Raw genomic sequence first — 121,573 nt, 5'->3', positions numbered from 1 at the left:
GTGCAGTAAGTCTGATATAAACGTACGGGTGTAAAATATAAGGGTGGTGTCAATTTAGGGCCTTTATTGTATCAGCTATTCAATAATACAGTTATATCAGACAAAGCTCACGTCTATGCTCGAGATGATGTTAACTCCAACATCTGTTGTTTTGGTAACTAGCTGCTTTTGCAAAGGATTGTGGGTCTTCATCGGCTCTGTTTTGTGCCATTTCTGCCATCTTCAACCACTTCAAATGGCTGAAGTTACACGTGAGACTTGTGGGGTGGGAATATTTGTCTGTGTGTGTGTGTGTGTGTGTGTGAAGGAAGATGAATTTCTTCCCATGCCCCAGTGAGTTAGGTTCAGTGTGATGTTGTGTGGAGTCGAGAGAAGCGTTGTGGTATCACACTTTCCTCCTGATAGGTTAACCACAAAGCACTTCTCCAGTGTACACGCATATACAAAACTCACACACAGACAGACACAGAGACAGAAGTAAAGGAAGTGTAAATATATTCTGCATACATCTGTTATCTTATCTTATCTTATCTTATCTGCCCCTGACTCTATGCAGTGTAAATGGCTCCTCTTAAGTCTAAGTAGGGAGCTTGGCCTGGGGTAATCTGCCCTCATAATGTGTTTTCTCAGACCTCGGACTTTAATCTTCCTTTGAATCAAATTGAATCCTTCAAGAAACCTTTTTACTGAAAGTCACTTATTTCATGAATCTTCCATATGAGACTTTAAAGCTGTTAGATCGAGTGTTTCCATACAGACCATGACCACATGGTTGCAGCCATTTGTGGTTTGACTTCAGCTGGCTGCCGTTGCTACACATCACACCCTTCTGCCGCCCCGATTTCCTGTCTGCCTCTTTACTGTCGCCATCTAACACAGGTATAAAAAAAAAAAATGCCCCCACAATAATCTTTAAACATGCATTACTTGATTGTTTTTGGCAGCATGGGGGGAGTGCAACAAGTTGTTAACACGACCTGTAACCACCTTACATGGTAAATACACAAAAAAGTTCATCCACCAGACATGGAGCAACAGTAGGATTCAATGACAGTCATCGGGGTCCTTTCAGAGCAAGTCTTTCCACTCATCTTGGCAACGCCTACAGGCAGTTATTTTTGGCTACTAAGACCACCAAGAGTTTCCTGTTCAAAAGGTTTTAAAGCAACATCATGTTACTTTTTTACCTTAAAATAACCGCTTTAAATCATTTTGATGGTACACAGCGTTACACATGTTTACTTCAGCATACAAGTTTTCAACATATAACGTTATGAGTTTTGTTTGTAGTTAGCACCTACATTACATCTGACAAACTGTTACAGACCTGGGATTTGTATTTATGACAGTGGGGTTACACTCAAAAACTGTTTTTCACTTAAAGCAACATTTTCTACTTAATGTTGCTTTAAGTGGTTTGTCCTCTCTCTTATTACGTCTCTGGAGTCTTGTCTCTGACCACCTGATGAATGTAAGTGTATTATTCACTCCTGTGTTTGCCCTGTCTGGGCCTATACCAGCTCCTCAGGGAAATTACGGGCTCTTTAGCTGCTACACATTATGTTTACCAGCTAGTTGCTAACTTTCTCTGCTGTTTGTTGCAGGGATGGTAGCATGAAGTGCAGTGTTTATATCAGAGCTTTTTTTTGCTGAAAATAGCTGCCTGATGCAGCTGGAAACAGGGCAGATAAGAGCAGTGAGAAGGAACCAAACCATTAAAGATGTAGGCTGTAAATCCAAAACAATCAGCTGAAAGGTGCTAAAAAGTTCCACTGAGCCACCGGGGAACTACAGAGTTAGATAATACTTTATCAGTCCAAGCAACACATTTGACATTACAAATAATAATTTCATTATTAAAATGATTAAGTGCGGTTTATTTGTATCGGTAAATACCAACTCATAGTCGTATGTATGTGGTTGACACGTCCGTCATACATGTTGCGTGTTACGTGACTGCTTAGACATTTTGTTGCTTTGGGCATCATTTTCTTAGAAGAGAGGAAAACAGTCTCACTAATACTCTTCTGCTAAATTGCTGACCACAGACATGCAGCCCTTCACACATGCACATATACCTCCGAGCGTTCAGGATGTGGTGGCTGTGGCACCATGGCCGCCCCGCAGTTTCAAGTAAAACCCAGCCCTGACACAGAAAGGAGATAATATCAAAATAAACACACACATAAAACAGAGGCCCACTTTCAGACTCCAGGTACAAATGTACACGCCTGCTCTACATTTAACTGTTCTTGAATTTGTATGTTACACTACTTTGCATCTTAAAATATCACCTTTAAATATTGCTTTCACTGGGGGGCTGAACAGGGGAGAAGAAATATTGACCCAGTGGAATCGAGTAAATGATTACTGACAAAAGTGATGTTTAACTGTCTGGCTGATGATCTGCAGGTGTCCATTAGCAAATATTCGGGGTTAGGGTGAGAGAAAGAGTAGAACGTGATATATTTACTATTAAATACATTCTGCAGTGCTTAATTTATATTAGCACAACTTGTCTGACTTCAGAGTTTGCGTGCTGCGATGTTCTTGACATTCACTTTCAGGGGTTTTTGTGGTATTTTGTGTGCGTCACAGCACGCTGAATGAAATGTTGTAACTTTGATGGTATAACTTAGATTAGATCTTAAATTTCAAAGACACAACAAAAAAACACAACAGAGGCAGACAGCAACTGACAGTTAGGACTTATTATTATTATTATTTGGCATTTTTCATGGCTTTATTGGACGGGACAGGTGAAGAGTTGACAGGAAATGGAATGAGAGAGGGGGGATGACATGCAGCAAAGAGCTACACGTCGGATTCGAATCATGGGCCGCTGCAGTGAGGACGCAGCACCTGTACATGGGGCGCACGCTCCACCAACTGAGCTACTGGGGCACCCGACAGATCAGACTTTAATGATTATTGATGCCGAGACCTGCTCAGTTCCAGGACTTGTACACATCCCTAGTTAGTGGACAGCTGTTGCCAAAGTGAGACCAGATATTTGACATCCTGATACACTTCTTGTAGGATACAGTAACCCTGCAGTGACCAGTGTTAATATAACAAAGTGTTTCTTAGAAAGCAATCTCTCAAGTCTCTCAATAACTATACAGAAAGTCACCTCTGTACATGTAATATAATATATAATGATATAAATACATGATTTATTATTTGCTCTACTTCCACAGTGAAGCTACGAACCCAACCAGTTTATACAGTTAACATTTGAACTCTATATAGACTCTGTATGTTTGTTTGTCCAGCTGTTGTTGTTCATTTTCATGATTACGCCTATCCGTTGCACATAGCAACTGTATCTATACCGCTCATCTTTGTTTAGATTTGTTATCTGTTTTTAGCTGTACGTGTGTGTTGGTTTCCTTCCTGTACATTTCTTATTTGCACTGAGCGTAAACAAATGGAGGAAGAGGCAAGTTCTGAGGTTCTGAGTATCAGTGAGGTCTCTTTTATATTTATATGTGTGTCAGCCTGCTGCAACCAGTTCTGTTTCAGTGTGTGTTCTGTTCTGTTTCAGTGTGTGTTCTCTCTGTTCATAACAAAAGCACTTTAAATTTCAGCTCCTTTAAAAGACTTTATTGGCAACCGACTGGAAGAAGTAAAAACAATTATGCTCTTTTGATTAACATAAACACATCTAAGACAACGAGGTATGGTTAACATATGTTTAAATATACAGTATATTGCTTATCTAAGCATCAATAGAATAATATATAAAAGCCCGACTTTGTTTCATATTTGTTTACTGCTGATGCAGTACAGCAGGAAAAGTCCGATTGGAAAAAGTAAAGTTCGCTGACGGTGGAAACTTTGATTGGTGTTGTGATTCCTCAGCCGCGTCTTCTCAGCTGCCTCTTCCTCCATTTCCTGGAATATCTCCCCAGCAGTCTCCTTCCTTTTCTGCCACCCTTCTGTCGTGCCATTTTTGACTTAGTGAGCTTTGCTGGGGTGACGCCGCTCGTTGATCCCTCTTCGGTCTGTCCATGCTCTTGCACTGCTTTTTTCCCATTCTCCTCGTCAACCTTGGCCTTGGTTATCTTCTGTGGTGCCTTTGTCGACGTGGTGGGCTCTGCTGGGGTGACGGTGCTCGTTGATCCCTCTTCAGTCGGTCCATGCTCTTGCACTGCTTTTTTCCCATTCTCCTCGTCAACCTTGGCCTTGGTTATCTTCTGTAGTGCCTTTGTCGACGTGGTGGGCTCTGCTGGGGTGATGGTGCTCGTTGATCCCTCTTCAGTCGGTCCATGCTCTTGCACTGCTTTTTTCCCGTTCTCCTCGTCAACCTTGGCCTTGGTTATCTTCTGTGGTGCCTTTGTTGACGTGGTGGGCTCTGCTGGGGTGACGGTGCTCGTTGGTCCCACTTCAGTCGGTCCATGCTCTTGCACTGCTTTTTTTCTGTTCTCCTCGTCCACCTTGGCCATGGCTTGTATTGCCCAGTCACTGCTCGGGTGGGAGCAAATTGTTTTCCTACGCGTTGTGTGAAACCTGCAATTGATTGATATCTGTTAATGGCATTGTTGTGCTGTTTTGACAGATAGTTTATTAAAGGTACCATAGGTGAATCTGAACAAAGACATGTGATTGTTGACTCTCTTTCCCACTCAGTCAGACTGATCCCTGCCAGCTGCTGATCCTACACATGTGAATAGGTCAGGTGTTATTGCCTAAGTTATGGGCAATTGTTACTGACACTCATGTAACTAAAAATTGGGACAAATAAAACCAAAACTGTCAGTACAGCAGTGACAGTTATAATAGTTTTAACAAAAAAAAAGTGTTGTCAAAAATATGTTTTCTTGCACTTTTGGATATTTGTCCTCAATTGAGACATTGTCCTGTTTACATTGTAAAATATCAGGACCACTCACCGTATGGCTGCGATTGGACAGGTGCCTTCGGACTGAACGGTGTAATTCACAATTCGTGTTAGTGGGGGTTCGGTGGTGGACCACCTCTCACAACAGTTTACCACCGGCGCATGAGCTAAAAAAGACAAAAACGGAGACAGATTAAGTTACCTTCATTTTACCATGCAAAACACTCAGACGTGCTCAGTCAAAAATCTGGTGCTTTTTTTACAGTACTCACTTGCATGGACGATGCCCATCCATGTGGTGAAGCAGAGAAGAGCGGCACACACCAGGCTGGCTCTCATCTTCAGAATTACACCTTGGCTTTGTCCTTCAACGGCTGTGTGTAAAGTGCCTCAGCACAAACGTATCTGAATAGCTCCCAGATGGTAATTCACTGCTTGGAGTTGTTATCAGAGTGCTGAATCAAACTAGACGTGCTCAGACAGCTGGGCGCATATCTTTCACGGCTTTTCCAATTAGTGAAGTTCTCTCTGTCTCTCTGATAGTTCAAGTTTTGATCTCGTCTCTTATAAACGAGACCCCTTCCGTCCCCCGTCCCCCACACCCCTTACTCGTCACCATGGAGAGTTGTGGCCGCACAGTGGGGAGGGGAAACAATGATTCACCTCTCAAAAACCAAAGATGAGAAACAGTCCATTCACCACAGACAAGCCCACAATATACAAAGTAGCATCACTGAAAAGCACCAACACTCATACAATGTGTACACATACAGAAACTCAGCCCTTTCCTTTACGCTCACTGTAAAAGCCACAGGTTGCCTCTACTTTTAGAGTGACTGGTAGTAAAGATGGTGGACTGAAATCCGCTTTAAATTTTAATAAATGTTACGTTTGGTCACGGGAAATTTGCTGTGGTTCATCTGTTAAGACAGATGTTACACAAATGTTTTTATCAGAAATGCTTGTACTTAAAATAGCACACATGTAACACACCCACGCACGTGCTCAGATTATTTTTGGCTCTTTGTAAAGACTGCATCAGATGAATGACATCTTTGTGTCTGTTCGGCTTGTTTCATTCATTTCACATCAGCATTTACAACTATGAACTTTCCACTGGAAACACATTTGTTACAGTGTGATTGAAAATGAAAGTGAACTTGGTGAATTCAGGCCTGTAATCCCCTTTGACAGTGCTGACCTTTGACCTGGAGAAAGGTTGAGTTGAGAGGTAGAGTTAGGAATTAATTTATGTTGGAATCAATATTTGAAGAAACGACGATGTAACAACGATTTCTTGATGTAACACAGTTTGAGGTGCACGTGTGATGACACAATGCAACACAAATGTTAGGGTGTACATTGTTATTGTAATGTTCTGGATTTTGGACCCCGGGAAGACTAGCTGGTGCCGAGTACAGCTAATAGGGATCCTTTTGAATTATTAGCCACGCAGGCTAACTGCGCTGTTGTTGATGGCTAGCACTAAAATATTACTAGCTGGTTAGCATGTTACCGGTTTGCTCTTCACTTGTAACACACCCATTTGAGTGCATTTATTTTACTGTGCTGTTTAATGATTAGTTAATTGATATATTAAACCTAGCACAGATATACAGTATGAGACGAAAGCGAGAGAGGAAAAAAGGGGAAGAAGAAGAAAAAAGAAAAGAAGAAGAAGAGGAAGAAAAAGAAGAAGCAAAAGAAAAAGAAAAGAAGACGAGGAGGAGGAAGAAGAAGAAGAAGAAGAAGAAGAAGAAGAAGAAGAGAGTTTCAGAGAGGCATAACAGGTGCAAAGCAGAGAAAAATGGAGGAAAACCTACATTATGTATCTGGACACTGTGGGCCATCTCAGCCAGCACATCATTATACCGGCTCAACAATGATGGCGAAAATAAACCCCTTATTGGCGTTCCACCTGCTGTCAGGATGGAAAGCAAATGTTAGCTTCATGCCCTTGACTCCCTTATCCCAAGGCACACAAACAGCCGTCATCCCAGGAGTCCAGTCATTAAAATCAGTGAAAACGTGGCTGGTGTGTGCCTTCCACAAGCACATTATACATACAAACACACACACTCGAGAACATATCTACATATACAACCCCACGAAGGTCTGCAGGCACTCATGCAAGCAAGCTACACATGTTGACCCGCCTGCACTCGTATACAAACATGCTGTATGTACACATTTCTCCACACGTATCCCGGCCTCATCATCATCATCCCTGTGGCAACCTGTTTGTCAGAGCTGAAATGCCTCGCTGGATTATTCGCTCCTCTCGTATTCATTAGTTGTTGTCCTGGGCAGCAGCCCGGGCTGTTGGCCGACAGCGTGGCTGATAGGAATTAGTCTCCTGATAAAGCAAGAGAGTGGAACGTAGCGTCGCAGGAAATTACAATCAATACTGGCTCTCATATCCTCATCCTATATCGACCGCGAACGGGAATGAAACGCACATTGTCGAGTCACCGTACGTGGACACGAGGGCATGCTTAAGAATATATTTACATACGGATGCATGTAAACACATTTTAAAAGGGGCAGTTCCCCCCTGAAATCAAAAATACACATTTTTCCTCTTACCTGTGGCGCTATTTATTTTTCTATCTTGATTGTTTCTGTGTGAGTTGCCAAGTTTTGGAGATATCGGCCAGAGAGATGTCTCTCTTCTTTCCAATGTAATGGAATTAGATGGCACTTAGCTTGTGGTGCTAAAAGCCCGCCCAAAAAATTATGCCACAGATAATTCAGAGACCTTGTTGTGAGCATTTTAATGAAGGAACTATTTTCTTTCTGCTGTATCACCAGACAGACGGAGGCGTGCATCTGCTAAAGGACGAGAGGCGGGCTGCCGAAATAATAACATATTAAACAATCTCAATCTTAACCAGGGTTTCCAACTGTCTCACTGTAAATGTATCCCAACTTTCTGTGCACTGGTGCCCCACTGCATACAGCTGGTGCCCCTTTCGTTTTTTTCGCCCCTGTCCCTCAAACATCTTGAGCCCCATTCAAGTTAGCGGAGGGCCAAACCAGAAGTTAGTCTCAGCTCGGCCGGTGGAAGTCTCTCATGTGCACGCTCCATAGGAGTAATTTTATACTCAGATATTGAACGTTTTTAGCTTCATGCCCCACTGAGCAGCTTTCGAAGGAAAAAAAAAGGGCCCTGCTTCTGATGCTGTATCTAGTTCTCTTCAAATGTACCTGAGGAGGACGCCTCCTCGGCTGAGCTGTCCTGTAAAGTTCCTTGCTGTCATGAGCACAAGCCTCTCTATATTCAAGAGATGCCTGTGTCTCCAAAATGATGAAAAGCACTGCAGTTAAGAGGAAAAATTGTTTTTTTTTTCAAGGTGATTATGTCACGATCCTGGTTTTTCCTGTTTTATTTTGAAATTGTGCCCTCATGTGTCGTGTGTTGCTCTTCAGTTCCTCCCACTGTGTGTTTTTCCGTTCCTTTCCCTCACCTGTCCTCTCCCCGCCTCACTCCGCCTGCACCTCATCCCCAGTTTTCTCCTGTGTTTCCCTCCTGTGTTCCCGTGTTTCAGCCCAGCATCCTCCAGTGTCCTCTAGCGCTTCTCCGTTTGACCTCGTGGTGGTATCTTCTAGTTTTTTGCTCTTTGTGTTTTCATTGATTTGTGCTTTGCTCTTGTTTGCACTTTGTTTAGACTCTTTTGCTGCTGCTTTGTGTTTTTGTCCCTTTGACTCATTTCTGGTTTTCCTGGATTCTTGGTTTTATTGGATCGTTCGTCTTTTGTTTAATAAAGCTCGCTTTTAGTTCCTGTATCCTGTCCGCCTGCGGTGTTTCTGCATCTGGGTCCTAACCTTTTCTCAGAATTGTAACAGGTTATATTTTTACAGAGGCCCGCTTCATGACCGTGCACAGAGCGTAAGTGAGAAAAGGGATACTGAAAGCAAACTCCTCCACCTCGAACCACAACTCAACGATTACACTGTTTGTTTCACAACCCACTCATGCGTGATTCACACGCCCTGAATCGTGGCTGTGCCCTCTGTGTAGTCTTCCGTGCCAGTCTATTACAGCAGATATGGGGCTTTTAAGATCAGGCCGAGGCAGAGAGAAGCATTTCCTGATATGAAACACACTGGTCGGTGCGGCACCTCAAAGCAAACACACAACGCACCTGCAGGCGAATGCACAATGTGAGTGGCGTGTCGCGAATGAGACCAGTAATTAAAGTAGTGTCTCATCAGATGGATATATTTGACTGTGTCTGCTCTCTCTGTTTAATAAAGACTCCAGACAGATCAAGGTTTTAATTTTACCCTTCATCCGGCACTGAGGAATTTTATTGCTTCATTGTGATGAAGGTGAAGATATGCGTCTTTTTCTTCTTCTTGCAGAATTATAATGATCAGCCGGCCAGATAAACTCCCTCCGTCTCCTCTCCGTCTGTGTACACACGCTGATAAGTTCATCTCGAGTAAGAAAAACAGCCAGAAAACTTCTATAAAGGCCAGGTGTGCTGTAACAAAGAGCTATGTGTCTGGGTTTGAGTCTGAGAGGCGCTGGTGCCTCAACGTGACAGGCCGGGCGGTCGTCTGGGGATGGACTCGCTGTAAAGAGCAGTGCACTCCAGGTCATTTTTAGAACCGGAGAAGTGTTGGGAGGAGCAGAGATGTTTTTGATATGTAACAGTGGAGCCATGCACACCGATCAATACGCCGACCTTTCTCAGGCTGATTGCATGATGTTGTGCTTTGCCCCCAGCACCGGCACCCACCAGAGGTCCATCAACCATCAAGCATTGTTATTCTGTGTTTCAGAAGGCGAGGTGGGGCTGGTTCTCTTCTCGGCCCGTGTTTCTGTTTTTATTTCAGCTCGGGACTCTTTGTATTATGCTGTTTTTGTTTCATCTCTGTCTCTTCACCCACACACACACACACACTGCTTGTGTAAAGACTAATAGACTATAAAAACTATAAAAATGCTAGTGAGAGGCTGATCCTCCACAGATAAGGGTCTCTGACTCATTCCCCAGGGCCTCTACTGATGGATCTCTATATATTTCTGCTCGATACCAGACGATGAACAGAAATCCCACTTGGAGTTGAGAAATGTCACTCACTTTCCAATTAATATTTCAATTAACTAAGTCATTCCCAATTCATACCCTGAAACCAGTGGAGTTGAAATGAAGCTGACCTCCTGCCCCGGCATCAGTCTCGTTGCTATTGACCCCGGCACACAAAGCTTCGGTTGTGGATCAACCGTCCATTTAGGGAAAGCGTCAATAATCGACTTAAACCGGCGGGCTGTATTACCATAGACATTAGCATAGTGAGAGTGACTGACCCGCCCCGGCCTCCGGCTCACGGTCCAGAGGACGCAGGAGCGCGTAAAGTCTAATCAATAAGCCCTTTAATTATAGCCTCGTGGTTCTTCACGGTTGGGAGACGCGCAGTGCCACAGCTGATCCAGTGTGATCATTTCAGACAGAGTGGGTTTTCACCGCTTCAGTAACCTGTCTCTTTCGACCAGTGCTATTATAGACAGCAAATTGTCCACTCCTCTCTTTAGATTTGGTAAAATGGGGCCGATTAGTAGGGAGGTGAGGCTACTTTTTTTCTATTGTGTTGCTGCTTTGTGCTGCTTCTTTTGTTAGAATAAATAAAAAATGAGTCAAAACACTGAAAATTAATATAATGTTTGTTGCAGTCAATTTAATTTATAGTGTATTATACATAATTAAATGCAATACAGGAACATTAGTGTTTATATTGATATGTTAAAGGGCTCTATGGAACGATTCGTAGCTAATTTAAATGTATAAATCACTTTTTCATTGGCCGTATTTGAAAAAATGAGACCATCTCCGTTTCTCTCAGGAGCCTATACAAGCCTTAGGGTGATTTGTTTAAGTTTTGTTTAAGCCCCTATAATATTTATAATTCTACACAGTCCTTTAAATCAAAAGCTGGAAGCTAGAAAATACTCCGTTTTTTTGCATGAAATAGAGGTTATATCACAAAAGAGCACCAGGTACTTGATGTTTAGGACTGAATCAGAAATAAAAGTGCTTTAATGATGTATAATGAAAGAGTTTTATACCCTAACACTAATGGCACCAAAGCTGCAGGTTCACAGCAAGATTTCAAAGCTGTGTTAAACCCATTCTTACGTGTCAAACTGGCCGACAGCGTGATGTCACAAAGTCAGGTAATTAAAGACGTGGGCTACTGACGAGGCATTTCAGGAGCAGTGTTTCTGTGGGAGAGAGGAGCTTCTGAGGGTGCAGACTTTCACCTTTTTAACTTTCAGGTTCTTTTACATACACAAGAAGAAACAAAAGAAGCATAATAAGTTTCCTTTAAGTCTCTGTGATATTTAAGTGTTTCTTTATCGCAGTCAAATGCAGATTTGGACCCTGTGACGGAGCTTTCTATTACTGATGCGTCCAACACGACATAAGATGGCCTATGTCTGGACTCCGGAGCTACTTGATGCCTATCCTGACCCGTAACAAACCATTTGAGACGAAGCTGAGATGTGGTTTGTGGTGCTGCTGAACCATTTTGCATTTTATTCATCCTATTTATATCACTAAAGACAAGAGACAGAGACACAATTCTCTGTACAGCGCAATACGAATTTAACAACACTTTAGACGACATCCTCCAAAATGAATATAAAGTTGAATCAGCACCGCTGTGAAACAGCTTCAGTATAACCTGATCATTATAATCTTCATGAAGGCAGGATTTATTGCATTAGTCTTAAGACAACATTATGGATCATCATCAGCAGAAACTTCAGACAGCTGCTCTGCTGAATCTAAATGGATTGGATGTATGAGAGCGCCGTGCTCACTGTCAGAATCCACAACGATAATCTTTTTCATTTAAGTGCAGCATCTCCTCATCCCACTGAATGTCTGACGCACACAATGTTATGTGCTCCTGATCTACCCTCGTGTATTTTCTGTTTCCTCTCTGAATTATCACACTAGATGCACTAGATGGCGTACTTCCCCTGCAGAGAAGAAACAGGGCGTTTGAGCTTGACAGGCTCTGAGAGAGTCATCCAAATTTAGCCCAGCAGTCTAGAGTGGCAAAAAATACAACCTCTGCAACCCCTAGGCTACAGCTGACATTACTCTGCTCCTCACGGCGATACAGTAAGTCGTGAGGTTAAGAAGAGCAGATCAACTGTCGGCTGGCCTTGAATAATTCAGACTTCCAAATCTAGACACCACAACGCTTAGATGCGGGCTGCTAGTGCTCAGAAAAAGTGTTCAAAATCTCAAGTGTCCCTTTTGATTTTTTGTGTCTGCTTGTCGGTCATGTGTCTCCCCTTGGTGGTGGTACTGCACACGAGACTGTGCTCGAGAAATGTTATTAAAGGAGGATCAAAGAGCGTGCGTCCCTTTTAGACCACCGAGCTCATTCATGACTCGACTGCAGCGAGGTCTCCCTCTCTCTCCCTCTCTCTCTTTGTCTGCTTTGATCACACAGCGGGTTCACATCTCACCCTCTTGCGTCTTGTTTCTTGTATTTCGGCAGGCATGCGCGAGCTCTCTGTGTGTCAAGCATATGTCCCCTGATTGCCCACTTTTTGTCTTTTCCACCCACGTAGACCCCCTCACCCTCAGGCTACGAATCCCTCTGCCTCCAGCCATCTCTTCCCTCGCCGTTCGCTCCTCTGCTGGGTTAAGAAGGGTCATATCAAAGCCTTAATGCCTAAATGTGTGTGTGTCTGCATGAGAAAGCACGGTCCCTCCTGCTTGAGCTAGATTATTCTAAGTTCCTGACCTCTGGGTGGTGAGAGGGGCCCGTGTTTGGAAACACAGGCACTTGTCTTTGTCCCCGGAGCCCAGTGGGGGAGCTCGAGCAGGGGCCTCATGTCCACGGACGCACTCGGCCTGCCGGTCCATCCTCTGATCCCCACCAGCACCAATCTTAATATTAATAGCCGTGAATAAGCGGACAGCTGGTTGGGCAGGCATCACTCCCTGGACACACACACACACACACTTTCAAACGCACACACAACAACAGGATGTGTTTGGCTTGCAAGCAAAAACATTGATCCCGAGTCGCCTCACTGTGAGTCAATCTGGCCCCAATGGCCATTCAAGTGTATCTGCTTGATCTGATGTTTCCCCGATAACGGAGATTCCTCCCAGGGTGTGTGTGTGTGTTAGTGACAGAGTGTGTGTGTGTGTGTGTAAGAGATGTATTGATTGTTGAGTGACATGGCACTATAGATCCGAAGCAGCTGCTAAGAGTTTAAATGAGGCCTTAAACATATTATTAAATCTCTCTGGTAATGTTAAAGGAACTCAAGTAAAGTGTTTGTTCATTCTCTAAAGTTCTCCCTCACGTAAATACATCCATACAAAGGCTGAAGGTCGGCGGGCCAGAGGTAAAGGAGCCCTGCTCTAATTGAGGACCATCAGATCGATCAGCCTCTGTGTGATTGGGGGTACAGTGGCCTCGACCTTAGACGTGCAGAGGCCCGGCACCCTTTGAACTCCACACCACTTTGTCAGTTTCCTAGATTTAACCAAGGACGAGCACACATAAACAAGAACAGAGTCAAAACTAGCTTCCAACTCTTCCCTCACTGCTTCCTCACAGCATACTCTTACGCCCTTTCACCAAGTTCAGTGCGGACTTAAGGGACAATTTAAAAAAGACTTTGGAGCAAAGTTTGTCACTTCCAGCACTGTTTTGGAAGATGTAGTCCAGGATTAGTATGTCCTTATCAATAAACTTGAAAACTTGAAACTTGTACAAAAAGAACACGATTTTAGATGAGGGTGCAGCAGAGTGCAGCGTCCAACAGAAATCTGCGATTGGCTTGAAATCGGAGCATTTAGAGTTTTTCCACACGAGGGGCTGAAAGTTTGACTATCAAATGAAGTTGGCGCAGCGGTGTTTCCGATTTAATGTAAACATCAGCACGCTAACATGTTCATTATGACAATTCCACGATAACAAAAAGACACGCACAACCTAATACCAAATGGGATGGGTACTGGATCACAAAAGACCTGGCAGAGTTGAAATAGAGAGACATCACGAGGCTCTTCCTGAGTCAAAAACATCCCGCAGCTAATAAAAGTTCTCAAACTAGAGCTTTTTGCAGATTGCTCTCTTTTTCAGTGCAATGACAACTAACATGCTGATGTTCACCGTCCTCGTTTAGCATGTCAGCATGCACACAGTACAACTGAGGACGTTGATAATGTCATTAGTTTTGCAGATACGCAGTTATGAATCACACTAAAATTTTGACTTGATGAGACTAAATGAAAGAATCATCAAAGTTGACACAACTTTCCTGGCAATCTATCCAAAACTTTGACTCCAATGTGGCGCCAGAGAAAAAGTTTAAAGGGTTACAGTCACAGGGGACTCATTCTCTGAGGAACTTGAATGTTGCACAAAATGAAACGGCAATCCATCTGGTGCTTGTTTAGATATTTCAGCCTGGAAACAAAGTGAGAGACCAACAGTCCAACCACGCCATCCCTAGAGCCATGCCGCTATCAGAAAGCTAAAAACGTGCATGTTAGGTGACATGATGGTGAAAATTATTTCTGGTGCCGTGTCCGCAGTGTGCCCTGCTGCTCATGTCCACTGAACGCTTTCTCTTCGGCGTTTTTATCCTTGAGAACTGTCTATAGAAAAGTCGAGAGCAGACAGAAAATGAGTGGAGACAGACAGGTAGGAGGACATGAGCATTTTCACCATGACGCTCGTGGGTGGGTTATTTTTACACTCCTTCAAGTGTAACGGTTTTTTCCAACATGATTTCAGATTGTACCAACAATAATCTAAGATGATTGCATGTGAGGATTAAATGGAGCCATATAAAGCTGTTCTTCAGATTTCATTTTCACCGGGTGGTCTTGATCATAATCTCTATATTCATGCGGCATGTCGGCACTGAAAAGCGTCGACCTTCCTCTTCACACAACTCTGTGTGACTGTAGTATTTCCAGAGGACACATCCAAGGCCACAACAGTGCCACCACCACTGAGGGGAAAGTGTAACTGCTCCTGTTTCAATTTACTTTGGCCAGACAGGACGTGTTTTATACATATTTGTATAGAGGAGCTGCACACACACACACACAGACATGCAGGCACACACACATATACTTCCAGATGGCGGAGGTGCTGTGGTTATGAGCGGCGTTACCACAGGTAATGCGATCACGGCGCAGACAGAATGATGTGTTTATATCATCAAGAGTGAGACAGGATGGAGGGAGGACGGAGAGTAGCAAAGGGGAGGACAAACATGACGCTAAAAAGGGGTGGAAGGATTGAAAGGAGTAGCAGACAAGATGAGGGTGGAAAGGAGGAGAGGAATGCACACGGCAGGCAGGGAGGGAGGGAGGGAGGGAGGGATAATGAGGAAGAATGAAAATGGATGATAAACGATGAGAAAGCGGGGAGAAGACAGTGAGGAGGGAGGGAGTCGGCCTGTCAATCAGATTACGAGCCAATCATTTGAGCGAGGATTGCTTTGACCTGAAACCTGGCGGATCACATTCACTCCGACACACATACACACACTGGCGGATGCACTCAGCGTCGTTTCCACACAGTTGCATGGAGATAAATGTGTCTCACTCGCATCCAGTCTGGTGTTAAGTGCACGTATTAGGGCGTATCAGCATTCATGTATGTGCTCCGGGTGTGTGTGTGTGTGTGTGTGTGTGTGTGTGTGTCTGAGTGTAAGTAAGTGAATGAGTAATGAGTGAGTGATGGATGGACGATAATGCACATTTACCCTCTCTCTCACGAGGGCTCGAAGCGCTTAGATGTCTAGCCGGGCTTCACACATACACACTCGCACAGAAACGCGTTTGATAAGACGACTTCCCTGTTATTCATCGTGCACCATGCGTACGTCTCTTCCTTTGTATATGTTTGCTTCTCGCCACATTTATCTTCCTCTTCACCCCTTATTTTGGCCCTTCTCTCTCTCTCTCCCTCTCTCTGCCTCTCTCTGCCTTTCTCGCCCTCGCTGTCTGTCTCCTGGTAATGGAGCTAATTTGTTTAGCACACAAAGAGTGTCCGTCCATTAGCGCAGGCCTGCCCGTGCCAAGAGAGATGGTGACAAATCACACCAACATGTGTATCTGCTCTGTGTACATAATTGTGTTTCTGTTTGTGTGTGTGTGTGTGTGTGAAGGAAAAGGTGAGAGAAGAATCCGCACTTCCTTTGGAAAGTGTTCATTTCAAGTTATTTTGGATTTTAACTTTGAGTCAGACGTTACGCAGAAATGAAACAGGGTTTCTGCCTCACTGTTTCGGTTCTCCAGACTCAAGCAGATATTTTCCGATAGACTTTTTCGGCACACCTGCACTTTATCGAATGGAGCAGACGTAGCAGGAAGTCGAGCTGCCTTTGTGCCAGCTGCAAATGCATTATTTTCTATCTCTGAAAGTGAATTAATGCAGCGCTCATAATTGAAAGTCTTTCTGGTTTAACCTTTAGCCTGCATCCAACTTTAATAAGGAGGTTGTTAGATTTGAATTTTAAGATCCTTTAAGATTCAGAAACACAAGTCATGCTCAAGGTAGTCTTGCATAGCCACTGCGTCAGTGCTGGAGAATGGTCTGGCTGCATGAGGGGAAAGAAACACTCCAGCTTGTTTGCATGTCTTTAAACCAATCACAGTCGTCGTGGTCGGCACTTAACCCAGGATGCAGGACAGAATAGTGTCAGTGGTAATGTGGTTTGCACTTGGGCAATGGCTGAATCCCTGCAAAAAGCTAACAGCTGCTAGCTTTTTTACGTTTGTGCCGTTAGGGACCAGGATAGTGTCCAGCCAGTTTCAGCATGTAGGTTACTAGCTTGGAGGTTGTTGTTGTTTTCTGTAGCAGTGGGGATTTTGAAAGCAGTACATGCACGGTACAGACGGTAACTCAGACTACGTTCAAGGAGAAGTCTCGATCTGAAACCTCGCCAGGTGAGTTGTTAGCAGCAAGTTAAGATGTTGGAGATTGTATTGCAGATGTTGAAAGATGTTGCATTGAGACAAAGTGGTTACATGACACGGATACACGTTTTTGTTCCAGCGAGACATTTGTAGGGCTCTACATAGAGAATTCATTTGACTTACTAGTATCACAATATTAAAGTGATGTAACTTGATTACTTTCAGTTACTTCTGGATTACGCCGATAGCAAACATATGCAAATAAAGACGAGAGAAAAGAAATATCAACAGGATTGTGTATTCAGTTTCGCTCAGGACCAGAGTGACGTTGTGTGAGAATGTTGTGCGTAATCCTGTTAGTAATCCCCCTTTTTTAGTGAACGTATCTGCAATCTAATTACTAATCTAATTGTAATGGAATACAGTTACCTGTTTTGTGTCCTAATTATGTAATCCTGTTACATGTAATCAGCTACTCCCCAAACCTGGTAACTAATCACATTAAGGGTGGCTCTGTTCTGTTAAGTGTCCCGGCAAGTAAAGACAGTGTGACAGTGAGTCAGCATGCACGAGACCAGGAGCATCAAAGTGAGGCAGCTAAACAGAGTTCATTCATTGTATTATTTACGCCCTGTGCTGTGTGACATGTCAGAACGTCTTCACTGAAGGTCCATTCCTCATAAATCTTAAATCTTCCCGTTGAAGGGAATAACGACCGTTTAAGGTGATTTCTCCCCCCGCAGCTCTCCTCTATCTGCGTCCTGCATGGTTTCAGACACTATTGGACCAAGGATTAGCTGTCGCTGAGGCATCAGCAACTGCAAATCCTAACAAGACCGGAGACCTAATGACAGCGGTTGTGTGATCCATATGCATGACAGTGGAGCTTAACTCCCTATTCATATTCTCCTTGATCTGAGCCGGCCCATCAATATAGGGCACTGAGCAAGCAGGAAATGATTGAGCTCTGAGTTGGCCATCTCTGCCTCCCCTCTCTGCCAACAGACTGTCACTGTTTGGGCAAACTCCGATTTGTCATGATGACTCCCCCCTTATTCATCCATCCATCCATCCATCTGTCATTCTCTTTTAAAGGTGCAGTATGTAGAATTTAGAGGGATTTATTGGCAGAGCTTGAATATAATATTCACAGTTATGTGTTCGTTGGTGTATCATCACCGTGAACTTGGAACGGTTGTGTTTTTGTTAACTTAGCCTTTTGTTTCTACAATGGGGCCGGTCCTCTTCCACAATGCATCCTCATGGGTTTGGGCAAGAAAACTACTTGGTTAGGTTAGGATGCATTACTTATATAACTTCTGTTGACGATCGAACACATGTTACTTTATGTACGTAATGTAACTTTACTTCAACTTAAAATAACTCACCGTTGACTTTTGCTTTCACACTGGACACAAACGGTTGTCTCCTGAGTTAAAATCCTGTGCACGTTGGACCCGACCATCCGTTTCTAACCTCCTCCCTATGCAGACTTGTCGCTCTTTGTACTGCCTGATTTCCTCCTTTGTTGCTGTAATATATACTACGGCCACTAGAGGCTGCTGTGTGACAAGAAACGTACTGTAAACATAAGTTGTAATAAGTTGCTAGAGAGGGCCTTTCTAAACGCCACTAAAAACCCACACACTGCTCCTTTAACGCCTTTGATTTGACGTGACATTGGCTGAAGCGAATAACATAAACGTCCTGACGTGCTCCCATTTGCTTTCATTTCAAGATAAATGCGAGAGACACGCAGCGCAAAGAGATACTGCCTTATTCAGTGGAATCAAATTGTTTGCAAATGACCTTGTTTTGGTGTTCAAATTGTCTCTCTCCTCACCTCCCCTGGCGAATCTGCATGTTTTCTCATCACTGGATAATAGGCCTGGCTCAGGCAGGAATGTGATACAGGAAGGCAAGGTCAGTTTTCATTGATTGTTAAATCATTCCTCTGTTTGAGAAGGACACGATTGAGACGGTAAGACACTGACTGCTCTCCCCCCGCTGACTTACGGTAAATATCCTTCCTCCGGGCTCAGCTATATGCCAGACAGCATTCACTTTGCCTTCGAGTCAGCAGTTAGTCTAAGTGTGTGTGTGTGTAAGTGTGTGTGTGTACGTGCGGGCGTGTGTGTATCCCAAATATTTAGTCTCTAGCAACCGGAGAAACTACGTGCCAGATGAGGAACACTTGGAGCAGTGTGAATGTCCTCCTCTCGCAGCCTTTTCATCTCTCTGTCTGTCTGTTTGTTTTTTGCTCTGTCTACACAGCCGGTGTCACTCTCAAGGAGATCCTCCTTCTCCTCGCTCCTTCTCTTCTTGTGGGTAGAGTTGGCAGAATTTCCTCCCTGAATAGCTGTTTTTATCTCCTTCTCCCTCCCTCCATCCCTCCATCACTCTGGCTGAATGACTGTCTCGACTGAGCTAAAGGTTTTTTTTTTTTATTTAGGGGGGGGGGGAGAGCTGATGTTGAGATATTTTGGGCACACTATCTAACAAGTCAGACATTTCAGGATTGGAGGCCGCAGTAAATATCGTAGCAGTATACTGCTTCGCAAAATGACCCACGTAAGCCGTAAAAAGGTTCAGGGAGATTGGCTGTGTGTTTGCAGATGGGGGGGCCTTGAGGACGACAGGGTGGGGGGATGCTGAAGGAGGGCCCTCGGCCTGCGTATGCGACCGAGACAGGGAGACAGACGGGGGCAGGGAGGGCTTTGTGCACCAGCCCTTTCCCACACTCCCTTTCACCTTTTGTTGTATGGCAGCACCAGGGCTCTCTGACATGACGAATCGCTCTGCCTGCTTAACTGAGACGGTAAAAAAAGTAAGAGTGGAGTGGAGTGGAAGCATGTGCATGTGTGTGTGTGTGTGTGTGTGTGTGCGGCCTTGTCCTTTAATCTTCTTGCCTGAGTCCGCCCCCGCTTCCCGTCCTCTGTCCTGCAATTCTGTGCTCGGCTGTCACCGGGGCTGGAGCAGAGGAGTCGAGGTCTCAATGCTTCCAGCTCTCTGGTGGGCAGATTCCACAGCGGATGAGCCAGACACAAGCACACACACACACACACACACACATGCACACACACACACACACGCTCATATGCACACTAATGCCTCTCTGCCCAAATGCCAGCACCAAGCTGTTGCCCATAAAGCGTTCAGCCTGTCACAATAGAGACATTACCACATGAGTGAGTGGCTTTGAATAGGGCTAAGGGTGTGTGTGTATATAGAGAGTGGTGGCTACGGGGGGGAGTTCCTGGCAAGGCAGACGACCCTGTCATCACCTCTGCCCCTTGTCAAACAAGCGATCGTCGGCAATGGCACATTCGAACAACACGCGCACACTCGCACACACTCGCACATTCTACTCCTGCCTGTTGCGCTTATCCAAGTTTCATCTCTACTTTGTTACAGTCCAGACCGGAGCTCCGGGGTGAGAGGGAGGGAAAAAGCAGGGTGGCTTTTAAGAGTGACCCATCGGGGTGAAGGGTGAGAATTTAGAGGTCGCAAGAGGAGGGAGGAGGAATGAAAGAAGAGCTCTTTTCAACATGAAATGAAAAGGGAAGAGATCAGCACTTCCTCGTGGAAACAAATTCTGCAAGCTTCGGTGAAATAGAGTGAACGCTGCATGCGGACGGAGGCAGATAGAGTCGCGTGCGGAAGGAAACGCATCATTTCAAATGTTTGTTGTGCTGTCACTCAGCTCCGTCAGCGCCCTCGTCACTGCATGTGGTTGTGTGTGAGCGCCCCGAAATGTCATTATGTAAAAGCGCTTGCTTTACGCCGGGCGAGATCACTCTTCCACAAGGCATGCAGGATGTGTGTGTGTGTGTGTGTGTGTGTGTGTATGTGAGTGAGTGTGGTGGGGGGGGAGTGACAAGGGTATAAGGGGCCGTGTCACGCTGTCACTGCTGGAATGCATGACAGCAATGTTTTGTCACCCCACGGATGAATGCGGCGTCATGGCAGCAGAAGAAGGAGGAGGAGGAGAAGAAGAAGAAAGAAAAAGGAAGGAAGGAGTGAGCAGGAGGAGGAGAAGAAAAAAGGACTAGTATTTCTTTTTTTTTCTTCTTCTCCCCACACTCGATGAGGAAATTAGGTCATCCAAGTAAAGCCATTGCGGGGAACAAATCATCATCATAATTGGACCCTTAACAAATCTGTGGAGGTGGCTGCTTCAAACACACACACACAGACACACACACACAAGAGAGAACACAAAAGCCGACGCACACTTCTATAGCTACACATATTGCCAAGAGGGGGTAAAACAGAATTTCAGCATGAATCAGGGGATGTTTGACAGTTTTATAGCTCTTTCAGGAGCCTCATTTGGGACAGAAGCGTGATAGAGGAATGTTGCTCGTGGTAAATATAATTGTGGTCATGATCCTTCCATAAATCACGGCGTGGTTAACACACATTTGCCTCCAGGCGGCAGGGGAGAAAAAAAAATCCCAGTGCATCAGGTGACCTACGGGATCTCTTTGCCCTGTTCTTTCAGCCGTCCTGCTGAGCATTCACAGCCAGAGAAATGCCAATTTAGATATGAAAATAGGTTCTAATTTCGCCCAATTTATATTCAAAACCGCACCGAAATCAGTGCTCGAATGTTGGAATTAAGAGAATAGTTTGACATTTTGGGATATTTGCTCATTCAGACTCATAGTTCAGCTTAAATTAGCAAAAAGACTGAACACAGCTCGCTTAGCTCTGAGTAACGGTAACAAAAAAACTTAACTAATTAACAAATCATACCTTTCACATTATGTGCCTGGGAACCAGCTAGCTGTTTCCCCTTGTTTCCAGTCTTTGTGCAAAGCTAGGGGTGGTAGCTTCATATTTACCTCATTGTCTCAACTAGGCACATGTCAAAGAGTGCTGAAGAATTAAATTAAGTCTCCTTTCCATCTCAGCCCAGTCGCCAGGATGAATTGTTTCTAATGTTGCTGTCGACCTAAGATATGTTGAATATGTATGTTTATTACGTATATCTATGTGTCACATCACCTTCACATCACATGTATATGAGCTGACTTGAGGAGGATGTGGTGGCATGGCAGCCAAGCCAGAGACCAGTGTTCAAGATGGTGTTTCAATATTTGTAAGTGCGTGACCAGTGGATGTTTTTAATGAGATGCCGGGACAGTTTTTCGTTTGTGGTAATAGAACCAGGTAAGCCAACACAAGACATTCTCCTAAACACAACCAACTGTGTTTTGGGCCTAAACTTAACATTCCCGCACACAATTTGCAAATGTGCTCTGTTTAAATTGAATTTACTCTTCTCTAAAGACGCCATGTCCTCCAAAAATATCAAATGTTTCTTTTAGATTTTGGAGGATTTGATTCTGCACCGCAAAATAAGTTGTCCCAACTTAAAATGGAAAATTGAACCTTTAGATTTATGCATTCTGGCGTCTGGGTCGACCATCGTTATCAATTTATTGTCAGAAAATTCAAATGTTTTGCATCCTACGTCCCTGTGATCTGTAGCTGGTTTTCAGAGTATTACCACATCTTTTTGGTTGACCTCAACCCACAGGAGATCAAATTTGTTAAAACAGATGGAGAGGCTGACACGGGAGACATGAGAAGTACTATTTTCTGCATATGAACACAAAACACACATGCACACACTCGAGAAGTCAAGCGAGGGAGGTAACATGCCCTTATCTTCTCTCGGGGTTTCGCCACATGAGCTCTGTCTGTCAATGGGCGCCGTTAAATAAGAGGGAGATTGAAAGGTTGACCTCGCACACTCTCGGCTCTCCCTCCTCGCACATTTCACATGACAGGCTGCGCGCGTTATTTATTCATGTTTAAAGACGGTCTGCTCGAGACACACCAACAGCCACAACACACACACACAGATTCCTGACATCCAAACTGCAGTCAATAGATGTAATATAGGCAGAATAAATCTCCATACAGCGTTTGATTGGGATCCGGTTTGCATGTCAGCGTCGTCTGCTGTTGGGAACATCTGCAGGAACCATCTCAACAACTGGGCAAAGAAAGACGGAGAGAGGCAAGCCCGAGCTGACACTAATCCGGTAATTGCCATGTGCCCGTGTCGCTTATCAAAATAATTGACAGTATTTTCTACAGTGAGATGGGAGTGTTTACCGCAGAGCTACCCAGACTATATGCTGTAGGATGGTTCAACTGTGGATCAGTAATGAGATGACTGGCTTTGTTTTGCAGAAGAATTTGCTCCTGAGTAAATAAATCTGAACTGTTTTAAAGGCAGAGACATTTTTCCTTTCCTCTGTCCACCCCCGCTGCTCTAACAGACTGTAATGATGTGAATTAAATCTTCTGGTTCACATAGGTGATTGTTAACCTTATGGTCGAGAGGTCATGTTTAAATTTGCCTCTAATTTTCAGTGATTGCTTCCCCTTCACTGCTCCTGAAAGGGGACGTGGCAAACACAGCTGTCACTGCTTCATCTCAAATGAGTTGACTATTCAATTGCACCAAACGCAGCTGAGCAAGACAATAAATCAGTCGTTTTTAGATATACCTCTCTCTTGCATCTCGGCACGGGTCGATATGAAAACTTCACGTCACGATTATCCTGTCCAATGTATTTGCGATTCGCGATATCGTCCCGATAATCATCAAAATATTCTTAAAAGCTTAAAATAAAAGCTAAAATCGCACTAGGATTAAAGTGAATCAGAGTAATATGCTTATCGGACCCTTAAACTCGACTTTGGGACTCACATTTACTGTCATTTTAAGATTAACGGTACAAGTTGAATACCCGGAAAGAAACATTCCGGCTGGAGTTTGGAAAGCTGCATGTGGTAATGCTCATATAAATGTCAATAAATACACGTCTTAAACTAATACAGTAGAAATGGGTAATGCTGATTTAAATCAATACAATGAAAACGTACCAGACATATGCACAAAAAGAAACACACAGAAACGTTGGGAAGAGGGAGGAGGTATAATCGAGAGGATCAGTTCAAAACAAATCCTACCAGACCCTGAGCTTTTCCTCTTTGGCTTATAACCAGAGAAACATAGTTTTAGCAAAAAGAGAACGAGCGATCATTGATCTCAGCTTGCTTTAGGCCAAGAAATGTTTTGCGCTGCTTTGGAAATCCATCCACAGACCGAACACTACTCAATGGATAAGACAGATGTTATCGGGCCTCCCATTAGAAAGGATGAATCAGAGGCCGAACAGCATGTTTAAGTGTACGGAGACCCTTCATCACTTTTGTTGAGGATTCAGGTTCAACAGATGATCAGCTGAACGACCCATTTCTGTTGACTGTTGGGGATGTATGTTTCACTGTATTGCTTTCATTGGTTGTTGTTGATGTATGTGTGCTGTTCTCTGTTTATTAGTCAACCAATTATCGTGTAAATGCTGATTATTCTGAAAAAACAATTTAAAAAAGTTATTAATAAGAATAAATCATAAGGTGACAAGCCTCTGCAATTCAAAATAAATGAGGAAACAGAGATAGGACTGTACATCAGCGAGCCAGACAGCGTTTTCAAGTCATGTGAGGACGTTCACGATTATCTCGATAATGAAAATCACCACGATCAACTTATTCTGAGTGATCTTTTTAAAATCCTTCATCGCCCCGAGCCTGCTTGCGTCTCCTCTTCTGAATAAACAGTCTACAACATTTTGGAAAATGTGCTCAGAATCATCTAATCCCATGAGAGGTGACATTTGTGGCCTATTATTAGATTTCCAGCTCCACTCTGGCTCTGGCCTCAGAAGAGATGAGAACATTGTGATTGTGTCTCTTAAAGCTCTGACAAGTGAATCAGTCCATTACAACAGGCTTGTTGGAGAGAGTTGGGTTTATCTCTCTTCTTATTCACCCTTTTTTCAAACGAATCATGTTATATAACACCAGGTTAAGTCACCTGTTCTTTTGGGTACTCTTTTTTACAGTGTAACTCAGTGTGAGGCGTCTCCAAAAGCCCTCTCATGCCACCCCGGAGTCAGGCGGCTGATTGACAGGACTTGGCTGCCTGTGGACCCTCCTTCCCAGCGTCTCCTCCTCCTCTCTCTCCCTCTCTCCTCTCCCTCTCTCTCTCTCTCTCCTCAATCGCAGGGCTGCGCTCACCGACTCGACACCGCCAGCCAACAGGGATGCAGCGAGGGCGCAGCGCAGCCTGAAAAATGGCACCACCACCACCACGCGTCCTGTGGATCTATCCATCCCTTCCCCTCCTCTCCTCCCTGCCGCTGCTGCTTCTCCTTCTTTTTCACGCGTTGTCGCCGTGCCGAGCCTTACGGAATTACCCCGAGAATGAAGGTGAGGTTGTTGACCTGGTGGTGGTTTGTTGTGTGACTTGGCTGGCTGTGCGCTGGACGGATGTGTTGGCGGATAGATGGATGTATGGATGGAGGGGAGATGAGGGGGAGCCCCGTGCCGCGGCTCGCTCTCGCCGGGGACGGAGCGCAGGAGAGCGGCGGAGACTCCCGTTAAGTGCTCGGCTCCGTTATGAATGATGCATAAAGAAAAGCGGGGAGAGGGATGGGAAAACTGTTCGTCACGTTTTTTTCTTTTTTTCTTTTCCAGGCATGTTGACATTAAATTTGTATGACATGTATACACACAGGAAACCGCGACATGCTGGAGACAGAAGAGGCTGGTGCGCACATTCAACTTCTTCATTTTTCTTTGCCTAACTTGTAAAGATGATGCCGAAACAACATCGACCTATCTGTCAGAATCCCTCTCAATGTGAAATATCCTCATAATAACACACTGATGTGTGTTTTTTTCCCTTTCTTTCTTGGACTACTCCTGCCTCAGTCTGCAAATGAGCAGCAGCAATTACATTAAATTTGTCACACGCTGCTGCTGAGCCTCTCTCACTTATTGTATTAACATCGATGTTCAGCCTGAAATGAGCCAATGCATTTACTTACTAACTACTCCTGACTGCCTGCTCGGCTGAAACATGGCAGCTGGCTTGGACAGAGAAGTTAAATTCACAATAATTGGTGTTAAAAAAAGCAGCTTTGGAGGGTTTAGACATGTTGTTTTGGCTTTCGGGTCTGACTGGAGACGATACAGCTGTGTGCCTCAATTCTCATCCTGTGAATCATTTCATCCACTGCCCCCCCCAACCAAAGCTCCAGTCAGTCCTGTTCTGTAGCTCGACAAAGCTCTCCAGCCCTGTTGTGAGCTGCATGACTTGCCTCTCATTGACATTTTCTGTCCTCTCTCACTCACACACACTCACAAACTCCAGGCTCGGATGGCCAGAGATCAAACAAGTCAAACGATTCACACTCGGGCCGAGGGTTTGATGGGATCTCCCGTCCCCGTCTGACTTCACAGTATAGTCTGTACATCGCTTCGAATGTATGTCACAGCCCCGAGGAGTTCACACAGAACAAAGGCTCCTGAGGATACGGAGGGAGCGAGAGTGGAGGAGCAGGAGAAGGAGGAGGAGTGTTTTAACAGCAGGAGACAATGCATGTTAAGGGGAGACACTAACACACATGCTGAAATATTCATTGAAATGAACATGAATGATGAAACCGACTGGGAGCCAAAGGAAACTCCTGTTGATTTAGATAAACGCTCGGGGACATCTGAGAGTCCTGTGTGTGTGAGTGTTTGTAGGGATCATGTTCGACTTGAGGATTGGATCGGAGGTGACTGACAGGTCAGAAGCTTCAGCACGATTCAAATAACCTGCTATACAGTGTGTGTGTGTGTGTGACGCACTTCATCCTCTGGTTATTCCTCTGTCCTGCTGTGTCAGACTATGGGCCAAATTGGCACCTTAAAGCCAGTTGCTTAACTCAGGTGTGTGTTTTGCCTGCAAACCTGTGTAACAGTCGACCTTTGCATCGTTACATAGTCAACAAAGGGGAGATTTTTAAGGTTGAATCATGGCTAAAAAGACCTTAGAAGTAAACTTTCTGTTTCTACTGAGGTCCACACTTGGTACGTGCAGAAATATAGTCCACTGTTGGCACTGTAGGGGTGTATGTCTGTGTGTGTGTGTGCGCCCCGATGGGACAGTAATCCAATGAAGCCATTTCTGTCAGCCCCTCCATGCACTACGTTTACCTTTCGGCCTGCCAGTTTTCCTGCTGTGACTGCACGCTTTAGCTGAGGGATTGCTCTTCTTTGTGCCAGTGTGAATGTGTGTGTCCGTGCGTGTGTGTGTGTGTGTGTGGACCTTGTGTTTGTCTACGAGCCTGCATATTCTCCACCCACGCATCTCAGCAGTTGTGTTATTCCAGGAAATCCTCCCTCTGAGTATGTCTAGTAGCAGAAGCGAGGCTGTCATAAAAGGAGAGATACGGCTCTCAAGGCTCAATTAAGAACACAGTCCCTTTGATAGAGCTGATAGCATTAGAAAGGGAAATAGTGTTAAGCTGTCAACAAGCTTAGTTTACTACCAGAGCTATTGATCTGCTCCAAAATTGTTGGCATTTATGAGAAATGCATTTTGCGAGGGTGGAGCGGCGGCACACGGCGCTTTTTGGGAGAATTGATAGAAACTGCTGCCAGCTGCAGACGTGGAGACGTGAGATGGAGGGGAAGCGGGTTCATTCATAAGTTGTTGTGAAGGAGATGGACGGCATCCTCTGGAGGTCTTTGTTATTGACAGTAAAAAGAGGAAGAGGTCTGGAGGAGTTTTTGGTGCACCAGCAGAGGGAGCCCAACACACTGTCTGTCTGAACCCTGAGGGCGGACTGATGTGACAGCAGGGTGGATGCTCACAGGTTGCCCATGGTTCCCTTTTCGTCCTGCTCTCCTCGTCCTCTCTTTACTCTTTTCCTACATCCCTCTAAACACAGTGATAACACATGTTTCGACTCGCTTTTTCTTTCTCCCTCCTTTTTTTTGCATCGTCCTTGGGCAAGATTCCCGGTGGGGAAAAGGAGCAGACTCTATTTTTGTGTCTTCCCTCTGACTCTAAATATACCCCCTCGATCCTAGAAAACACAGACTGGGGCCCCGTGCCTCCTTCCACTGCGAGTGTGTGTTGATTAGAGTTTTAATGGAGGTAAATTAATGATTTAACTCCAAATTCTGCCTGAAAGCCGCGCGCAAATGGAAATATAATTGAATTAATAATCAGGAGTGGGCATGGAGGGGGAGGAAAAAACAAGAAAACACGGGTAAAAAACATGACTCAGCTGCGGTTCATGTTATAGTCTTGAGGTTTACCGTAATCTGTAATTGCTGCGGCGCACTTGAAGGTTTTCATTGGATTGGCCTTAGGGTGCTTCGGGGGGTGAATTGCTGTATTGCTTTGTAAGGTTAACATGAGGGCAAGCAGTTAGTGCAGAGGCAAGCATATGTAAAGCATGCCCTCTCCCTTACACACTCGTCTTATGATTCACACAAGATCCCGCCTGTGGTATAATGCCGGGTCAAAGGTCCCCTCTGGTTTAATTGCTTTAATCCATAATGGTTGCTTGTAGTTATCGGCAGGGCCATACCTCATTAAGTGTGTGCGTGCGAGTCTGGGAGATTTGCCGTGCTCCCATGTAACAACCATGACCTTGGACTGAGGAGGATATAGATCTCGGCAGCAGAGAGAGACAGCGAGCGCGAGCACCCTCCTGTTTTTCTTTTCTACCTCCTCCACTCCGATCTAATCCCTTTCTTTCATATCTGCCCTTCTCTGTTTTCTATCAACCTCCCTCCCGGCCTCCATCTTCTCTCTCCTCGGTTGCCTTCTTCCTCTGACCTCCAGTAGCAGTGAAACAGTCGGAGCAGCAGCCGCGAGCCACTGTATGTTTTCTGTAATGAGCTCCTGTATGTGCTTAACAAAGGCCCGTACACAAGCACACGCGGGCGGACGTGCACAAGCATGCACGCACGCGCCCACGTACACACATGCCACCGTAATGTACGGCTGGGGGGCAGTTTGGTGGTCTTGGTCCAGAGAATAGTGTCATGTATTCCCGGGGCTGGCTGATAGATGGGGTTATAAATACAGCTCAGTGACAGAGAATGATTCTGCTGTGAGGGCATCACCTCATGGATCCATTCAGCATGTGTGTGTGTGTGTTAGAGAGAGAGGGCGAGAGACTGAAATGAAAATCCACAAGAGAGAATCTGTGAGACAACAGTGCTAAGAACTAAAAAGAACAAAGAAAGAGACGCAGTTCTTAAGAAACTGAATAACCCACCCGTTTCTCCGCGGTCTATTGAGCAGAGCACCCGTAGCAGCGCTCGCAGAGCCTTTGTGTTGTGTTTGATGGTTGTCAAGGGGTTGCTAAATATGGTTTTGTATTCAAATCACTTTCCTATTTTCCGAGTAGCTTACCGCTGAAAGTCTCTTTGTCAATGTTTAACAGAACAGAACAGTTCACATTATGTGAAGTCACTTTCCTGGTGGGAAAGATCGATATCGCTCTAATGAAGCTATAGCCAGCAGCTGGTTAGCTCGCCAAAAGAAATGATATTTCCAGTAATTGTTGTAATTGTCGTAATTCACTAGCAGGTTCTGTCCGAGGGTAAAATATCCACATACCAGGAGCTCACAAATGAACAGGCTATGTTGCATTTGTGCGCGAATCGAAGCCCAAAAACAACATTTTGTGGTTTTACTGGGGGTGCTGGTGGCGACTTCCTGGGTTCTTGTTTTCCCTGTGAGGTATCTATGATGTTACTTTGCCCATCCAAGAAGCACACTTCCTTTTACTCTTTGGCGTGCCGGCAGTAACTCTTTTCTGCCGTCACTGTATCACGCCAGTGAGGCGGAAGCACCTTGAGTCGCACCGAAGCCCTCCCCCGCTTGCTTTCGGTGCCCGCGTTAACCAACTGAGTGAGCACTCTGCACCCAGGTGATCTGCAGTGATCTTTGCGTCATCTTTTCTATTTATACTGCATGCCACGAGTGAAGCAGGCAAGACAGCACACTAGAAATAGTGTCACTGCTGTTAGTGATTGTGTTTTTATGTAAGCCTGAGAGGTGAAACCCCTCCCCCGCAGATCATCACACAACTTAACTTTCTTGTTGCAGAAGAAGAAATCTCCCATCCCTTCCACGCTCGACAACATGTGAAGGAGAGTACCGGCAGTTATTCTTATTCACTTCAAGCATTGCATAAAACCACAAATAACACTTATGTCAAGGTTTCCGTATGAGATAAATGAGATATGTGTTAATCAGTGAGCTTTCAAAGTGCACATGTTTATGCATATGTTTAGTTTTTTCTTTTTATGATGTGCAAATTCAAACGCCTGCATTGCCTGAGGAGTGTGCTCATCATCGCAAGTTGACACGTTTTTAACCTCACACATTATCTTAGTTCCCACCATTAATGTGAACATAATAGTGTCTTAGCCAGCCACAGTTGAACTGCAACAGTCTTTCGGGCTTGAGCGATTTCCGTTGGATGCAGAGGTCGTTTATGTCAAAGGAAGCCTCCTCTCAGTGTGTGATGTCTGATGGCTGGAGTGAGTTTTTGGTGAAAGTGGGCCCCCTCCTCGTCTGCAGACCCCCTCCCCCTCTGAACAAGCCCTTAACTGCTGGTCAAATCACTGATCACTGGGCCTTGACCACTTTCTACCCGCCAATCTAACACACACACACGCACACACACACACACACACACACACACACACACACACACACACACACACACACACACACACACACACTCTTCAGTTCTTCTTTTTTCTTTAAATCTCGCTGCCCCTACTCACCAGAGGACTGCACCACACCCGCTGTCCCGACCTTCAATTTGACTAAATTGAATGTGGTAGCATCCTCACCTCTCTCTCCCTCTCTCTATCTCTCTCGCCCTCTCTCTCTGTTTTTTTCTCTATCGTTGTTTGCTCTGTGGGCTTGGCTCGTGCCACCGCTGTTAAAGCCTGCATTAAACAGCTTTACAAACAAACAGCCGAGGATTTGGGTCAGCCGTAGATATTGTATGTTTGCTGACCGGCGCTCCAATCTCTCCTCTGCTGATGAAGGGCTGCGAAGGTATTATGAGACCAAAAACACCCGAGAACCTGGAAGCTGTGATTTAACTGTCAGAAAATATTCATGTTGCTTCTCTTTGATTCTAATTTAAAGGAAAGATTTGTAAATGCGGAAGTCAGCCTAGTGATTTAATCGGTGCGTGCTTGAAAGCGGTGAAATGCAGAACCTTCATGAGTGACACTTAAAATGATTTTTGTGGAAGTTTTATTTTGGTGACGTAAATTATGACTTTCTAATAGAAGCACAGGCAGATGTAGCGCGAGGTTGTAGCGCTGTAGAGGACGATGGCTGGCTCTGTATTCCCCCCCTGTCTAAAACACCCTCTCTGTCTCTTTAAGTTCCTGACGACCCAGTCTACTCTGATTGGTCAGCTCACACACGCCTGAGCCAGCACTGCTAACAACAACAGAGCAGCTGTGCTAAATCACTTCTAACGTGCTATAAAAAGAATAAAAGGCGGGATCACTGATGAGGCGTTTCAGGAGCAGTGTTTTCTGTGGGAGAGAGGAGCTTCTGTTGTTGTGGACTCTGGGCTTTTTAACTTTCAAGAGACTTTTACTTGCACAAGAACCTGCAGTATATAAAACACTGAAGGAGAAAAACATAACAGGTCTCCTTGAATCTCTTTGTTCTTCTGTTTGTCTCCAGACACAAGGAGAGCTTATGCTAACGACGCTCGGATATCAGCAGAAACTACGAGTTCAGTCGTGGCTTGCCAGACAAAACTGCAGCAAACAAGGCCAAGCTAACAACCGTCTCTCTGTTGGTTTGGGGCTTTTTGCTCGCATAATTCCCTCATGAATTTCAGCGCAGTACATCCACGCCCCCGCATCCTTTTAGCTTCAGTGTTTTGCTAGTTACGCCTGCTCTGCCTCTCTTGTTTACTACTCGACGGTGTCCACATCAGTGCAAATTGGGTTAAGTTTGACTTGATAGAGGCAGCAGGGCAGACAGACAATTACTGGGGTGTGTATGCATGTTACACGTGTGTGCACCGACAGTACAACCTGTCTCGGCGCTCATTTTTCTGACATGTGATTTCTGTAACCGTGAGATTCGAGGCCAATTTGCCCTCCTGTGACCAACCACTGTGTGACAGCCCCGTGTGTGTGTGAGTGTCCCATCAGGAGGAATGTCATAAGAGCCAACAGAGCTGAAAAAAGGTCAAGAACGAAACAGAAAAAGACGAACGCACGCTCTTGAGACGAAGACACTAGCCGTCCTTACCTCTCACCGCTCATTCACTCCTTTCCCTCCTCAGCAGCAGCTATTTTAATTCACTTCTTTAAATGAATGGCTGGATGCGTCACAGTTCGTGGGAGCGCAGGTGTGGAGGCGTACGTGTCTCTGGTTTGTGCTGCGAGTTGTTTCTGAATCCTCAAGGTCTCTGTTTTGTGTGCGCCTGTTTGTATGTATGTGTGCGTCATTATGGTGTGTGTGTGTGTGTGTGTGTGTGTTTGTTGCTCTTTGCCCTTGATGAGTTGTTGGCATACTGGTGGAAGAAGCTTATTAAAAAAACAAGTGTCTGGATTTGACTGGGTGTCACAGTTCAAGCCTGTAAGCATTCAACCAGCACACACAGACAAACCCGTACACGCACATGCACACACACACACACACACACTCCAGAGCCTCTTCAAGCGACAAACTAGGGCAGTGCTCCTGTCACAGTCTGTCAGAATGGCATCTTTTCTGTTCTGCTAGTGCTGCCAGTGTATATGAAACAGCAGAGTAGGCTAATGTACTCTCTGCCACAGCGGAAGGGGGAGGGAGGTCCAAAAATGCAAGCTCAACGAGGTACAGTACATCACATCCGTGAATATTTTCATAAACATTTTTAGCTCTGCACAGCGTCTGCCTTTTTTGGTTGCCAGGGTTTCTTTCTTCAAGGCTGTGGAGAGTAAGGCTTTCAATAAACCATGTGCATCCCTTTTAAAAATCACTTCACCGAGGCAGCTGCCTCGAAAAAGAGCTTCTTAACAATAGTCACATTTTTTACCCATCTGTGACTGCAGCGTGGAAGACTTCCTCTGGCTGTTATCTTGACTTATTTTTTTTTTTTTACCTGAAATTGGGTTAGTGTCTTACATTTCTGCTGGTTTATGCAGAAAACTACAACCTGACAGTTTAGACTCACAGCAGGAGCTTCTGATAAATAATGTCGATGTAGTTTCCTTTCTCTCTTGTTTTATATCCCTACAGACATTTTGCTGGTTAATCTCATTATTCCTTCTCTTTGTTTGACAGAGAAAACATGATAAAAACAAGCAGAACAGACGCTGTTGCCCTTAAATTTTTACTTGTTTTGAACAGGACACGAAGGATTTGATTAAAGCCGACCAGATCTGATAAATGTCTTTATCATTTATTACATCTCTCACACCAGCGTGTCATTTGCGCTGATGTGGGTATTTATCACTTAACGTGTGCTCTGCACAGACAATGTGTCAATTAAGTCACACCGAGTGACACTCAGTTTGTTTTCATCTCTTCTTAGCACATTTGTGGCAGCTAATGAAGTGTCCAGACTTATTCTCACAGATTAGAGATCGTGTGGAGTATACTGTATGTATCCTGATTATATGATAATTATATGGGACATAAAGTCAGCTGGCATCTCTGTACACATAATTAATGCTGAACATTATTATGCAGTTTGTGATCGTCTGTGTCTTTTCTCATGTGTCACTTTTGGGTTTCCAAGATTAACACATATGGCAGCATGATCTCATGTGCTGCTGCACAAACGACCGCCACTTTAAAGGTTATTTTGCGTGCCGTGTCACGCTTTTTTAAGCTTTTTCACATTTAATTTAACGGCGTTAGATTTAAGCTTTCTGCGTATCATTAACACTGTCCGGATTTTATGAGTATTGGCTGTGCAGGAAAGGGCAAAGTCAGGAGAGCCTCGCTGTCATAGTCAGCAGAGGAGGGAAGTAACTAAAACGCCACCTTCCCAACATCACAAGACTGCTTTTAACTGATCAGCGCATATCACGCAGGACAGATGTAACAAGACATAACAAAACTTTAACAGACCGAGAGGGAGGCTTGAATGGGGAGAGAAGGAGTGCAGTTAGCCTTGCACAGTAATGACCCGTAGAAATGTCCTTCAGAGGGATATTTATCACTTTTACACTCTGAGTACATTTCAGAGCCTGTACTTTTTTTTACTTGAGCTGAAATAGTACTCATGTATCTGTACTTCTACTTAAGTAGAGAATGTGTTTACTCGTCCCCTCTGATACTATTACCTTCATAGTTATGGTAACAAAAACAACCATGTGGCTAAAATTTTGAAACAGTAGCAGGTTGGTTGGGTTTAGGCACCAAAAGTACTTGATGAAGTTTAGGAAAACATTATAAAGTGGGTTGAAGTATGTTCATGATGTAAGCTGAACACAGTAAATTGAAGAGGGTTTGGTGTTTGACGCGGGTACTCACCCCGTCCACCTCCCTATTGGTTCTTCTTGCTCTTTCTGCAATCGAGAAAAGCGTTGTGATAATATGTGAAATAACTTCAGACACTGGCGTTTGATGAGACCAGGTTGCTTATCCATCAGAAAAAACAGGTATGGTGTTAAGCATATGCACAATTTATGTGATACTCCAAAAGCTCAATCATAACCAGCCACTCGTACATAAAAACATAGATTTACTATGGTTGAGTTGAAAAATAAAGATAAGACGACAAATTAATGTTTAAGAGCAAATTAATCAATCGAGTCGAACTTTAATCCGCTTTATTTTGCAATTTAATTGCAAATTACATATAATATCATCCTCCCCATTCAGTGATCCTCTTTTCTATCGACTCATGATTCAGACACCCATGATTCAAACCACCATTTAGCCATGCATGCTGCAGCTAATTGAATTTTATTGTGTTTCGCAGCTTTTACCTCCAGTGATCAGCTCCTGTCTATCACTCATTAGTAAAGCTATAGGCTATTGCTATATTATTCAGTCCGACCCACAGAGGCTTTTAATTCTGTGTTCGTCGGAGTGTGGAGGATCGGCATTACATTTCTCAGCAGAACAGAACGGGGGGTTTAGAAAGCAGAGCGCAATTGAACTGAATCAAAGAAGAATTAGCATTCGAATTATAATCATTTAAAGCCATTGAATTATTCATAGACACATTCAGTTTGCAGACAGCGATCACACTCAAAAAGAATAACACTTTTTCCCTCTGAAGTCATGCCAGATCCCACCTCGTCCTGCAAAAAACTGTTGAAATTAAAAATATGGCAGATCGTGGCTGTGCCAGCACATAATAGAGAATCTGCGAATCTGAAGTGTGATCACAAATGTTTGCAGTCCTCTCACACTCTCCCAAATCTGCTAACCGGTTTTTACTGCACCCAGATGTATGCTTGTGAGAATAACTGTACAGAGCACCTTATAATGAGTCCAAGAAGAAGCTTTACATCCACGGTGTGAAGGGATGAAGACATAATAGTTTTCCTTGACTCGGTGGATTAATGTATTTAATATTTCCTCCGTACAGAACTACTGTACGTCTGAATGGATTTTCTTAGAGAAAAGATGCGTACCTGTAACTGAATAATGGATAGCAAAACTCACTGGAGGTAATGTACAGTAAGACACTGTACAGATACCGAGGACAGGAGGTCAGAAAGAGAGAGAAAACCAGAGGACTGATTCGGAGCCTCTGGTGGTTTGAGGACGAGTGGAGAGGAGGACTGATGAAAAGACAGCGACTCGGTGAGATGGCAGTTTGTTCCTGGAGTTCAGAGCTCAACTCTTCTTCCACTCCTTCATCCTGCTCTCCGCCGCCCTGTTTGTAGGCCAGACAACACTCTGAGTGGTTGAGCTGCACTCGCAGGAGAGTGGAAGCGGGGGAAGGTCTGTGTGTGTGTGCAGCACTAACGCTGAGATATTGGGTGCATGTGTCGGCCTGTGTGTGTACTCGGGTACGGTTGTATAGCTGTTTTATTTATTGCATCTGGTTGTATTGGAGTGCAGGATGTTAGCGTGTGGAGAAAGCTGCCTCTACTAGAGCGTGAACTTTAATTGTGTTGTGTATTTTTTACTTTAATCAACTTTTTAGTTGTTTAGTTTTAGTTGAACTAAAGAAGAGATTTAACCATCAGATGCATTGTCTGTTTTTTGTTGTTTTTTTTGTTTTATTCGCTTCCTCTCCAAGAATTAGATGAGACGATCGATAACTCTCTCAAGTCTGTACACTGAATATGAAGTTATGACGCTTAGCTTAGCTTAGCTTAGCTTAAAGGCCTTAAACAGGAGGAAAAACACACAACCTGGCTCTTGACCAAATGTTACTATTGATTACTGCAGCAGGAAACCCTCTGCGTGTATGTGGGGACATGAAATACGGTTGTAAATCTAATTAAGATCATCTGGTCCTTTGAATAAATCTGGATTTTACATTTAAAGCCGGTGAAAAACCAAAACAGTGAAGCTTATATATGTCGTGTCAGCAGGCCACCGCATTATTCCAGCGTGATATTTTGTGTTCTGAGCTGAAAAAAATCTCGTGAACTCATTATGTAGTCGCATATTGTCCCCTATATTGAATCTGTGCGGTGGTCTTATTGAGCAGTCTTTTTCTTCGTTGCACTGGCACCATCTTAAGGTGTGTGTGTGTGTGAGTCTGTTTTGTGAGAGTGTGTAAGCATCCTGGTGTCATTGTGCGCCAGTCCGGCTGTTGGCAGCGCCGTTTGATTCTTGGCAGGTGGATCACAGCTTCTTGCAGCCCAGCTGAAGGAGTGGATGCCGGCCAGCGAGAGAGAGCGGCAGAGAGACGTAAACAAACAAGAGAGGCAGAAAGAAAAAGAGAAGAAGACGGAGAGAGAGAGAGAGAGAGAGAGAGAGAGACACCCCGGAGGGAGGAAACAGGAGTGAGAAGAAAAACAAGACAAGCGCAGGCTGAGATGAAGAGACAAAGAGATTGAAAAATGTTCTGTGTTCTCTGCTCACGGATCTATAAGCGCCGCCGTACCTGCGGTTTCAGCGTTTTTCGTTGCGTTTGTACAGAAATTTTTCTGATCAACGAATTCGCGCCCTCCGCTTCCTCCTCGAGTTTCACTCTCGGAATGTAAACCTCACAGCGTGGTGCCGAAAATCAATAAGACAGCATGTCTCTGTGTAACCGAACAACTCTCACAGTAATCAGGTCACATGTGCGCGTGTATGGATCCGTGCATTTGTGAGAAAAATTGTGTGTGTGTGTGTCCTCTAAGTGGTGTTTTCAGGCGGAGAGGCCGTGGGAAGACAAGATAACACTTAGATTTTTTTTTTCTCTGTGTTGTTACTGAATGCTCAAATTTAGGGAGGTGCACCACCGTGGGTATGACATGTCATGTTTCACAGCTGGAGATTGTGTGTGTCTGTAAATGTGTGTGTGTGTGTGTGTGTAAGAGAGAGAGAGAGTCTGGTCATTAGATCGAACATGAGCTCGGCCTGAGTGAGTGAGTGATGAGCTTGGTGTTTTTATTCCGGGCCAAAGCAGGTCTGGCCTTGGCTTAGATTTCACACACACACACAATTTAGCCAATTCCCTGGTGAAAGGGAAGAAAGAGGGAGAGAGAGAGGGGGAGTATTTAGAGATGAATGGTGAGATACATAGAGGTGTGGCTTTATTTTTGCGTAGGCCAGAAAACTGTATATTGACGATTTCTCTGCTTTCTCTTCACAAACACACACACAGATACAGTATATGCATATTGGCTGTGTCAGCAGACAGGAAGCTATAGCTAATACATAATTGATGAGTCCGTTCATTGATCAGAAGTGATAAGTGGTATTGACAGGAGGTGTGAGGAGAAGAGGAAAAAAGTGTCGATGTGTAGGTTTATGTATGTATGTGTGTGTGTGTGTTTTCCCAGCGGGCAGCAAAATGGCTTAACGATATGTAATGGCCTCAGAGCAGATCAGCTGACTGGACGGTATTTTTTAAGGCGAGATTCTACAGGATGAGCAACTCCAGACACAGAAACGTATCTCAGAGGAGCTGTTTTCACAGTTTTTGAGGTATAGCTGTGAGAGTGTAGAGGCACATTCACACTAAACAAACCGGATATAGCCTCACGTGTTAGTTAACTTTAGAGCTGCTAGGCTAGGCTAGCTGTTTACCCCTGCTTCCAGTCTTTATGCTATGTTAAGATAACCACTGTTGGACAGAAATAAAACTCTTTCTTTAAAGAATTCAGCACCTAACGTCTTCCTGAATATAAAAAGAGGCGCGCGAGTAGAAAAATGTGCGCTTATTATGTTTTATTGATCCCACTTAAAGGAGGAAAAATGGAGGACTGGACTTCTTTGTGCATTTTGAGATCAGCTCAGACAAACATACAGCGGGAGTAGTAAACGAGCCAGACCCCAGCTCGACAGGCGCTCTGTTTTTTACCCCCGAAGCACTGGGTTTGTGTTACCGTCACGCAGAGTGCCACACGAATGTTTGCCACCTAGAAAGTCACAAAAAGCCTCTGTGTTGTATATAAAGCATTGCCACAGAAATAGCAAACCCCAGCACTTAACAGGACATATATCCCCGGCACAGATAGTAGGTCCATCACTTATTATCGCTAATCACTTATTTTTGCACTTTATTTATCTATTTATGCACAAAATTTTCACTAAAAGCATTTTAAAGCTTCATGTCAGCGACGTGACCAAACTCAACCCAAAACCTGGACATCATGTGTGAGGCCTGTGTGTTATCCAGACAGAATAACAGGACATCGTTTCACACTTTCACTGAGTTTCACTGGGAAGTTTTCAGAACCAAAATTTTTCTTCCCTTTCATTGTGCTGGTTGAAAAGCTGGAAGCAGATATCTTTTAAACCCGGACGAATGAAATCAAAACCATCTGCCTAGAGCCTGGATCCCAATGCTTTTAAGTGATAAAATATATTTTTTCTTTGTAATTTATTGAACCGACTCTACAATTTATCAAGGTCGCACTCACTCGTACTCTTTGTGAAACACATGAAAACAGATGAAAAGATACCAAAGTACACAGCGAGTATCAGAATGTGCTAAATCCCAACAAGCTTGTTGATCCATAGCTTTTATCTCTGAGCGGAAACATGAGTTTGTGTGTGTGTGTGTGTGTGCCGCTCCTGAAATCACATATTATTATGCTATTATGTCCTATTTCTGTCCGCCACTCAGATGCCCATGCGCTGAGGAGAGCAGTCTAAACGGTCTTTAGTCTCTGTGAACCTGCAGGCTGCCTCTGACCTTTAGCTGCTCGCCACCTCTCCTCCGCCGCTCCCGTCTCGTCCCTCTCATTTAATCTACTTCGCTCTCTCTCTCTCTCTCTCTCTCTCTCTGCTTCATTATGCCGTGCGCACTATTTTTTTCTCTGTAGCTGTTTTCTCATGCGTACGCACGCAGATATGTGTGTGCTGTTACGCGCGCACACGCACACGTGCGCTCACTAATACAGCATGACATGCCTCCCCGCTGTCACGGTGCGCTGAGCTGAGGAGAACGGCCGGGATTCGGTGCGGGCTGATGAACAGCATGAGTGCGAGGGGAAAGAGAAAGAGAGGGAAAGATAGGAAAAGTAGAGGTTGGACCGATATTGCGGTCCCTTTGTAACACCTACAGGCGGTATAAATACACAGAGGGGCTTGTAAACAGGCACTTTTAAATTGAGTGATTACTCTCATTTGCATTCTGGAGGGCGAACTCTTGTTTTCTTTTTGCTTCAGCTTTTCCAGGTCACTGCTTATAAAAATTGGAGGGAATGAGAAAGTGCGCAGCCCTTAAAGTGTTGCAGTCGGTTTAAATTGCATCGGGTCAACGACTCGCGCGTCTGATCTTGGATCTGTGGATTGAACGTATAGGTTCAAAGATTGCCCGATAGAAGCGAGGATGAACCTGAGAGCGCCACAATGTGTGTGAGAAGAAAGAGAAGCAGCAGCGCCCGCAGATGGATACTGATTAAATATTGATGGTCAGCGGTGTTGAAGGCTTGATTAGGACCTGACTGAGCCAAGCACACACACACACACATGCACACACGTTAACAAGTGACACACACACACACACACACACACACACACAGGTGGAGAATGCTGCTCCAGAGTCTGTGCAGGTTTTCATTATGCCACCCGCTGGTCAAGCTGCCACCTTCTGCTCTTCACTTTTTCATTCTCACCTTTCTGCATCCGCCCTCCACTTCCTGCCGCCACACAGAGATCACACACACCAAACAACACGTGCAACTCAAAGTCAAACGCACACTCATCCTGCAGTTGCACTACATTTTGTGTGTGTGTGTGTGAAGTGCAGGTGACGCTCGAGTTGTGTCCTGTTCCAACAATGTTTAAACCCGAAGAAATCTGTATTTCTATTCAAGGTAGCTATAGCTTCTGGGAGAAAAAGAGAGGAGGAAAGGAGGTCGGCGAACATGATTAAACATACAGTGAGTCACAGCGATGGATTTTCATTGGAAGCGGTGGTTGTTCCACGGTGAAGACAACTACTCCCATTATCCCACGCAACTTTGTGGGAAGCAAAGTCATCAAAGTACGTCTTTTGTTACCTCCGCCAAGGAGGTTAAGGTTTTCACCCTTCCTCGTGTGTGAGTGGGTTGGTTGGTTGGTTGGTTGGTTGGTTTGTCAGCAGGATTACACAAGAACTCCTGAACAGATTTTCCCACAGCTCTGATGGAGGGTGGGTCTCAGCCCTGAATAGACCCGTTAACTTTTTTCGACATTCTTGTTAATTCCTCAGGGAATAATGTATGGATCTTGATGAAAAAAATCATCGTGTGGTTTTGAGTGCATACAATCTGATGTGGATCCGATAAAATATCACGGTCTAGCAGCTTTATTATGTTTTATTTGTTATTGGATTGGGCTTGATTGAGTTTAAGGGGATTATTGGGCCTTGGCGGAGGTATGCGCACTACTGAATGCCGTCATCCAGCCTTGGATTTAGTTTTTGTTTTATGTGCCCATTGTTACAGATATCCATCTCCATAATAATGCTGCGGAGAAGATTTGGGACCATTTTCATACACTTTATGTAGAAGAGCTTCACGTGCTACAGCGAGCGGTTGATAGAAACTCTTGCTGCTGTATCCTGATGCTGTTTCACGGACTTTGTGTCCCCTTGAACCACAACAGCTGCAGCACAACCACAGTAATTGTAAATTGAAATTATAGGTTTACCACTGCTGCTGCAGTCCGACACAACAAAAGATGCCCTTGTGTGAGTATATAGGTTTTTATATAGGAGGTGCTGGGTACAATATGGTGTTATTTGATGCTTTGAGGGAAGCAATATCTCCTCACCGTGTATGAAAACAGCAGTAACGGCTCTTCTTTCATTACGTGTGTGCTGACATGTTTGTTCTCTCCTCTGTGTTCTTGCAGTGACGTTGCTGGACTCCATGTCAGCCTTGGCCGACCTGGGCTGGGAGGCTTACCCAAGCGAGGGGGTGAGTATATACAGCGCAACACACACAAACAAAAATCATCCTCTCTTCATGCTGGAGGTGGCACCGGTCGAAAAAATCTGATCACAACTAGCGGGTTGTGTTGTTTTGTTTTTGAGGGACCGAGCAGGGACTCAGAGCTAGCAGCAGCAGCAGCAGCAGCACTGGAGTGTGTGTTTTAGACAGAGAGCACTGGGTTCTCGAGCGCTCCTTGCTAAATCGGGAGTCTGCAGGGGGAATTTACAAATTATTTCCGCTGCGCTGCAAACTCTGTGGCACTGGAGCCTCCATTTATTCTGGGTTGCGATTTTTGGGATGGAGCAAAGGGACGGGTCGGAGGGCTAAATATTCTTACGTAAGAGGAGGGATGTTGTGTACCTGTTGTTGTTATTTCCATATGTGTATGTGTGTGTGTGTGTGTGTGGAGGGGGTGGGGTTGCGTAACTACCCTTTTGCAGGTAGAGGGACCAGGGGAGTCTGGAGTGCAGCCACCATGCATTAGAAAGTGACAAGAGAGATGTGAGAGGAGAGGAAGAGGGTGAGAGCGGAGAGAGCAGGAACGACAAAGTGCATTCAATAAAGAAATAAGAGTGGGTTCTGTATGTCACTGCAGCGCGGGAGCTGCTGAATGGCACTGAATTAATTCTATTTCCCCTTGAGTCACACTTCCTCTCCGCCATTCAGCGTCGGTGTGTTAAATTGCAGGATGCCACACGCGGTTTCATGGTTGTGCGCGGCGGAGAGAGGCATCTGAAGTGAGCAGAGTTAAGCAAGGTTGTTTTCTCAGGCAAGCAAGGGTATCAAGTTCATTTCACTGAAACGCTCCGGTTGTGTGGCCGTGTCGCGGATGTCTGCGCGCGTCTTTTTCAACGAGGCCCTTGTAGAAGAAAGGAGTGTCTTCTTAAAGGTTCAATATCATTTCGAAAAAGTACACGTCCATTGAAAATATGGCTCCGTTTTGAGCAGCTTAGTCATGCCGCGAAAGCTCATGTGTCGTTAGTTTAGACTCAAAGAAATGTGTTGGCAGGAAAGTCAAATATATGTAATAAACTCAGCCCTGTATATCTTTATACATGAGCTGTCAACACAGTGGCGATCTGGCATCTCCTCCCTGCATGTGTACAGAAATAAAGGGAACACTGGCTCTGTGAGCGTCTACACAACTTCCCCCGTCCAATAAATACCACACACAAACAGATACCACAGCATCAACTGAGACACCGTTCAAAGCGTCGTCTCCGAGTTTCTCGACTTTGGGGTCAGCCACAAGATTTATCAGCTGCTCCATCTCACCGAGGAAATGATTCAGTTGGTTAAAGCTGGTTGTTTGAAGGCGATGGCATCTTCCTCTCAGAGAAAAGTCATGATCCTCCTTCTCATTCTCGCTTCTCAGCCGAGCGAGTGTCAGCTAAAAAACGTTAAACTGTACGAGATATATAGCTGCTTCTGCTCCTCAAAACAGGCTCACAGTTTTCTTCAGTCGGCTGTGACTTGGCCATAAAATAAACATCTTGTTTTATCTTGAAGAGCTGTAAGGCAATCAGATATCCAGCGAAACAAAGCAGCTGAAGCGACAGCATCTGTATCAGGTCTCAGAATAAGTTGAAGGATTAAAATAGGCTGTGCTTCATTTATATCTGCTGGATGTGGACAGTGTATGTCATCATCTGCACTCACTCCTGCCAGCTGATGGGTCTGACACACGCTGCACCCGCCGAGCTAAATGGATTTTTATTCCATATTTACATGGGCATAAATAGTGCTGCATCAAGCTGGGAACATTTCCCCTGGGTCCTTACACAGAGGATAATGGCATGCTTTTATTGTGAAGCCCTTATAGGAATTGCAGTCTATTTGCTGCTGAGTCAGTGGCGCAAAAACAGGTCTATACAACAAATAAGGGATATATTTGGCACCGTTTGGTCAGTCGATAAAGTTTAAGTAATACAGGGAGAAATGAGCAGAAACAGTGAGCTGTGGCTCTGTCCTGAAGATTTCCACAGAACCTCCCGGCTCAGCTCGGCTTAAGTATCTCAACCTCGATCAAAAAAGCTTTACAGGATTATTCTTCCACAGTGTACACTACCGTTCAAAGGTTTTGTTGTTTGCAGGATATCATTTCTAAACTAGTTACTGTTGCTCTTTGTTAGCGGAGCAGAGAGAGGCACTGAGATGTGGCACTCGAGAACGTGCATGAAGTCACATCCTTTGGATTGTCGCAGAAAATCCGACCCGAGTCCTTCTTAAAAAAAAATCTACAGTCCAGCAGCTTTGAACAACTTCAACAAATCGTCCACAGTTAAATGAATAACACTTCTACTTAGTCGATGTCCCCAGAGTGTCTCAGGACAGGGGGAGAATACTCTACCGTACACATTTTCCTGAAGTACACTTTGATTTTTAATTAAACAGTGTCCACAGCACGGGGCTGTGACAAGCGTGAGCTCTACGTGCTCGCAACAGCTCAACAGTCGCTCGTCCAGCTGATAATTTCACACTTTGGAGGCGAGGACTGATGTCTTCCACTCTCTCCCGCAGGCTTGAGGACTGTATGATATCTCGTGTTGTCCACCGCCCTACAGCTTCAAAAACTCACAGAAAAATTCTCACTAAAGCTTCGAAGCGCCAAAAATGGTATTCGGGACAGCAATGTGTATAAAGCTGAATGCTTCACCACTCCTGGTAACGTGTTATTAAACTCTTGTAAAGGTGCCCGTCAAATCTAATCTGGTGGCATACATCATAAATAGCAGTATAGAGACTGGTAGAGGCTGCCAATCCTGTTGGCATCAGCATTATTTGTTTAATATGATTATACATATGTCTCCAAAGGCATATGAAGAACTGAGAAGAGGAGCGATAGGAGAGTGACAGAGTGAGAGGAGAAAGGTGCCAGGGCTGTGAGAAGCTCTTGTGTTTCATATCAGGGGGATTATCTAGTTGACCTTTGAGCTTTAAACCTGAGGATTGGTCTCAGCGAGAGGCAATTCCCACCAATCTGAGACCGTGTCTACCTGAATTAGTCCCAAAACCCACACTTGACCCCCACGGGTCAAAATTAATCCAAGCCGTGCAGGGCCGGATGTGCCTGAGACTGCGCGGAGCGACCCACTTCTGTCACCAAGCGGGGGTGTTCCTCGTGAGGGACACAAAACAGATACGTCTTAATGATGTTTAAAAATGGGAGGCCCCCACAGCATCTCGACTCCCCCGGAGGCTCCTCAGCCCTCATTGCCCTCCTCCTCCTCCTCCTCCTCCTCTTTCTTCATCTTCCATCTCTGTTTCTCCCTCCCCTCACCGAGCCGGAGCTTGTTCCAGAGTTTGGAGGCCAATTACGTCCTCGTAGGTGTACCCATCAGATGATTGCAGAAGGAGGGATATTATGTTAAGCTGGTGAACGGTTGAATTTAAACCCTGATCCGACGTCTCTGCTTCACTTCAAAGCAATCAAGCGGGCTCCGTGCTGATTGGCCGAGGTGATTGAGGGTTCAGGGAGGGGGGGGGGGTCTCATTCTGAATGATAATTAGTGTTCAGACTGAACCAACACAGGCAACAGTTTTCACTTTGTGTGTGTGTGTGTGTGTGTGTGTGTGTGTAAGTGAGCCAGCCTATCCAAACATTTCCCCAGTTGTGTTTTTTGGTAGATTTTTCGCTCTCTCGAGCGGCCGGTGTATCATTAACAAGCACAAAGGCCAGCAGGTTGTTTTCGTGTTCGTGAGCACACCTGTACTTTACGCCAGGCAAAAGTGACAATGAGCAGACTCGCCGACTGGGGAAATAAGACTGCTCACCAGGAAGTGGCAGTAATCCAGCCACTCCAAACTCTGCCTACAAAGAAATAAACAAAGACATCATAAAGCCCTCTTTATCCCTCAATGACTATTCCCATAAACGCTTTAATCACCACTCCCTGGGGACTCAGCTTTGTGTGTTTGTGTGTGTGTGTGTGTGTTTGTGTGGGTGTGTGCGACCGTCCTGTGATGTCCGACTGGTCTCAGCTCCGCACAGATGGGTCTATTTAGCTGCCAGGCGCGCCTGTAATTTACCAACATTCATTCCTCGCTCCCTTCTCTCTCTTCCTTCCTCCGTCTTGTGTTTTGCTCTTTTAATTGAATCGAGTGCGGTTGAACGCAATGACTCTCGGCTGTTGTGCCCGCACAATGTCGAGCTCGACTCCTGCGACACGTCCTTTATGTGTAAAACTCTGAACTCCCCCATCAGGGTCGTTCGCGTCAGCCGTTTGCAAAAGCGTACACAATCGTCTGCCTCGTCCTTTTGTTTCTTCCTCCTCCCGTGTCTTCTGCTTCCCGCTGTCTCTGTTTCTGTAGCTGAAGGACCGCTGGGTCACGATCAAGAGCCGGTTTTGTTCGAGCTCCAGTTCATACTCTGTAGACGTTTCTGTGGGGATTAAAAGCATCTGAGTGTGCGGGAGAGCTGGAGAGAATGTGCGAGTCTATGTGAGAATCCAGGTTTTTTATGTGGGTCTGTTTTAGCGCTCAGGACTCGGAGGTGAAACGCGTCAAGCTTTCCCCGGGTTGTTGGACCGTCACATCAGATTAACCTCAAGAATCCATGGTCAGACCGGACTGTCTGAAAGTTTCTCTTTGCCTTTTATTTGTGCTGCTTTCTTTGATTTTCACCAGCCCGTCTCCTCTCTCTTCCTAAGCCTAGACCCTAACCTCTCATTCATCCACCCCTCGACTTTAATTTGAATTCCAGGGCACGTTGGGGATGACGGGTAGTTACTCCTGTGGGTCAGGTGTGTGTTTGTGTGTGTGTGTATACAGCCTGTGTGACCGCTGTAAGGTGATACGTGCTCATCACTCTGGAGCTTACAGCTTCAGTCTTAGGATGATGACAGGAGCTCAGAACAAAGATGGTGGTCCTCTGATTCCTCACCACAAACTAGGACTCATCCAGTCTGTGTGTGTGTGTGTATGTGTGTGTGTGTGTGTGTGTCATTGCATATGTGTGTCTAAGAAAATCCAGTTAGCTTCCCAGTGAGTGGATCAAATATCTTGAGACACTGAAACCGCATTGGTTTATTTTCCTTCTCTTTAAGAAATAGAAATGTTCTTTCTCTTTGTGTGTGTGATGCTATACATGTGTGTGCCTGTCTGTGTGTGTGTGTGTGTGTGTGTGTGTGTGTGTGTGTTCAGATAGAAATGTTTTCCTGCTCATGCGAGAAGTGTTCTCAATTACTGCCTTAGTCAGAAGTGGAAACAGATGGTAGCAGATGACGGGAGACAAAGTAGCTCTGTCCTACCTACTCCTTCTCTCTCCCTCTCTCATGAACACACACTCCTACCTCTTGAGCGCTAAATCACGCATTCACTTCATAAAAAAAACACGCACACACACTGTGCACACGTGCGGCATAGACAAAGACAGCCCTTCAGTCATCTTGACACAGATCATCACTCATTTTCACCCAGACATGAAAACAGAACATGCAGGCTTAGCGTTGGGTTTGCACGAAAACCGCAGCTCATTGAACTTGGGCCCAGTTTCCCCTTCAGCGATCTTTGGACTGAGATCTCCTTTGTCCATTGAGTGGCGATGAAATAAGACGATCTCACAGCTGAGTGGTGCTGTTGTCGAGCCGGCGCTGTGCTGCTGAACGTCACATCGCCCCGGTTGCACGTTTGCTTAGTCCTTGATTTTAAATGTATGTGTTCGTTGAAAGGGTTTCCTCTACAACGTTAACACTCCTCAGCTGCCGTCACCTCCCCTGGTTTGCACTCTCCTTGTTACTTCCCCTTTATACTCGTTTCTTCACCTCTTTTTATCACATTTTTTCACATCCCTCCCAGCATTTTCCCATTTTCTTTCTTCTTTCCTTCCACATCTTCTAACATCGTTCATTCACTCTCTCCTCTTTGATAGATACCTTTTTACTTCCCGTCATTTCTTCTTCTTAAATTCAGAAATTGCAGCAAAACAAACAGCTGTCTTGGTTATCTAGTTCCTCGTGAAGGCCACGAGGCCGAAACGTCAGCATGTTGGTCGACTTGGCCAGAATAAACGGGTGAAATTAAGTCCACTCTGTCCTGAAGAGTTGTGTGTATGCTACCTTTCCACCTTTTGGGTATTCAGCTACGTCCTCGTTCCTTTCTCTCTAAACGTCCTCTCTCTCACCCTCAGTGGGAGGAGATCAGCGTCATGGATGAGAGGAACACCCCGATGAGGACCTACCAGGTGTGTAACGTCATGGAGGCCAACCAGAACAACTGGCTGAGGACGCGTCACATCAGCCGAGAAGGAGCACAGCGCGTCTACATCGAGATCAAGTTCACCCTGAGGGACTGTAACAGCCTGCCCGGGGTCCCTGGTACCTGCAAAGAGGTGTGCATCACACACACACACACACACACACACACACACTGTGGTGGCAGATAAAAAAATGTCCTTGCAACTGGTGCGCCCACCTGTTGCATTTGAGTGTTTTGTGAGCAAAGACCTTGAGTTTTGACCTGCTCCGTCGGTGAGGTTGTGTAGCTGCGTGCGCTCTGAAGATCTTTTGTAGGGAAGACAGTAAAAAGACACATTTCTGTTTCGGAGACACAGGAGTTTAATTTGAAACATTGTGGGGAAAGAAGGGAAGAAAAATCCCTTCTGAGAAGCAACAAAATGTTTTCTGACTGTGCTTTGAGCATTTTAAAATTGAGTTAACTGTAATGCGATCAGTCGCTCTTGCTTCTCAAGGTCTTCTCTTCTAAGAACACAAAAAAGGACCTGAAACGACACACAATCTCCACTTTCCTCTTAGCCAATCATCTAAATCATTAAATTAATCAAGGCTGCACGATTAATCAAAATATCCAGACTGCAGAACGATATATCGCTTAAGGTAAAATGTGTGACGGAGCACAGTATAATGCAGAGACGCCCTGGCCTACAAAACGTATCCTCCAGATGTCTGTTTGGTACAGACCCCAACAAATGTTTCATCATGTTATGTCCACCGCCCTCCACTCAGTCTTCTACCTCGGATTGCTGTTTGTTTGTTTGACTTCAGCTCAGCATCCGTAACAATCTCACCCATGAAGCTTATTGGAAAACTGTGGCTTCATCAACACACACCTTTTTTCAACCCTTGTGTTTTAAATCCAGCTTGTAACCTTGTATCTTCATTATTTTGACAGTTTCTAACATCTCATGCAGCACTAAAATGAACTTTTTATCAACACTTCTCCGAGTTTTTCAGTTGAACCTGCCTGACGTATTTAATCTAATACAATTTCACCGCTTCGTTTGCTTCACTGCAGCAGAAAATCTCGACACGAAACCTTAAAGAAAGCGAGCAGAAGCGCTCAACGTTCATTCTTTGTTCTTCCTCAAGGTTCACATTAATTAAAAGAGCAACAATTAAATGTTTGTGAAGTGCACGAAGCCAGTGTACACCAGCACTCATTAAATCAGAAAAAGGCGAATCGCATTTCACAGAATATTGGATAATTTCAGCGTCATCTACCTGTCGTCATATGCATTAACATATATATTGATGTAAGGACTGTCAAAAGCTTTCTTTTCTTCTAAGTATAATTATTTCTTGGAATTAATTCAATGCTTATTCTATTCAAAATGACATTTTGGATTATCCTTTTCATTATTTTATTTTTCAGTCTTTCCCTTTTCAAAACACACACACACACACACACACACACACACACACACACACACACACACACACACACACACACACACAGATGGATTTTCACTTTGATGGCTGATGAATAGATAAATAGACAAGAGACGGCGACAGAATGACATGAGCGAATAGCTGCAGAATGAAACAGACGACGCTCTCGAGGCTTCTTTTGTGGCTGCTCGTATATTTTAACTTGTGATATATATTTTTTTTTACTGTCCCCCATTCTCTCATATCAGCCCGATGTCGCAGCTCCTCTGTATTCATTTCGCTCTACTTTGTCTGCCCCCTGCACCCTTTTCACTCTCATTACTTCTCCAGAATGACTAGTGGAGATAATACTGCATGAGACAGTAGAGAGCTGCACTTTCATGGAAACTGCAGACAGTGTTGCTGACTGGCCATCGAGACAGATGGACTGAGATTTGCAGAGTAGCAGCAGAGTAGCTGGAGAGCTACGGGGGCCTTGTTAAAATTTCACATTGAATGGACTTTCTCACTTTTATCCGTCTAGCTGTACTTTTTCTTAATTATTATTATTTTATGTCTGATAACTTACATTTCTAGTCTGAGTTTCGAGTCTGAACGGTGATGGTTTGTTTTGCAGACGTTCAACATGTACTACTATGAGTCCAACAACGCCAACCTGTGGTTCATCAAGGAGAGCCAGTACGTCAAGATCGATACGATCGCTGCAGATGAGAGTTTCACACAGGTATGGGAACACAAACACAAAATGAAGATTTTTATCTGGAGCCGCAAAAAAAAAAGTGTACCAGCAAGATACCAACCACCTTTGTACGCCTGTTAAAGAAAGAAAGTGAGAAACATTTTATAGACCCGTCACTTTATCCAGATCCGCACCAAAAGTTAACGGGGTCTATTCTGGGCCGAGACACATCCTCCATCCAAGTTTTGTGGAAATCCATTCAGTAGTTTTTGTGTAATCCTGCGGACAAACCAACAAACAAACAAATGGACGCAACCTCCTTGGCGGAGGTAATTAGCTAGTCACCGTTTTCCTCCTTGACAGTGGTTATATTCAACCATATTCAAGTTATCATATTCCATTTGCCTGCAAAGTTGTCAGGAGGACATAATTATTTCAGTGCTGGAATGGATTTATTACTTTCCGGGCTGAAAAATCATGCGGTGATTGAAATCCGATGGCTCACTTTAAAATTTATGACTGTCCTCAGGTGGATGTTGGCGACCGTGTGATGAAGCTGAACACGGAGGTGCGCGACATCAGCAACCTGAGTAAAAAGGGTTTCTACCTGGCCTTCCAGGACCTGGGCGCCTGCATCGCTCTGGTCTCAGTCAGGGTCTTCTACAAGAAGTGTCCCCTCACCGTGCTCAACTTGGCCCAGTTCCCCGACACGATAACAGGCGGGGACACGGCGCTGGTGGAGGTCCACGGCATGTGTGTCAATGCCTCCGAGGAGTTTGAGGCTCCCAAGATGTACTGCAGCGCAGACGGAGGCTGGCTGGTGCCCATTGGGAGGTGTGTGTGCAAACCGGGCTTCGAGGAGAACAAGGACGTCTGCCAACGTAAGTGGGCTGCTGGTGTGTGTGTGTGTGTGTGTGAGTAAGAGAGAGAAAGAGAAATGTTTCACAGTGCTCGAGTGTATGTGACTTTTTTACTGCACCATTTACACCTGAGTGCCTGTTCTGTCAGTGTGTAACACTCAATGCACAGGTCTCATAAAGGTTGGCCTTCAGAAGTGAAAGAATCCTGAGTGTCAAAGTGCAACGCATGAGATCGCTGCACGGCTCACAAGTGCTCTTAAACGAAACAAAGCAATCATATCTCTTCTGCTCTCTGCCATGTGAGTATGTGATGTGTAAAGGTGTGTGTGTGTGTGTGTGTGTGTGCAGAAGCATTTAGACGCTGAATTCTGCTGAGAAAACTGAGGGTGGAATAACAATGACTGTGTATTTGGGTTACTTTGTGAGCATGTGTGTGTGTCAGTGTGGGTGTTATGACTTTTATACAGTTCCCAACACTGCAAGGACAGTTCTTCCAGGGAAAAGGGAGGATGTTGCTTTGAGGCGACTCTTTTAATGTTATTTTTTTCCCCGAGTGTGTGTGTGTCAGAGCTGAATATGTAATTTCTTCCCCGAGTAGTGTGAGTGTGTGTGAGAAAATGCTTACTGATGTGTGTGTTTGTGTTGTAGGTAAGCCTTAGGAAGCAGATTATTGAATCGTAAAAAACTCACACACACAGATGGCGCGCGCGGTATACGAGTGCGTGCGTTTTGAGTGCGCGAGCCGCATTAGTCTCCGACGCCGTCACCTGTCCCCACGGGCTCGCCTCCTCCCCGGAAAAAGAAAATGGAATCATAGATATTCATCACCGCGAACTTGGAAATCGGTGCACATAATGCAATTTCAGTTGTTTTTTCGGGAGAAGCGGCAGCCAAGACGCCCAGAAAAACTTGGCAGCTGGGCCTTGGAGACAAGTGAATAAGAACAGAAGCTGCACTCTGCGGCGCGCAGGCTGGTAATGTGCACAGATTGTGGCAGAACTCCGGCTGCATCTCAATCATGAAGCGCCGACTGTTGAGCATGTCTGTCTTGTAAAATGACACACTGCGGTTATGTGACAGGTGAACTCGCTGACAGGCTTTCAAATGATTTTCGCTACCTACAGTGCGGGCTTCGTGTCACATCCCCTGTACTGCAACTTTATTTTGAGTCAGTCTGACGCAGCACAGCGGTTGACCTCAGTGATCTCCATGACCTCATCAGTCTGCTCCCTGAGTCTTATCGCTCCTGAGGGGATAAATACAGCGATGTAAGCACGTTTAACAAGCCAGCCTTAACTCAGCAACAGCACGCCTGTGTGTATGTGTGTTAGCGCATGTGTGCTGTAGCCGTGTGCTTAGGTAATGATGGACTCTTATTGGCAGTCTGAGGTCAGGGGTCAGGATGTATATGCGTCCCTCGTCTAATAAGCTGTGGTCAGGACAGATGTGGACGCGTGTGCTCTTTTGTGTGTTTGATGGTAAAACAGGTGTTTAGTGTCTGCGGCGCAGGAAGGAAAGCTTTGTTTTTGGTTTCAGCTCATTTCAAGGCATGTTTTCTGGCGAGGCAATTATTCTCGGAACAATCAACGAGCGTTTTCCAATAGATTTTAATTCCTTGGTGGTGAATTGAGGCTCCTCCGCCGCAGGCTCGTCTGCGCCACCTACTCAGCGTTAGGAAAAACACCGTTGTGGGATCTTTGGAAGGATTTGCATAGCAATGAAATCTCCTCCACATACAGCAGGAGAATTTACTGTCCCACGTATGTCAGCCTGACATGTCTCATGTTTGTTTGTAGCCTGTGAAATTATGCCAAATTTCAGACTCGGAAAACCAGCTTTCTTTTGTTAAAACGACACACGTGCCTTCGCTGTATTTTTTTTGTCCCGCACGTGCCTCTATTCTGATCCTTCCCTCGTCAAAATTACACTTAGCCAACTAATGTAACTGCATCTGTAATCAGCTTGCTTTTAACAAAGACATGAGAGGACACAGAGAAGTACAACAACCCGGTGCGTAGCGCTTTAATGTGTCCCTGGGAGAACAAGGGCCAGGCTTTTAAAGAGTCCTCTCAGCGCTCGCCGTCAGCTCCAAACAAAAGGTTCCTGCCCCGGCACAGTCCGCAGGTCTTCCATAGGGAAAACACACGCCGCTAATGCATTTAAATCACCCTCTCTCGTCCGCCCGTCACACAAAGAGATGAAGGGGTGAGGTGGGGGAGATAGAGCCGGAGGGGCATTTGTAATTATCATCACCGCGCAGGTGAACGAGCCTTTTAATGGACGCCTTGAATTCACCACCTCTTGTTCTTTTTGTGTGCGGTTGTTTTCTTCTCTTTTCATGCCATTTAGCCGCTCTGAAGCTCGTTGTTTTTCTTCCTCTGATGTTCGGTGTGAATCTTCGTGTACTGTTTTGGCCTCTCCAGCCTGCTGTTTTTGTCTCCGTGTCACTCTGCTTCTCCCCCCTGACTCCCATTCTCTCCCTCTCTCCCTCTCTGTATCTGTCTCTCTCTCCCCCTCTCTCTCTTGGTGTGAGGCGCTAATGGAATCATTACTAGCCTCTCTGTGTTAGACAAACACCAGACACCTCCAATTACAGCCTTTTTTTCCTCAATCTCTGCCTCTCTCCCCTCCTCTCTGCTATTTTCTAACGGTGCTCTGGTGTCTGCTTCTATAATGGGACTGTACACCTCTACCCAACCCCCCATTTTGTTCCTCTCCAACCCTTTCTGATATGTCTTCCTTTTTCACCTCGCCATTTTTCTTTTCTGTCTCCCTCCTCCTCCTCCCTCCTCTTCCTCCTCGCAGTCCTCATCTCCTCTGTCTGCACTCGTTAAACATTTATAGATCACGGGTTCATCTTTCTCTTTTTCTATTTTCCCACCCCACGGTTAGCTCTCTTATCCCCCAATGTGAGGGCGCAAAGTGTGTTTAAATGTTTGTGTGTGTTTTGGCGTTGTCGATGTCGGACACCACCAGATTAGATTAAAAAGGGATGCCGGCGACACAGAGAGAGCGACACTATTCATCCAATGCAAACAGAGCAAACTGAGTGACTGACTGCAGAAGAAGAATAAGGTGAAACATGGAGCACAAGCACCAACAGGCCAGCAGGTTGAGACAGAAGTTACCATTTGTCCTGAGAGTGATGTCACACCAAGTTATTATTATTAATGTGATGATGATATATTGGTATTTTGTTACAGCTGAGATAAGGCTGGGGTTACTCTGTTGTAGTTCTCCAAGTTGATGTGTACGCCTGCCTTCAGTTTACAATTACGCAGAAAGACATATTTTCCACGTTCTGCGTGTTTAACTGACCTGCTGTGCACGACTAAAAGGACTCTTTAGGCTACAATAGGAAATAAATGGAACGGGCGAAGTGTAATTAATATTGATAACGTCCCATTTTTGTGTTTTTCGTTAGACGTGTAATTACATGTCAGTCATGAGTAAACTATAAGGCCTGTAAAAGAGACAGACACTTATGTATTTAGCAAATCTTTCTCAAACACTAGTGCATTTGTCGGGGACTGGATTAGTACACATTACTGCAGTGAGTATTTAACTCAGCAGGACGGTGTACTAATTGAGGTAAAATTGCAGCCAATTCAACAGAGTGACTGATCTGAATCGGAGAAGAGGAGAGGAGCTCTGTGGCAGACTTTTGCTACAAGGACAACACTTGTTGAACATTTTCACGGCAGGTGGAGTTTATGACATTAATGATGGCTGCATTCCATTTAGGTGATCTTGTTCCAGGGCTCTGGTACTATGCATGCTCACTGACATGGCTTAAAATGGACATATCATGCTAATTTTCAGGTTCATGCTTTTATTTGACGGGCAGGATGTAGCCATTCAGAGGTAGAGCAGGGCGGGTCATGCCGAGCAGGGTAGTGTGATCTAAAATAACGTTTCGGGCAGTGTAGGAGCAGTGTTTACTGTGGGAGACGGTGACTCCCTTTGGTGTGGACTTTTTCACTTTGCAGACCTTTTAGATGCACAAAAATGCAACATAACACAATAAAGGAAAGGCAAAAATCCAAAAAGCATAATATGACCTCTTTAATAGCATGCAGACATCATTGACGTCAGTGGTCTCACCTGTGCTTTTCCTGCTTTGACATTAAAAGGTCTACTGGCAGTGGCTGAAGAAGTACTCAAAGTACATTAGTATTATGAGCAAAATGTCAATAAAGTATCAAAAGTACTTACTATGTAAAATGGCCCCTTTCAGAGTGTAAATTATGGACATTCAAGGTCCCAGAAGATGATATATATTTTTTAAATCATTATAATGTGTGACAAGAAATTAAAAAAAGTGTCATAGGACATGATGATCTCTCCTAAATCCCAGCAGAGCTTTGCACAAGTCCAACCTGAGCCAGTCTGATCAGCAACTTAACTGAAAACAGTCGGTGGGGCCTTGAATCTAGAAGCACAATATTTTCCTCTGAGATGCAGTTAAAAGTAGATTCAATGGGATATTAGCGTGTTCTTAAGTAAACCACTAGGATGGTTAAAACTGGTTTGGTTGTATATCATTCATCTTTGGTTGTCTTCATACTGAACACTCTGCTGCTCCGGTGGCCGTGGCTCTGCTGCTCAATCACTTGAAATCACACTCATCTGCTTTGTCACCGCTGGAGTTACATAATCTCTCTCTCTCTCTCTCTCTTATTCAAACACATCCTCTCTCTCCCCCTGCCTCTCTGTCACATACATTTGCACAGCCTCGTCAGTTCTCCTCCATCTCTCTCCACCCCATGCGGAGGCCTCTGTCTGTGCCTCCCCCTCGCCTGGTTCACTCTCTTTTGCTTTCTTTTCTCTCTCTTTGTTTCTGTCTGCCACTGTTTCCTCTGCCCCCTCCATTTCCACCTCGCTCCCCTCTGCTCTCTCTCTCTCTCTCTCTCTCTGTCTCACAGCTGGTAGCGAATGTAGTGAATTCTCCTCTCCAAACCTCTCCTGCCTTAAGCCCTGGGGGTACATGCTGAAGGGCAGGAGAGTGTGTTTGTGTGTGTGTGTGTGTTTGTGTGTGCAGCTGTGACTGGGTGTGTGTGTTCTGTCCTCCTCTGTGTGTCTGACAGCACCAATTACTGCCTCAGATGCTGGCGAGATGGAGGAGACGGAGTGGAGAAGGACAGACACCTGTCACCTCGACACAAGTTCTCCTGCTCTCATCTCCTCTCTCTCTTTCTCAGCGGGCAAAAGTAATATAGGTCAGCATGACATGTCTGTCCGTCCGTCTGTCTGTCCGTCTGTGGGCTTTACCTGCCTTCTTTTCCTTTTCTTCGTACTCATTTGTCCGTTCGATGCCTCCAATATGAAGCAGTATGAATATGAATATGAAGCGAGCTTTACAAGAGGATCTTTTCAAAGTCACACCGCGCTCGTCTTCATGCTGACTCCACTCAGCTCTCCTGCTGCTCATTTCACTTCTCAATTTGGACAGAAACCAAAGTGTAAATCACTGAGGGAGCACCTCCAATGTGCATCTGATTCGGTGTGAAGTGTCTTGTCAACTATGTGTTCAGTTGGAATGGACACAATGGGTTTCTGGACCGCTACAGGACATGAAATGATATTTGAAAGAAAGGCCAGAGGTCGGATTTGAACCCTGGGCCGCATTGGTGAGGACACACCCTTTGTACATGGGGTGCACGCTCTACCAACTTATCTATAAGAGATACAGATACTTATATTTGTATCTGTTCTGGTTGATTAGATGATAATGATCACAATCAGCAAGCATGTACTGTAGGAAATGTGAGTAGAACGAGGCATCGCTGCATTCTTTGGGCCCCAATCACCAAAATAAGTTTTTTCAACTTTACGTTTCTTAAGGTTTCCATTTTCAATTAGGTTTAGACAAAAAATTGTGTCCTTAAAAATATCCACTGATGTGACGCTTAAAAATGTTGAAACACAGTCTTGTCACCTGTAACTCCACCACCATACCCTATGTCAATATTGTACGCAGCCTATTCCACATTCAAATGTGAATGTATCAGTGTTTTGCAGAAACATTGACCAACATTTGACCTCGTGTTAGACTCTGGAGTTTAAATAATCAGCCAAAACTGGATACAACAGCAAAGATTTTATGTACGAGTCAAGAAGTGGCGTTGAAGTGGCGGCGTTTAAAAGATGTACGATGAGACCGACGTCACTCTCATGTCTGTACAGTAGATAGCAGCCACCACCCACAGCCAGTTAGCTTAGCGTAAAGGCTAGAAATAAAAGTTGCCTGGCCTTGTCCAAAGTACAAAACCTGCCTAACAGCAGCTATAATGATCCCTCATTATCTTGTAATCTGTGCAAAAATAGAGTGCAGTGTTACCATGAGTTATGTGCTGGAAAATATTGCTTGGCCAGCTGCAGTAACTTGGTGCCTGTACGGAGATCAAAACCGAAATCTGTGCTCACCGACTGTATCTGGCAACTTTCAGCAAGAGACGCTGCACAGGAGTGTCGGCCGGATGATGTGTTTTCACTGCGAAACAGCTCCAACGTTGAACTATTCCGTCAAGGCGCAGCCATGTAACCCTTAAAGCCAGGAAAACATCGACCCTTACACACTTGAAACCCCATTTGGCCACCGCCGTGAGATCATCGCGTTTGGGAGGGAAGTCCTGTACAATATCATTCTCAGGAGAAGAAATAAACTGTAGGTGATATTTTTGGGAAAACAGCGCTCGACCTGCGAGGGGGGAGTTCGGCTTTTTCTGTGCGCCCGGTGATGTACGGCGATCAAAGGCCTGCTGCTCAGTCGATCAGAGCTGACCACAGAGCAGCAGGGAAGGATTAACAGTGAAAGCTTTCATTTGTTCTCTGCTAGAAAAACTTGTACAGATAGACTGAAAGTTACATACACGCTCTGTAAGGCTGCCATGACCGTGCACAGGCACACACACACACACACAGGCAGCAGGCACATATACACACAATAGTCTTTTACACTGTATCTCATAAGAGGATTGCTGCCTCTGTTCATAATGAAAGGTTTGAGCCGGGAACAGATGTAGGAAAAGGCTAATCTTCACACCTGCGAAAGAGATTGAGCTCATTTACAGAGGGCTGTGTGTGTGTGTGTGTGTGTGTGTGTGTGTGTGTGTAGGTGTGTGTGTGTTGAAAGCTCAGTGGGGAACCTGCCTTTCTTTATTGCCTCTCCAACACAGAGCTCGATCTCTGCCTCGACTCTTGCAGCGGATGTGTGTGTGTGTGTGTGTGTGTGTGTGTGTGTCCCAGTCGGTAAAGTGGGCATTTTTATGTTGATCACATACAGACTTCTGAAGGTCAAGGGCTCCCTACTGCATGTTGTATGTTCACACACACACACGCAAACACACACACACACAGTTTTCTCATTTCTTTGCTCTTCTCTTAGTGGCAGCTCAGGGAGCTCGAGAGCATGAAGGTGTGGGTAGGAAGGGAGTGGGCGGCTAACAGAAGGATTTAGACAGCAAGTCAAGAGATTTTTTTCGTGTATACAGTTCACGCAGTGTGTGTGTGTGTGTGTGTGTGTGTGTGTGTGTGTGTGTGTACACTGCTGCAGGCATTAGGGCATTAAGCTGTTGAAGTGTCAGGCAGCACCGTGTTATTACTAGCCAGATGTTCTTAAAAGACAAACGGATATATGGGCCGAGTAAAGGCCTTCTACCTGTCTGTGGGTGAGTGTGTCTTCCTGCCTCTCGACTTGCCCATCTGTCTGACTTTGCTTTCAATTTATTTGGATAATGACAGCCACCTTTTCCCTCATTTTTTCCTTTATTCGCCTTTATCTCCTCTCTCTCACGTGTCCCTCCACGACGCCATCCCTTTTACCCTCTCCCTCATCCTCATCTCCTCTCTTTTGTGTGTTGAATAAATGACACACAAAATCACAAAGGCTTAGGCGCTGGCTATATCCTCCACACTACACACCACAGTCCCCGTCTACATACCCGCACAGCACTGACCCAGATAATGTCTATTCACACGGAGGTCCCTCCAAGCACAGCTCCTCTCTCGCCATGGCGGACCACTCGCCACTTTGCCAAAAGCCACCCTAGCACCGAGACTGAGGTGTTAGCCACGGGAAAACGTGAGGCCGTCGAGTTGGCTTCTGGGAGATGGGACCTCGTATAGCTCGGCTGAGTCTGGTGCAGTGGGTTGAGCTGTGTGAACAAACCCGTAGAGGAAAGGAGGAAAAGCAGGCCAAGGACTGAGAAACTGTTAACGCCTGTTTCAACTCCTCATGTCCTTATATAGCACTATTCCCTGCGGGCACAGGCACAGAGAGAGAGAGAGGTGTAGAGGAGTGAGTTTGTCTCCTTTGGGTACAGTTGGCATTAATTGGCTGCTTTCCATATGCTGTCGAGATCCAGCTAGGGATAAACATGTGTGCACTCATGGGAAAGTTCGTAATTTTCACATTTCTATGGTGTTGAATCAGTGTTGAGTTTGCTCCACTTAAGATCTAAAGGTGCACGAGAGGAGGCGTGCATGCAGCTAGAACAGGAAACACAGGAACAGGAAGTCAGCCATTGACCCCTTCCCCTTCCCCCCCTCCCTCTCCCTCTCTTTTTAGTCCATGGATGGCTTCCAGATGTACGATCAGCCTGTCAGACTGATTGGGCCGGCGTTGCACAGGCGTTATTGCTCGGTTCCAAAACACGTCATGCAGATGCAGCCGCGCTCGAGGTCCAATTTGTTGCTGCTTTTGTATGTGGTACAGCTGCACTATTGTTCTACAGCCAAGAGGAACCATTCAGAAAATTCAAACAGCTTTTAGCTCCAGCGCCGCAGAGAACAAAGAATGGTTACACAGAACCTGATGAGAGACGTGACAGGGTAAATTTCATTTTTAAATGGCCATATCACAGTTCTCTCACAATTTATACCGACGCTTCAGGCTGAAACAGACGTCTCGTGTAAGTGGGCCTAGCTGAAACACCTGCAATTTGACTGCTGCTTTTACTTGGGGGTTTTCTCGTGGGAGAGATGTGAGGTAAAGATACCGCATGACATGAAAGGGACAGATGCATATCGGTGTTCTGAAATAACAGGAAGTTAGTTATTGTAGTTTGGCTGGCTGATTTGGCTTCTGATCACACTCTCTTAAAGCGCCATGACTCAGTGACGTCTGAATACACAGACACGATACACATATGTGTCATTCTGTGTCACTTGCACTTTCTGAATATATATCGCTATCTCTGATTTCTGTTAACATTAATCTCACATAGAAAAAACAGCTCCTTGTAAATCCAGAAATTCCTTGAGAATTGTCACATTTTTAAGTTTACTTCAGTCGAAAGGTCATCCGGTGATAGTCATCTTGGCATCTTTGAGTACAGTGCAAAAAGGAACTGCTAATAACTAATTCGGCAAATGTTTTAGTGGTACCACTCGTCTTATATGTGATGCAGTTGTCTTGATATTGTCTGGAGGGTGTGTGTTAGGTTGTAATGGATTACTAACAGAGAACAAACTTCTTCTGTCAGTTGCAACTTAACAAATGACCAAAAAGAGTAAATGAAGCAGAGAATACATGAGCCCAAAAACAGCAGCATAAGATCATCTTTCTCCATTGCTACGCTGAGAGGACACCATTGAGGTCGAGTATAAATACCTCTCCAGGCTGCTTCTTAAGCAGATCTACTCACAGATCTCATTGTTTTGCAGATATGTTTTTATCAGGTGAAAAGCACCTGCTAACCTGAATGGTGCAGATTTCATTACCGAGAGCACAAAAGGGACCCGCGGTGGCAATTTCCCCAAGAGGGGACTCTTTTGTATGTGACACCCTTGACTTCCTGTGCGAGCGCTGAATGGGCGCCGGGGTGTCAGGGATGTGTGTCAGGTAAATACTTAATTCATCACGAGGTAATACTGGTTCTGTCAGGTGGACTGGGGACACTTGGGGACGCACATGTACGCATACATAAATTCATGACTTTACGAAGACGTACGCTCGGGAATTTGTACACAGTCACAAAAACGGCGAGGAACGCTTTATCGTGCTCGGCTTTTCTTCTGCCTTTGACAATGAAGTCTTTGTGATCTTCACCTGCGAATGAGAATAAAACACACGAGTCTGGGTTTTCCTGCTAATGCGCGTTTGGCTGACAAGTTCGACCACTGCCCACCGGCAGATTAAAGACGGCGAGAATATGGCCCCCACTTGACAGGTAAAGCTGCGTTAGCGTATGAGTGTGTGTCTGTGTGAGTGACACAGAGAAAAAGGCACGGGGCTCTCCTTTCCTCCTCCGCCTGAGAGAATGAATAATTGAGAGTGATGAACTGAAAATAACGTGGGTGAGGAAAAGGAGGCGCACTCGGCCTACACACACTCTGCCGGTCACGGGGCCGGCCGATGCGGGCACGTTTACTGCCGCGGCGTATATGTGTCTCGAGTGTATCTGGGGAGAGAAGATGTGTGCGATTGTGTGTATGTTAAAGCTGCGGGTTTGGTTTTTATGGAGGATCTTTAAGCGACGTGTGCGCCTGGGGAGGGAGAATGTGTGTGGTTATAGTGTAGGTTAAAATGTGTGTATGCAGATGTGTGTGTGTGTGTTGTGTTTGAAGGGAGAAGGTGAATCTTTGTGTTTCTGGCCTTTTATCTTGATAGCGAAACAGACAGACTGAAGAATAAGTTATTCAGACGGTGAACCAAACTCCCAACAGACTCCCTCTATAGGCCTGTCATGCTCTCTCTCTCTCTCTCTCTCTCTCTGTCCCTCGCCCATGACCCCTTTCACACAGAAACACACATGCACCTGGTATCTATTTTATCTGTTTTTAGACCACAGGATAATCATCCCGGCTCAAAATTAGTGAGCCATCAGCTTGGGTTACCACGAGAAGAAGAGTGTGTGTGTGTGTGTGTGTGTGTGTGTGTGTGTGTGTGTGTGTGTGTGTGTGTGTGTGTGTGTGTGTGTGTGGATGTGTGTGTTTTAATTGCACTGAAATTGAGCTCTCTTTCCCTCTGATTTTCTTTAAGTTTGTGTGTGTGTGTGTGTGTGTGTGTGTGTGTGTGTGTGTGTGTGTGTGTGTGTGTGTGCATGTGTGCGTGTGTGTGTGTGTATGCCTGTCAGCGAGAGAGTAAATATTTGTGCAGGAGCTCTGGAGAAGGTCAGGGTCAACGTATGACAGACAGCCCACTGGGAAATAAGACACACATATAAAGGCAGACTCACACACACACACACACACAGAAGAAAGTCGAGATGGCCAAAAAAAGAGCGAGACAGACAGACAGACAGACAGACAGAAAAATAGACATAGACAGACTGGAGGGCAAACACAGAGATAGATGGAGGGACAGCGGACTGGGGAAAGACAGAGATGGACAGAATGAGGAAGAGGGGGAGCTTCATCTCATCCAGTAGTTCCCCTTGGCCGCTCGCAGTAATTGGCTGGCATCCAGAGGACAGAGAGTAGATCAGAAAGAAACCAGAGTGTACTCATGTGCTTCATGTACTGGACATCACAAACCGTTCATATCCGGTCTGATTGACCGCGCGTGTGTGTGTGTGTTTGGGTCAGAGAAGTAATAAGATGCTGTAAACACAGTAAGGGTCTGTCCTGAGGTGTCAATCACGGAGGTCTACATGTCCTGTCTGGACACAGCTCACATCTCACGGCGCTCTGCAGCCATCAGATCCTGCCTCGTCTTTCGCCAAACAAAAGTTTGCAGGCAAAAGTTCTCGCTGGTGTACAGCACAATATGAGTACACCATAGTCTGAACTGTAGAGACTGAACTGGGATAAATAGATGTTGATGCTGTGAAACTAGTCCTACAAAATATATTTTTTAAGCACGGTGTTTTATAACTGAATATGCCATTTTCTTTCTGCCAAATCGAAAAAAAAATACCTAACCATATAAGCCCACACACACCACGGGATCTGACCTCAGCCTACACTTGAAAATAAATGTATTCGCTGATAATTCAGGTTTCTACGGTCGACTGATTTCTTTTCCACGACAAACATCAAAGGCCGTCTGTGCAAATATTAAAGCTCTACATTTCTGGCCTAAAACACCATCAAACAACACAATATTTAGTCTCAAACACCGGGATCCATCATCAAGTTGGTTCAGGTGGGTTTACCGTCCACTGATGGCAAATACCCAGAGTGTCCGTGCCAGTGAGCTCAGCCCAGTTCAAGCACTGAAACCTGTGCAAATGTTCCCGGTAGATAAACTTTCATTATAAACATATTGCATCACAAACCTGCATAACAACACAACCATGGTAAGCGGCTCTGTAATGCAATTTCTGTGTTATGTTTACAGCTGACAGTGTGGGAAATCATTTGAACATGCAGATGTGTTTCACTTCTATATACAGTATGCACCACATTATACTTGAGCAACTGCAGTCTCTAATGGGCGATCATGTTAATTTCTTATCCCCCTATGAGTATGTTATAGTTGTTAAAAATCATAGTTTTCTGAAAAGATTTAATAGATTTATTTTATCAAACCAGATGTGGCTCAATATATTTCCAAACGACTTCCTCACTGCATCTTTAGAGCTCTTATTTTCTGACTGCTGAGATAATAATGATGTCTTCTACACTGTAAAATCTGACAGTGACTTTAAAAAATCAAGGAAACAGATGATAACTGATGAAACCTCAAAATGATCAAGTCAAGTAGACAAATCATTTTAAGTTGTTAAAACTTTTAGCGTTTTAGTATCCCCATAGTGTTGTGTATCAGGGTAAAATTTAAACTTTTAGTGTATTTTTTTGTTTTGATTGTTGTCAGTAACTCAGACACACTGTACATGTTAAAACGTGATTATTTGATTGAAGTTGTACGACCTAAAAGGTTTTAACAAATTAAAATCATTAGTCTACTTTGTCATTTTAAGGAAATCAGTTTTCTCAAAAAAAAAAAGTAAAGTCACTTTGTCAGATTTTACAGTGTAGTTTAACATCCCCTGTGAGTCACTGCACATATAACTACACTGAACTCACTGTTTTACAACATTTCTGTAATGGTAATGGTGCCACCTAAGGCAATGACATTTTGTAACGCAGTGCAAAGTTATTCATTCAGAGCAAACTGTATGAGGTCATTAAAGTTTAATAAGTGGATATGAGAAATCCTCAGAAAGGAAAAGACAGAAAGAGAAAAAGAAAGAAAGAAAGAAAGAAAGAAAGAAAGAAAGAAAGAAAGAGAAAGAAAGAAAGAAAGAAAGAAAGAAAGAAAGAGCTGATGTAATGTAAACTCAGGAACAGTGTGTGTGGGCGAGTGTGTGTGTGTGTGTGTGTGTGTGTGTGTGTTTCACAGGATTAGGAGTAATGGTGAATATTATGGTGTTAAAGGTTGTTATGAACTCCGATTAGGGATTAGAGGTTCTCAGCAGGGGGGCGGGGCGGTGATGCTGACATCTCTATTCCACACACCTCCTCATTACCACACACACACACACACATGCACAGACACACACTGATGTATTTTCGCATGAAAATTGTGTCATGTTCTTCTGCAACATGAAAACACGTTCTTTGCTTTTCTTTGCTATCACGCCAACAAACAGTGAATCTATTGATTAAAATGAACATCTGTAATGTTTCCGAAGTACCGGTAAGCAAACAATGATTTATTGGCTCCTAAAGGTTGATGTTTCCTCTTTCAAAGTCATTCTTCAATGTTTCAACACAAAGTTTGTCCGGCATGAAAACATGTCAGTTTGACCGTAAGCATGTCTCACGGGTATGTACACATGAGCACAAACACACACACACACACACACACACACACACACACACACACAGACGCGACCTCGGTGGCCGTAAAGGACGTCAGATTCAATCTCGTCAGATTTCTCCACTGACGCTTGATGTATCAATTTTTAAGTAGCTGGCCTCAAATAACGCCTGGGTAGCCTGCAAACAGACACACACACAGACACACACACACGCACACACACACACACACACACACACACACACGGACAGACAGACAGACAGGCTGCTCTGTGCTCCAGGAGCTGTGGCACTCGAGGGGCACTAGAAGGGCTCCATCTTGAAAGCCTGTTGCCATGGTGACCATTATGGAGCTCATCTCCCGTGGGCCAGCAAGCTTTACACAACTTCTCTCTCAAAAGAACACACACACACACACTCACTCACTATACCCCCCCACCCATACACAAACACCACACACAAACACACACACACACTCAAGAGTTTCCTCCTCTTTCTGCCCTTTATGGTAAAGCCGGCGGGGAGCCAATGTTTGACTTGAAGCGAGTGCGACTGAGTGCAAGAGAACAGAGCAATTAACAGTTAAACTAGCAGGAACATTTGAAAGGGAAGTGGAGGAGAGGAGACGGCTCCCAGCCAGGCAGAGGAAGCGTTTGATTCAGGAAAGTGCAGCTGATGTGATTCTGCATACGTACAGAGCCGCCTGGTTGAATGTAATTAGAATGTAATGAGTTTGACAATGAGATATATCGGGTCTGTGTTTCTGTGTGTGTGTGTGTGTGTTTGAATCTGCTCAGGCCCTTTCTAACATGAAGTGAATGCATTTCCTCTACATGTACTCTTCCGGTAAAGTCGGCAGCTTGTGTCATTCAAACAAACAAACTCCTACACCTTATCTGAGCGTGATGTAACCAATTATAGAGAAATGCAGCTGAAGTCTGAAGACGCCAAAAATGTAATAATAGAACAAGATACCGAACCCAAAGATGGCCCCTATCCAGTCCAATGAGAGTTGCTAATCCTGGCACAAATGCCAGAAAAAAGTTTCCAGCTTCTGGGTTTTTACTTCCTGTTGATGCGGCCCGCTCAGTATGCACGGTAATGACCCTCCTGCTGGCCCCACCTGCCAGTTCCCGCTTGGCCTCCAGACTTTACACTGTGATGATAATTGGTGTGAAGTTTCACAGATATAAAACCTCCCATGGATCAAACACTCATAATTGAAAGAGTCGTAATTGACTTTGGTGTCCTGTCAACAGTTCTGGGCAAGTGGGTGCAATATTGTGGGTGACCACTGGGCTGAATTGTAATCGAGGCTGAGCGGCGCCGCGGTATCCAGGTCTAAATAACACATTCATGTTCCCAGCATTAATTAAACAGTCACTTACAGCTCCGTACTTACACATGACCCCTTAACAGTACAATATAAATTAACTGTAAAAGCGGCTTGTGTGAAAGTACCATTTGTCTTGTGTGTGTCTTGTATAAGAGACCCATGCAGTTAAGTTCCCTTCATCGTGGAGGTACTTTTAATAGATAACCTTTATTTCATGCTACAGAAAAGAAACATTCATCAGTATCCAAGCTCCTGAAGTGCATAGATGTTCTGACTGTCTTCGTTTATGTGGCGCTAAGTCAGTTTTTACACTCTTTAACTCTTTTAGTTAAAAACCGATTACCTCAAAATTACCAAGTAAAGGAGAATAATAATTTTAAAATGTTAAAACTTTTTAGCTCATAACTTAAATGTAATAGTCTACTTTACCTATTAATTCTAAGGTAATTGGTTTCCTCACTTTTTTAAAGTAAAGTTTAAAATCTACTGTTTAGTTGTGAGACGTAAACCAAAACAATGAGCTAAGAAATGCTAAAAAATGTAATAAAATAATCTCTGTAGAGCTCACGGGAGTCTGGGTTAAAAAATCTGTGTGCGTTTATCACTTTAAGTGACACCATTGACTTTATACACAGTCATGTGGCCCACTTATTATAAATATATTGATTAGTGCTGCTTTTTAGAGGCATATCCGTGTTGTCTGGGAAGCTGCAGAAGGCTTTTTTAACTACGTTCTGAAACTTTACAATTATTTTTTTTTAAAAGTAGCTGCAGCAGGATAATAGAAATAGAGTATAACAGAAGCCAATCAGCTCATACCGTGTTTTCCCAAAGGAGACAGTTGGGCTGTTCCCTTCTCAATCAGTGCGTGGTGACTGAGGGTGTGTCTTGAGTAGCAGTACTATATCATATCTAAGAGCTATCGATTGGCATAAATACACTAATTCTCTCTGGTGACCGAATGAATTTTTAATAAGACACTGGATCTGATGCCACGCTTTGTCTTTAGGAGAAACACACACACACACACACACACACACACACACACACACACACACACACATGCAGCCTACATACAGTATTGTCAACATTTGGAGTTAGCTCACCGTTCGACAACATAGTTTCTGTGTCTAAACTTTTGCGCTCCGGTGCGTCTGCTTTGTGTGCGAGTGCATGGTTGTGCGAGCACTGTCGTACTGCCTCAGCCTTCTTGTCCCTTTTTCATATCTACGGTAAATCATTAATCATAAGGGAACCAAGTCAAGTAACACATTTCCCATGGGGCACACACAGGGAGTAGAGGAGAACATAAGAAGCAAAAAAAAAAAAGTGGGAGAGAGTGGAAAAGGGGGGAGAGAAAGAAGAAAACTGGAGTGAAAACGAGGTGGAAAAGCAGAACAGAAAGCAGCAGATCGGGCGAAGGAAGCTCCACTTGAAGCAGCCAAGCCACCATTCTTGCAGAAAGTTTTTGATTAGGCAGTTGTTCGGACGCCAGGCCCTGGCACGGGGCGCCCTGTCTGTCCTCCAGCGCCGGGCTCCTTTGTGCCTGTGTGGCTGGCCAGCGCCCGGAGCCAGGACTCTCCGGATGAAACGTCCCCGGAGAAAAGCTGCTTTTCCACCGTGCTCACACAGCCCGGCCAACAGGAACACACACACACACACACACACACACACACACACACACACACACACACACACACACACACACACACACACACACATATAGTCACTAGCACAGCACATAGGCACCCATTACCTTGGAAGCTGACAGGAAGGAGGAAAGAGAGCAGAAACCCTTTGAGAATTATCACTCTCTTCTTTCCTTTCGTTCTTTCTTTCTTGCTCCCCCTCTCTTTCACACCTACACACACACACACATCCCTTTTCCAGTGTTCTCTCAGGTCTTTTGGGGATTGTGCTAGTGGACTTTGCTCCCCTATGATGAATGATTTGCCTAAAAATACCTAAAAATACTGTCTGTATGCGAGCAAGCACAGCGTCCAGGTGGAGGAACTTACCTCCACGGTGAGAAATCACACTACTTTTGGGCCACTTTCCCGTTCCTCCGTCCGCAGGTTAAACCACGCCGTCGAACACACGGGTGTGCCTGCGAACGTGTGTGTGTGTGTGTGTTATAATTTACAGCCTTTCTGGGCCGAGTGACGTGTAGCTTGATTAAATTCGTGACCTTCACCACCAGCACAAGCAATCAGCAAGCTCACACACATGCTCTCACACACGCGCGCGCGTACTCGCCGCATACTTAACACCTTCTCGCACACGAACGCGAAGCAATCAGCACCTGGCGGATTCTGTCGCATCATTGATCCAACCCACACACTCACACACACACACATGCATACACACAGGGCATCTATCGAATTGCCTTTGAGACACCCTCATTTTCCTTACATGGGGGCTTTGTACACCGTAATACTATTTACCACGGTGGCAAAAAAGGCTCGTGAGGACGGGAATACCGTGGCCTATGAATGTATAAATAAACACATGCGTAATCTATATTCAGATTACCAAAGGGGAAGTCAGGAATTCCATTTTACTGCCGAGGATGCGAAAGGGAAATCATTCGAGTCCCCAATCTATTTCAGCGGGCCGCCTCGCTCCTGTTGAGCAGTGGCACGCTTCCCCCTCCCCAGTTTTATGACTCCACATAATGACTGATACGCAGCCACTGTAACAGCCGTAGCAATAGTCATATTATGTTATTGTGATTATTGCTGTGACTGCAACTGTGTATTTTCCCCCCCTGGTTGCCTGAAGGTCTAAAGCTTATATAACAGGGATGACAGTCGATCTGCCGTTGCACTGTGTCGTTGTGCTGTGGATATACGGGCCTTCAGCCTGATGTAAAAGGATCTCACGTAGACCTAATGTCACAGCGCGTTAGATCAAACATTGTTTTTTTCGCGTTCTTTGCCCCGGGTGCTGCACGGCACGTATTATGACCTATCAGTATCTATCTATAGTAACTCTGTTGTAGCATAACTCCTAATGTTGTTCTGTGTTTTCTGAGCATTTTCTACCTTTTTGAATTTCAGTTCAGCCTCAGACTCTCCTCTATTTTCACACAGGATTGGAAGGATATTATCGCTCAGCCTTGGTTTTATTCTGCAGTTTTTGCCCACGATTTTTTCTCACTGTTCTGATATCATTGCACTCACCGAGCTGAGAGCTGGCAACTCGGATCAGACAGGGTGTGAAAAAGCCAGCAGTTTAGATAGACTGATCAAACCACGTTATTTACAGGTAACACTGAAATTGAATGCAGCTGAAAAGCAGGAAAAGGGTGTGCCTGCCTAACTGCAGTAGGTACACTGAATAAATAATTGAAAACGGGCAGTTTGGGAAATAATTTCATAATTTTCTTTCTTCCAATTAAGTCTGGCTACTCAGGAGGTTTGTTAAAAACCTGTCTGATCATATTTATTGCCATGCGACTCCTTTTCAGCAATGTTGCCGTGTTCCCAGAGCTGGGAAGCCAATACAGATACAAAATAGTTGGAAGTAAAACAGTTTTTTTGCAATGACCCCTCCAAATGTGGTCATCAAACACTTGTGACAAAGATCTGTAAGGGACGCAGGATGTTTTACAGTTTAACAATAAACTTAAAGGGAATTTAAGTCCACACTTCATCATTCAACACAAAAAAGACCATTTAAATTGACCGTTTCACTTGGATCTTGATTAAATGTTTTAAATGTAACTTCATATAATAAAATGTATATGCTTGTATGTATCGCTGGAGTTTTACCTTTCCTTCATGAGTAATAATCTTTGAGCGAAATCTACATCATGTGCGGTCGAGTTGTCAGCCTCTAACCCCGGTGTTCATCTGTCTCCTCCCTTCAGCGTGCAGACCTGGGACCTACAAAGCTTCGGCCACGGATGCCTACTGCACCAAATGTCCTCCGCACAGCTCCTCCCCGCAGGAACAAGCCGAGGAGTGCGTCTGCGAGAAAGGTTTCTACCGCGCTGAGACCGACCCACGCTCCATGGCCTGCACACGTGAGTGATGCAAACACATGTACATTTTATTGGCTACGAACACGGTCATAGCTATTTCATATCACGTAATGTATTCAGTGTACTTTGGCTGTTTACATTTCTATGTCATGAAATGTAAATTAATAAAAAAATGCAATGTTTGGATTATATTCCAATTTAATTAGCTTGCAATGTATTCCTATTCCTATTATTCATTTTTCTATCTATAATCCCTCCACGCGTGTTCCTCTTCCTCCGCTGCTATTGGTTTACACATCACTTGAGATACATACATAAAACACACACACATTCACGTGTGTCAGCTGTGTGGTTACAGTCCACAGATATCTCACATGAGAACACTGATACCGGTGGTAGAAATGTGATGATGTTCCTTATTCTTTGTCAGCTTCTCACGCACACTTGCAGAGCGAGGGGGGATCGGACCACCTCCTCATGAACAGAGCCGGGGGAGAATAGAGAGGATGAGGAGGGAGGGACGGAAAGAGATGGATTGAGATGGACGGACGGATGTGGGGGGTTGGAGAGGAACAGTGACACTGTGGGAGAGAGAGAGAGAGAGTCCGAACTAAAGAAATATGGAGGAACACACACACAAGCGTGCGCACACATACCGAAACCCATTATCGGGTTATGGTAGATTACACTCATTAATCGCTGTAGCAGGTGAGATGTGTAACGGTCGGTGTTATCAGCTGAGAATGAGTAACGGTTCTTTCAAATATGTATGGGCGCTCACGCGCACACAAGAGCACTGAGGGAGGATGGAGAGGGTGAAAATGAGAAAATGAGGAGGCAAGGTGGTGGAATTAGCGATGGAGAGATATGGAGAATGACACTTAAGACACAGGCAAAGAATAGAAACAGCAGGGGGGAAAAGTGGACTATCAGAGGCGTATAATCTAAATGTCATAAAAGGCCGATCAGGAGAAACAATGATGATGGACAGCTAAGTGTAGCCCAGGGAAGAGGGGGGGATGGAGAAAAGAAAAAGACAGAATTAGCAGGATCAGTCGGGAGATTTACAACCGACAGCTTCAATTATCCCCAGCATGGCCTCCATCCCCCATGTCGAGCTTTCCCCCCCAATCCTCCTGCACTTCAGAGAGGCTCGCCACTGGGAAGGCTAATCAGGAAAGTCCCAGGCTCTGCCCACGGCCCCCTGGGGGCTCACTGCTCAGCCAGGACCCGATGAGATGTCAGGACGAATGGGCATCGATTGACAAATTTCCATACGGTTGCGATACCTGTTCGTGCTGCGCTGCGCTGTGAGCGACCATAATCAGAGGTTTCCGTAAAAATGGTTTCCATACAGCAGGAACGGTTTGGTAAAGGCTTAGCGTGATGGGGGTGTGTGATTGGCTGTCCTCTCTGACAATATTTAAACCTGCTCTGCCAATGAAAGAAACAAGGCCCAAATGTTGGTGACAAAGCCAGCACTTCCTGTATCTGCTTCACAATAAGGCTGCGTTCAGACATCATGAGGCCCCCTCATGTATTTACACAGGCCCACTGTGTTGACACAGCGAGGTTGCCAATGAAGAGGGCTCCAGTAAAAACACAGGGTTGTCGGGCAAAAATGCTCAATCTGGCTCAGCTTTTGCTGCAATGCAAAAGTTGTAGGGCCTCATTTAGAGAAATGTTTTTGAATTAGTGTTGAACTTTGTCTTAACATCATTTTCTAATGTGTGCTCACGTTCGGTTTGTAAAAGATGCTGAGCGTGAAAAACCTTGTTAAAGCACGTTTTAAGAATCCCGTTTGTTACTCACCTGTGATCTATAAATCTCAAATTAACTTAACATGACGGCTCCTGCCTCGAGATTTCCATTTATATGAAGTCAGCACAAATGAGGGTTCAGTCAGGAATAGCCGAGGGTCAAATGACCCCCACACAACCAGCGATAGTATCACTTAAGTCAAGTCTAGACTTTGCTTAGATAATAAGATAATTTTAGCGACAAGGAACGGTTTTATAATAACTACTTATACGCAGATTTTTTACTCACATCATCCCTTAGATCAGAACTGACAAAACACTGATCAAAACACTAAGAGAGTTCGTCTGGTTTGATGATGGGAATCTTTAACGTGAACTAAAGGGAGGAACTGTTGAGTCTGCACAAACCAGTAGCTTTAAAAAGCGTCACACTTCATTAAAAATCTGATAAAAGAACAACAAGGCAGGGTGAAACAAAGAACAGCGAGGCTGATTGCAGTTGCTGATGCGTGCTGGTTCGCCACACATCTTCTACCGAGCAAGTGGGACAGCCAGAGGGTGTGTGAGCGCCATCCAAGTTGGGTATCAGCTGCTCAATATGGCCCCGAAACAGAATTTTATTGAATTTAGACTCAAATTTGTTTTAATCCCTAATATTGTTAAAGAAATGCCCCTGAGCTGCCTTTTAGTTGTGTAATGCCTGGCTCCTCTCTGCTCCTTGATAACCTCTTTGATCCATCCACACACACACACACACAAACACACACACACACATAATAGAAAACAGGGAGTGTCAAATTTAATTTTCTCTGGCCATCTTTCGTCAGGAGTGTGCACGATAAAACGTACATATATTCACATGTGCAGGGGTGAGAATAAAGTGTGCATGTAAAAGTAGAATCTGACCTCTCTCGCTAACTCCAGACTTTTTAATCTATGTATCAACATGAACACACTTCATCTAAAGGTAGAATAAGGAGCGTTTGTGTGTCGCTGTTCTCTGCACTGAGAATGATTACTGTTCTGACACACTTTTTGGACTCTGTTACACTAATCATTTTAACTGAAGTCCAGAGCCATATTAAATCATAAAATGTACCTGACTCATGAGAAAAGCACCCTGGGCACTTTCTATAGATCATTGTCCGCTCACATCCGTTAGCTTCGCATGGTGGAAACCTCCCTGCTGTCGAGCGTCGACCATTTAACTTCATGTGAATTCTCTTTAAAGATGGATTTAAACTTCAGAAGTGTAATATATTCACATACCGTCACATTAACAATCAGCCAGGCTCTTTTAATCACTGTTCGCTCCACAGCTATTCATTAATCGAGCTAAGTGTCCACCCTCTGGCTGGAGTCATTTCATTCATTTTTAATTGAATAAATGGGAATTCTGTTCTTAACAGAAACCGCACCAAGTTTGGTAATTAACGTGAGGAAAATGCAGGTTCAGAATGTACATTTGGGGAAAAAAATCATCAGTCGGTTTTCATGAGTGAGAGCTGATAAAGGCGTGCTGTGGTGGCTCAGCAGAGGGATGTGAGTTGTTCAGGGTGTGCCGTGCAGCTCAGCCGGGGTAGCTCTGGTTATGTGGGTACAGTGTGACATGTATTGAATTATTACCCATTAGTTAAATGAATATTTGATTTGTTTTCCGTCGTTAGAGTGATCCTCTGGAGTTTTCGAACACTCATAGTGCTTCAAAGAAATGTTTTTAACAGTGGGACTGTTTTGTGGAGGGCAGAATGAGAATTGTGGTTTTTGAACACAAAAGCACGTAAACATTTTCTTGTACACCCGAAGTAAAAGTATTAACCTAAAAATCAGCACCTTTTGACTCACTCACTTCACTTCCAGTCATTTCCCGGCAGGTTGAATGACTCTCCTTACGTCTCCATCTTCCTTCAGGTCCTCCATCTGCTCCAGAGAACCCCATCTCCACCGTGAACGAGACATGCGTCACCTTGGAGTGGTCACCGCCGAGAGACACAGGAGGCCGGGGAGACATCACCTACAGCCTCCACTGCAGGAAGTGCTCGGGTGACGGCAGGAAGTGCACGCCATGCGGCAGCAGCGTCCACTTTGTTCCCCGACAGTTTGGTCTTTTATCAGCCAGCGTGCTGGTCACCGACCTGCAGCCGGACTCCAACTACAGCTTCACAGTCGAGAGCCAGAACGGAGTGTCGGACTTGAGTCCCACGCCCAGAGGGACTGTAGTCATCAACGTCACTACGTCGCAGACAGGTGAGAGCAAACTAAATCTCACTTTTGACAGTGTAATGCTCATGTGTGGCGGGGTGTTCTAGCATTTAAACTGCAGTAAAACCCTGAGAAAAAAAGGATTTTGCAGCGTTTCACCGATATCCACTTTTAAAGGCTGATAAGAAAAGAAAATCCTCCGGGGAAGAACATATTCATCGGCCTGAACTCAGAATCTGTGGGATAGCGAATTGAGTATTTTTCAAAATTGTCTCCTGATTGCAGTGTGCTCACAAATAGTCTCGCACTTTCACATGGCAACTGTAAAATCACTGCTGTGCTGCACCAGTCTGATGCCACAAAATGACACCTCTGCACCTCTGCCTCCACATTTATAATCGTGCGTGCATCTTTCACAGTGTGGGACTGTGGGAAAATTTGTGTTTGAGACGCGTGTATGACAGGGTGGGGATGACTAATAGGCCTCGTACTATGGATGTGTGTGTAATAACAGGAGGGGGGAAGGTGAGGGGGTGTAGTAGGCTGTTAACCTCATTAAGAGCTGCACATGTCACACTTGCTACTCTCGACTGCACTATGTCTCACACAGCATACACACTCTTAGCCCACACGAGCATGTGCCCCGATGTCAGAAGTCACAGGGTTGCACATTAATAACACAAGCAGGGTCGCACACCACACACGTGACACCTACTGTACACATATCACAGGATCCTGTGATCACACATGTAGAAAACACCTCGTAAGGTCTCTCATTAGCAAAATTACAGGATGCACACTTCAAATATGGGTCTTCTCATTATAGCACAGTAGGTACCCCTTCTGAAATCTCTCTCCACGCCCCCGCAGCCGCTCCCTCGGCCTCCTTTTCATGTTTTGTTTACCCACATTTGGTTGAACTTTACCTCTTCGCTGCTCATGCTTTCCCCTCTGGTTCTTTGTTGTGCTGCAGTGAGCGTCGTGTTGAAGGAGAGGCGGAGCAAGGACAGTGTGACTTTGGCCTGGCAGGGTCCAGAGAGACCAAACGGAGCAATAGTGGAGTATGAGGTCATCTACTATGAGAAGGTGAGAGAGAGCACACACACACACAAGCACACACAAAGTCATTTTTAAAGGGATACAACACCAGTTTTACACATGAAGGTCAGTTTAGTTTACCTGATGTGTTAACTTTTTAACAAACAGGCTGTTTTTTAAGGAATACTTTGACAATTTTTAGGAGGCATTTTCTTTTTCATCAAGGGTTAAATGACAGTATCCATACCAGTGTCGTGTTTTGGCGGTAAATATGAAGGTATTGCTAGCAGCTGATTAGCCTACCTTAGCAAATTAACACATTATTTACAGGTGGTTAGTGGTTAATGGTTAATGCGCAAAAAAACCAGAATGCAAAGTGTCAATGCATTTTAAAAAGGGGTTATTTTCAGATTTACCTTGATCATAACCAGTTGCTATACAACCAGTGAAGACTCCAGGAAGTTACTGGTCCCAGCCAAGAAATAGTCTGAGCACAGGGCCCCCATTAATTAACAATTTGTTGTTTTTGCACTTTTGTTTCTGCCAGGACAAATAACATGTTCATTTGTGAGCTTCAGAGGTGCTGGTAGGCAGGTTTTAGCTAGCTAGCTTGCTTTAGACAGAGCCATGCTAGCTGCTCGGTCTTTGTGCTAAGCTAAGCTAACCAGCTGCTGGTTGTAGCCTCATGTTTAGCCTACAGATACGAGAGTGGTATCAATCTTCTAATCTAATTTTTTAAAATGCCACTAACTCCTACACACTGGACCTTTAAGTGCAGTTCTACATTTCTGGAGCAAACCCCTTAACATGTTTGGTGCAACATATTTCTTCCCTCTTAGCCTCTTCATCATGTTGTCTAGGGGCTAAGCCTGCGGGCATATCTGGAATGACTTGAGCATAAGCATCAATCTCTCTCCGTCTCACTTCCTATCGCTCTATCTCCATCGCCGCATCCCTCACACCGAGCCAATTAACCACACATCTGTCGAACACACCTCGTAAAACACGGACAAGGTGATGAAATTAAGCCTGTGTGTGTGTGTTGGCAGGCATTAGCGGTAAAATAGTGTTAATCCGTGTTGTAGAGTGTCTTCCATTAGGCAGAGTATCAGCCTCTCAGCAGGGAATCAGCTTACCGACAGACACACTTATTCTTTATTCATCCTCCGACACACAAATTTGTGCGTGCGCACACACACACACACACACACACACACACCTACAAGGTAGTCAAGGAACGAAGTGAAGCGAGACTGGAGTAACCACATATTGCCCCCATGTGTAAAGAGGATAAGATTTGGGAGTTGACAGACGCTCATGTATAAATGCGAGCAAATGGTCCAGCGATGAACAAATGAAAACTTAGTGAGCTGTACTGATCGTGGCCTCTGGAGACTTTTAAATTGAACCATTCAAGGTTTCTGTTATTTTCAGTCTCTCCTGATACTAAGACCCATGGCTCTTTATACACCCCTTTAATCTATATCTATAATTTCAGTCCTATATTATTCACAATCGCCGTGTTTCTCTGACACTTCACTGTCCATTGAACTCAGTATTTAATCCTCTCCTGTTGCTCTTTCCTCCTCTCCAGAATCAGCGGGAGCAGAACTACACAGTTTTGAAGACCCGCTCAAACATGATGACAGTGGACGGGCTTAAGCCGGGGACCACCTATGTGTTCAGGGTCAGGGCTCGAACCGACGGGGGCTACGGGAGCTACGGTGGAGAGATTGAACTGGAAACCAGCCATGAAGGTAAAGAGATTAATAATGCACATTTGTTCACTCGTGATTTGAGTTTTTCTGTATTTTTTCTCTTTATTATTCTATGTAATTGGATTGCTGGATTTATTTTCCCTTTGCCATGTCTCTGTGGTATTAAGCCTAAAATTGGAACAGCAGGCATTGGCTGCACTGAATAGTGATGTGCTAGTTCTTTAAAAGCAATCGACAGCGGCAACACAACACATCCAAATTAGAGGTGAACGAGAAGGACAAAGATTAACTGCAGCGCAAAGAGTTCTGACTATAATACCACAGAATAGGCAGAGTCTGTCATCCCTCCTGCTGTCAAATCAATCCACCAGATGGTTATAAAATAGCTCACTTTTCATCCGAATGGTTTCTTCAGTTCTGTTGTCAAACAGAAAAACCTCCGCAGACTCGCAGGTTGTCACTGTGCAGGTCTGAACCAGTGGCTTAAAAGACTCCCTGAATGTGTATCAGGTAAAAAGGAGACAACCCAATTTAACAATGAAGGGAAAAGCAAAAGTGCAAACTCGCATCGCAAGAGTGTGAAGGCTTGGATTCACAGCAACGACTGAAATCTAAAAATTGGAAGAGGAGGTTTGTGACATTCAAACAAGAATTTCAAAAGACAGAATGGAAACACAGAGCGACCTCTGGTATCCTGAAGCCATCCGGTGCATTCATTTAAACCTGAGCAGACATCTTATCTCCTGGATGACTCCAATTTCCAGAATCATCTGTGTAGAGCTTCCTTTTCTGCTTAAAGGAGACTGACTACGTTTACATGCACACAAATATTTCATTATTTTCCGAATGTGACAATATTCTGAATGTGGTACGGGTCATGCAAGCAGCAGATTCTCTTTGGATATCCCAAATTATAGGCCTAATTCAAAATGAAACATTTTCCCATGTGGGATATGACGATATAATTAAGGTTTTTGGAGCAATCTTCAACATGTATACAGTACACTACACCTCTTTGTGTTGGAGTTTGCAAGGCTGGGGTAGAGATCCAGTACATGCATTAAAAACCAAACCTACTTTTAAATCAACAAGTTATTATGCTACGTTGAATGTTTGAGAGAAGGAGGCTGTGTTTGTGAATCGGAGTATGAAGGGCTGCATGTAAATGTGAGTATTATTGGAATATTCATTATCATTATCCATATAAACAGCCTAGTAGAATTATTGTCTTTTTTCAGAATAAGGGCAAAACCCTGATAATTTAGCGCGTCTAAATGTGGTCATAGAAATGTCTTCTGTACTTAAAGCCTTTACACAGCAAGTCTGGTTTTTCCGGCCGACATTGCTGCTCGTTTAAAAATAAATCTACCTCATGTTGTGTCTCTGAAACTCTGTGTCCCTACCACAGACATACTGCCAGCTGTTCAGGATCAACTGGTTTGCGTAAATGTAAATGTGTTGGTCTTCACTTGTGATGTGCGGTTCCAGTATAGCTAGGAGTGTATCAAACTGGACCGCCGACATCCTGAAATATCACCTGGAATCGATCTTTTCTTTCTCTTTGTTCAGTCGAGGAGAGGACCACAGAAATCATCCTCACTGCTTGACGACTCTATCTTGTCTTTTATTGTGAATTTATGCAACAAATGGAATAATTAATGCTTCGGACTCAGTGAGCAAAGTTTCTGCATATGAAAAAAAAAAGGACTCGGTGTGCAGAGGCCTTTACACTTTTGGGAAGAGGAGGGCGAGACACAAAGGATAAATATATGTTGGGTTGGATCCAGCTCTGGGTTCACCATGCCGTATCTCTTTTCCATGATGTTTTCAAAGCTCCCTGTCACTCATCACTTTGTCATCTTCTTTCATTATCGCATCATTATGTGCTGGAGGATTTGCTGCTTTAGAGGCCCCATAATGTGCTCTTCAAAGTGAACATTGATTCCCAGACAGGCAGGCAGAGGGGGATAAATCAGATAATGTATAGCACTGCGCTATAGATTGTCTCTGTAGCAAACAGCGGGCACACATTAGCCTACTAATCATTCAATAATCAATAAAAGTAACTCAAAGCTGGACCTTCAATCATGTGACTTGAAAATGATTGCGACTGGGCCTCCACGCGGGGCGTTCATGTTCAAGTTGGGTGCTGTAAAACACCGAACCTGCCGTCTGCAGCTGACCCTGTGACAATCATATCAAGGTTATCTAATCAGATCAATCCGATTGATCGTTAAAGAAGGGTGCGTACGTGTGCGCGAGTGAATGTAATAGGAGATCAATGCTTATCTGCACCTGCCTCGGGGCATTCATTTGCCTCACACACACTCACACTCGTATACTGTATACATACATACACACAGAGCCACACGTGCCCGCTCATGCTTAGCTAAGCCTGATAAATGGGGTATTTGTTTTGAGTAATGGCTCGATTGGTGTGGCGTAAAAATCGATGCGTCTTTGCAGAAAGTTCTCGGCGGTAGCCTTGTTATGTGCGATGTTAACATATCCATTTGGACAGCGCGGGCCGAATGGGAATGGCTTTCACGTCCACTCTCATACATAGACAATGCAGGGAGAGGGAGGGGAGAGAGAGCGCTTTTCATCAAGGCCCTTACTTACTATTCAATCCACCTCCTCCCGCTCTCTTTTACTCGTTTGCTGCTCTCTCTTTTCCTCTCTCCTTCAACCTCTGTCTTTTATCTCCCTTTCTATAGCTATCATATTTCATTCTCTCTCCGTCTCTCCTCTGCCACTCTCACCTTGCTGTCTTTTCTACTCATAGCCTCCCTTCATCTCTTCTCCCCACGAAAGCTTCTACCCGTCCTCCTCCATGCTTTTGTTTATTAATCCACTGTGTTCCCTTTTCTCTCTCCCCCATACAGATGTTTTCGCTATCGGGGACCCTAACCAGTCCACTATTCTGGCTGTGTCCATCGCTGGCGGGATCGTTCTCCTCATCTTCCTGGTGACTTGCTTCGTCGTCAGCGGAAGGTAAGGAGCGAAAAAAACGTGATCACTGTGAGCTTTGCCATCCTCGTACTTCTGACACCATGTAATAAACAGTGTTTACTGTGTGGAGGAATGACTTGCGAGTGTTCAGCCTTTGAAGCAGACGCCAACTTTAATTATAAGAGCAACCGCCACACGTAACGTTCGATGCACGCGTTACAAACTGCTTGTCGGCAGGCCCCAAAACACCTTATATTAGTAAGTGTCACCCCTTGACATGAACCACAGATGGGACAGAGGTGAAGTGTGGCTCGGCAACACATCTCCCACTTCACATCTCCGTGCCTCTCCCTGTGAGGGGATCACATGGTGGTCTGCCAAAGCGGGGCCTCCATCTTTGACATTTACACACCGCCAGCCAAAGCCCAACTAAAGGGCTGTGTTATTTTGTATGTGAAGAGCACGGACTCCCTATGATCACCGTCTTTGAAGGTTAGGCTGCCGTTAATGCTCCGTCTCAAAAGAAGGCCAAAGAGGAGAAGGGAGATGAGAGGCAGGAAGGAAAAATAAAAGAATGGCGGTCGGTCGAGACGCGAGAAGATGAAAGGATCGGAGCGAGGAGAGGGGCTCTTTGGATGGAAGAAGAAAGGGTCAACGGCGAGGAGAGGAGAGGAGAGGAGAGGAGAGGAGAGGAGAGGAGAGGAGAGGAGACAGAGAAAAGGGGATGACAGCCTGTGATTTACCGTGCCTGTAACTAAATGTTTATCCTCCATGAGCTCCGACTAGATTAGCCACATGTTAAGAACTACACACGCACGTACGCACGCAAACACGCACACACTGATGTACACACGCTAAAAACATTAGTATTGATTCAGGTGATTGCTTATCAGGCTGAGTGCTCTATTCACTATTGACTAGGAGGGATGTAATCAGTGGAGACTGTGCTGTGCGACACACGCCGATGGCAACACATCAACATTTTTTTAATCAGACGGGAATTATGAGGTCTGTAAGAAGCAAAACAACCTGTTAAACAAAGTGCACACGATGACACGAGCGCACACTTGACTAATCAGGTTTCACAGGCTGGGGAGGTGTTAACTAGGTTTTTACACAAGGGTCGATGCTCCGCCATCAATTCCAGGTCTCTCTCCCTTCCTCTTCTTTCTCCCATTTTGTCTCAGTCTATCCTTCTCCCGTTTAGAGGTAGGGACGCTTGGGAGAAGGCAGTGTTGATTACTGCTTTCTATTAAACAACATCTGTACATCTGTCAAAATGTGTGTATGTGCACATAGGATGGGGGGGGGATGTGTGTTTGTACCCGGGGAATGAGGCGAGGATCAAAGCCGCATCACAACAAGGGAGACGAGGGAGGGACAGAGCTCGAGGGGGGGAGGGAGATGGACAGAAGCGAGGTAAAGGAGAGACACGAGTGGAGGATAAATTGAGAACGTATTAGAGCAGATAGGCAGTGGGAATGACAGACTGCAGCGGGAGGAAGAGGAGGAGGAGGAGGAGGAGGAGGGGGGTACATCTGAAATATTGTTTGCGCCACTAGAGAGCTACATTTTGCGATGGTGTGAGAGATAGAGAGGAAGAGGAGGAGGAGGAGGCGGAGGCTTGAGAGAGATGGAGAGAAAAGGAGATTGATGGAGGGAGGAGGAGAGCCAGAGGCATAAAGAAAGAAGGAAGAAGAAGGGAGAGGTGCAAGATGAAAAGGTGGATTACAAGACAGGAGGAGGAGGAAGAGCGGGAGAGATGATGGGTGGGCGATTGCACTGTAAGGTGCAATAGGAGTGTCACACTTCAGGTTCTGGAGGAACAGGGAGGAATCTAAAAGAATCAGGATGAGTCTCTCTTCTCTCTTGAAGTCTACACCTTCCCCTTTTTCATCCATTTAACCTCCCGTCTTATCCATCAATCAGTCCATTCCTCTCCTCCGCTCACTGTTCTCTCTTCACTCTGTCCGGCACTCTCGCTCCGCTTCTGCTTTTCTCTTCATTTCGACCCGTCTTGGGCTCTCAGGCTTTCATTTCCTGTTCCGTTCTTGAGATTTACATTTGGATGAAACCCCTCCGTAACGTATCGAGAATCTGATGTATTTGCTGAGACCCGTCCAGTGTTGGACAAATTAAATTGGAATTGAAATTGACACCGGGAGTCAGCCAGGGTTGAAATGATTTCCCACCAGACATTTTGTAAGGCCCCTTTTTCTCCCTAAATGCCGGCTGTTTAAATCATTTCCACAATAATCACTGGACTGGAAAGAAGCGCTGGAGAGCTTTTTTTGGCTTGTTTTACACCTAGTTCACCTACTGAATCCACAATCCTGACCACATTTTGTAGGGCTGACCTCAGACCTTCAGAGCGTCAACCATTGCTATGATAGTCCATGTTTTCGAACCAGTATTTGAAGGGAGGAGACGTTGAGTAGGCAAAAGAGTGACAAAGAGAGCGAGAAACAGAGCTTGTCTGTGGTGTATTAGTAGTCTCAAAACCCATGCACGTTAAAACCATCTTGGGAGAAAGTCTGCTCGAACAAATGCGGTCCAACGTGTACGGCGCCTCCGCGCTCGCAGCTGCTCACCACTTGCTTGCTCGTGAAGTTGACTATAGACTTTCGAGGCGGGGACAGTGGCTGATGTCTCCCCTCCCTCCCGTCCTCGCCTCTCATTACACTCATAATTACAATAATAGCAACGTATAGAGGAAAGTGGTCGATCTGCCATCGCCGTGTTGGTGTTGTTCCTGGAGCATCATAATTAATGTTGTTGCAGGAAAAAGAAAAAGAAAGCGACAAAGGCGATCGAACAAGCCGTTGTGGCTCGTAACATAAATACTGGGCTATGTTTAGATGACAACATTTCTTGGTTAGGTTTAAACAACATTTCTTTGTGTGTTTAGGCAACAAAAACACTTGGTTCGGTTTAGGAAATCATGGTTTGGTTAAAATAAATTCACCCTTCTTCCATGGGTAACTTGAAAAATGGTATTTGAGACAGCCCTAACATTTAAAACACCCTGATAAGACTGTTTTTTTTATCACTGAACTATAAAGAAACTATGCTCACAGTCTCTCTCTCAGTCGTTCTCACTCACACACATACCCTCACAGGCACATTCACACTCCCTGCAGCCTTCGCTGGCAGGCTACTGAGCAGCTCTGCCTCATAAACGGGCTGATTTGCAGGCCGTTCTGTTCTGTCCTGTTCTCGTTTAACAAAGTGCTGTTATGCTATTGTTACCGCAGGAGGGGAAACATGGAAAAACGTCGAAAAGCTCCTCAGACGCAGCACGGCGCTGACAAATCACACCGGTTATTGCTGCGTGCGTGCCATTAGCGCTCAGCGAGTGTATGTGTGCGAGTGTGTGTGTGTCTGCGTGTGAAGTTGGTGCTTTTGTCCTCCTGAGGGTGCTTTGGCAGGCTGGCAGGTGCGAGCGATGGGACGCTAGCAAGCGACTGGCATAGCTATGGATTCAGCAGATGGCCTTTCACTCAAAAGGCGCTCTTCCCTTCGGTCCTCACTTTCTTCCCACTCCTTGTTAAACACGTTACAGCTCCTGCCTCCCAGCATCTGTGTGTGTTGCGTGGTCTCTGTGTTTTGTCTGCAGTCTAATGATTCTCCAGCCTTACAACCCTCTTCTTCGCCGGATAGCTGCAGGCTTTGGTTTCGCGCCAGTTTCCCGTGTGTTTTTCGACGTTCGTGTTTTTAATGTGGGAGTTTCGGTGAGAAGTCAGCGTGAAGTTGTTCCGTCTATGAGATGCCTGTTTCTTCTGGGTTTTTTTTTAAAAAGGCGTCTCATGTGCTGTGTGTCTCAAAGTCCGCCTTTATTGAGTACATCTGTTGTCGGCGCTGGAGATATTCAGCAGGGAGTGAAGGGCGGCAATCTGTTCAGGGAAATCTTAAAATAATAATATGTGATTAATATGTGATACCTAGTGAAAAATAAGAAAGACCCTCTTGTTATTTGCTGCACAAGATCAAGCAAAAAATCTATTGATTTCCATCTTGCAGGGTGGTTCAGTTTTCACCCACGCCGAAAAGAAAGAAAAACCTTTTCCAAAGACCGTTCCCACAAGCGTAGTTTTGTAGAAAAACAACCTTTTCTGAGGAGACTTTTGAATAATAAACAGCGAAAGGCCGAGAGAGAGAGGCACGCAAAGGAAAGTGAGATGTCACTGTAGCGTGGCTGATTCTGGCAGAAAGACTTCTCAGTCTCACTATTAGAGAGCGGTAACAGCTTTACCTTTTCAACACAATAGCACGTCCTGTCGACGCGCGTGTAAGCTCTTTTACCTCCGCAGCATCTGTTGTGCAGCCCAGGGTTATTCTTAAAAACTTAATGACACAAAAGAGGAGAGGAGGAGGAGGAGGACGAGGAGGAGGAGGAGGGGGAGCGTGTGCTGATGAAAACATGCTGTTGAGAGGAGTTAAGAGGTTGGTGGGAGAAAGAGGCTTGTGAGAAGCTGAAAAACACTAATTGAGTGTAATGCGTGTGTGTGCTTACATGTTCGGATTTCAAAGGAGATGTGAGAAATTGAAATTGCAAACACCAAAGGCTTAAAGTAAGAAAAGTCTGTGAGGGTTTTATTTATATTTTTTTTCAAGCTCAGATTTGGGAAAGAATAATAAAACTGGTTTTGCGCCACAAAATAATAAAAACCCGAGACAGAAAAAATGCTGCCAATCGGTAATAACGCTGAATTCGGAGGTAGAAATCAGCCAATGCATTCCTCCCCTGTGGGTGGTGTTGGTCTGTTTGCTCGATAATAGCACTAATAATGATTTGGCTGCCTGGAGATCCTGTGTATGCCGATCTGAAACAAAACAGCACGGGGAGGCGTGCGTGTGCGTGCGTGCGACGCGACGACGACGATGTGTGTAATATCATTAGACAGATTTGTATGTGTTGCTTGGATGCCGGTGCTTTCAATTAATGCTGCTAAGCTGTAGGGTGTAGCCGAAATACAGCTTTGTCTGCAAGAATGCCTCGAAAGTAGCTCGCGAACGGTGCAGTAATAATAGCAGCCAGTTGCCGCAGGTGCAAAACTATTTCACACAGGCGTTATGCAAATGAGCAGATGTTCGAGTGGGATTGATCAAATGTCCTGTAAACACCAGACAAATTGTTTTGGTTGCGTTTTTTTAAAGTTTATAGCACATTTGAGGAGCTCTGTCGGAGCCACACGTGCGCACACACGGAAGCGATCGTGACCTAATCAAGTCCCGTCGGCGCAGTAACATCATTAGGGGAATTAGTTGCACACCGATCTGTTAGCAAATATAAAGATACACTTCACTTAATGATACAGATGTCATGCTCCCGTTTCTCTTTCCGTCCTCTCTCGTTTGACCTTTTCACCAGGTTGTTAAAAATTCTGCTACATTACACCAATTACTGCAGCCCTTTTCCTTTCCTTTCCTTTCCTTTCCTTTCCTTTCCTCTCCCCTCCTTTCCTTTCCTTCCCTTTCCTTTCCTCCCCTCTCCTCCTTTCATTACCACTCTCTTTAATGAGCGGGAGCTAAATGAAATGTTTCCAAACAGGGTGTTAATGAAACATGGACAGATTTATTAGTCATAACTCTTCAGCTAATCATTTCCCCTTCCTAATAATTAGCCCGGGCAGAGTAAATCTTTTTACAGTGTGGTCAGAGAATGCTGAGCCGGTGCCAGACACCGCCATGATGATGAGAGAGGGGAAGAGAGGGAGGCGGCCAGAGGAAGAAATCTTACTCATTCCCTACATCACCCAGAGTTTTAGTCAGTTTTTTTGTTGTCATGCTGTTTTGACTCTTAATTAATTATCCACAATCAGCTTTTATTACACTCATAGTTTATTAGCAGCCGAGCAGTGAAAGCCTTTTGTTTTTCGGCTCGCTGAACGAGGCCTAATTTTGCTGTGAAATAATGAGACTGAATTTAATCCATTGATTTCATTCCCAGTAATTATTTTTTATTTAATAGCTTGATATTAAATGGAATCACCATTATCACAAGTAATGATGAGAGCAGATACCCACAGCAGGGTGTGTGTGTGTGTGTGTGTGTGTGTGTGTGTGAGGTGGGATCGGAGGAGTGGTTGGTGTCATTTCATTGTGTCATGCTGGAGGGGTGACTAATGATTTACTGATTTCATTTTTCTAGTCATTCTGATTAGGCGGTGGGAAAAATAATGTGCAGGGACAGGAAATGAAAGAGGAGAGGAGAGGGAAGAGAAGGAGTGTGAAGGAAAGGAAATGAAAGGAAAGGAAGACACCGTTGTATTTTTTTTTCTGAATGAATGATCCCCTCTGACTCCACCTTGTCTCCGAGTGTATCAATTTCCACTCCACGTCTTTTCCGGCCGGCAGCCGGGACTCTAATCCTATAAAAGGTGGTCGGTCATATAAAACAAACCGGGCGATACGAGGCAGCTCAGAACTGCACACACACACTTTATTAGCTCTCCTCACGTCTCAGGTTAACATTAGTCCAAGGTTATTCACTCAAACGGTCTCTTATCTCGCCTTCTGTCATTCACATCATCGTCCACGCACAACTCTGTCAGCGCCCGGCCCGTCTCTTCTGTCCAACTTTGTTTCAAGGTTATTCGCACATCCATATTTACTCTTCTCACTCTCCTCTCCTTCTCCGCCTCGCGCTTTTTATCCTGTCCTGCCCCTCGTTTGATCTCCTCCATGCTTCCCTCTTCCTCTCCGTCACCAGGTGTTCCCTTTGTTTTCCCGCTCTTCCCCCACTCAGTTTCTCTGCTTCCACCTTTACTTTGTTTCCTCTCTGATCCACACAGGGACTTCAGTGGCTCGGCAGACACTTTTTTTAAGGGAGAACTTTTGTGAACTGCAGACTTTAAATACATTTGATCCCATCTGTGTCTGACGGGGGTCATTCTCTTAATTCCACGGCGAACTCGAACGACAGCAGGATGACTGGGCGGCAGTTTTTGATTATCGCAGGAAGTACAAACTCAGTGCAGGAGATGTTGTCTCTCGCTCCTTACAGCCTGGAGTCAGACTGAGGGGGGAAATGGAAACAGCAGCAGAGCTTGAGGCTGAAATACCTATAAATGAAGACTTGGCATAATAGTGACAACATCAGGACGAAGGAGGCGGCTTGCTTAAATCTTTAAGACGACCTTTGAGAAGATTGCACCGCCGGGCTTTTCATACAGGATACAGGTCAACTGCATTTTGACTTGTTTCCATACAACTACTGTATCTTTAGATCTCCTGACTCAAGATTCAACATAGGCTTTTGCGCCTATTGAGACATGAAGAATTAGAGTTTTATAAGCCAGAGGTGGCCAGACGTGGGAGGGCTGTTCATTATTTCCCATATGTAAAAAATGTAAAATATCATAGTTGTAAATTGTATAAAAACATGGCGGACTCACCGTGTTCTTATTGGAAATGTGCAGAGAAAGTGCAAAAGAGTTCACTCCCCTGATGACTGGAGGAAGGATATCAATGTTTGCACAAGTGCTGGCTGGTATATCAACTCTTTCAGGCTTATTTATGTCTTTTCAATTGAGATAGAGGACGGATGGAGGATGAGAGAACAGCATTTAAAAACCTGTTTCTTCTGTAAAGCCATGCCAGTTCGCATCTCACCTCTCTCACACTCTCTGCACCCACTTGCTCAAAAGCTTCCCCGCACTATTGAGGGAGATACAACACCTGTGTGATGCAGCTCCGCGCTGTGTGGGTGAGACGCTTGTTAGCGTGCGGAGTGAATCGATAGTAGAAGTCTATGGTGTGAAGATGAGACAGCGCCGGGATGACAGATGTAATTATAAAAACAGAGGTCAGTGACAGTTCAGACACTTCATACACAAGACGTATATAACGCTCTCCGTCCGTGCATTGTGCTTACATAACTTTTATAATAAAAGAAATCACACAGCATACAGCCCTGCTGTTTATTTTTTATTTTCATTGACGTGGTGTGCAGCTGTTTATTCTCAAAAACAGTCCGTTTTAATAAAAGTGCTTGTGACATCTCAAATGCTGCTTTGACTTACAAGTGAACATGAAGCCCACTTTGTAGAAAACACAGATTCACAGTGTTTAGTGTAAATTAACAAGATGTGATTTTGACCTGTATCGCCCAGCCCTTGTTCTGGGCTAAAGTCTCTGTACCTTGACCTCTGTGTGCTCTGGTTTCTTCCCAGTTTAAAGCAGACTGAATATTTGAGCTGTCTGAGTGAATCTGAGTGAGTTTGTTTCTCTTGTGTTGGCCTTGTGACGGAGCAGCGAGGTGTCTCTGCATGCTGGGACAGAATCTAGCTTCCTTGTTGTGGGACAATGAAAGAACATGACATTAGCGTTTGTTTGAGCTTTATTTTAAGTCCGTCCTCACTTCTTCTGGGTTACCACCACCTGTTTATCGTGGTTGGGTCACTTCTTTTTCTCTCTCGCTCGTTCCTGCTGACGCTCTTCTCTTTGTCATCAACTCCTAATCTGTCGATCAACTCTCTTATCCTTTCTCCTACATGCTGACAGTGCTGTACTTTGTTGTGGCACCGTCCTTCTTGATCCTCGACGTCTCCATCCCCTCTCCTGCACATGTAGCCAGCGTCCTGCCCTCTTTGTTGCCTCCCTTTTTACTCGCTCTCTCTCTATTTAGCGCTCTTTCTTCTCCCAACATGTCTCCTTTCTCTTTATCTCCAGCTCCCATTGTTGCAGCACACAACATGCCCCCCTCCACCACCCCAGCCCCTCTTTCTCTGCCCACTTCCCTTATGTTAACCTTCAAGTTTCTATTCCTATGGCTGCCTCCCCGCTTCTCCCCTCGCTCTTCCCCTCCATCTGATTGCTTGTTAGTTGGTATGCAGGCTTGGACCCCCATTGTGCGTTCTTGCCTGTCAGCACTCTCTTTTTTCCATCTCCCTCCCCACCTCTCTCTCTCTCTTTTTCCCTTTTTTTTTACTCTTTCCAGCTCCTAGTGTCCACTCTTTCTATCAAAAAAAAACACTAAGAAAAAGAGAAGCAGAGGAGGATGAGGCCTGTTGGGGGGGGGGGATAAATGGATGGAAAGAGAAGGAGAAAAAGAGGATGTGGGTTATTGGACAAGGGAATGTTTTCACTTAAAGGCAGAAACAAGAAAGAATGAAACACCCCGAAGAGATAAAGGGCAGCAAGTGAAAGGAAGAGAGGGGGAAAAAACGGGGGGAGGGGCCACGGCGGCGATAATATATGGATGGAGTTTCTATGAAGGTGCAAGCTTGCTAGCAGAATGACAAATGGGTCTCGAGTGACAGAGTATTATATTAAAAAGTAAATTGATATGCAAATGTGGAGTGTGTGGCTTTGGAGGACAGGGATAGCCTGTTGTCCTCACTGAAGTGGAACAGAGAGAGGCAGAGAGAAAGGTGAGAGCCCGGGTGTGATAGTGATATCGCAGTTCATTAAAGTGTGTGTTTTTGCGTGATTGGTGCAGGTGTGTGTACTTTAAATCTGCGTGAATGTGCAGCTCTGTGTGTGTGTGTGTGAGTGTGCGGGGGGGGTTGTATTTACTGTATGAAATGAAGTATAGTGCAGTTGGACGGCAGCTAAATGGAACAATGACTCCTCCAGTGGAGACAGATAGCGCTAACTTCACACTGCAGTACGGCAGCATGAGGAGGCGGCTATAGTGGCAGTGCAGGAGCAATACTGTATCTCATTATGAAGTGTGTTCCAGCTCAAGAGTGCAGCAAACAACCAGCAACTGAACAAAAGGAAAGTCGTTTTTATGGAAAATGTTAAACACCTGAGTAGTGTTGGGCCTCAATCATATAAACACTTCCACAACCACATCTCAGACACAATATGCTTATGGATTTACCACTTACTTGCCTAAATATTGGAGGAAAACATTTACATAGCTGCCTGGATTGATTAAAGGAGACGTTTTATGCTCATTTTCAGGTTCATAATATTGTATTGGATTTCTACTAGAATAGGTTTACACGCTTTAATGCAGCGACGTATTCCCCATCTGTCTGAAACACTCCTGAACGCCCAGTCTCCTCTGATTGGTCAGCTAACACATGCTTGACCCAGCCCTGCTAACAACAACAAAGCAGCTGTGTTAAATGTATTCCTATTTACCAAACTAGCCGTGAGGCATTAATTATGCATCTTACGCGGTGACGTTGTGTGACGTCATGAAGTCAGGGAGTTAAAGGCGAGACTTCTGATGAGGCGTTTCAGGAGCAGTGTTTTCTGTGGGAGAGAGGAGCTTCTGTTGGTGCAGACTAACGGGAGATATTACTGATTTGGACCACAGCGGGAGAAAGGGTTAAAAATAGGGCAGTAACTCGTGAGTGTTGGCAGGTCTGCCAGGGACCCACATGTTGTTAAGGTTAGGTTAACAAACTGGCCCAGAATACACGACAAAATTCACACGTGAATAAAGATGACAGTTTAAAGATCCCCTGCACACATGTATTAAGACATACTTAAAAAATTCTAATATGAGTCTGACCGGGTTTTTGCAGAGAAAAAAGTATAATTACCATATTAAAATCCTCAAAATGGCACCTACTCCTTCTCCCTTATTAAAATCCAGAATATATGAATACATGAAAGTTTAACTGCTGGACACACAATGTCTCCTGCTTCTCTCTAAAGTCCATTATCTGGGTATGTGCTATTGCTCCAAGGTTGGAAACACGGTATTCAATAAAACTGATTTTAATGAAGACAGCGAGCTTTGCTTGTGGGCGACTGAGCCAAATAATCACATTCTGTTTTATTGATTTTCTTTTACACAGCAACCAAAAAATGTTTTAGGAAAGGGTTCTTAAAAGAGAATCTAAAATGTTTGTTCAATGAAGCTAAAAGGCGCCCGGGTAGCTCACCTGTCAGAGTGTCTGCCCCTTCGACTGAGGCTGACGCCGGAGGTGACCGAGTCCAAGAAAGACGTCATAAAAACTCTCTGGCTCTCTCACGGCTGTCCTTTGTAGCTGAAGAGACGTCTGAAATGACTCTCTGTGAACTCTGTAAGGATGACACGCTGAAATCAACAGTGAACCTTTAAAAGACGTCACAGAAACTTTCATTCTAGACGTCTTTCACACTTTCAACAAAGACGGTGAACTGACATCTTTTGGATATGTTTTGCTCAGTCAGTTAAAAGGTTAAAGAAAAGATGTTCTGGTTAAATCTCTACAGTAAGTCGACTTTTCTGAATAAAACCCTTTCAAACCTGAACCGAGAGCTTTGAGTGTCTAAACATAACCATTCAAATGTGAACGCTTCAGGTGACAGTTGTGTCATTTTTGGATATTGTAGTGACAGTGAGTCTTTTTTACACATTTTGTGTTGGCAACATTTAATGTTACTGTAGCTGAACGCATACTGTAATCTTGGCAGATTACAGTATGTAATCATTGTTTCCCACAAAGCATAGTTGCTAACACGAATGCACATTAGTTGTTAATGAACAGATTTCTTTAGGAAACGGCGGTGATACCCGACGTCTGTTCTATGACGTACGTTGTAAACATTGAATCGATTACACAAAGGAGGAGAACATACACGACTAAAGAGGTCCGTCAGTCGAAAGAAATATATTTTTAGTAGGTAGCAGGAAAAGTGCAGCATCTGGATCAAGGCTGCCCAAAGCTGACCCACCATTACTGTAGGTTCGATGAAAAAAGTGGTCAAATACATTTTTAAAATATGAAAATATAAATCACTGTGTTTTGCTGTTTTAATGTTCGTAATATAAAATGCTGTAGGAGTCCTCATTATTTGTTATTTTTAATAATCTGAGCAGGGGGCGGGCAGAGTGACACTTCAGAAGTCAGCCAATTAAGGGAAATTGGTTTCCTAGTAAAGTGGAAGAGTTTGGAAAATGGCAAAACACTTTTTCATCTGTTCTCAATTCATAAACACAGGAGAGAAAACACTTTAGATCAGACTTAAAAATGGATCACCAGAACTGTTTTGTTTGTCAGAATTTTTGCCTCTTGGGGTTCATAAATTACCATTTTGCATCTGAACGATACGAAAGAGGTGGACAGGTGATTGGTCCTTGCCTGTTATCCACCATTAACTTTCAGTTTTGGCTCTCTGAGGGGAAAAGTTTGGGCAACCCTGATCTCGGTGAAACGAAATTCTTCTAAACAGAAGTGGAAATGAGAATAATACATATAAATGTGTGATTACCCTATGACCGCTATTTGCTCTGTCGTGTTGTTTTTGTATTGCTGCCTCATGTTTCTATCTGCGAATGTGAAAAGCGAATAAAAAATGCAAGAAAGACATCCCTGGCATCGGGGAAAATGGCTCCCACATTGTCCTCCTGAGTCCAGTTCCAGAGCCGTTAATAGATGAGTTACAGGTCAGCTGCATTTAGTCGCAGGTTTTAAATAAAATATCTTTCTCAGACACACACTCGCTCGCACAGACACAGCTGTCGGGGGGGGGGGGGGGGGGGGGCGAAACAAAAGCCACAGCCATGTCAGGTTCGGTGCCATGTTTAAGACTGCAGCGCTAATGATTCATGACACTTCTAACTGAAGAGGAGAAATGAGTCGCTCTGTAATTACTATGGAAATGTGTTCATTTCCCATCAGACACACACACATATGCAGCCATGCACCCGTGGCGACACAGGCGCTAACACAGATACACATCCAGCAGTGATGGAGAAGTGTTTCCAACGTGGGTTTTGGTGTTTTGCAGAACGTGCATGTGTGTAAGTGTGTGTGGGTGTGTGGGTGTGTGTGTGTGTGTGTGTGGGTGTGTGTGCCCCCCCACGGGATTATCGCAGTCGGAGCAGAGGTGTGACCCGTGTCCCTATTCCCCATATGCTCTAAACACATGCCCCAAAGCGCTGTGTGTGTGTGAGAGTGTGTGTCAAGGGGGTAATGATCGTCCCTTGGTGTTTGACTGGCTTGAGCACAGCTGATAACCAGGTGGGGCCCAGCTCCACATTATGCCCCCTCCTCTTTATCCCCAAACACCAGCAACCGGTCTCTACCCTCGTGTGTGTGTGTGTGTGTGTGTGTCTGTGTATTCCCAAGATGGCCTATTGATGTCTGGGTGCTCGCCGTGCGTTCAGCTGTGTAAAATCAACACATGGATTAAACACCAAATGAGTGAGATTTACAGAGCCTAGTGGGACCCCACCTTTCTCTCTCATTCTAACACTATGCTCTCTTTCTGTTTTTCCTCTCCCTTTTATTATTAGTTTTGTCCAACTTCTCTCTCTTGTCTTTATTAAATCTCTGCTTGCTGTTTCTTCCACTCTCCCCTTTTCTCCACCTCCTGTTGTCCCTGCACTCCGCCGCCTTAAATCACGTACAGTCTGTGCTGCCGATTCCCAGTTACTCTTGGCTCTGAGCCCCGAATCGATTCATCTTCGAGACGGACGGACGTACCGACTGGTAGCCGCTTTTTACCTGTACGACGCTGGAATAAGAGGAGCGAAAGGGGAGCGTCTAGTTATTACGTCGTCCTCTGTACTTTGTTTTATGAAACTGCTTTTACGTTTTATGGTTTTTGCCCTAAAAATGTTTGTGCCGAATTTAAAAGAGCAGTAAATCTCAGAGTCGGTGTTATGGGCGGTCGGGGCTGTTAAACACTGAAGCTCAACAAAGTGGAAAGATAATATGCTGACAAAACATGACACTCCAAACTAGGGCTGATTATATCTTTACCCTGATATGTGACTATATATATCATCTTAGATGTTGGTTATATCTTCATTGGCACAAGTGTTGTTGTCTTCTCCTAGTTTTAAAGGCTGCATTACAGTAAAGTGACGTCATTTGACTGCTCTAGTTGCTCTAATACTTCCTTTACCCACTTGGTCATTATATCCATATTACTGGTGATTATCAAAAAATCTCATTCCGTTAATATTTTGTTAAAATCCCCACGAAACAGCCGATATAATGCTTGTTGCTTTGGCATAGTTACATGTTTCCTGTAAAAACAGGCAGCCGCCAGTTGTGCCGAATGTACGTTACGCCTGCTCGGACTGGCAACCCAGAGCGAACACGGTCGGATCAGGGAAGACAGTGCTGAAGTGGTTTGGAACCTGGCAACCCGGGATGAGTCAGCAAGAACGGCTCACCGAGCTATCAGCAGCTAACTACATTTAGCAGCAGTAAGCGCTTGCTTTAGCAACAAAGCGACCTGTATCTGTCTCCCCGGAAACTCTATGAATCACCTCGCTCCTCTAATTGTCCTCCGTCGTCGTTCTCAGAGGCCGCTCCGGTCTGAAGGTGTTCATTGAGAAGCTGCTGGTTATCAGGACGTTTGTTGGCAGTTACTTTAGCAAAAAGTAAAGCTATCTGTCCAGAGTTGCTCGAGGCAGAGCAGCAGAAAAACATTTTCTCCATAAAAACATGACCCAGTTTCACCCGAACCTCTGAATAAAGATGTGTTTTTGTACAGGAATTGGTGAGGTCCGGTCACTTTCAACACACTCCTCTGGAGACGCTTAATTAATACACATCTCCAAGTGCAGGATGAGTCATCAACATTTTTAATGATTTTCCAGGAAGTTAAGAACTCTGAAATACCATTAAAAATACCTTCAAAATGCTTTTCTGACATCGTTGGGCCTGATACTGGCGTGCAGGTGAGATATGGAGCGAGCTGCACTGTATGTGACACTGAACGCAACACTAAAACAGCAATTTTGACTCAACGGGAACTTAAAAGTTATTGTTTTTGAGGAGATTTTTAAAATATCAAGATACATATCATGTATCACAATATATCCTATGAATATTGCGATATTAATTTAAGGCCGTATCGCAGAGCCCTACTGCCAACATCCCGCTCGCAGCTTCCCCCTGTGAGGTCTGTGAAACAGAATAAGTTTAACACTTCCGCACAGCTGGAAGGCAGGATTGAGCTGATCAATTTGTCAATACTCTGTCTTGATCGTTGGACTGACCCACGCTGCGGGGTGTGTGCATGTGTGCGCTGGAGGGGGTGGTGAGAGAAGAAAGGGCATGGGTTGTTTGTGTTTGTGTGCTCGACCCATGATAATACTGAAAGCACTGGTTAACGGCCAAAGGGCTCCATAAAGAGGGGAGTGCTTTATGCATGGATCTGCCTCTATAGGGACATCTATGGCACACACACACACAAACAGACACACACACACTCATCCACTCCCTCATTCACACAACCTCAGGCACAACAGCTTAGAGGAAGTGTGGAATTGACAGGTAGAAGCAGAGACAAAGGGGAATAGGAATATTTTCTTCCCCTCCAGGCTCGTCTGACACAGAGGAGTGGGGGTGTGGAGACCAAAAGAAATATCTGGTTGTTCGTACACACACAGCTATCGGCTGTGCGCAAGTGTAACATAGGATACACACTTAAGGGTATGTTATCCTCCATAGATGTGCTGTAAAGCCACCTTGATGGAAAAAACAGTCAGTGCTTCGTATACTGGTCTATACACCGGATCATATGAGGGGTGAGAACCAGGAGAGCCAACACAGAAACACTACTTTGTCCTGAATTTAGTATATCACATGTGCCTTTTCGGCAGTAGACAGACCTCATCGAGTGCTGTCATTTGGTATGTACAACCAGTTTCTGTGTGGTTTTTAATCCATCTGTTCATTTGTTTTTCAGGCACTGTGGATATATTAAAGCCAAACAGGACCCTGACGAAGAGAAGATGCAGTTCCAACATGGCCGAGGTAAAAACACAAAAACATGCACACGTATGTTTGTGTGTCCGCTCGATGCATGAATGGAAAGGGTTATTTTGTCCCCATGTGGTGCACTGAAACTTCACCTATCGTAACCAAAGACAGGTGAATATTTTACCAATTTGAAGACAGTTTAAAAATCCAGGAACAAAAGCGCTCCAAAGTGACAACACCCTGAAAAGGTTGTTTGTTCTCAAACAAAAGTCAAACTTTGTCTGAATACCTTCAAAAGTATCACAAGAGCTGAAACAGAGTTGCAGAGCAGCACGCAGCAGTAAACAAGTCTCCAACCTAAATAAACCACATTGTTTCACACGTTTTCGCACAAATTTTGTTTGCTGGCAGTGGAGCTCCTTATGGGTTCCTGTTAAAAATGAGTCATTTTAACACCGTCGCAAACAACGTAGTTATGTGTTCAATTATGTAATAAATCGTAATGTCAACCCACGCTCGGGCTCCCATTTCAACACGTGTTCACGCTCGTGAAAATGTAGAGTGATCCACTACCAACTTTTCAAAATAAATGCTTTCCCATACAACCTGCAACATTAAGCATCTGTCTTTTTTCATTTATCTCCACCTTTCCACTCATCCAGTCAAGCTTCCAGGCAGCAGGACCTACATCCATCCTCACACCTACGAGGACCCCAACCAGGCTGTCAGGGACTTCGCCAAAGAGATCGATGCTTCCAATATTCGCATCGAAAGAGTCATCGGAGCTGGTGAGTTGGCAGTAAGACAGTAGTGGACTATATTAACAACTCAGAAGGAACGCTAAATCTAACTTGATTTAATTCAAATTACTTAACTATGGCTGATTTGTATGGAGTCCTTTGAGTCATGTTCGCCTGCATGGACAATTTTTCTCATCCCTGGCACAGTAGAGCAGGTATAATTACATAATTTGGGTTATATAACAATAAATCTAGTCGATATTAGATAATAATCTGTTCACAAGCTCTCATGCCTCTCGTCTGTGTTTGTAGGAGAGTTCGGGGAGGTGTGCAGTGGTCGACTGCGCGTTCAGGGAAAGAGGGAGATCTACGTGGCCATCAAGAGTCTGAAGGCGGGGTACTCCGACAAGCAGAGGCGGGACTTCCTGTCCGAGGCCTCCATCATGGGACAGTTCGACCATCCGAACATCATCAGGCTGGAGGGCGTCGTCACAAGATGTGAGTTGCTGGACGAGTACTTGACTTCGCCCGGCGTGTGTGGGCGGATGACGTGTTCGGTTGTTTGTGTCTCCACGCGCCCCTCTTTCCACTGTCACACACCTGTCTGAGGCGCAGCAGAGCCGCCGCTGATGTAAATAGGAGCTGACCCTGGATCAGATAAAAGCTCAGTTTCCATGGGAACGCGTTGATGACGCATGTCGGCGTGCATGTGAGCGGCGACTGTCCACCTCTCAAGCGGCCACTTGTTTGCCTCACATGATTGTGTTAGGCAATTAGAGCGCGTGTGTGTGTGTGTTCATAGACACAGGCCTGGTTCAACAAGATGGCTGATTTGTTATCGCGGGGCCTCGCTCTCTCTCTGTCCCTATATCCCTCTCGTCTCATATCACTATCTCCCTGTCCGGCTTTCTCTCTCAGTCAGTATCCATCTAATCTCCTCGTTCAATCGCTTTTTTCTCCTTCCCTCCCTCAGTCAATCCCAGTCTCCTCTCCTGTCTCTCTGGTGCTCTCTCTCTTTTTCTCCCCTCAGTCAACCTCAGGATACATCGACACTGAGCCTCGTACATTTGAAAACACATCGTTGTATCTCCATTTCTGACTACACTGAGGTCACAGGCACAATTTGTTCCGTAGTTTTCCTGTATTTTTTCCTTACACACAATCCCTTGGAGCTCTTTGCTTGACAGAATTGGAGGGAAACTCTGAAACAACACAGACGGAAAGCCTATCCCCATCTTCATGACACTTAACCTTCATGCAGTTATCCTGAGCAAAATGGTAAACTTTGTTTGGGTAGCTTAGATCTCATTTAATGTTCCAACAATGGGAAATGTCTTACGTGCTCAAAAGATGATGTTAGATATTACATCGAAGTCATCATTAACATCACAAGAGGCAACGCAGGCCTGCAGTTCAGTTGTTTTTCTCACATGTATCCAGTTACTTTCAAGGCCTGCTGTTGCTTATTCACTCAAAACTGAAGGGAGGCACACTCTACTGCACAACACATTTATGAGATACATTAGGCAATGCAGTAGGGCTGCAACTACTAATTCAATCATCTGAAAACAATGAAAAAGGTGACGTGTGTTTGCCTGACCAACAGTCTATAACCCAAAGATGTTTGGTTTGCTGCCATACAAGACAAAGAAAAGAAAAAACATTCTCACACTAGAGAATTTTATCCTTTTGTTGCTTAAGAAAACACTTAAACTGAAGAAATTATTTTCAGCTCTACAACATAACGGTCCTGGAACAATATATTCAGATCAGTTGAATGTAAAATGTGAGGTGTTTTCTGCTGTTTCCTCATCCAAATTCGACTCTTTTTATGCCGTGTGACCAACATTATTTCTCCAAAACAAAAAAGGCAGTCCTGGCAGTGCAATTATAAGAAAATGTAACAAACAAGGAAAGGAAAAGGAGCCTTTATTTCAGTGGCTGAATCATGAAAAAGCAGTCATGTTTCGACCATTAGGTTTTTCGGGGCTCTTGCTCTTAAAAACCTTCCAGTGTGCGAAAAAGATTAATCATTTCCTTTTGTCCCAATGAAGCCAAAAAAAGAGAAAGAAATGAATTTATGGCGGGCGTCCTGTCATCCAGTTTTCATTCGGCCTCCGCTGGAATAAATTAAGTCTGATCTCTGCTAATCTGACAATGCGTCACGTTGTGCGCGTGGCGTAAGCCTGCGTTATTCACAGATATCCAAAGTTGGAAAATCTGAAAAACAGAGCTTCTGCAAAGCTGTTATGTTGGGCCCGTCAGGGGGCTGTGTTGCAGTAAATTTAAGAAGACAGCTCTCTCTCACCTCCCACCCATTCTGTGATGTTTTACTTTAACTGTCAGAATAGGCGATCGCTCAATACAGGTGTTGTCGTTATAAGAAGTATTTCTGTTGATCGTGCAGTGCAGCGGTGCCTGAGTCGCAGGTAGGAAATGAAATGCGTGCTGCTCGTTCGGATGGCAGCCAACAAAGTGAGTGTAGCGGACAGAAATGAGCCCTTTTTTTCCTTTTTGTTCAGCAGTTTTAGTGCGTACGTTTTTGTGCGTAAACTGTTCTTTTGCAATTATCCAGTTAAATGTCTCCTGTTCCGTGTTTCTCGGCGCCACTGCTCCGCTCCCTCTTCTGGTCTAGACACCTTGTTACGCAGACGTTTGTTAGAGATCTGAAGACAAGCGAAAGGAAGAGGCAGACAGCCGCAAGAAAAGAAACAGAATTGTAAACATTCAGGCAGACAAATAACACCCCCACCACTACCACCACCACCACCACCCTCCCCCTCCCTCACCCTCCATCCCTCCCACCCTGTCTCACACACGCACACACAAAGATCTTCAGTCCATCACACACTGGTGCTCAGTGGCACTTAGTCCGACAATAAAAGAGCAAATGCATATGCATAGGCTTTTATCATGAATATTAATAATTTATAAAGTTAATTGGATGTGTTTTTTGGCCTCATGAATATTCAGCAGCTTGCATATTAGGAATGAGACCCTGCTGCATTTCTTATTCTGTCCCTCTGTCATTCTTTCCCTTTACTTTCTCTCTCTCTCTCTCTCTCTCTCGCTCATTGTCTAAATAATGCGTGTTATTAGCTGTGACCTTTGGTTAGCAGGATTGAGGTGGTTTGTAGAAGCACAGCAGCAACCAACTAAATTTGAACGTGTGTTGTTGTTTTGGTTTTTTTTTTTACCATTCTGACAGACAGACGTGTAATTGCGGCACTTTCTTCCCGCTGCCACACGTACACATCTGATTTTGAAATACCAGAATAATTTCAGGAATTACTTCCAAATCCTTGAAATAATTCTGCGACGGAGGACAATAGCGGAGTTGACAGCGAAAGAGCGACTGACAAGCGCCTTAAACATAAAAAAGGTGCTCTGTACTTTGCCGCGCTCGTGAATATAAAACATGTTTGTGCGTGTCGGTTTTTTTCCCGTGGCATCTCTTTGTGTCTCTCTTCTCACCTGTCTTCACGGCACATTGAGGAGCTGATAGAGCCCCTCAGAAACAAATCTCACTAGCGGAGCAGTAATTTCACAGGTCACAGCCCAGGGTGGGTATGTGCGATGCGAGGGGTGAGAGTTGAGATGGGTCAATAATTCCTTCAGGCCCTTTTTCTGAAGCACCAGCTGGTCCCTTCACACCGCCCTCAGTCTAATCAGGCGGGCTGACCCTGACTGCTCTGGGCTCAGGTGTGTTGGATTGGTTTGTGTAGGTGTACGGAGCTGTAGAATCAGCAGTTGGAGGAGTAATGTTGGTTGGAGGAGTACGAGGAGTAATTGGTGTTGTCACAGATCTGCTGTGGTAGAGGTAGTAGAGGTGTTGGCAGTAGAAGTACAGTAGATGTGGACGTAAGAAACAGGGGCAGCAGTTGTTTTAGCTTCCAGCGCATCCAGATGTGCAGGATACATGTTCAAATTATGTCTGTACGTGTCCAAATCCAGTGTGTGTAGTTATACAGATTATAGAAGGAGGCAAAACCACTAATGCAGTTGAACCTTTCCAAATTAACCTCAAAATATTTAGCATTTTTTCGTCATTTTTTTTTGCTTTAAAAAAGCTTAAAACTTGACTGATCATCTCACCTCTATTGCCAAGTGTGTGGATAGATTCAGATCGGTATAATGTAAAGTCTGTGGTGGTCCTTTCATGCGGTGGGATTATCAGAGTGCTTAATTATGGACTTCCAGCTCTTCACTGTAGTGACGAGTATAGGAAGCAGTAATCCTAGCAATGGTAGGTGTTCTTGTTCTTGTTGATGTTGCAGAAAATGTGCAACTGTGGTCTTAATCATACAGTCTGAAGTATTATTAGTCGTAATAGCGGTAGTTGTGGTAGCGGTGATGGTTGTAGTGGTATTTATGTTTATTTTGCACAGTTGTATTTTGCATTAGGAATGTGCACGGGGGCCTATTTTGGCTGTCGGCAATTTCCTTTTTCATTCTTGTGTGTGTGTCTGTGTGTGTGTGTGTGTGTGTGTGTGTGCATGCATGCGTGTGCGTGTGTGTCCTCTCCGCTTAAAACCTCATAAGCCCTCAGCCCCTGCCGTGTGCCACTCTAATAACCTACTCTGCTGTCTGTCACCTGATTGTTGCTATTGTCATGCTAATTAGAGCGCCACATGCAGAAAAAGAGGTGGGGGGGGAGAAAAAAGATCATTCTTTTCTCTATCTGCCCCTCTACACATCAGGAAAGTGCAGTAATCTGCCCCTCCCTCGCTCAATCTCCAACTCCCCCACCTCCATCTCCTTATCTTCCCTTCATCTCCCACATCCCTCATTTTATCCATCCGTCCTTTATGTGTTTTACAATCGCTGCAACAATCGGCTCATTTGGAAAACCCTCAATTACCGAGCTCCATCTCATCTGCCCACATCTCACACACACACACACACATACACACCCACACACACATAAAAAAAAAATCCAGCTCTACAAAGGTGCCATTAAAACCACGTGTTTCCCACCCGTCTTCTGTTTGAAGAAACTAGTGATTAGTTCTAACTGTGCGTCTTTGTGCGCCGAACAATACGTGTTTCAATGTTTCCTGTCAGACTGTTTGAAATTATTCAGGTTTTTTTAAATATGTGTGCAGATCTGGAGATTGGACCGCGGAGACAAATGAGGACGAAGAGAAACGGGAGGGGGCCGTAGAGAAAAGGTGACGGCGGCGGGACGGAGGGGGTGGAGGTGCGGATGGATGAGATAGGATACAAGAGCGAGGAAATGAGAGAAGATGGGGCTCGTGAACAAATGAGGGCAACAAGAGGGGGGAAAGATGTGCGGAGAGATTTGAGGGAAAGAGGGGCGGGCAGACGGGAGAGGAGAGAGATGGCGAGGAGACAAACGTGAGGAAATGAGAGGAGATGAGAAAGCGAAGAGAGGGGAGGAGAAGTGAAGAGAGGAGTGGAGATAAGGTTATTGAGTTTCTGTCTCTCTGTTTCTCCACACCCCTGCAGCCTCACATGGAGCTTCCCAGAACAGAGATCTGTCCTGTGTTAAAAGCATTGTATCACTTAGTTCGGACCCTTAACATTAATCAATACAGCAGTTATTTCATTTTCTCGTTTGTAGCTCGGCCCGTCTCATTCAATAATGCGGTAATGCGGCCCGCTAGCTCACACACACACAGATAACCACTCATAATGTAATTGTCCAGATGTATACAGACTCTATCACTTTCGCTTACACTTACACCAACACACAAAAACAGCCTCTCATAATGTGATTTACCACATATACTGTATATACGTTATCTCTATCACTTTCATACACACACGTGCGACGCCTAACGAGCCTTTTCCATCGGCTCTTTCGGTCAAACCGCGTCGATTTGTGCTTACTTTACCGGTTTAAACACGCAGAGTTCTGCCAAGTCGCCTTCAAGATGGACCCTGGAGATTATCATCCACAAATCTGAAGGTCGGTGGTTCGATCCGCGGCTGCACGTCGAAGTATCCTTGGGTCGATTGCTGTTTTATCGTTGTCGAATGGCCGAGCATAGAAATATCACGTGGCCATCAGTGTATGCATGAACGGGCGAGTGTGACAAGAACTTTGGTTTGAAAAAAGTGCTAAAGTGTAAATGCAATTCAATTTACCGATCGCAAGAGTTGGGTCAAAGCATGCCCAACAGCCTACAGGCCTCTTCACCTCTTTTATGATCATGTGTACATGTAAGTGTACCAGGAGAAAGGTCAAAAACGTAATCAGAAAGCATTGCAGAGGTGAATTTTATGCGTGTGTGAAATGATTCAGTGATACCTCCGCAGTTGTGGCCTCGACTGGTCTTAATATAAATACTGAGAGTCCGAGTCAAGGCCGAGAGAAAATGCAGTGGATTTCGAGACGAGACCTTCGGAAAGTTCAATCTTGAGTACTGCAACAAGTGATGGATGCCAAGCAACATCGTGACAAAGCTTGAAAAAATCGATGATGAAAAGAAGCCGGCTACCGGCAACGGTGCACGGCGTAATAGTACACAGTGCTAAAAAGGGTGCTGCTTTTAAACGTCGATGACTCAAGCGTGTCAACACTTAAAGAAACGCCTTAGAGCCTGCAGCCCTGTTGTAATGGAGATAATGGCAAACCAGCGAATGTGTACAGAAAAGGGCTATAAATGAGTTTGTCCTGGGGAGAGCAGAGACAACACTTTGTACTTTCACTTAATGAAGAGCTGTAAAAAAGAGCAAACTCTCACTGATCCATTCCATAACACACTCCACCTGGCAGAACATCAATACCCAATCTGCACACACACACGCACGCACACACACACATCCATACACTGGGAGGTGTTTTTTTTTTTTTTTTTAGCGCCGCAAACGGCTGTGTTATTTCTGAAGGCGATGAAAGGCAATAAATTCGAATGAATATGAACGTGATTAGTTAATTATGTGCTTTCAGGAGGAAATTGAGGAGTGCTTGTGAATGTTTGGCGGAGAGGAGCTCCACGACGAGCTGGAGAGGCTCCATCCTGCCTCTGTGTGTGTGTGTGTGTGTGTGTGTGTTTGAAATGTGGCTGCCATGTGATGAGGTCACAACAAGAAGTGAAAGGGATTCATTGAATCGTTGAGTGTGTGTGTGTGTGTGCGTGTCTGTGTGTGTTTGTGTTGGCAGCTGACATAAAGAAACAGGATGATCCAATGTACGGCGTCAGTGTGTGTGGTCGGGGTTTATTGGTAACCCCTGTTATCTTTCAGGGTTGCGGGGATGATTCTGTATGGCAGGTGTCCAGATGATGGCGAATGATAGCAGAGGGTGTGTGTGTGTGTGTGTGTGTGTGTGTGTGTGTGTGTGTGTGAGTGAGTGAGTGTGTGTCTGTCTACATGCCGGCCTCACATGGTCCTCTAAGCCGAGACAACGGGATGAATGTGATTCATTGTGCTTCTCCTCTTGACCGCATTTCATACTCTGGGCAGAAAGGTAATATTCTCCTCCAGTTGGTAACATACATGGGCTTACACACACACACACACACACACACACACACACACACACACACACACACACACACACACACACACACACACACGTAGCAAACACATAGTCAAAGACATAATTGGTTTTCAGAGCTCTTTCCCATTTCATGCCTCTATATTTTCAGAATATGACATTCAGGTGTGTGTATGCTTGTCTCTTCTGTATGGATACACACACACACACACACACACACACACACACACACACACACACACACCTCCTAAGTTGAGGCTGTGAAGAGTGAGACCTCCTCCCAGTCAGGATCAAACGCATCAACTGTTTTTATCTGTCGCTAAGAAACACACACACTGATCAGAGCTAAAATCAGGTGGTCATCATTGCACCATCCCTCCCCACTTGCCATGCCCTGAAACCAGCTCTCTCTTGCTCTTTCTCTCTCTCTCTCACACACACACACACACACACACACACACACACACACACAGAGTGGCACACACCACACACAACACAGGCCCCGTGCGGAGATAAATGTGACCAGCAGTCCTCACCCCCAGCAGAAGAAAATCCAATTCTCTTTCACTTTTATCCCTGAGACTAATGTTACTGTCAAAGAAGACACCACCACCAGAGACCAGGCGACTCTGTTTGTGTGTGTGTGTGTGTGTGTGTGCTGCAGTGAGATAGTGAATTCATTTAAGGTGATGTATTGCTGTCTTTACCTACAATCTCACTGTAGGCCTCTGTGGTGTTGTTCCTGCCTTTCCATGACAAGCTATCGACCCCTCCTCCTCCTCCTCCTCCTCTCCTCCTCTGATCCAGCCTTCTTCCCCCTCTTTAATCTTTTAACCCTTCGCTAATTTGTTTTTCATTCATTTCATTTTCCTGTTGAACTTTTCCTTCAAAATCAAGAAGCTTTATTGCCATTAAGTGTTTGGTTTTTATTAGAGTAAGATAAAAGAAGACAGACAGACAAAAAGTTGTGATGTACGGGAGAGAGAGAGAGAGAGGAAGGAATAATGATAATAATTTTCATTTCCATTACTTGTTTCCTCTTTCTCGTTGTGGTTTTAAAGAATATTCCCTCAGTTCCTCTCTCCCATGTCAAGCTGCCTTTATCTCTCCCCCAGGTTTTTTCCCAGCATCTCTGAGGACTGATTGGGGAAAAATGTGACCTATTCATCACAACTGACATAGTCTATGTGTTTACAAGCCATGCACAAACACACACACACACACACACATCATCATTTGTACTGCACTACGCGTGTTTGTTTGTGATTGTGAAAGCTCGGCTGTAGGAGGTGGTGTCTATAGGGAGAACCCTGTAAAACAGAGACAACTGCTGTTTTTGGTGTGTGTGTGTGTGTGTGTGTGTGTGACGTGATTGAAGGTACTTTGTTAATCATTTGTAAGCCCCCACCAGATGCCATGCAGGGGACCAGAGTGCGCGGGGCCTGTCAGTCAACCACCCTTTCATCACACGCACAGAAACACACACTCGTGCAGGTGCAGGTGCACAGCGATCCAACCACATCCCCCTTCCTTCCCCCTTGAGGCTGATTAGTATTCATGAGATCTCAGGAGGCCCCCCCCCTCATACACACACACACACAAACACACACATATTCTGGTGGATTGGTCCATTCTAATTATCTCCTGGCGTTTATGGAGAGGGCTGATTAGAAGCTGTCAGTGTGACTGATGACGACATGCCATGTTATCCCCCAGAGAGAGACGGAGAGGAAGGGCTGGTCACAGCTGTGGACTCCACTACTTCTCTGTCCCCGTCTCTTTATAGTCGGTTTCTTTTTCTTCCTCGTAACTCTGCTCCACTAACAGCTTGCCTTGTTATGTGCCTACGTAGGTAAGCCGGTGATGATCATAACGGAGTTCATGGAGAACGGATCTCTGGACACTTTCCTCAAGGTGAGAACAAACACAGCGCTCACACTTCCTCCAAGGTCAGGGCCACAAGTTGGGTTTTTTTTCCATGTGGAAAATGATGTCCCAGCTGTAAAGTGTTTGAAATTGTAGAGCCCATTTCCCCAAATTGCCGTACTTGAGGGGAGATTCTTTTAAAAAATATATAAAAGGCACCTGATTGAAATTGTCTTTCATCCCACAAAGCTGGTGAATTCAGTCTATAAAAGTTTTACTTTCCACCAAGGACTTCAGTTCAGTCGATCAAGGGCTTAAATCAGATGATTAGAGTTTCTAAACTGTGTTCTGATCCACATTTTCATGTGTAGTCACCAATTTAAGAGTGTAAAAACACAATCTAAGAGGAACAAATCTGTTGAAAATCACACATTATTTGTTAACAGATAAATATGTGCTGCTAGTAACAACACATCTGACCACTTTCATCATAACAAACGCAACACGTCTTCATTAAATGGTTCAGCCGACAAAGAAGAATAATTATCATCTGTAATTAAACAAAGTGAGAGTCTTTTCTGGGGTGAAACAGAGTTTGAATTAGTGAACGAACAGTAAGAAGAATGAAAAATACTGTTTTAGTGGCAAGAAACATGCCATCAGTATATAAGACATAAATACAAGTAGTTATTATATATTCAGTACACGTATACAGACACTTCTCCTTTAGGAGGTGGATGAGAACAGGCACATTCAGATGGATGAGTGGCCTCCCCAACCTTTCATCACATGATAACAAATCCCCGAGCTGATAAACAGCAGACTGCTGACAAAGGGGCAATAAAACAAAGAAATTGTATCGCTCTGTGCTCTGTCATTGGACACAAAAATGAAAAACTGTTTATCTCAAATGTAACATAATACAGCAAAAGCGATTTGGTCAAAGAGTCAAAACGGCAATTGGTGCAAACATGGAAAAATCACTTCCAAATGCAAAAAGGTAAATCAGAAACACAGTTATATTTATTATGGTGAGAGAAAAAACTGTTTGTAGAGCAAGCGCGTGTAAATCCATGGCAGATTATTATAAAAGTGAGACCTGAAAAGCAGATTTAACTCAAGGTTACTGCTGAACATCTTATCAGTGATTTAAAAAAAAAAAAATCAAAGGAGGTCTGTGAAGGTTTAGCTTTGTAATTAAAATTGACATTATGAGAAGAGCTAAAAGAGCCCGTCACTCAGTAGGTCATTACACAAATTGACGTGCTTAAAGATCCTTCCTGAAAATCACCCCCAAATCTGCACAGATATTAAGTTTATTTAGGAAATCCGGATGCTTTTTTCCCAAAATCAACACAAGGTTTTGAATCATTTCTTGAAAAGTCAATTACGTACACAAAAGTATGGATCCCTATTTAATTGCAGACGCGGTAAACAAAAACATGCATGTTGTGCATTCGGATGATTCCTGTTCATAGAAAAACACGTGCCGCGAAGGAGCGAACGCGGGGTATTGATTCAGCAGAGGAGCCTCTGAATTGGGTTTTGCATACACCCAGATGAATAGCTTGTTGCAGCCCTGGTGTGCCTGGCATTGAAAAGTCCCCCTGATTCATATTCAGAGTTGTTTGTCAGCCAGTAAAATCGCTGCAGTGCTCCAAAGCCATTAAGCCTGTGATGATAGGCCCATCGCTAAACAGACACCAATCCCATCAGCAACACTGAAGCAAAATGGAATAAAATCTGACAGATTTTTAAAAAAAAATGAAAAAAAAAATGTCTTTGGCGTACTGAAACACACACACACACACACACACACACACACACAGATACATGCATGTTGTGTGTTACAGTATGTATTGTAATGAGGGTCATAAAGATGTCCGCAGTGGCTCAATATAATTATGGAATCTTGTTTTTATGGGATTTACAGCTCATCCGTGCTCCTGGCATCCATACGTGTCTTTAATTATGATGACCATTTATTAAGAAGCCGCCGCCCCAGAAATAACAAAACCACCGTCCTGTCAGAGGAGCTCAGAGCTTCAGCAGCCTCTCCGTCCGCTCCTTCAACACGTTTCCTCTTTAAGTTTTCTAGTCTAAAAGAAAAACTTAGTAATAATGCCAGAATTTTCCATCTTTACCTTTCTCATCTGTCTCCTTCATCTCCTTGTCTAACCTCTCTGCCCTGCATTTGTCTCCTCTTTCTTCCCCTGGCCTGCCCACCCTCTCCCTCCTCCTTCCTGGCAATGCAATGTGGTGGGCAGATTGATAGAGGAAGTCTGTAGGTTTGTTAGACAGTCCAATCAATCAGCATCTCACAAAACCACCGGCTAATTAACTTACTCCACAGCTGCCGAGGGAGAAAGAGAGAGAGAGAGAGAAGGAACGACAGAGGAAGGGAAGGGGAGGAGAGGGGAGGGGAGGGGGCGCACAGATGCAGAAAGATGAAGGAAGATAGATAGATGGATGGAGACCGAAACTAAGTGATACTTTCTCCGTCTCTAAGACAGAGACTGAGGAGGGACGGAGATGGATGGAGAGGACAAAGAGACAGAGGGAAGGAGGGATGATATAAAGGAGAGAGGGTGACTGATAACATGGATGGCTTTTTAACGGGGACTGTTGGCCCAGGGCAGAAATAATTGGCAGAGGAAGGTGAGCTGGACCGTCATCGATCAACAGGCTCCGCTCTCTGCCAAACACAGCTCAAATCTGAAATCCAGTGAGCTCTGCTCGTGGCCCACGGTCAGTGTCAGAGAGGAAAGTTTTGTCTGCTCTGTCAGATACAATCCTCTGAAAGTTGGATTTTTTTGTGATCCTCTATTGATCCCTGGGAGGAGAAATTCATCTTTCGCTTGCCACCCTCCAGAGAGAGGTCAAAGCACAGGCTTAGCAAAGGGCTGGAAGGGATTCTTGCTCAGGGACACTTCAGAAGCGCAGATTGCTGCCATTACAGAGGCTTGAATCCTGGCTTAAACCTTCACTTCCAGCTGAGGTTGTTGAAGGACCCCGCCCTAATCACTATGCCACCCTGCTGCAGCATTTACACTCTGCTGTCTCCTTGTCTCTCCCTCCAGAAACACGACGGCCAGTTCACAGTGATCCAGCTGGTTGGCATGCTGCGCGGCATCGCCTCAGGTATGAAGTACCTGTCGGACATGAGCTACGTCCACAGAGACCTGGCAGCTCGAAACATCCTGGTCAACAGCAACCTGGTGTGTAAGGTGTCCGACTTTGGCCTGAGTCGGGTTCTGGAGGACGACCCAGAGGCTGCCTACACTACGAGGGTAAGACACACTCCCACAGGTTGCAGCTGTCTTAAATTAATGTCATTTCATATCAGAATTGAACCTCTGCAGTGTTAGATTCAGTCCAAATCCAAAACCTAAAAGGGCATTGATGTGAAAAGGACCCGAGGGCAGTCAGAAATGATCTACAAAGATAATCAGACCTAACCAAAATGTGGTCGACCCAAAAAGACCCAAGTAGAGGAAGAACACCAACACTGGCAGCTGAATGCTACGCCACAATTTAACAAGCAGCCAACAGTCGAAGAAGAGTAATGCAAGTCACTTTTCTCTGCACTTCACGGTCCCCACTCTCCTTCTCACCTCTTAAAACGAAAACATTCTTCTCCTGACGGATAGCTGAGTCGAGCGAGTCCACTTGGATCCACTCAGGTTTTTACCCCCGTTCACACACGAGGACTCGAACATTAGAGGCACAACAGACTGGGATCTCTGTGTAACATTACATTTTCCACGGTTCAACACATCTGGAAGCTGCAGTCTCATGAGGGGAAGGAGGGCGCCTGCTGCTTTGACTCTACTTATGTGTCTACAGATAGACGTATTGATACACGGACCCGATACCAACAGCAGTGTAACAAAACCCTAGTCGGATTATAATTAGAACGACTCTGGTGTCTGGTCTCGGAAACTACAGCAGGATATGAGCCGACCTGTGATGACCTCTTCTCTCCGTCTATAAATGTTTCTGTAACGGTTGGACGAAGACATGAGGCTCTAAAACGATATCACACAGTGCAGTTGGTTTTCCTCACAGTTGAAGTTTTGTATGAGGTCATGAAGCCACACCAATAACATAATATACACTGTGAAATTAAATGCACACAAACTCCTCCTCCCCCTGCATGTTTTTGCCTATATATAGTCAAATTAAAGAAAGTCTTTGGCAACATCGCCATCCACTCACGGCGCACTGAGAGAATGAAGAAACTCAAACGTCAGTGAGTTAAACCACTGCGGAGTAACTCATCTAAAATGCCCACAAGGACTTGGCATTATTCATATTCATAGGAAGTGTTGGGGATGTTATTTTTAATATGGCATTAGCATTGCCCTGGGAGGAGTGTATCAGCCGCTGACTGCTCTATTGCAATCACACACACACTTCCACTGATGTCAGGAGACCTAGATGGAGAGCTGCAGGCGCGGAGGGTGGAGGGGGTAGGATGGGAGAGGCCGAGGCGGAGATGGGGAAGAGACACAGAGAGGGAGGATATCAAATAAGAGTGAGATCGAGGGAGGCTGAGAGAGGGAGAAAAAAACAAAAGGAAGGCAGGGGAAGGATCCAGTGAGAGCAGTTAAGAGAGAGAGAGAAAAAAAATAGGATGGGGTAGGGGTGGACAGGGGGGTGGTGGAAACAAAAGTGCAGTGCCGAGTGACTTGGCAGCTTCGTCTTTTATTTGACTTTGACCAAGCAGAGATGGGGAATGCTAGGTGGTGCAGAGGCAGCTGCCGCATGTTAAAACGCTGAACCGAGCCCTATAGAGGTACAGTGTGTGTGTGTGTGTGTGTGTGTTAGACAGAGGGCGGAGGTATCTTACTGCCTATTGTGACTATACAGTCTGCGCTATGGAATCCTTTTGATCTGCGCATCAACAACAAAGGCGGCAGCAGCATGGAAGCAGACAAAAGAAGTTGATGGCAAAAAAAAAGTACAAGAATAAACAGGGGAGCAGAAGAAACCCTGTGTTGTGAGCATACCGGCGAAGAATGCCAGTATTATTAAACCTGGGCCTTATGTGTACATATTTTTGGTGTTTAAATAACTAATAGGTACAACATTTTTGTCATCCGTCCAGTAGACCATCTCAGCCAAGCCGTAACACTGGCAGAGTAATCCTTTGGGGCAACTCCAACATCCACCGAGAGTCCATTTTGTTATCACTGACAGGCTCAGATTGTTATTGTGTCTGACAACTTAGGGACAGGAGCCCTTCAGAGATGCACCTTTTTTTTGATCAAGACTGAGATCCATTTTGTTTAAACAGAAACAGACGCTCGCCAAATTCACCAGACCCCATGTGCAAAACCAGTGAGTTAATCATAAAGCACATTCGCTCAAATTCGACAGAAGAACAAAATTTTAAAAAACACCAAAAAACGTATTGCTTCGTCTTTCATCACCAGCTTTGGTTTGGTTGAAATAAACTCTTAATTCAACATCTTCAATTGTGGAAATATTCTGGCGGTACCTGCTGTTTTCTCCCACTGCTTCTTTGATGTTCAACCTCCCTCTCGCTCCCCAGGTATTTTCTACCTGGGTTAATAAAGAGTTTATATCGACCTAACTGGAGTTGGTGACTGTAAGAACAGTGGAAAGATGGTTTTGGCGAGTTTTTTTAAATGGGATGTGTTTGACAATGATTTAATTACTGTTTCTGCGAAAATGGAGTCTGGTGGATTTGACGAGTACAACAAAGCTGCTGTTTCTGGTTAAACAAAAAAGGGATTTAGTCTTTAACAAAGATGTGTATCGCTTTAAGGATCCTTTCCACAATGTTGTGAGACACTTAGCAAAACAATCAGTCTGTTCAGTGGCAAAAAAAAGGCACTTACCTATTGCTAATTTTCACACCAAAATATCTAAACAAAGGCTTTGGTTTAAAAATGATGGAATTCCCCTTTAAGTTGGTGTGTAATCTCGCCTGCTGTGGTCTTAAAAGCAGCAAATTTCTCTGCAGCCAGCAGCGTATGATTTGTTTTGTCAGCTCTGCTCTTGATTTATTACAGAGCTCAGCCACAAACGTATTAATAAAACAACCTCTAAATATTTACACCGCTACAGACAGGATCAAACATCCAGTCCAGGATGATTTATTCTGTATGCCAAAAATTGCTGACTATGTTTTGAACCATCTCCAGGGAGGAAAGATCCCAATCAGATGGACGGCTCCAGAGGCCATAGCCTACAGGAAGTTCACCTCAGCCAGCGATGTGTGGAGTTACGGTATCGTCATGTGGGAGGTGATTTCATACGGAGAGAGACCCTACTGGGAGATGTCCAACCAGGATGTGAGTCAACACACACATCACGCCTCATTTACAGTGACTAACCTTTTCCTGAATCAGATCAGTTCTTAACTGTGAAAGTGAATTTTCCCGGACATTTCTTTCCGCTCTCTCGTATTGATCGCAGAACTTGATATTTTGCCCTCTCTCCCCTGCAGGTGATCAAAGCAATAGACGAGGGCTACCGTCTTCCCGCTCCGATGGACTGTCCTGTGGTGTTGCACCAGCTCATGCTGGACTGCTGGGAGAAGGGACGCAGCGACAGGCCAAAGTTTGGACAGATTGTCACAATCCTGGACAAGCTCATCAGAAACCCAGCCAGCCTGAGAGAGCTGGCCAACAGCTCAGCATGGTCAGTGGGAAGAAAGCTATGAATTAAAGCTGTGAACTCAACACTTTCACTCAAACACGCATGTCTTGAGATACTTGGATTAGATTAAAGGACGGCACATGAATTGAGGACATAATCACCACTCAGATCTAAATTGTAAAATCTATTTTGTCACTTTTGAAAATTGAGCAAAGCAGGAAATGTCACTCCAGTAAAATAACGTTCTTATCTTGTCTCGGCGAGTAATATTTACCAGTGAAAAGGTATGAATATGAGATTGTAGCTTGACATTGTGGATTACAATGTAGATTGCATTTACATATTTTCACACTTCAGGCATTTAGCTGATGTGAGAATCAGACCAGCATACAGATGTGCAACAGAATATGTTTCAGTCTCTGTCAAGGCAGGTAGAAAACGCAAAGTCCAGCACGGCTAATAGACAACGTCACCAAAAGAAGTGTCTTAAACACGGGTCTTAATTGAGGCATACACAGTACAGCATTGCATGTAAGTGTATTTGCTCTTAGTCTTGCATATGCAAGGTATTTTGTAAGTTTTGAGCATTCAAATAAATGAACAAACAGATCCTCTACGCCAATTTAATAGCATCAGGAAGTAAGCAAACAAGTCAAAGGGTTCTACAAATAAAAGCTGCGTGCGCTTGTACTGGAGGCAGCGAGGAGACCAATCATTAATCATACTTACCCACTAATGGCGAGGTTTAAAGTTGAGGGTTTATGTTTTCTTTTCATACTGGATTTGGGTCCGTCATGCTGCAGTGTAAAGCTTCTCTGTCCAAAAAGCAGCTCAAGCACCATAAATGAGCATTAACCAGCTCTTGAAATGTGCTGCCAGATTTAATAACTGTACAAAGGACAAATAATTCACCTCGGCACCAGTCAAAAAAATTGTTCTTTAGCCACTCAACACGACAAAATGTCATTGAGTTGTGAGTGTGCTCTGTATCCCAGCAGGGAGGACCCGTCCACCCCAGAGTTCAGTGTGAACACAGTGGATGAGTGGTTGGAGGCCATCAAGATGGGCCAGTATAAGGAGAACTTTTCAAGTGCTGGATATGTCAGCTTGGACTCAGTCCTCTACATCAGTGTCAGGTACAGATGGCTGGTGACTCATCCCAGTTAAATGAAACACTCAAAAGGTCAATACTGTCAGTAAAAGACTCATACATTCCACTTGAGTGTCATTTTAAATTAAAAAAGGGGATTTAGACAAGTACCTTGGACATGAAACCTCACCAACTGCTTGGCATTTGAAGGATGTAGATGTTTCTCTTTAAAAGTGTCATTAATAAATAATATTTTTGCCTGCATGTCTTTTCTGTCTCCCCTGTAGTGAGTTGGCTAAGATGGGTGTGACTCTGGCCGGCCATCAGAAGAAGATTTTGTCCAGCACGCAGGGCCTGCAGACCCAAGGGACGCACGTCCAAGTATAACAGTTTCCACTCAGCATACAGTGAGACAGAGCCAAAATGGATGCTCCCGTGAAGAGTTTCCCCACTGAAATGGAGTTGTAACGGATACTCTGTGCTCGGGCCTCCATTAATTTTGAGACACACTGAGATGGAGACAACATGGACGCTTGACTCCTTCACCCTCTCGCAGTTTCACCATTCCTCCCATCCACGATGGGCACTACCGGCTTTAGCACTCAGAGTCCCAGCAACACAACCACCATTACGGAGCAACAGTGAGACACATGTCCAACAACAAGGCCACATCTAGAGCATCCCAGACCATTTCACGTCATATCAGCTCAACAAAAGAAGAAAAAAAAAAAAGATTTTTAACAAATGAAATGACAAAAAAAAAAAACAACAAAATAGAATATAATTATCACCACTGTCTGTGAGGTGTACAGTCGGTTTTTACTGTCATTTTGTTTCTGTTTTGGGTTTCACCTTCAAGAGTTTAAAAAGGGTCAGAAGATATGTATATGTGTAGATATATGTTTATATGGGCTGTGTGTCCCACAACCGTAGAGATGGACCTAACGTTTGTATTGGTGGTGAGGTTTATATCGCTGGACCTTAATAGGAGTTATTACCTAGTACGTGTACGGCCCCTTCCATTGCTCTCTCTGTACAAGGAAGCCAATGAATGAGGCGAGATTCTGAATGACATGAATGTGTGGGGTGAGGGGAACGGAAAAACCTGGACCTTTAGAAATAGACAGGGATGTAAATCTGCTAGTTCACGTAGGATGGAAGTATGATTCGTTTAAATGGTGTATTTGACCAGGACAAGGGCTTCCCTAAAGACTGCTCTCGGACACACTTCCATAGAAACTAGACCAGTGCACGTTTGCTTGTCTGCTTGCACTGCAGAGCGCAGAGAAACGGCAGAAAACTGGTGCAGTTAGCACAAATACATGTTGACTCTTCCATAAACGACTATTCCAAACAACATCGTCTGTTCAGCTGTGACTGTGTGATGTGGTTGGGAATACTTCAGCCCGAGAGTCTGCCTTCCCGTGTTTCAGGTGTGTTAAGAAAGTTTTTTGTGTTTTGTGAAGAGCGAAGGTAATGCCAAGGTCATGATAGAGTTGACACTGTTAAGAACGTGTAACTTGTTTTTCCAGTGTTGTGCCATGTACAGTAACCTTGAAATGTTCATCTGGGCAACATACCATCATTCTTACTAGTCTTTTTTTTTTTTTTTAATCAGTTCCCGAGGTTGGATGGTAACACAAGGCCGGTCACAGTAATTACAGTATTTTGTCCAAATAAAGGAGTCTCCAGACGGACTCAACAAGATGAAACGCAGTGTTGATTGTCAGCTGTGCCACCACGAGAGGTTAAACCTCAGTTGGAAGAGGATGATCTGTGTGTCTTGTACTGTCTCACTCTCTTGTTTTCAGTCAGGCCAATCTGTTTCAAGCACCCCTAGTGTCAAACCAATACCAATAAGGTAAATATACAAAACAATGTTTACACCAAGAAGCCAAGACATTGGTTTCTAAGTGCTGTATCGTAGGCAACTGGACTCGCTTCAGTTCCTACGATACAGCACTCAGAGTTACCCTGACCTGGATGACTGAGAACCTTCATCAACAATACACTGGTTTGTTGGTTTTTCCTCATCAGAAGGAAACAGCTCCCTATCAAGGTTTAATATGATGGGACCCTCTGTGTGTGCACTGCATTAATGGCACTGAACCCGCTTTAGTGTATTCCCAAAACCCAGTTTTAATATATGTGGTACTCTATAGGACCAACAGTGGCAAAAAGTACAGTATATATGATTGTATCATAGTGTAAAATATGTACAGTGTTGATTTCCAATGTTAGAATGTTTGTAATGATAACGATGATGACGATGATGATGACTATGATGTACTTTAATTGTGAAAAAGAGATTTCTGAAGTACTCGTTCAGGGGCGGCTCATACAGGTGAAAAGTGAGGGGAGGTGATTCGTTGGTCTGAACAAAGGAATGTAGCAGGGTGCGAAGCTTCGGCTTTGATTGACAGGTGACAGTGACTGCAGTTTCTACCATAGTGTTAGAATGAGTAGAATGGACTTTCCTCATCGATACACTGGCTTAATTTGAGTAATTAGCAACAGTAATTACATGCACTTTTTAAGCCGGTGTCGGCCTACAACAGAACTTGTACAAATGCGAGGAGGAGGAGGTCCTCAGTTCAAATTTCTATCCACTGACATCACAAAGGTAACCCCTCCTCCGAGCAGAATTTGTCCTATCACAGCTTAGCAACCGTAACTAGGCACGGCAGACCTGTCAAGCTTTGCATTTCTCCTTGTTCTGAAACATTTGCATGTCGTGAGATCGTTTGGATGGCGGTGGCTTTTTTCAAAGCCCTTCCAAGTCCCAAAATACAACAGCAAAAGTGTAAGGAACGATTACACAGCAGAGCATTTGCCTGTTGTAATGTAAGCTGCAGTTATTAGCATGTCAAGCTAACCAGCTAGCCACCTACAGTAGTAACCCAGCATTGCTTCCAAGGTCAAGTACACATCATTAATAAACAAGCTTGCATTTGTTTGTGAGGTCACAGGTCCTGAAAATAAAATTGAAGCCGATCTTGGGCGTCAGAGTTTAGGCTGACATTAGTGCCTCTCTTCTGTTCTTTATTGGATTTGAGGAAGTTTACACCCACTTCCCACATCCCCAGCTCCAGCTGATATTACTCATTAATCATAGTCGTCATCCTTAAAGCCTTTTCTCTGGTAATGTTAAAAATAACCCTGTTGTTCTGCAATACACATGGGACAAAAAAAGTATGTAAGCTAGGCAGCAAAACAGCTTATGTTAAAATAACAGCCCTATCTCACCTTGACGAGTAATACAGGAATGTTTCCATGTCTTCCACGTGTATCAACTGGTGATCATGCCGACCCTTTTGTGGAAATTCAGCTTTAGCCTCAGTCTTTTTGCAGCATATCATGAGCACCTTTTTAAAAAATTGCATTCTTTTTTAAACAAGAGCGTTTTAAACATTACAAAGTCAGCTGGAGGCAGCATTTTTCAACCAACTTACTGAGCTAAAATTAGCATAGCTAGCTAGCTTAACCTAATGAATTATTCCAGTGACACTTAAAGCCAAAAGAAATGGCTGGAAATGAAGTCAATGACCCATTGTTACATTATTGAGAATATTGATTATTAGCCACACTGATTATAAATGAGCCACTCTAAAATGGAAAGCTTGACAGGCTAAGGGGCCGGGACTTTTTCTGCCCTATTGTTTCAGAATTGGACAAATAATGGCATGAAAACATGTTCAAATACAGAAAGCATCCACATACAGTTACAGCCTAAAATACACAATCCATAAATTAAATGCAGTTTGCCAAACCACTGCTGCCGTTTCATCATTTATATGCACAATAAACTCAATACACTTTGGAGAGTCCAGAACCATTAGTACATTCTACTCTTGCTAACTCTATGATTTCACTCTAGCGGACTACCCTTGACCGCTGGCCTTTTAGATGCCTTATTTACTGAGCTATTGTTCTTTTCTGTTGCCCTATAGAGGCGATATTAAGAGTAACGTGTATGTACAAGTAGTATTTATCTGTGTTCTTAAGACGACCTCACATCAACACCCCGGTTTTGTAACATCCCATAGTCTCCCTCCAACAGCACCTTCACTTTGAATCCTCTCAGTGGAACAAAAGTCAAATTGTTCTGAGAATATCGTAATAAATCTTAAAGCTGACGACCTGTAAAAGCTGACAGAGGAATTGACAGACTTGTTCTTATTTATTTGAGTCATTAGATATTCTCAAAAAGAAATGCAAACGACGTACGTGGTTAGCTTACAATTTGACTGTTGCAAAAATGACTTGCATGTCCAGAATTCCTCATGCAATACCAATGTAATCGTCACCAAGACAAAATTTGGTTTTTACATGTTTATTCAACACTCCCACTTGAGTACAGAAGTAATACCCACTCTCAAAAATCCCGGGTTTGTGTCACTATTCACCCTATCAAGGTTAGGTATGTGGTTTGGTTTGCTTGATCTCAAATACAGTGTTTGTCCTCCAGTCCCCCACCAGGTCTGTATTGTAAATGTTCATGAGTGACTCTTATTGGAGACTTTCAGCTCTCTCTCCCTCCCTCTCTCTCTCTCTCTCCCCCTCTCTCTCTCTCTCTCTCTTTCTTTGGCCATCGTACAACGCTTATTTGTCCCCATGCCAGTTTCCTCTGCGTTGCTTGTTGTAAAGGGTGTAGGCATTCTAATGTCTTTCATGTTGCTGTAATAAATATGCTAATATTTCTAATTTCTCACCTGAAGACTGCAGTGTCTTTTTTCTTTCACACATTTCCTCCTTTTTTTCTCTCTCAGACATTTACACAAACACGAGAAACACACTTGTTGGCTGGCACAGCTGCGCCGTAAAAAAAAAAATGTCGCCTGGACTTGCAGAATATGACTGTACAAAACACAAAGTGCCTCGACATGAAAGTGTTACGAAGCCCACGTTTAATTATTTTTCTGCTGGGTAACAAAGCCTGAAGGTATCAGAATTTGTTTTGGCGAGTGTCTGACCAGTCTTGCAGAAAATGAGCGCATGGCTGGGAAACTCAAGGGTAGTCTCATTTGTCCCCAGCTCTGCTCTAATGGTGATAGCGGTGGTGAAATTCCCATTGCGCCGTAACTTCAATGGCAAAAATATGGCCGCCCTGCAACCACGTCTTCATTATCGGTGTGTGTTTGCGTGTGTGTGTGTGTTCCTTGCTGAGAGATAATTCTGTCTCGTGGGAGGGGGAAGGTCAGCGACTTCTGGCCTTGGTTAACCCCGTAATGCACTGGCCCAGTTGCTGTCACTCTATGTTACCGCCATTACACCTCATTTAGTCCATCATATTAGGCTCCATATTCCCCTATCGCTCCCTCGCACACACACACACACAGCCAAAATATTCAGGGCCTGTTCTCCATTTCCTCAGTATCTATCTTCTCCCACTGCCCTCCTCTTAATCTTTCTGCTGGCCTCGTGCATCCCCATTTTTCCTTCCCATTTCCTATCCATCCTGTGCAGACGGACAGAGAGGTTGTGGCGAGTTCTCCGACCTCGAATACCCCATTATCTCCCTCTCTTCTTGCTTCTTCCTGATCTCATCGCTTTCTAATTTCCCCTCACCTCCATCCATCTATCCATCCACCCATCCATCCAAAACTTTTCTCCACATGCAGCCCTTTCTTCCAGGGCCGTTGCCTCTGTCTGTCTCACTGCTATCACCACTGGGTTTCTTTTCTCTATTAAAGGCCAATCCATAACTTGGGGCTTTTGTCTCCAGGTGTCTCAACAGGGAGAATGTCATCTCACATATTTACTTTGGATAACATGGAGGCTACTGGGAGCCAGAGGCTTAGGCGATTGATTCATCATGCAGCTGCTATTGGCATCATGTGAAAAGGTCAGGTGTCCCTATGGAGAACACTTTAAAAGGCCATTGGTGACTGATGAGCCTGTCATGTTTGCATCACATACATGCACAAGCACTCTGTCTCTCACTCCTTATCTCGGGCCTTTGTCTCCGGTCCTCTTCCCTGCACTCTCTCACTACGACACACACACACACACACACACACACACACACACTCTCTCTCTCTCTCTGTGTCTCCCATGGGAATGGTAATTGGGCCCCTCTGTCATGATGTCAGGTGTGGGTTTGAGTGTCCCCTCATGTGCAACAGCAGACATTAAAATAACACAAGAGACCAAACCGCCATAGATCCACCATGACCTCTGCAGGGTCAGCCATATGTGTACATGTGTGTGTGTGTCTCCAAGGCTGTGTAAATGTTTCATCTGTGTGTTCATAACGACAGATGCTCATTTGTTGGAGAACGGAGACAAAAAGAAAGTGCCGATAAAATGTAAAGTGGAGGAAAGATTTTATCAGTCATTGGTTAAATTTGTAAAGTTCCTCCTTAGTCGCTCTTGATTGCATTGCGTGTGTCCTCCCTCTAATCAAATATGGCCGAGTTCAGACGGGCTCTGTGTTGTGCGCTCCACGCACACACACACACGTGCACACATCAGTGCTCCTCTGTCTCATGAGGTTTTAGTTTGCTATCAAAGCGATTTCCTGTCTGAAATTTTCATCAGTAATCAAAGTTCCTGATTGAATTTGAAAAGTGAGCCCAGCTCTATAAATCACATTACATGCCTCACTCCCATCATGCCTGCTCTCATCAGCCGCAGGAATGAGACGCCACCCTGGGTGTATGTCTGCGTCATGGTCTCTGTTGTGTTTTTGAGCGTGCGGTGGAACAGGAAAAACGGATGTTGACGGAGCTGCGATGTGATCCATGCAATTTTTAGTCGGGACAGAAAACACAAAAAGGAGAGAAGAATGGTGAGACGACAATAGAGATAACACACCTGGGTCTGATTGCATGTGGAAACAATTCTTGGCTTTTGTTGTAGTGTCAACTGGATACCAGATAGGGGGAATTTATTGCATCACTGCAGCTCAAATCAGTAATCAAAGTCAGCTTAAATTAATTTCGTGAACAAAAACTGGAATGGATAGATTGCTGGACGGACCCATTCAGCCCAGACCAGGGTCCCAACGGGTCAGGAGGCCAAACCAAATCCAATCCAGTATTTTTATTCCCTTCATATCACAGCTTCACTCCTTAAAGTACAGTACAATTGCAATTTAAGTGAGAGTAAGAGTTTCAAAATGACTACAGAGATGAAAAACAACTACACAGAGGTGAAAAATGTCCACAAAGATGCAAAATGACAGAAATTAGATCCAAAATATCAACAAAGAGACAAAAAATGACAACATAGAGACTCCGGATGACTACAAAGAGCTGCAAAACGATTACCGAACAACTGCAAAACGGCTGCAAAGAGATAGAACACAACTGTGAACAGTCAAAATTACTTCGAAGACATACAAAATGACAATTAAGATACACAAAATGACAACATAGACACTAGGAACAACTATAAAGAGCTTTAAAACAAATACATTACAGCTGTGAATGAGCTACAAAGAGATTGAAAACAACTACAAAGAACTGCAAAACAGCCACAAAGAGAAGGACAACAACCAGCAACGGACAAAATTACTTCAAAGACATAAAAAATGAAGAGAAGGAAAACAGATAAAAACAGACACAAAACAACGACTACAAACAGATGCTAAATCATGACAAACAGATGCTAAATCATGACAAAACAGACATGCAAAATGACCACAAAGAGACTGTGCGCACTGCACAGCATCCCATTGTTTCATAATCCGCCCATGGCTGTTGGCTCCAACTGTGCTTAAAACTAGTATTTCGAAATACTGTTTGACCCAAGACAAATAGGTGACCAGAAACAGAGAATCAGCAGAACCCTGCTGGTATTGGACAGCTGTCACCACCTAAAATCACTAACAGATTTCCAAAATAGAGCAGAAGCAGATAGAGGATGAAGAGAATAAGAGGAGAGGAGAATAAAACGTGTTTAAGTTTGAAAAAAAAAAAGGTGAAGAAAAACTTGGAGGGGTTTGGTGGGACTGAGATAATATTGACCACATAATCCCTCACAGATGTGGAAATCGCTGTTTAATGCCTCGCAGACACGACTTGCTGAACTGCCATTGGTTGACTCAAGAGGGGCTCTGACCAAAGACAAACTCGCTCTTGCTCAAACTGGCCGCTCTACGGACGAAGATCTATATTTAGAGCGCACATAGCAGGACCACATGTGTTGGTCTATAAATTACACAACAGATGCCCGCAGGCTGCATATCTTTCCAGGGCTCAGAAACTCATATGGGGTGACAGTGTCTATACGTCTTATTTACTTAAGTGTAAATATACTGCTAATGTCTTCCTGCTCAGAAATGTAAAGGCCTAGTTATTCCCCTCTGTGAAATCCCATTATGAGCCCTGTATGCCTTTTGATTGCAGTGCGTTGCGTGATTTCCTGCCTGTGTGTGTACATGTGTGTGTGGAGGAGAGACATGAGCGTTCCTTTTGTACACACCACGTGTTTATGTGCGTTTCCTATCCTGTTTAATCAAACGCAGCTCTTCAAGTGCCATCAATCAAGCTTTGATGTTACAAGGAAGAGCCTAGAAAACCGCAGCAACCCCCATCGACGAGCTGAGGCTGAGCTGGGGGGAAGCTGTTTTGGTGTTTTTGGATCCGGAGGAAAGGTTTTCTAAACCAAACAAAGGCGTAGAAGCTCAGGAGCCTTCAGGTAACGATGTACATTACGTAGCCCATCAGAAACGTGGTCATTTCAAGCATCAGCCTGTAAACTCATGGCCCATTATCTGCTTCTTTTCTCTTTTGAGGATTATGAAGGTTGCATTCCCAACACCTATGGCTGTAGCACAACTAAATAAACATCTTGTATATACTGTATATTCCATATGGCTTTGTCAGATAGAATAATTGTGCTATTGTGGTAGAAAAACATTGTGTTATTGTAAACATGCCAGGAAGTTGTACACGCTAACTGGAATGCATTCACAGAGGGTTTCTCATTCACTCTGATATGAATGGCAGAAATGCCACTATGCAAGAAACTGGGTGTATTACTCAAGGGCACATAGTATCAAACTTGATATTTTCTCAAAACTCTGCTCATAGTGCATAAAATTAAGAATATCGTTGATTTTTTTTCAAACTCCCAATTTTCAAGGTCGACCATCATCAAACATCCTCTTTCTGAAATCCTGA

At 44.6% G+C, this 121,573-nt stretch overlaps 2 protein-coding genes across 3 annotated transcripts; one reads left to right on the top strand and one right to left on the bottom strand.

Annotated features, from left to right (window-relative positions):
• Window positions 1–3,612: 3,612 nt before the first annotated feature.
• On the bottom strand, window positions 3,613–5,356 carry LOC311266402 (uncharacterized protein). The gene is made up of 3 exons (XM_084368751.1): window positions 5,116–5,356; window positions 4,896–5,010; window positions 3,613–4,512 (listed from the first exon to the last, which is right to left on the bottom strand). Exons 1-3 carry the CDS (start codon window positions 5,180–5,182, stop codon window positions 3,861–3,863), a joined length of 834 nt encoding a protein of 277 aa, XP_084224877.1. The 5' UTR covers window positions 5,183–5,356; the 3' UTR covers window positions 3,613–3,860.
• A 19,510-nt stretch (window positions 5,357–24,866) lies between these two features.
• On the top strand, window positions 24,867–117,156 carry LOC311265910 (ephrin type-A receptor 3-like). 2 transcript variants are annotated; one of them, XM_084368027.1, is made up of 19 exons: window positions 24,867–25,065; window positions 41,102–41,166; window positions 47,309–47,509; window positions 49,423–49,530; window positions 50,015–50,366; window positions 69,260–69,415; window positions 73,045–73,380; window positions 74,309–74,421; window positions 75,968–76,130; window positions 78,977–79,085; window positions 94,641–94,708; window positions 95,317–95,442; window positions 95,707–95,892; window positions 104,712–104,773; window positions 107,806–108,015; window positions 110,899–111,048; window positions 111,204–111,397; window positions 112,351–112,491; window positions 112,733–117,156. In XM_084368027.1, the coding sequence occupies exons 1-19, from the start codon at window positions 24,930–24,932 to the stop codon at window positions 112,830–112,832; spliced, it is 2,976 nt and encodes a 991-aa protein (XP_084224153.1). In that variant the 5' UTR covers window positions 24,867–24,929; the 3' UTR covers window positions 112,833–117,156. The 2 variants fall into 2 exon arrangements, with proteins under 2 accessions (XP_084224153.1, XP_084224154.1); XM_084368028.1 differs by lacking the exon at window positions 112,351–112,491.
• Window positions 117,157–121,573: the final 4,417 nt, after the last annotated feature.

Source organism: Pagrus pagrus, assembly GCF_965226575.1.
Source record: "Pagrus pagrus genome assembly, chromosome: 12".
Taxonomy (NCBI): Eukaryota; Metazoa; Chordata; class Actinopteri; order Spariformes; family Sparidae; genus Pagrus; species Pagrus pagrus.
Note: the sequence above shows the minus strand (reverse complement) of the source record. Positions and strands in the feature narration are given on the sequence as shown.

Excerpts from the sequence above, each read along its gene's own strand:
- LOC311265910 (XM_084368027.1), top strand. The coding sequence starts at position 24,930 with ATGGCACCACCACCACCACGCGTCCTGTGGATCTATCCATCCCTTCCC. Across the intron at positions 94,709-95,316 it reads GCAGTTCCAACATGGCCGAG|TCAAGCTTCCAGGCAGCAGG; the intron begins GTAAAAACACAA and ends CCACTCATCCAG. Across the intron at positions 95,893-104,711 it reads GGAGGGCGTCGTCACAAGAT|GTAAGCCGGTGATGATCATA; the intron begins GTGAGTTGCTGG and ends GTGCCTACGTAG.
- LOC311266402 (XM_084368751.1), bottom strand. The coding sequence starts at position 5,182 with ATGAGAGCCAGCCTGGTGTGTGCCGCTCTTCTCTGCTTCACCACATGG. Across the intron at positions 5,011-5,115 it reads GATGGGCATCGTCCATGCAA|CTCATGCGCCGGTGGTAAAC; the intron begins GTGAGTACTGTA and ends TGTCTTTTTTAG. Across the intron at positions 4,513-4,895 it reads TGTCCAATCGCAGCCATACG|GTTTCACACAACGCGTAGGA; the intron begins GTGAGTGGTCCT and ends AATCAATTGCAG.